Source organism: Strigops habroptila, chromosome W, assembly GCF_004027225.2.
Source record: "Strigops habroptila isolate Jane chromosome W, bStrHab1.2.pri, whole genome shotgun sequence".
Lineage (NCBI taxonomy): Eukaryota > Metazoa > Chordata > Aves > Psittaciformes > Psittacidae > Strigops > Strigops habroptila.
In genome coordinates, this window is record NC_044301.2 from 18,184,428 (window position 1) to 18,328,606 (window position 144,179).

Here is a 144,179-nt window from a genome sequence, read left to right on the forward strand (position 1 = left end):
GGCTACACTGACCCCACAATCCAGACTCTGATTTTCTCCTATTTCACACGTTGTCAGAACCTTAGCAAATATGAATGCTAGGAGCTATTATCCTTGCATTTTTAAAGAAATAAGATGTGACAGTTCCTTTCGTAAAAAAAAAAAAAAAGTGTGTTTACTTTCAGAACTGATGGTGTCAAAATAATATTGGATGTTTTAGTTAATTTACAGAGGAAAAGGTGCAAAGATGAGTGCATCTTATCCTGAGACTCATAGAATAGTTAGGGCAATTTTCCCCTGCCAACTCCCTCAGCTGAAAGATGAAGATAAGATCAAGACTGACACAGTGTGGCTGAACTTGAAATCTTTTTCCCCCAAAGTTTTCTTAGGGCTGATGGAAACCTGGCTTCTCTGTGCTGGGGGAAATTCCAACAGTTATGGTTAGGATTTTATTCCTAAACAGTGAAAACCCCTAGGTTTTCATATGATGTATTGTCATGGTTTAAGCCCAGCTGGAAACTCAGAACCACGTAGCTGCTCACTCACTCTCCCTCTTCTTCCCCCCCCGCTCCTGGAGGGATGGGGAGGAGAATGGAAAGAATGTAACTCCCACGGGTTGAGATAAGAACAGTCCAGTAACTACGGCAAAATACAAAACCACTACTGCTACCACCAATAATAGTAATGATATGGGAAATAACAAGGGGAGAGAATACAATTGCTCACCATCCACCTACCAATACCCAGCCCGACCCAAGCAGCGATCTGGGCCTTCTGGGTAACTCCCCCTAGTTTATATACTGGGCATGACGTACCATGGTATGGAATACCCCTTTGGCTAGTTTGGGTCAGGTGTCCTGTCTCTGCTTCCTCCTGGCTTCCTGTGCCCGTCCTCACTGGCAGAGCATGAGACTGAAAAAGTCCTTGATTGGAGTAAACATTACTCAGCAACAACTAAAAACATCGGTGTGTTATCATCAGCACTGTTTGCAGACTAAAGTCGAAAACACAGCACTGCACCAGCTACTAAGAAGGAGAAAAATGACTGCTACTGCTGAACCCAGGACAGTATCCACACCTAATTCCATACCATTCACATCATGCTCAGATCCCACATTTTAAAATGTACCATCACTTTTTGTTTTTTTTATATATATATACACACACATATATACAGACACACTCAAACAGAGAGACATCATTCCTTAGTCCATGGACCAATCCCTATAAAGTTGCTAAATTCATCCAGTCCATGATGTCAAGCTCCATCTCTTGTAACAGTCTTTCAGGGTGGGAGAGATGGTGTGCAGTGCTGGATTGTTGCCTGCTGACGACACCGCTGAACTTGTCTGGTCATTGCTGAGCTTGTCTGGTTTCATCCAAGTTCATTCTTTGTTGGGGCGATGATCAGACGGAAGTCAGGGTCAGTTGATGGTGACCTGAAGACAGTTCTGCTGCTGTTGCCAGCTTTCCCATGACTTTAGTCTCCGCTAATGATCATGACAATGCATACCTTCTCTTCAAAGCCCAGAGTGGTGGAGATGGGCATCCAGATGATGGCCTATAGAAGTGTTATAGAACAGGCAACAGCATACAATTGAGTTCATTGGCTGGTTTCCCCCAAAATCAGATCCCCTTGAGGTGCACATCGGACTTACCCATCTTCCCACATTACCCACCAAGTATATCCAGGTCCTGAGCAAAAGCAACCCCACGAGTGGGTTTGCCTTTACCTGAAGCAGGAATAACCCAGACTATCTTCCCCAACAAATTCTTTATGTGCACCACAGGAACTTTATCCCCCTCTACGGTACGTAAAAGTGCTGATTGGGCTGGGCCAGCCCTGTTGGCAGATCCCCTAGTGTTGACCAACCAGGTGGCTTTTGTTAAATGTGTATCCCAGTGTTTGAAAGTCCCACCACCCATTGCTCTCAGGGTAGTTTTTAACAGCCCATTGTACCGTTCGATTTTCCCAGAGGCTGGTGCATGGTAGGGGATGTGATATACCCACTCAATGCCATGCTCTTTGGCCCAAGTGTCTATAAGGTTGTTCCAGAAATGAGTCCCATTGTCTGACTCAATTCTCTCTGGGGTGCCATGTCACCACAAGACTTGTTTCTCAAGGGCCAGGATAATATTCCAGGCAGTGGCGTAGTACACAGCTTATGTTTCCAGCCATCTGGTGGTTGATTCCACCATGGTAAGCACATGGTGCTTGCCTTGGCAGGTCGGTGGGAGTGTGATATAGGTAATGTGCCAGGCCTCCCCATGTTTGTACTTCAGCCATCGTCCTCCATACCAGAGAGGCTTTAACTGTTTGGCTGGCTTAATTGCAGCACGTTTCACATTCATGAATAACCTGGGCAATAGTGTCCATTGTTAAGTCCACCCCTCCATCACGAGCCCATCTATATGTTGCATCTCTGCCTTGATGGCCTGAGGTGTCATGGGCCCACCAGGCTAAAAATGATTCACCCTTATGTTGCCAATCTAAGTCCATCTGAGCCACTTTAATCTTAGCAGCTTTATCCACTTGCTGGTTGTTCTGGTGTTCCTCAGTGGCCCGACTCTTGGGTACATGAGCATCTATGTGGCGTACCTTCATCACCAGGTTCTGCAGCCGGGCAGCGATATCTTGCCACAGTGCAGCAGCCCAGATGGGTTTCCCTCTGCGTTTCCAGTTGCTCTGCTTCCATTGCTGCAACCACCCCCACAGGGCATTTGCCACCATCCATGAGTCAGTAGAGAGAGAAAGTACTGGCCATTTTTCTCGTTCAGCAATGTCCGAGGTCAGCTGGATGGCTTTCACCTTTGCAAACTGACTCGATTCACCCTCTCCTTCAGCAGTTTCTGCAACTTGTCACAGGGGACTCCACACAGCTGCCTTCCATCTCTGATGCTTTCCCACAATATGGCAGGACCCATCAGTAAACAAGGCATATTGCTTTTCACTTTCTGACAGTTGAATATATGGTGGGGCCTCTTCAGCATTCATCACCTCCTCTTCTGGTGACATCCCAAAATCTTTGCCCTCTGGCCAGTCCATGATGACTTCTATAATTCCTGGATGACTGGGATTTCCTATTCGAGCTCACTGTGTAATTAGTGCAGCCCACTTACTCCATATAGCTTCAGTTGCATGATGCGCAGAGGATCCTGGCATCCAGCTTGCACCATCATGATGGTGCACTCCGTGTCAGTTTCTGCCACATGGGTCGTGTACATTTTAGTTCATCTGGATCTACGGATGCATTCCCGGCATCCAGCTTGCGACAGATCATCTCTAGAATGGCTGATTCCCTCAGGGACTGGATGCCTCTCTCTATCGTGGTCCACTTGGCTGAGCAACACGTAACATTGTCCTTGCAGGGAAACCTTTCCTTCACAGCTTCCAAGAGCTGCTTCCAAAGGCTGAGGGCTCTTTTCTCTTTTGCAATGGCTTTGTCAATTCCTCCTTCCCTAGCAAGTGATCCCAGCTGCTTGGCTTCCCTACCTTCTAGATCGTCAATATCAGCCCTGATTTGTAGAAGTTGTTAAGAACTCGCCAACCAAGTTTTAAGTTGACAAGCAGGTATTCTTTATTTCGGTGCCGGGGTACATGTGGGATAGCTCTTCCTAGTGTCCTATCCAAGCATCAAACTGTGATTATATCGTCTTTAATCATACATATTCATTACATTATATGCATATTTGTGAAGTTGCTTATACAGGACATCACATTTCTAGATTATTCTTCCCGCACGCACACTCTATTATGGTAGTGGTCTTTGGAACTCCTGGTGGTCGTTTCTTCATCATCTTCTTCTTCTTCATCACCTTGTCCTTTGGCTGAACTTCAAGTTTGGAAAGTCCCGTCGTCAAGCCAACTACCACCAGTCCACTTCTGGCTGGTTATTGTGAAACCTCATTTCTGTTACTTACTCCTTTTTATTGTTCAAAACCACCAAGCTCGACATCCCGTAACCATGAAACAAAACTGAGTTTACTTATTTAAAAAAGATAATTTTTCATTTTGTACTTTCCTGTCTCAAATCTCCCCTTTTTATCTTTTTTTGCAAATTCTTTTGCAATTTTCTTAGATTGTCCCATTACTATTTAAAGTTTTCCTGAAATATTTTCCATTTCTACCTGATGTTTCATTTTGTTTCTTTTCCGTTCTTCGTAATTTATCATTGACTGTTTGCAACACCAAAATAAACATTGAATTAGAAGTAATTACAATTAGGATTATCAATATCATTACTCCTATGAACAACTGCCTTAACCAGGAGAGATTTGGCAACCAAGATGTTAATTTCTTCCATATTTCCTCAAATCCCCACGAAGTATCATCCTCAGCAACCTTATGCAATACTTTAATCTGTTCCCATACATCCTTTAGATCAGTTGTGATTCTTCTACTCTGGTCTACGTAAGCGCAACAACTGTCACTGATTATAGAACAAACTCCTCCCTGTGAGGCTAACAATATATCTAAAGCCATTTGATTTTGCAAGACTACTTTGGATAGGCTAGATAGCTCTTCTCTAACTAGTTTCTGTAACTGATTATACAGAACTATAATTTGTCCATCAGGTATTTGAACCCAACCTTCTTCATTTTCCTCTCCGTTCAAATCCTCAATTAACTTCCTATTTACTTTTGAATACCTAGGTCTAGTCTGTTCAATTGTTGGTTTACCGTCAGGAATCAAGGACATAATTTCGACCTGTTCTGCAGCTCTTTTATCTTCATAATTGGCCAAATTATTTCCAATTTCTTGTTCAGTGTTACCTCTCTGATGTCCTTTACAATGCATGATAGCCACTTCTTCAGGTAGTTGCACAGCCTCTAATAATTGCAAAATTTCTGTTGTATGTTTGATTTGTCTTCCGCGTGTGGTTAAAAGTCCTCGTTCTTTCCAAATAGCACCATATGCATGAACTACACCAAAGGTGTACTTAGAGTCAGTCCATATATTTATCTGTTTATCTTTTGACAACTCCAAAGCCCTAGTCAGGGCTATTATTTCAGCTTTTTGTGCCAATGTATTACTGGGCAAGGGTTTTGCCTCTATCACCCATGAGGTTGTGGTTACAGCATATCCTGCTTTTCGTTTACCATTTCTCATGAAGCTACTGCCATCGGTAAACCAGGAATCTGCATTTTCCAAAGGTTCTTCTTTTAAATCTGGTCGACTGGAGTATACAGTTTCTGTTGTGGTCAGACAGTCATGAGTTAATGGTTCAGTGGAAGTCTCCTGAAGGAAAGATGCTGGGTTCACAACATTAGTAACCATGATTTCAATATCGTCTTGTTTCACAAGAGTGGCCTGATATTTTAGAAAACGTGATGGGGACAACCAATGAGTCCCTTCTTGTTCTAAAACTGCTGATACAGTGTGTGATACCAACACAGTGATTTTTTGGTCCCAAAGTAAATTTGTGAGCTTCTTGGATGTTAGTGATGACTGCGGCCACTGCCCTGAGGCATTCTGGCCATCCTTTGCTCACTTCAGCCAATTGTTTTGAGAAATAGGCCACTGCCCTTTTATAGGGTCCTAACCTCTTAGCCAAGACCCTAAGGCTACTCTCTGTTTTTCATAGGAGTACGGCCAAAAGGGCTTAGTCACAGCTGGAAGCCCCAAAGCTAGAGCTCTCATGAGTTCTATTTTTAGATGTTTAAACACCTCCTCAGCTTGATCAGTCCACTTCAAAAAGGATGGATTTCCTTTCAACAGTTCATACAAAGGCCTTACCAGGATACCATAATCATGAATCCAAAGTCGACACCATCCTGTCGTTCCTAGGAACGTCTGAAGGTCTTTGATTGTAGTTGGTTGTGGTGTCTGACAAATGGCCTCCTTCCGAGTGGCTCTAAGTTCTCGTAGTCCTGTTATTTCGTATCCTAGATAAGATACTCGAGTCTGGATTAGGTGAGCCTTTTGTTTGGACACTCAATATCCACTTAATCCTAAGAAATTCAACAGCTCTACAGTCCACTGAACATATTCCTCTAGTTTCAGTAGCAATTAACAAATCATCAACATATTGCAGAAAGGTTCCCATCTGAGTAGGTGTCTTCCAAGACTCTAACTCTCGTGCCAATTGATTTCCGAAGATTGTCAGGCTATTTTTAAATCCTTGAGGTAACACTGTCCAAGTTAACTGGGTTTTTCTCCCCCGTCAGGGTTTTCCCATTCAAAAGCAAATAAATTTCAACTCTCTTTTGCTAGAGACAGGCAGAAGAATGCATCCTTTAAATCCAATACAGTAAACCATTTTTGATTATTATTTAATTTGGTTAGTAGGGTATAAGAATTAGCTACTACTGGATGAATATCTTCCACAATTTTATTGATCGCCCTTAAATCTTGAACTAACCTATAACTTTTCCCATCAGTTTTTTTCACTGGTAAAATAGGGGTGTTATATTCTGATTTGCATTCAACCAACAATCCATATTTTAAGAATTTACCTATGATTTCTTTGATTCCCTTCCAATCTTCTAATTTTAAGGGATATTGTTTTATTCGAACTGGATGGGCCCCCCTTTTTATTTCCACTTTAACAGGCAAAGCATTTTTTTGCCTTACCTGGAACCTCAGATGCCCATACCCCCAGATATACCTGATTAAAGACTTTTTCTATTTCAGGGAGGTCCTCCTTTTTCGCTTTTCTGTCGAATTAAAGATAAACTCAGGATTTCAATTAATTGTTCATCCTTAACTCTTAATTTCATTTCTCCTTCCTTAAACATTTCCAAATGCTCTAGTAAATCTTGCCCCAACAAAGATTTTGGAGAATTTGGCATATATAAAAACTTATGCATTCCTATTTGTTTCTAGTTTGTGCTTTAAAGGTTTCAAAAAAAAGGTTTTTTTCTTGGCTGCTAGTAGCCCTCACAACCATAACAAACTCTTTTGCTAATGTGGTCAAACTCTGGTTCAACACCGAGTAAGTTGCTCTTGTATCCACTAAAAATTCCGCCTCATTTTCTCCAGACCCTAGCTTCAATTTAACCAGTGGATCCACTAGGGTAGATTCCCCAGGTTCCCGTCAAACCAGATCCAATTCCATCACCGGAGCTATCTATCTGGGCATTCTTCAATTTAGGACAATCTCGCTTTCAATGTCCATTCTCCTTACAATATGCACACTGATCTGATCCCACAAGAAAAGGATTTGCTCTTTCACTTCTTCCTGACATTCCTCTACCAATCCCTGCTTGTCCTAAAACTGCCACCGTGGCTGTGGCTATAGTAGGACCCAACTTTTTCTTCTCTATCTGTTCCCAATTTCTTTACACTCTCCACACTTCTATCAATTTTTCTATATCATGATTATCTGGTTCTTTAAACTTCTAAAGCTTCTTTCTAATATCTTCTGATGATTGCCCTAAAAATAGATTAGCTATCTGGTGCTTCCCTTCCTCTGAGGAGGGATCTAATGTAGTGAATTCTCGCACTGTTTCTTTCAGCGCATCCAAAAACTCAGTTGGTGTTTTGGCTTGCCCTTGTTTTATAACAAATAGGGCGGACCAATTTAACATTTTGGGAATTGCATTTTCCAATCCAAATGTTCTCCAATTTTGATATCTTTTCAAAGCAGCACAATCTGCAGGCATATCATAGTCCCAATCTGGTGTTGTGGTGGGAATATGATCTTCTACTCTGCCTGCTAACGCTCTTGCAGTAATCTGAGCACTTACATGAGTGCGGGCGGTTTATAACACCAGCTGTTTTTCTGTTTCAGTTCATGCATCCGGCATTACATCTACTTAGAATCATAGAATAGTTAGGGTTGGAAAGGACCTTAAGATCATCTAGTTCCGACCCCCCTGCCATGGGCAGGGACACCTCGCACTAAACCATGTCGCCCAAGGCTCTGTCCAACCTGGCCTTGAACACCGCCAGGGATGGAGCATTCACAACTTCCTTGGGCAACCCATTCCAGTGCCTCACCACCCTCGCTGTAAAGAACTTCTTCCTTATATCTAACATGAACTTCCCCTGTTTAAGTTTGAAGCCATTACCCCTTGTCCTACCACTACAGTCCCTAAGGAAGAGTCCCTCCCCAGCATCCTTATAGGCCCCCTTCAGATACTGGAAGGCTGCCATGAGGTCTCCACGCAGCCTTCTCTTCTCCAAGCTGAACGGCCCCAACTTTCTCAGCCTGTCTTCATATGGGAGGTGCTCCAGCCCCCTTATCATCCTCGTGGCCCTCCTCTGGACTTGCTCCAACAGCTCCATGTCCTTTTTATGTTGAGGACACCAGAACTGCACACAATACTCCAAGTGAGGTCTCACAAGAGCAGAGTAGAGGGGCAGGATCACCTCCTTTGACCTGCTGGTCATGCTTCTTTTGATGCAGCCCAGGATACGGTTGGCTTCCTGGGCTGCGAGCACACACTGCCGGCTCATGTTAAGCTTCTTGTCAACCAACACCCCCAAGTCCTTCTCTGCAGGGCTGCTCTGAATCTCTTCTCTGCCCAGCCTGTAGCAGTGCCTGGGATTGCCCTGACCCAGGTGTAGGACCTTGCACTTGGCTTGGTTAAACTTCATAAGGTTGGCATCGGCCCACCTCTCAAGCGTGTCAAGGTCCCTCTGGATGGCATCCCTTCCCTCCAGCGTATCAACCGAACCACACAGCTTGGTGTCGTCAGCAAACTTGCTGAGGGCGCACTCAATCCCACTGTCCATGTTGCTGACAAAGATGTTGAACAGGACCGGTTCCAACACCGATCCCTAAGGGACACCACTCATTACAGGTTTCCAACTGGACATCGAGCCATTTACCACAACTCTTTGTGTGCGGCCATCGAGCCAGTTCTTTATCCACTGAGTGGTCCATCTATCAAATTGATGTCTCTCCAATTTAGAGACAAGGATGTCATGCGGGACAGCATCAAAAGCTTTGCACAAGTCCAGGTAGATGACGTCAACTGCTCTGCCCCTGTCCATCAGTTCCGTGGCTCCATCATAGAAGGCCACCAAATTGGTCAGGCAGGATTTCCCCTTAGTGAAGCCATGTTGGCTGTCACCAACCACCTCGTTGTTTTTCATGTGCCTTAGCATGCTTTCCAGGAGAATCTGCTCCAAGATTTTGCCAGGCACGGAGGTGAGGCTGACTGGTCTGTAGTTCCCTGGGTCTTCCATCTTCCCCTTCTTGAAAATGGGGGTTATATTACCCTTCTTCCAGTCATTGGGAACTTCACCTGACTGCCATGATTTTTCAAATATGATGGACTTCTCCCCAGTCAGGATCTTGGCTTTTAATGATTAACTCAAACCTTTTGCCACTCTGTTGATTTCATATTAATAATCTTATACACTCACACATGGGATCCCACAAACATACTTCACACAACTACAATACCTAAAACACAAACAAAATCCAATTAGACAAACAACTCTTAATGACACAATCACAACATACAGTACAGCCTTAACCATATCATATCGTCAATACCAAAATCGTTACCATGATAATCCGCAAAACTAGGTCAAATACCAGGAAGTCACTAACAGAGTTCCAAATAAATCCAAATATATATCAATCAGGCGCTAGTAGCCAGGTATATGCTTCTACCTACAAAACTTTCTCTGTCTCGATTTATGGGAGGCACCAAAGAGGTAACTCATAGGGTACTCTATTGCAGAATACTCCCACCACAGCTAGGTGCTTTACTACCAAAACACCCCCACCACAGCTATCCTCGGTTAGCTAATAGGGCACTCTAATATAGAGTCCCCCCACCACAGCTAACCTCCTATAAGAGCTCTTTTCCTTTACCATTACACCTATATAATATAGTTCATAAAGAAAACCTTCTTAAAGATGGTCCTTGTCTGCTCCTGCAGTGATCCGAATGAGTCGAGGGGTCCCTCTGGGAAAATTCCCTGGGGGTATCCAAGGGAGCCCTGTTCTTAGCGGGTCTTGCAGCCGAGCAGAGAGAGTCCCATCTGGAGTGCCAAATTGATTCAAAGAACTCATTAAGAACTCGCCAACAAAGTTTTAAGTTAACAAGCAGGTATTCCTTATTGCGGCATCGGGGTACACGGGGGATAGCTCCTCCTAGTGTGTCCTGTCTGAGCAGGTCAAAGGAGGTGATCCTGCCCCTCTACTCTGCTCTTGTGAGACCTCACTTGGAGTACTGCATACAGTTCTGGTGTCCTCAACATAAAAAGGACATGGAGCTGTTGGAGCGAGTCCAGAGGAGGGCCACGAGGATGATAAGGGGGCTGGAGCACCTCCCGTATGAAGACAGGCTGAGAGAGTTGGGGCTGTTCAGCCTGGAGAAGAGAAGGCTGCGTGGAGACCTCAGAGCAGCCTTCCAGTATCTGAAGGGGGTCTATAAGGATGCTGGGGAGGGACTCTTCCTTAGGGACTGTAGTGGTAGGACAAGGGGTAATGGGTTCAAACTTAAACAGGGGAAGTTTAGATTAGATATAAGGAAGAAGTTCTTTACAGTGAGGGTGGTGAAGCACTGGAATAGGTTGCCCAGGGAGGTTGTGGATGCTCCATCCCTGGCAGTGTTCAAGGCCAGGTTGGACAGAGCCTTGGGCGACATGGTTTAGTGCGAGGTGTCCCTGCCCATGGCAGGGGGGTTGGAACTAGATGATCTTAAGGTCCTTTCCAACCCTTACTATTCTATGATTCTATGGGTCTGGGACTGTATATATTAAATTGTGATGTGGATGAGGGCAGGCAGAGGAGGATATCAGCAATCCCAGTCCATAAACATGAATCACAGCACCCAAGCAATGGAGCGTGCAATCCCACGAGTCAGGGACAACCAGCTTTCAGGAAATAAAGTGCAGAAAAAACAAGTTACTGGGAAACAGGGAACACAGGCTGTGCTAAGCAAATGTAGGAAATGAAACCAAGCAGACCACAACTGAGGAGGAAGAAAGCCCACCATTAATGTCATATCTTTCCAGCAACCACTGTGGGCTGGGGCAGCTCCTTGCAACCCTTCCCCATTCTTTCATAGGAGGACTGGAAGGGGGCTTCTTGAGGCTACCCTTAGCACCCAAAGGCTCTCTGAAGGGGTGGTACAGCACTGACAAAAAGCAGTAGATACTGGGAAGAGGGTTGAGATTTTCCCCATATAGCTTTTAACTGCAGTATGGATGAAGAAGGACATTAGGCTGATCTGAAACATGGACAAGGAAAAAAACATAAGCAAATGTACATCTGAGGGAACTGGGGGGGTTTAGTCTGAAGAAGGCTCAGGGGGGACCTTATCACTCTCTACAACTACCTGACAGGAGGATGAAGAGAGGAGGGGGCTGGTCTCTGCTCCCAAGGAACAAATGATAGGACAAGAGGAAATGGCCTCAAGCTGCACCAGGGGAGGTTTAGACTGGAGATTAGGAACAATTCCTTCCCCAAAGGGTGCTCAGGCATTGGAACTGTCTGCCCAGGGCAGTGCTGGAGTCACCGTCCCTGGAAGTGTTCACAAACTGTGTAGACGAGGCCCTCAGTGACATGGGTTAGTGGTGGCCTTGGCAGTGCTGGGGAACGGTTGGACTTGATCTTAAAGGTCTTTTCCAACCTGGTTGATTCTATGATCTGTGCACTTGCTACCAAGTGTGGGCAAAGGGACCATGCACAGGGCACTGCTGGGGGTGGGGCTGCAGCCCCTGGGCCACCTAACACAGCTCCAGGATTGATCTTCGGCACCCACAAAAGAACTTGGTGGCTCACACCAGGCAGTTTGGTGTCAAGGCTGGAGTCTGGGCTCTCTGGCTCCAGTTCCTGCTCTGCTCTAAGGGCAGTTTCATATCAGGATGGATGTCCTGCTACTTAAACACTTGGTCTGCTGCAGAGAAAGGGAGAATAAGGTCTGGTGTGGCCTGGATGTTGGTGACAGCACAAGGCACGCTCAGAAGCCCGATGTGATGCCATACCCCTAACCTTTGGTTGCTCACTGGCAACCATTAGCCAGGAGAGCTTATTGCTCCCATCCACGGACAGCACAGGCCAGAGGGCCAGATCCCATCTTCCCCATAAGAAACACAGAAGCAGTTCCAGCATTTCCCACACACTGCAGCTTTGCCAGGGCTGTTTGCAGGCAAGTTCTCCAGCTCTGCACAGGGTCAAGGACCTCACAGGTGGAAGGAACATATGACTAGCGCTGGGGAATTGCTCTTGAAGGCAAGAAGCAACTTAGCCCTGCAAAGGCAATATGCAAAACAACATGCAAAGAGAACAAGGCCTGTGTCCCAAACAAAGAGGAAACAGCCCCAAAACATGGCCCACCTCCTCTGGGGTGTTTCCGTGCTAGAAATTTATGCTTTTTGGCTATTGGTTCCTTGTGCAAGAAGAACACTGTTTGTTACAGTAGGTCTGTCTTCCTGGAAATCAGGTGGTGACTGGAGAAAAAAGAAAGGTCAGTGAGATCTAGGAGTCTGTATGTGACCTGGAAAAAAGAGATGCCAGAGCTGATCCCACAAGAATGCTGAAGATTTCCACTGCATGGTGTGCTCAGGAGCTCCCAAGACCTCAGGAGTCAGCTTTCCTGGGGCAGGGAAGCCCAGCACCCCTGGCAGCAGGGATTAACAGCACCCTTTGCTGCCCATGATCTCTGTCCCAGAGGCTTGCTGGAAAGAGGCAGCAAGAACACAGCTTTTGGGAAGACCCAGCTAGGCTTGATGCTGCAAAGGAGACAGGCTGACCCAGGACTCCAACTCTGGGTGTATGATGAGATTTTCTTTTCCCAGCTAAGGCTACCTTGTAGCAGCTCATCCTTGCACTACCCCCACCCCTCCTCAGTGGTGTTGGCAGCTTGGCCAATGCTCTCATACAATCCCCCTTTACTGCAGCCCAAGAGCATTAGACTCAAGGGAGCTGAAGCACCACCCCTGCAGCAGAGCTTCCACACTCACCAGGACTGGGCTCCTCTGGGTTCTCTTGAGGAGTATATATACAGCAAGGACTGTGAGCCAGAACAGGGGAAACTGGTGGTGCACAGACTGCAGATGAGGCCAGTGCATACAGTCAGTCCTTGATGTGTGGGACTGTAAGAAACATCATTGTGTAGCTTTCACAGCTTTCAAAGAATAGCTAAGGTGATAACAGAAAAGGAAGTTGGTAAATAGGCGGGGGGTGGGGGTGTGTGTGTTCAGCTGAAACTCATTGTAGTCAGAGTGATAAAAGGGCTAGAGCAAGGCTTGATACTTGAGACTAAGTTCCCCAAGGGGGGGAAAAATTGATGAGTTAGGCAAATAGACTATGAAAGGGAATGTGTAAGTAAGGGGAAGGAGTGCTTTGTTGCTGCGTTGCTTCAGCCAAGACTTGCAGAACTAAGCCAACCCCTGGCTTAGGGCTAGAGATCACAGACACCAATATGGAGGATGACCAAATAGCGTTTTATTAAACAACAGCAGGCATTATATGCCTTTCGGCCACACGGAAGTACCTATGCTGACCCAATCAGAAGGCAGGTTAACAATTTTTACCTTTTATGGTATCGCCGAGCCTTGCCCCACAATTCCCCTCTCCATGCTATGGGGCTTGTAAGAGTATCCGGGGAGGGGCTCTCTCTTTCCGTACATCGCGATATCTTCCGGCCGCCAGACCTTAACTACCTACAGTGCTTAAAGTACAGTAGTGGGAGATGTAACTAGAGATGGACTTTGTGCAGGTAACAAGTGCTTCAGATAGGTTGTAAATCTTGGAGTACCTAGCCAATAGGGAGACAAGTGAAGGACTTTGTGGTCGGGAATAGGGGATAAAAAGGAGAAGGCTTGTAACCAGGTGGTGCCTACTTGCTAGGGCACCTGTTTTTGCAAAAATGTTAATAAATAGCTGCTGCTTCACTGTTGTGTCTACCCTGAGCTTTTACAAGAAAAGTTTTTAAGTTTCTAACAGGACCAGATCCCCAGGCTTCAATCTGGAAAAACTCCAATGGCTTTTCCAATGACATGGCACTGGGTGGTATGGCCCAGAGCAGTCCAGAACTGGCCCAACAGCCTCCTCTCTCCTCAACAAGGCAACCAGTGCCACACTCAGGAGAGGGTTCCTTGGAGCCACGGGGGGCCTCTCATTTTGGAGATGCCCTCTGCCTACGCTTAATATAGAGCTCTTGAGGCATTACTGTAATAAGGGAGAAAATTAAATGACAGGATGTGAGAGACTGAACTGAAATCAGACATCACTGTCCATTGTCTCAAAGATTGGCCTGAGAAGCTGAGATGGAACTCCACCATCCGCTGTCTGAGAGATGGGTGTGAGGAGCTGAGATAAGACTCCTCTGTCTGTTATCTCGAGGATTGGTGTGAAGAATTGCTGTCCATTATCTCAAGGATCGCTGACAGACATGCTCAGTTGAAGAGCTGGCTGCAAGACCAGCGAAACTGGATGCAGGTGATCCACCAGGAACGTGCAGTACCTGACATTAAGAACAGAGGTACTTCCCCCAACACATAATAAAAGGGGAAAAAGGTAATTGCTGTTGGGGACATTCTCCACTGATGCTGACTATGGACCCTGGGGGACTCCCACCATTGAAGACGATGACTACGGACCCTCGGGATGCCGCTGGATCCACAGTGGTGACTATCTCTTTGAACTCTGAATTCTTGCTTAATTTCTATCTTTTTTCCAATCTCTCCTATCACTATTTTTTTTTTTTTTAGAATAATTTCCTTTTTTATAATAATTGTCTTTTTATAATAAACTGTTCTGGGTTCAGCTGTAACAGTTATTTTTCTCCTTCCTAGTAGCTGCTGCAATGCTGTGTTTTTGACTTTAGTCTGAGAACAGTGCTGATAACACACTGATGTTTTTAGTTGTTGCTAAGTAATGTTTACTCCAATCAAGGACTTTTTCAGTCTCATGCTCTGCCAGTGAGGAGAGGCACAAGAAGCCGGGAGGAAGCAGAGACAGGACACCTGACCCAAACTAGCCAAAGGGGTATTCCATACCACAGCACGTCATGCCCAGTATATAAAATGGGGGGAGTTATCCAGAAGGCCCTGATCGCTGCTCGGGTCGGGCTGTGTATCGGTTGGCGGGTGGTGAGCAATTGTATTTGGCATCACTTTTGTTTATTGTTTTCTTTTCCTTTCCCCTTTTAGTTTTATATTCTCTCCCCTTGTTATTTCCCTTATCATTATTATTAATATTGTTATTGGTGGTAGCAGTAGTGGTTTTGTATTATACCTTAGTTACTGGACTGTTCTTAACTCGTGGGATTTCCATTCTTTCCATTCTCCTCCCCATCCCTCGGGGGGGGGGGGAGTGAGTGAGCGAGTGGCTGTGTGGTTCTGAGTTACCAGCTGGACTTAAACTGATCGATTATGGTACTTGACCTCACTTGCGTCTTAATTTCACTCTGGGGATCACGAACAAAATAGGTTCGACATTGGGTTTTCTCCAGTCGGACCCTGACACAGGGGATCCATGAAATCTGTTTGGCACTGCACAACTTTGAATTTTCTCACATTCAAGAAAAGGGCAGGAAATGAGAAGCAGTCTGGGGCTGTCTGCAGCCAGTGCCTCCACAGGAGATGGAACAACTCTTATTTGGGAAGTATCGACCAGTGAAGGGCTTGTGTTTTTAGGAAACTGCCTCACTTAGAAAACATTTTCAAAAATAGCAGATAACATCACATAGGCTTTCACTTCTCTGAACTCATTTTTCCTTGTAAATAGGAACAAATCTGGGCTCCAGCACACAGTGCAAAATGCTGATATTCTGTTTTCCCACAGTGAGGCAGCCCACAGCCTGGTCAGCATCCCGAGCCAGCCAGGCTGCAGGACATGGCTCTTCCCTCTGGCAGCACCACACCTGAGCTGCAAGCTGGTGGCTGATCCCAGTGGGACATACATGACAAGGTGCATACCTGCAGTGGGGATTGGTGCCTTTCCTCTGCAGCCAGAGCAGCCAGAACTGAGGACAACTCATTCTGTGACTGTCCAATGGAAACTGCCAAGGACTGCAATGGCTGCTGCAATAAACAAGATTTAAATTGGTTGAAAATACTGTGTGCAAAGAAACAAACACAGAGCTGGTTAGTCTGCAACACACTTAAGCTTTTCCTAAACAGACAAGAGTCACTTGTCCCCCACAGAGCAGCACAGCCACTGGGCGCAAGCTCTTCTCTAGGACAGGGGACAAGGAAGGCTCTTTTGGGGAGATGTGCCTGGGTGACATAGAAGAAATCAGGGCAGCTTTTCAGATGAGGGGAAGGAGTGTGCTGGGGCTCTGCCAGAACAGGCTTTCCTGAGCACATCGGTGATTCAAAGAACTCGTTAAGAACTCGCCAACAAAGTTTTAAGTTGACAAGCAGGTATTCTTTATTGCGGCGCCGGGGAACGTGGGGGATAGCTCCTCCTAGCATGTCCCATCCAAGCATCAAACAAACTGTGATTATATAATTGTTAATCATACATATTCATTACATTATATGCATATTTATGAAGTTGCTTATACATGACATCACATTTCTAGAACATTCTTCCCACATGCGCGCTTTATTATGGTAGTGGTCTTTGGGACCCCTGGTGGTCATTTCTTCATCATCTTCTTCTTCATCACCTTGTCCTTTGGCTGAACTTCAAGTTTGGAAAGTCCTGTCATCAAGCCAACTACCACTAGTCCAGTTCTGGCTGGTCATCGTAAAACATTTACCCAAGATACTTTCTCACTGTCATCTATTACAATATCCTACTTTTTCAATGTCATCTATTACAAGGCCACAAAGCCTAACTGAATTTAACTATTTACAAAAGATTTGTACTTCCTTGTCTCATCAGGCACCTCGGTCCTGCCAAGTCCCTGCAGAGCTGGAGGGGTGTCCTGATCTTGCAAACCTTTTGCATAGCTGCAGGTCCTGAAGGCACCATTTCCACGGAGCTGGCGTGAAGGAGAGCCAGATGATCCCTGAAAGGGCCATCTCTCACCACTGCACTGCGGAGAAGAGAGGGGAGAGCAGCAGCAGGGCTGGTCAGGATGGGCATGACAGAAACCTCCATGCACCACAGGAGACCATGGCTGCCACGGGAGCTGCAGCCAGGCTTTCTCTTGGTGTGGCTGTGCTGTGCCTCACCCCGGGGTGGTATAGGGGGCCTCCCCTCCTTCGCATCCTGGGAAACGGCCCTATCAGGGCCACTGTGGAACAGGCAGAAGGTGGGGAGCAGCTAAGTGCCATGGCTCTGCTCTTTCACCTCTGCCAGAACCCAGGGCCAGGCTAGTGCCTGCTGCCATGGCTGTTGGGAGAGGACAAGGCAAGTATTCCAGTTACTGCCTCCATCCCTCCTGCAACAGCAAGTGCCTGTGGCAGCAACCCCCTGTCCTGGAGGGGCCCTTCTGGCAGGAATGGCCAGGTCCTGGCCCCAGCCCTTTGCTCAGGGGCACAGGGAGCCACAGACCCAGCCCTTTGGTCCTATCAAACAGCATGCGTGGGCCACCACCTTTATCACCTCTCCACATCCCCACTTTCCACTTCTCTATCCAACATGTTTGCACATGAATGCTGCCAGTCTTCAAGAAAGGAGCTTACCAGAAGCAGCTCTGTTTATTGCCTTTTTGGAAAGGCTCACCTCTTCCTGTCTCCTCAGGACTTCCAACAGTGGCTGTGGGACCAGTTTGACATAAGTTGTGATGGTGAGTGGAGAGATCCAGAAAACCTCTCTCCAGTATTGCCACTGGGGCTGACCCTCAACCGTGTCTCCAGGAGAGCCAGTGGCACCTGCGGGCCAGCACCAAAGTGCTCGAAGAGCTGCTAGATGTGTCTGCACTGCAGCCACTGGCACCCCAAAGTCTGAGCTGAGCCCTACCATCCCACAAGCTTTCAAATCCCAGCCAATCTCCTTTAGAAATGGGACAGCACAGCTCTCCAGACCAGAGCTGTCACCCAGCTTGTTCGGGCAGAGCTCTCTGCCAAGCCTCAGCCATGGGCATGTACCAAGCTCTCCACCAGTGTCCTGGGACACACACAAGCAGCAGCAAACAGCCCCAGGAGCCCACAGGGTTTCTGACACCAACATGCCTTTACAGGCACTAGCACAATAAACATGCTTGGGCTGGGCAAGGAAACAATCCTGGACACACATTTCTCTGCCCAAGCTCTTAACCCTTTTCAAGCCTTGCTGGCTCAACCAAGAGACCAGGGAGTCACCAGACTCCTTCCCTCTCCCACCCCAGCTTTGCTACACCCCACATTGTAAGAACAGGGTGCCTCCTTCTCTGCTTCTGCCCAGAGCCTGCATGCTCAGGCTGGGTTTCAGCTGTCACCCCACCAGTGACCTGCTCCCTTACTAGTGTATTTAGATGACCAATCAGCTTGGTCCCAGGGGAGCATGTTTTTACCTTACTCTAATTTTCTTTCACCTGCCCCACCATCTGGTGCAAAAGCTCCTCAGGCTCCTGACCAGCTCTAGTGGCTGTGAGGTGTGCTTTTGGCCATTAGCACTTTGGTGTTGCCCAGGGATAGTTAAAAAGGGGTTGCTAAGGGTAAGGATAAGGGATATCCAGGCCAGCAGGGTGAAATTTAGGGAACAGCCTGATTGCAGGCAGTAAGACCCCCCTGAGGGCCCCCAGAGCTGTGACAGAAGGGATGGAGGAGCACCGGCAAGAGCTGGAGCAAAGGCTGGGAGGGGTGCAGGGCCATGGTGCAGCCGGCCCTTGTGAGCCCCTGGCCATCACCAACAGGTATCCACCAAGAGGAAAGACACCATCAACATGGGATACACCTCTTCCCCTGGGCACCCACTGGATGGCTGATAAAGGACAAACCCACCCAGAGTGCCCCCAGCTCCTGGCCCCACCAGCCTCAAGGTGACAGGGGCAACGAGGAAGGAACACATGTCCTTTCCTGCTCTTTGAAAGGGTCCTGCTCTTTCCAAGCAGCTCACACTACGCTCTGCCCTCAGGAAAGGCTTCTGCAGGGTTTCCTGAGCTGGAAGGGCCCCTGCCTCTTGCTGCAGCAGACAATGCCATCGTGCGGTGGTTATTACTTCCTTGGTTGAAGCACCCACACTAAAAATTGCTGCTTCTGTGCTGGAGTTAATTAACAAACCCCTCTGCCCTGCTGACATGGTTCCATACCACAAGGAGATCCCCTAGGTGGGTGCTGGTAACTCAGAGCCAGTATGGGCGGACCAGGGCTCCCAAACACCTCCCCTTGGGTGCTGGATAGGCTTCTCCCATGGGGCAGGAGAGGGAATTCCTGGAACAAGCCCAGCCCGTGAAGGTACCAGGCTCCTGTGGATCCCGTACCTTGAGGGGCCATGTGGAGATGATTTCAGCGCTGCTGTATCATTTCCTGCTTGTTGAGATGCAGCACATGGATGCAGATAAACATCTCCACTCTGAGGCCACCAGGACTTTCACCACAGGACAATGGGCTGACTGAAATGTTAAAAAAATAGCTTTCTCTGCTGGCTGTTTATGTGGCTTTTCCCCTTCCGCACCCCCCCCTCCCCCCCCCCCCCGCTTCACTCTTCCCCCATCTGGCTGCTCTCCCATCTTTCTTTCGTAGTGGCAGCACATGCAAGCAACTCCTCCAAGCTGTATCCATGGGCAAGAAGGGGTAGGAGGCTTCAGGCCAGTCAGTACAGATCTGTCTCCAAATTGCCAGGACTGAGCCCTGCTGCACCAAACAAGCCATCATGTAAGCACTGCCCCACCGCCCAAACCCCTGATTCAGCATCACCCTGTCAGCCCGTGCCCTTGCTTTGGAGCAAGCAGCAGTCTGGAAACAGAGCAAACGCTGGCATTTGTTTGAAGGGTGGGTGGTTTTTTTTCCCTATTTAAAGACCAGCAGCCTCCAAGTGAGATCAGGGGCTCACACACAGAGTGAGGTGGGGATAAACGGATGGGGAAAGGACTGACAGATGTACTTGTTGGCAGAATGGGGCATAGAATCATAGAATCACAGGACAGTTTGGGTGGGAAGGGAGCTTAAAGCTCATCTAGTTCCAGCCCCCTGTCATGGACAGGGACACCTTCCACTAGACCAGGTTGCTCCAAGCCCTGTCCAACCTGTCCTTGAACATTGCCAAGGATGGGGCAGCCACAACCACTCCGATCAATATTAAATATACTCTGGAGAAGCAGCAGGAGCTGCCAAAAGGTGCTGAGAGGGTTTGTGAAACCAAGCGCTGACATCCCTGCAACTGGCCCACGTAGCGAAGAGTTGTCCTCTATCACACCCTTTGAGGGACACCACCAGCTGTGTGCCCAGAGCAACTGTGGCTGCCCCATCCCTGGCAGTGTTCAAGGGCAGGTTGGACGGGTGTTGTGGTTTGGAGTAACGTGGTCTAGTGGAAGGCGTCCTTGCCCATGGCAGGGGGTTGGAACTGGATGAGCTTTAAGGTTCCTTCCAACCCAAACCAGTCTGGGATTCCATGACTCCCAGGGGTGGGTGCGAGGCTGGCCAGCCTGTAGCTCGCAGGCAGCCCGTTGGCAGTGGGGGTGACACCCGCTGTCCCTCGGGTACCTCTCCCCTCTCGCACACACCATGACCGCTCCGGGACAATCCCGACTGACTGTGCGGTCAGCAATAAGTAGGATGGGTCAGGATGGCTGAGTGGTCTAAGGCTATTGTGTTCAGTTCCCAGTCTCCTCTGGAGGTGTGTGGTTCGAATTCCCCTTCTGACAGATTTTTCTCCTGCGCCGCCCGGCAACCACATTTTGCTCAGAAGAGGAGCGATAAAAAAAAACACAAAAAACCCCGCAATTAAAACTTTTCAGCTAATTAACTTTAATTAATACTACAGGGGCGACCAATATTGCAAAAAGAGTGACCCATTGTCAGAAGTGGAGTTCAAACCCACGCTACCAGTGAAGACTACTACCTAAATGCAGCGCCTTAGACCACTCAGCTATACTGACAACGATATACGCTGCTTACCCTCCCGCCCCCCTGCACTATAGGACCCGCGGCCGCCGCTCCCGCCCCGCGGAGCACTGGGCAGCTCTGGTCGGACTCCCATCTTCCAGGGATGCGGCCGCAGCCCAGGCAGGTGACAGGAGCAGGGGATGGGGAGGGAACGAAGGCAGGCCACGGGCCCTTCATACTGCACACCTGCCTATTCATATCATAGAATCCCAGACTGGTTTGGGTTAGAAGGGAACTTAAAGCTTAAAGATACAAATAGCATTTGTTCTCAACAATATTCCCAGCAAAAAAGTCCAGCTCCATGCCTCAGCAATGGTCTAGCAATTCCCAGCCAAGGAATCTCCAGTTATTTGCCCAGTGAGGATAACACAAAGTGCCAATCAGGTGTCAGTGTAAGGAAGACGTGCTGTTTTGGAATCTGCTCCTGAAATTTGTTGTGATGTTATAGGGGTGGTTTGTTTGGGTTTTTTTCAGATCTGTTTAGTAGAGAAATATATTGAAGAAAAGTTGCTTGAATGGATACCTGGTTTCAATATGACTGCTTTCATAATGTCACTGCAGTAAGTGTCTGCTTTGCTTTTGATTGGGAGATGGCTTATAGAATCATAGAATCATAGAATAGTTAGGGTTGGAAAGGACCTTAAGATCATTGTCATGGTTTGAGCCCAGCCCGTAACTCAGAACCAGGCAGCCGCTCACTCACTCCCCCCCTTATTACTCCCCCCACTCCTGGAGGGATGGGGACGAGAATCAAAAGAATGTAACTCCCATGGGTTGAGATAAGAACAGTCCAGTAACTGAAGTACCATACAAAACCACTACTGCTACCAATAATAATAATGATAAGGGAAATAACAAGGAGAGAGGATACAACTGCTCACCACCTGCCGACCAATACCCAGCCCGACCCGGGCAGTGATCTCGGCCTTCTGGATAACTCCCCCCAGTTTATATACTGGACATGATGTGCCGTGGTATGGAATACCCCTTTGGCCAGTTTGGGTCAGGTGTCCTGTCTCTGCTTCCTCCCAGCTTCCCCTCCTCCTTGGCAGAGCATGAGACTGAGAAAGTCCTTGATCGGAGTAAACATTACTTAGCAACAACTAAAAACATCGGTGTTATCAGCGTTGTTCCCAGGCTGAAAGTCAAAACCACAGCACTGCACCAGCTACTAAGGAGAAAAATTACTGCTATAGCTGAACCCAGGACAATCATATTCGAAAAATCCTGGCAGTCAGGTGAAGTTCCCGATGACTGGAAGAAGGGTAATATAACCCCCATTTTCAAGAAGGGGAAGGTGGAAGACCCAGGGAACTACAGACCAGTCAGCCTCACCTCTGTGCCTGGCAAAATCTTGGAGCAGTTTCTCCTGGAAAACATGCTAAGGCATACGAAAAACAACGAGGTGGTTGGTGACAGCCAACATGGCTTCACTAAGGGGAAATCCTGCCTGACCAATTTGGTGGCCTTCTATGATGGAGCCACGGAACTGATGGACAGGGGCAGAGCAGTTGACGTCATCTACCTGGACTTGTGCAAAGCATTCGACACTGTCCCGCATGACATCCTTGTCTCTAAATTGGAGAGACATCAATTTGATAGATGGACCCCTCGGTGGATAAAGAACTGGCTCGATGGCCGCACACAAAGAGTTGTGGTAAATGGCTCGATGTCCAGTTGGAAACCTGTAACAAGTGGTGTCCCTCGGGGATTGGTGTTGGGACCAGTCCTGTTCAACATCTTTGTCGGCAACATGGACAGTGGGATTGAGTGTGCCCTCAGCAAGTTTGCTGACGACACCAAGCTGTGTGGTTCGGTTGATACGCTGGAGGGAAGGGATGCCATCCAGAGGGACCTTGACATGCTTGTGAGGTGGGCCGATGCCAACCTTATGAAGTTTAACCAAGCCAAGTGCAAGGTCCTACACCTGGGTCAGGGCAATGCCAGGCACTGCTACAGGTTGGGCAGAGAAGAGATTCAGAGCAGCCCTGCAGAGAAGGACTTGGGGGTGTTGGTTGACGAGAAGCTTAACATGAGTCGGCAGTGTGCACTTGCAGCCCAGAAAGCCAACCGTATCCTGGGCTGCATCAAAAGAAGCGTGACCAGCAGGTCAAAGGAGGTGATCCTGCCCCTCTACTCTGCTCTCATGAGGCCTCACTTGGAGTACTGCATACAGTTCTGGTGTCCTCAACATAAAAAGGACATGGAGCTGTTGGAGTGAGTCCAGAGGAGGGCCACGAGGATGATAAGGGGGCTGGAGCACCTCCCATATGAAGACAGGCTGAGAGAGTTGGGTGGTGAAGCACTGGAATGGGTTGCCCAGGGAGGTTGTGGATGCTCCATCCCTGGCGGTGTTCAAGGCCAGGTTGGACAGAGCCTTGGACCACGTGGTTTAGGGCAAGGTGTCCCTGCCCATGGCAGGGGGGTTGGAACTAGATGATCTTAAGGTCCTTTCCAACCTTAACTATTCTATGATTCTATGATTCTATGATCTAGTTCCAACTATGAGCCTCTCAATTAATTCTTTTTATCTAGATTAAAGCTGAGGTTTTAAAGTTCTCCCTTTTAGAAAGTGGTTCCTCTTGAATTAAAAAAAAGTGTTCATGCAGGCAACGACTGACTGCTTTTCTTGCCTTCAGCATGTCCTGCTACTCTAAATTTCTGAACTGCCATGCTGAAATATATCAGTTTTTAAGGGGTAGGAAGAGAAATCAGAATGAGAAGACTGGAGGCTTTTCATAATCATTGTCACTTTGAAGCCAGACCCTTGAAAGGTTTCATCTCTTTCAGTGGGACACTTAAATAGCCTGGTAGTCTTTCAAGAGGCATGTGCTGAAATGCCTTTACTGCAATATTTCTTGTACAAAGTATTCAGAGAAGTGTTTGGTTTGTCTTAATCATTGCATTTGGTCACTTCAGTTTACCCAACTTCATGAAGAGATCACTTTTGTAAGATCACTGATTTTCCTCTTGAATAAGAGAATCAAGTGTAGTTGGGAACTAAATATCTTAAAATATTTGAATCTATTTTTTTTTTTTAAATAAGACATTAGGAAGTTACTATGAATTCACTTAATACTTAGACTGTTTAAGGTAAAGCTCCTTTTGATAAGAAATTAATTAAATTTAATAAAAATTTAAAACAAACAAACAAAAAAAACCAAACCAGAACTTGACTGTTAAGAAAGTCTTGTTGAAATATTTGTACTAGGAGCACTGTATGCAGTTCTGGTGTCCTCAACATAAGAAGGACATGGAGCTGTTGGAGCAAGCCATGAGGATGATCAGGGGCTAGAGCACATCCCATATGAAGACAGGCTGAGAAAGTTGGGGCTGTTCAGCCTGGAGAAGTGAAGCTGTGTGGAGAGCTCAGAGCAGCCTTCTACTCTCTGAAGGGGGCCTACAAGGATGCTGGAGAGGGACTCTTCATCAGGGACTGTAGCGATAGGACAAGGGATATAAGGAAGAAGTTCTTCCCTGTGAGGGTGGTGAGGCACTGGAACAGGTTGCCCAAAGAAGTGATAAATGCTCCATCCCTGGCAGTGTTCAAGGCCAGGTTGGACAGAGCCTTGGGTGACATGTTCTAGTGTGAGGTGTCCCTGCCCATGGCAGGGGGTTAGAACTGGATGAGCTTTAAGGTCCCTTCCAACCCAAACCAGTCTGGGATTCTGTGATAAGCTGGTAGGGGAGCACAGAGACTTTCTTTCAAATGTTTTCATCAAAAGTCCTCTGTGGGGTCGTATTTGGAGGACAGTGGACATGTGATGAGCCAGCCATATGAGGGCCTCTTCTAAGCATGCAGCTGCATACCAAGAAGAAGATAAGAGGATGTGAACCAGCCATCAGAGAGCTTCTTCTAAACACATAGCTGCATACCAAGAAGAAGATAAGAGGAAGAAAACATCTGCAGTCGGATACATGGGAAGAACACCAGGAATTAGGTGATCCAATAAGGACACTTACCGAGCCGCGTGATTGCCTCGTGCAAGAGGGCTTTTACCAATCAAAAGGTGCGTGACCGCATGTAGAGATAGAAAACTCTGTATATAAAGGGATCATGGGAACAATAAAGTGGCTTCTGCTTGATTCACATTGAATTGTGTAGGGTCCATTGTCGTCTCTCCTCAGTCCTCTACCAAGTAGCATCAGCACAGTCCCTCGTTCTTAAGGGATGTGTATGAGTGTTCTGTGCCCTCCCCAACCTTTCCCACCACCAAAGGGACTGTCTGGCTGTTTCAGTGCTCAAGATAAAGAAATAGGTAAAGGCTAGTTGAGTGTTACTTCTGTTGACTTACAGGTCAGTTTCTTTGTCTGGATTTCAGGGACTGATGTGAAACTGTTATGTCTTGGATTTAGATAAATGTAATGTATCAATGTACTTGGATGGGAAATACTGCAAGGTAATATTTGGATAAAGTTTTGCTTTATGTTAGACCTGTAATAACATTCTTGTTTAAATTTTGATAGTTCTACTTGTCCCAGTATCCTTTTTGACCTCAACCATTTTAAAATAACTATTTCCCACTCAATTTTCTAATTCCCCAGTTTCTTCTCTCTATAGACAGCACAAAGATGAAATTGCAGGTGACATATTTGATATGCTTCTCACATTTATTGACTTTCTGTCTTTCAAAAACATGTTTCTGGATTGCACAGCTTTAAGTATGTCACATATTGTTTATTTTCATTGGTATAATGGCTGTTGGTTTTGTGTAGCTCTGACTGAGAGTACCAAAGGTCATGTTACTACAGTAGGCAGCAGCATTTATTCAAAGGCTGTACCAGGGTCAAAAGGAAAAGAACTTCAATGAGTGGCTATTTAAACACAAACTGCACATTTAATAATTTCTAGAAAACATGAATGAAGCTGGTATGTGGAGCAGTTCTTCAGAAACGCACGCTTTGTGCATCTTTGAACGTTGATTTCCAACTGAACATCAGGAGACACTTTCTCACTGTGAGGGTGACCGAGCGCTGGCACAGGTTTCCCAGAGAGATTGTGGAGTCTCCATCCTTGGAGATATTCAAAAGCAGTCTGGACATGGTCTTGAGTGGCCCTGCTTGAGCAGAGGGTTTGGACCAGGTGACCTCCAGAGCCCCCATCCCACCTTGACCATCCTATGATACTTTTTTCTCCCCCCCCCCCCCAGCTCATTCAAACTTAGCATTTTAAGCTTATTCTGTTTGTATTTCTCTTCCTTTCTGTCCAGGCTGGAGAAACAAACAAGCAAAGTATTAAGGTTTTGGGATAAGCTTTTTCCTAGGGAAATGCAATGTGCATGTAAAGCCTCTCCAGTGTCTGTCCAGCCACATTTGACAAAGGAGCAAAAGAGTCAAAGTCGTTGTCAGGGTTATGCCCTCTGACACCTCCCCCACCCCTTAAAGTGTCGTGAAAACAGGGGCAGGTTGAGGAGGAAGAGACAGTCCGTGTCTCAGCAGCAGGAGTAGCTTCAGTTGGGGTTTGCACCTTTGGGGTCTCCTGAGAGGCAGACCACAGAAGTGAGATCTCCCTCATTCCCTGAGCGCTGCCTAGGTGTTCTTGACTGATGTGAGCAAGAGTCTGCTCTGCCCTGGCCAGCAGAATGACAGTGACCTTGCTCCAGGGCTTCTTGCAGAACCTCTTCTGGAAGTTTGGATTCACATTCAATCTCAGATGCTCAGGTAACATGTAATTTTATACTGATTTGGTGCAGCCAACAGAGTGTGTATTGCCCATTTCAGTTTTTGAAATGCTTATTCCGAAACAGCATTGAGTCACAGATTTCTTTTTCTTCCATGTTTCTAGGGAAAGGAAGGCTGAAGTGTGGAATTAAGCAGTGGGCTAGTGGTGACCTCACTAAACAAATCATCAATGTCCTTCTAGAACAGTTCATGCAGGACTTACTTTGCTTCTGCAGATGAAGAATGCTGGAACTTTAAAGGAATCCTGTTGACATATTTTAATTGTTAATTGTGAAGCTAAAATAATGGTTTGCAGCTAAAACTGAAAATATCTCCGTCATTGTTTTTATTGAAATAAGTTTTCATTCTTTTCCTGTTGCAATTGTTTCAATTAATTACTTCAGTCAGTGGCAGTGTGAGTGAATACCTCAGCAGTTATATTCTGTTAGGAGTTCTGTTGTATTTTAAACAAGGCCTCTTGTCAATCCAAAGGCTACAAGGCATGTCTGGGGGTGAATTCTTCTTTTGATGGGGAATTGTAGCTCAGTGTTCCCTGCAAGACCTTTCTGCCTCTGGGCTGCTCTCTCCTGTCTGTGCTTCCATGTGCTGCTGTTCCTAGGATAACTCATCCCTCTGTGACACTCCTGTCACTTGTCTCTGTTTCCATGTGTTTTCCATCAGGCAGAGGGGCTTTTTTGAGAGATTAAATGTCTCTATATAATGAACTACCTGTGTGCAAGCCTAGCTTCATGTTTTAAGAGTTTTAATGTTGTCATAAGAATGCATGCAGAGGCTAATTTTCTTACTGTTATCAATTTTTTTATATATATATTCCTAGTTGTGGAAATGTGACCCTTCACTGAACACCAGAGGCCGGTGTGTCAGGGGCTGATGTAGTTTGCCCAGTCCCTTTTCATTTCACACCTTCCATTAATGCAGTTATGTTTCCTGAGCCTGCATCTGTACAGGAGCTGTTAGACCTTCTCTTGTGTGGCACACGCAGTGCATTTTGCAGTGTGATGCTCTGTGCTCCAGCTTTCCTGTGTAGCAAAATCCGGAAATAAATTGAACTCATTTAATCTATTTTTATTAGCTTGTACAAGGAGGGTGTGAAGGGAAAAGCTGCTGTGTCTGGCTGGGCATCACTTCTAGTTCTGACAAACACCAGCCCATGTCCCCAGGAAGTGGAAGGTGATTTTGTCATCTGCAGTGCAGGGGAGCAGTGCGGCTCTGCATTCTCCCAGGTGCTGATCCGGGGTGTGTTCCCAGAGCAGCTCCAGACTTGGTTTTTATATTTGAAGACCACCTGTAGCAAGGGGCAAAACTGACTTGCTGGTTCATAGGTGGTCCTGTGAGCTCCGGGGGGTGTGTGTGGTGCTGAGCCTAGAGGAAGGAGCACATCCAAGCCTTGGCACCTCTTCCGTGTTCTTGTGGTCTTGGATGCACACCGCATGTGTGTGTGCATGGATGTGCAGCAAAGCAAGGTGAACCCCCATGGCCTTCCTCCTCCTCCCCTGGGGCTGGGCTGTGGGAAGGGGCAGTCCCCTCTGCCAGTGACATCCCTGATGCCTGCTCCATGCCATGCTGTACGTGCCACCTTCTCACAAGAAAACTTTGTCCTGACAGACTCCAGTGCTGGATTTAGACATGTTTTTATTTAAAGGTATTTATTTAAAGATATTTTTTATTTAGGTAGATTTTAAAGATTTTTTTATTTAGCAAGATTTCTTTGTTGAAAATTTATATATAATTTGCACTTCAAATTGTTAGAAATCAATACAAGAACAGTTCACACTGCTCCTTTGCTTAGCCTTCATCTTCCATCTCTGCCATCATTTATGTACCATATTAATTGTAATCACTTACACTGTAGCTGGGAATGACCAGAGCTTGGTTTAGTGAATTTTAGTATGGGAGTGACCCCCCCGTGGAGCTGCTCCAGCAAGGATGAACCCCAAGGACAAGCAGGAGCTTCAGCTTCCAGCAAGTCCATGTCCTCCCAGCAAGGCTGTCAGTGACAGCACCAGTGGGTTTCTGCTATGGGCACATCAGCAGGAAGCATCATCAGAAACCGCAGAGCAGCATCCATATGACCCAGTACTGACCATCACTGCCAGTGCAGGCTGCTTCAAGAGTGAGACCTGGTGGCACTCAAAGCTCCAAGACACCAAGCCCAGAGCAAGCTGAGCCAGGGTGGCCCATGGCTGGGCTTTGCTGTCCCTCCTTACGCATGGTCAGTCACTTGGCTCATGGCTGCGATGCTGCTGAGCCCTTTCCAGTCCCTTACAACACAAACCAGTCTGTGAGTCTGTGATCCCAACCCCAGCTTGGAACCAGAATATGTCGCGGCTGCATCTGTGGCATGTTCTCACCCCAGCCTTGCCATGGGCATCTCCCCAGGATGTTTGGTCGTGCTGGGAAATGCAGAGGGTGCAAGGCTGGGTCCCCACAGCTCCAGCACAGCAGGGCTGGACTAGGGGACAGCTCAGGGCAGGAAGCCCACCTGGGACCCTCCTCACTCAGGGATGGACTCATGCCTGGTGCTGCTGCCCCAGGAGCCACACAGGGATGTCCTGCAAGGCAGGATGGGTGAAACATGGGGACTGGCTTAGTGTTAGAGACAGCTCATGGGCTGGATGAGAGCTGATGTGGAGGAGCTCCAGGGGCCCCAGCTCAGCCTTGAGCTCCCCCAGGTGCAGAAAACTTCTGGGCTTCTCTCCACTGCTTGTCTGGTCTGGTTTGCGCCTCACATATACACTGCTCCCGGGGCTCAGCTTTCACTGTTTGGCAGGTTTAACTGCATAACAATTGCAGCATCGTGTGCCTGCAGAGTGATCCACAATAAAACCCCAGGTAGGTGAGTCTGTTCCTGCCCTGAAGAGCCAGGGCGGAGCCGTGTCCTCCTCTCCCAGCACAACATGGGGGCTTCTTGGTTGAGCAGGGGCCTTCGGTGGTGAGGATGCCCGTGTTTCACCCATTCTGCCTTGCAGGACGTCCTTGTGTGGCTCCTGGTGCAGCAGCACCAGGCATGATGCTCACATGATGAGATTGGCACCATTCCATGTTCCTGCTGTGAACAGGTCCTGCCACCTTACGATTGTACGCATGCATGCAAGTTACAGGCAACAAAATCAACTCGGAAGAACAGTCTCAAAAAGAGGAAAATGGCAAAACATGATGACACCCATCTCCAGCTATGCAGGGCTCCTGCAGAAACAGAGGATATAAATAAACTGTTCCCCATGTTCAGCAGAGACAGGACAAGGAACAACACATTTAAACTGTAGCACAGGCACTTTATATTCCAGATTACAGTAGCAACAGCTAGGCATGATAGCAAATTGCCTGGACAAACTGTAGCAGCTTCTAAGACTATCCCAACAAACACAGTAGGGGAGGTTTAGGCAGGGCTGGGGAAGGGAATGGTGCGTCTCAGCCTCTGCTATCTCCTTTAGAAGAGGGTATAAAAATCCCAGGAAGCTTTGAGTTCTATGCAAGATTTACAGGTACCTTTACCGCTTTGTGTTAGACTAGTCTAACAAGGAGGAATTGGTCTGTGGTGGCCCACCCCGATCATCTACAATGAGGAACTGGTCTGCGGCGGTCCACTCCTGATAGTCCACTAACTTCCTCTATTTTCTGGAAGTGTTTACTGAGGTGACAACGAAGAAGGAAGGGGAGGAGGAAAATCTCCACAGATGGAGATGATTAGTTTGACTCGGAGATGGTCCACACACGGACCACGCGGTGGCATGTGTTGGATGGGTCTAACAATGTGGAATTGGTCCATGGTGGACCACCCCGATCATTTAAAATGAGTGTGCGCAGCAAAGAGCCAACAAGGCCACTCCTCCTGGCGCAGGCTGGCCCCCTGAGTCAGGATGAGTCTGCACTTTTGAACAGACAAAAGCCCAGGGTTCAGGAGAGACGGAGAGGCAGATCCAGCTACCACCAAGGTTGACGTTACCTCCGCGGGGACGCCCGCTAACGTAGTGCCTGCCACCTCATCTCTTCACGATGCACCTCGGAGCTGGCCTCTTGGTCACTGGACAAGCATGTGGATCAGTAAAAATCTGTGCCTATAACTATTTTAGATTTTGTAATAAACTTTTTAGCAGTTTTGTGTGTGTGTGTGCATGGCTTACGTTCTTCTCCACCCGGAATCCTTCGATCCCTGGAACATGCTTATTTAAGAAGCAGCATATTGCAGTTGTGCAGAGAATAATTTTCAAGACTCATAAGCACACTGTTTTGCAAACAACACACAAAAGACTTTTGTGCATATTTTTCCTACTCTACCAAGGTAGGGGTCATAGGAACAAAGGAAGGAAAGCTCCCATGAAGCAGGCAGGGGCTATATTTTAGCTCTGTATGTCTGCTAACAGAAGAGCAGCTTACAATATGTGGAACGCCCATCTCGTTGTCTACAACTACTTGCAGAGCTTACCCATTATGATATCCTCCAGATTCCCAACAACCGCATCAAACTGCCTCAGAGAAGGAGGAGCTGAAAGCAAAGAAAGACCATACTGCATAAAGGTATAATTCAAGCACAGCAGAAATAAAAGCTTAGAAGTTAAAATTAAAAAGTGTTAATAAAAGCTTAAGCACAAATAAGCCCAATAATTACAAGATAACTGAATAATTTCCTAGTTTCAACCTACAAAATAATCCATGGTACTGATGATAAGACTGCTTCATGGGATTCTCATCAGGTCTCTATTTCCCCTAATAAGGTGCCTAATTGAAAAAACAAAAATGTTGTTTTACTGGTATTGCTGAAAAAGTAATTCTAGTTCTGGTGCAGAAGGATGTAAAGAGTGTAATTAGAAGAGAAGAAATTAAGCATTTTCCAACCCACAAATCACAGCTGCTACCACAAGCATTTCTTCTGCTCTCTTCCCTGTGTAAACTCTACATGGTGATCGGAGAACTCTAGACACTCTAGAGAATATTTTGAAATACTTCGTCTTGTGGAACCACTTAAACTCAATGTATACACAAATATCATACAACAGAAGCAATTTAAAAATTTTTCTTATGCAAGAAACATCCCTACACACTACAAGTAAATGGCATAATTGCCTATGCTCATTCTACTGTGAGCAAATCATAGAATCATAGAATCATGGAATAGTAAGGGTTGGAAAGGACCTTAAGATCATCTAGTTCCAACCCCCCTGCCATGGGCAGGGACACCTTGCACTAAACCATGTGGTCCAAGGCTCTGTCCAACCTGGCCTTGAACACCGCCAGGGATGGAGCATCCACAACCTCCCTGGGCAACCCATTCCAGTGCTTCACCACCCTCACTGTAAAGAACTTCTTCCTTATATCTAATCTAAACTTCCCCTGTTTAAGTTTGAAGCCATTACCCCTTGTCCTACCACTACAGTCCCTAAGGAAGAGTCCCTCCCCAGCATCCTTGTAGACCCCCTTCAGATACTAGAAGGCTGCTCTGAGGTCACCACGCAGCCTTCTCTTCTCCAGGCTGAACAGCCCCAACTCTCTCAGCCTGTCTTCATATGGGAGGTGCTCCAGCCCTCTTATCATCCTCGTGGCCCTCCTCTGGACTCGCTCCAACAGCTCCATGTCCTTTTTATGTTGAGGACACCAGAACTGTATGCAGTACTCCAAGTGAGGTCTCACAAGAGCAGAGTAGAGGGGCAGGATCACCTCCTTCGACCTGCTGGTCACGCTTCTTTTGATGCAGCCCAGGATACGGTTGGCTTTCTGGGCTGCAAGCGCACACTGCTGTCTCATGTTAAGCTTCTCATCAACCAACACCCCCAAGTCCTTCTCTGCAGGGCTGCTCTGAATCTCTTCTCTGCCCAGCCTGTAGCAGTGCCTGGCATTGCCCTGACCCAGGTGTAGGACCTTACACTTGGCTTGGTTAAACTTCATAAGGTTGGCATCAGCCCACCTCACAAGCATGTCAAGGTCCCTCTGGATGGCATCCCTTCCCTCCAGCGTATCAACCGAACCACACAGCTTGGTGTCGTCAGCAAACTTGCTGAGGGCGCACTCAATCCCACTGTCCATGTCGCCAACAAAGATGTTGAACAGGACCGGTCCCAACACCAATTCCTGAGGGACACCACTCGTTACAGGTTTCCAACTGGACATCGAGCCATTTACCTCAACTCTTTGTGTGCGGCCATCGAGCCAGTTCTTTATTCACTGAGGGGTCCATCTATCAAATTGATGTCTCTCCAATTTAGAGACAAGGATGTCATGCGGGACAGTGTCGAACGCTTTGCACAAGTCCAGGTAGATGACGTCAACTGCTCTGCCCCTGTCCATCAGTTCCGTGGCTCCATCATAGAAGGCCACCAAATTGGTCAGGCAGGATTTCCCCTTAGTGAAGCCATGTTGGCTGTCACCAACCACCTCGTTGTTTTTCATGTGCCTTAGCATGTTTTCCAGGAGAAACTGTTCCAAGATTTTGCCAGGCACAGAGGTGAGACTGACTGGTCTGTAGTTCCCCGGGTCTTCCACCTTCCCCTTCTTGAAAATGGGGGTTATATTACCCTTCTTCCAGTCATCGGGAACTTCACCTGACTGCCAGGATTTTTCGAATATGATGGACAGTGGCTTAGCAACTTCATTCGCCAGCTCCTTCAGGACCCGTGGATGGATTTCATCAGGTCCCGTGGACTTGTGCATGTTCAGGTTCTTAAGATGGTCTCGAACCTGATCCTCTCCTACAGTGGGCCCAAGGTCTTCATTTTCACAGTCCCTGCATTTGCTTTCCAAGACTTTCGTGGTGTGGTCAGAGCATTTGCTGGTGAAGATGGAGGCAAAGAAGTCATTAAGAACCTCAGCCTTCTCCAAATCCATGGTAGCCAGTTCTCCTGATAGCTTCCGGAGAGGGCCCATGTTGTCCCTAGTCTGTCTTTCCTTTGCTACGTACCTATAGAATCCTTTCCTGTTATCTTTCACATCCCTTGCCAAACTTAATTCTAGCTGGGCCTTAGCTTTCCTAACCTGGTCCCTAGCTTCCCGGGCAATGCTCCTATATTCTTCCCAGGCCACCTGTCCTCGCTTCCACCTTCTATAAGCTTCTTTTTTCCCTCTAAGTTTCCTCAGCAGCTCCTTGTCCATCCATGGAGGTCTCCTGGCCCTCCTGCTGCACTTTCTTCTAGTCGGGATGCAACACTCCTGAGCACGTAGCAGGTGATCCTTGAATATCGACCAGCAGTCTTGGGCCCCCCTGCCCTCTAGGACTATATCCCATGAAACCTTACTAAGCAGGTTCCTGAAGAGGCCAAAGTCTGCTTTCTTGAAGTCCAGGGCAGTTAGCTTGCTGCATGCTCTTCTCACTGTCCTGAGGATCTCAAACTCAACCATCTCGTGATCACTTCAGCCAAGGCTGCCCTGGAGCATCACATTTCCAACCAGTCCCTCCCTGTTGGTGAGCACGAGGTCAAGCATGGCACCTCTCCTTGTCGGCTCCTCTATTGCTTGAAAGAGGAAGTTGTCTTTCACACAATTGAGGAACCTCCTGGATTGCTTGTGCCAGGCCGTACCGTCCCTCCAACAGATGTCAGGATGGTTGAAGTCCCCCATGAGGACAAGGGCCTGCGAGCGTGAGGCTGCTCCTATCTGTCTGTAGAGCGCTTCATCCACAGAGTCCTCTTGATCAGGCGGCCTGTAACAGGTCCCCACCATAATGTCGCCCATTGCTGTTTTCCCTTTGATCCTGACCCACAAACACTCTGTTACCTCATCACCCGTCCCCAGACAGAGTTCCATACTCTCTAGCCTATCACTGACATAGATAGCAACGCCCCCTCCCCGTCTGCCTGGCCTGTCTTTTCTAAACAGCCTGTAACCTTCCATTCCAACACTCCAGTCATAGGAGCCATCCCACCATGTTTCTGTGATACCAATGACATCATATTCCCGTAGCCTTGCACACATCTCTAATTCCTCTTGCTTGTTCCCCATACTACGGGCGTTTGTATAGAGGCACCTTAGCCGAGCTCCAAATGCAGCCGACTCAATGGCTGGGGCAGCTGGAACATCTCTACATGGCTCCAAGCACTTATTACAGGTGCTGGCAACTGACCAGGAGTGTTGGGATGGATCAATGCTCCCCTCCCCCAACACATCTTGTTTAAAGCTGCCTTGACCAGCCTGGCAAGCCTCCTACCGAAACAGCTCTTCCCCTTCTTTGTCAGACCAGCTCCACCAGCCTCCAGTAGATCTGGCCTCCCAAATGGAGCCCCATGTTCTAAATAGCCAAACCCCTGACTATGGCACCACCATTCTAACCATTTATTAACCTGCCAAACGCGCCTAGCTTTTTTAAGGTCCTCCCCTTTGTCCTGGAGAATCGATGAAAAAACTATCATCTGAGCTCCAGAGCCCCTAACCACCTCTCCCAGGGCTCTGTAGTCCTTCTTAATGTCCTCCAGGCTACTGCTATCTATATCTCTAGCACCCACATGGACCACTAGAAGGGGGTAATAGTCAGCAGGACTTACTAGAGCAGGCAGCCTCTCAGCAACATCCCTGATCCGAGCCCCTGGCAGGCAACACACCTCCCTCGAGACTGGATCAGGCCGGCAGATGAGTGCCCCTGTGCCTTTCAAAGTAGAGTCCCCTACTACTATGACCCTCTGCTTTTTCCTGGAGGCACCAGTAGTGATCCTCTTGACTGGTGCATCAGCAGGATGCTCATTAGGTGTGGTGGGTGCTTTCTCATTAGCCCCCTGCAGAAGTGCGAAGCAGTTCTGGGTGGGGACATCAGATTTAGGAGGAAGCCCCTTGTTGTTAATTGTCCTCTTCCTCCTTTTTTTGTTAGTTTTTCTCGTAACTAATTCCCAGCTTCCTGGGTTGCTGCCCTCCTTCTTTCCTATGTGAGCAATGCTGGACGTTTGCGGCCCCTGCACAGTTTGGGCCTGGAGCAAGCAGCCCAGCTTCCTCTCAGCTTCCTTGGCATCTTTTAGCTCTCCAACAGCCTCCCGCAGCTCAGCCACCTGCTGCAGGAGGACCTCCACTAGGGCGCACCGAGTGCAGCCCTGTCCATTGTGCACCCTCGCCTCAAGAGACCAGTCGAGGCACTCTCTACACTCCGAGGTCTGCGCCACAGCCTCCCCTCTCATCGGCTCTGTCTGGGTGCCTACGCTGGCCACCGCCGGGGCAGAGCTCCCAGAGCGGGCCCGGGCCCTGGTCCTGATGCGAGTGCTCGCTGCTCGCTGCCCGCTGCCCGCTGCCCGCTCGCCCTGCCTGCGCAAACTGCCGCGCCGCGCTCCTAGTCGCTCGCGCTCCCTGGGATGGGTTTTTCCCCACTGAGGGCTGGTGCCGTCACTCCTGGCATCGCCCCCTGTGAGTCAGCTGCTCGCGTGAGCTGAGCTGCCGGCTCCTGGGCAAGTCCTGTCGAGGACTTGAGGCTCCCTCGGTCGCTCTTGCCGCTCTGAACTGAGGCTCCTGGACGCTGTGCTTCCCCTCGCTCCGGTGTTAAAGGCGTCCTCTCTGGAGATACTCACCTCGGCAATTATAAAATTAATTTTAATATAAAATTAAATCCCATTATGGATCTGAAGTAATCCAGGGAAGAAACCTTTGGTACCAGCATCACAGGAGTCTGGATTCCTCCGCTAAATCTATTACTGCATGGCTTGTTGCAGCCACAGTAAATCCACAGGATCTCCTTGGCATTCACAGCTCATCTTTAGTGGGGGATAAACTCTTCCCTATATTCTCCAGGAGATGAAAGACAGGGTTTTTTTCACACAAGAAACAAGAATCATAGGACATTTGTCTTTAAGAAAAAAAATTAGCTTTGAACAGCAAAAGTACCATTTAAATTAAATTAAAAGCCTCTCTCTCTTTAGTAAATAGAGCAGAACACTCAGGCTAAGTTTTAAAAAACTCGTTACAGTTATTTTTCTAGTGAAATTAATACAACAACAGTTTAACCAACCATAATGAGCCATAGGGCTTATTCTGACCAGGAAAAACGAAAAGCTGCATTTCTGATCTGTTAAACCTTGGGAGATGAGCAAAGCCAAGGCAAGGGACTGGAAAAGGCTTTTTTTTCCACCAGAGGGCACAACGCCACCAGGAGAGCAGCTGGCACAGAACAGTCGAAACACAGTGTACCATGAGCATCAAGCTTAGGGCTTCAGGCAACAGGGCTCATCGCTTCCAACTTACATGCAAGGACAGGAGACTTTGCTATGGATAATTTCCACTCTTTCCCCCCCTCCAAGTAAGCACTACTACTAGTTTTATAGCTTAACAGCAACAGAAAATTTAAAGTATTAAACCTTGTAAGGCAAATAATGGAATTTTATCTGTTTCCAAACAGCAGCAATTCCAACTCTCTACACAACACGTGTATCTGCATACCTGAAGAAACACATGCTCACCAATTTTGTGGTTTAAGCCTCTGTCTCCTCATCATGCACAACTAGGCCAGCATGACCTGGGCTGCTGCAGCAGCCCCAGCATGTGGCCATTTGTGACAGTCTGTACACTGAAAGAACAAAATCAGAAGAGTATGCCAGCCAAATGTGGGGCAAAGCAGTGTCTTGGCATCTATCAGTGTAAAATTTGGTTGAGGTCATAGAATCCCAGACTGGTTTGGGTTGGAAGGGACCTTAAAGCTCATTCAGTTCCAACCCCCTGCCATGGGCAAGGACACCTTCCACTAGAGCAGGTTGCTCCAAGCCCCATCCAACCTGGCCTTGAACATTGCCAGGGATGGGGCAGCCACAGCTTCTCCGGGCAACCTGTGCCAGCGCCTCAGCACCCTCACAGGGAAGAACTTCTGCCTAAGAGCTCATCTCAATCTCCCCTCTGTCAGGTTAAAGCCATTCCCCTTGTCCTGTCCCTACAGGCCCTTGTCCAAAGCCCCTCTCCAGGTTTCTTGTAGCCCCTTTAGGCACTGGGAGCTGCTCTAAGGTCTCCCCTTAAGGAGCCTTCTCTTCTCCAGGCTGAAAAAGCTCAGCTTTCTCAGCCTGTCTCCAGAGCAGAAGTCAGCTGTAAATGGTCTCAAATATCTAGAAGGAGCATATTCAAACACAGAGGAATAGTTTCTTCTTAGAATCTGATATAAGACAACATATGCTCTTGAAAAGGAGAGAGAAATTTTGATTTTAAAGTGAACAAAAAAAAAAATAAATTTAGCCTTACAGTGCTTATTTTGATCACTCAGCCAGAACTATCCAGTGCTACACTCATTGCAGTTACATTTAGTTTGACTTCACCTAAACTCCGAACTGATGCTATTCCCTCCTGGAACTTTGCATTCTGCACCCTTGTTCTCATTAGAGGCAGAATTTGCTAACCAGTGGGGAGTAAATTCATTTGTGTAATTATATTCATATGAAGAGTTTTTAACTAGTAGTAAGCTTATTGAAAATCTGGTCCAGATCATAGCATACTCACATGGCTACATCAGTTTTCTTCATTAGAATCCTCCATTGTTCCTGCATACCCAGGCTGAAGAAGTGACAATCTCACAGCCATTAGCGGTTATTTCTTCTTATTAGAAAAATGCTAAGAAATAACATGTGACTTGTCATTAATACAAATTCAATTTGTATTAAGTTACCAAAACGCTTCTCAAACAGTGAATTTTTAGAGGTAGGAATTTCAAAATCATGTTCTTCCAAAGTTACTGCTACTTCTTTTCTGTAATAACCCTAGTTCTTTAAGAACTGTCTCTGCCTCCTCAGAGAACAGGCTCAGAAGCGCACACAACTGCAGTTACTCTCCATAAAGGGGTTTCAGGTGACCTTTACATCTTTCATGGTTTAAGCCCAGCTGGTAACTCAGAACCACGCAGCCACTCACTCACTCCCCCCCTTCTTCCTCCCCCTGCTTCTGGAGGGATGGAGAGGAGAATCGAAAGAATGTAACTCAGCTCCCACGGGTTGAGATAAGAACAGTCCCATAACTAAGGTATAGTACAAAACTACTACTACCACCCCCACCACTAATAATAATGATAAGGGGAATAACAAGAGGAGAGGATACAATTGCTCATCACCCACCAACCGATACCCAGTCCGACCCGAGCAGCGATCTGGGCCTTCCAGGTAACTCCCCCCAGTTTATATACGGGGCATGACGTGCCCTGGTATGGAATACTCTTTTGGCTAGTTTGGGTCAGGTGTCCTGTCTCAGCTTCCTCCCAGCTTCCCCTCCTCCCTGGCAGAGTATGAGACTGAGAAAGTCCTTGGTCAGAGTAAACATTACTTAAAACAGCTAAAAACATCGGTGTTATCAGCACTGTTCCCAGACTAAAGTAAAAACATAGCACTGCACCACCTACTAAGGAGAAAAATGAGTGCTACTGCTGAACCCAGGACAGTATCCACCCCTTATTCCATACCATTCACGTCATGCTCAGATCCCACATTTCTCAATATACCATCACTTTTGTCTCATATATATACACACACACAAAGAGATATATCATTACTTAGTCCATGGACCAACCCCTATAAAGTTGCTGAATTCATCCAGTCCATGATGTCAGGCTCCATTTCTTGGAAGAGACTTTCAGAGCAGGAGAGACGGTGTGTAGAGTTGGATTGTTGCCTGCTGAAGACACCACTGAACTTGTCTGGTCACTGCTGAGCTTGTCTGGTTTCGTCCAAGTTCATTCTTTGTTGGGGTGATGATCGGAGGGAAGTCAGGGTCAGTCGCTGGTAACCTGAAGACATCTAGCTGTTGGGCTATAAAAGTGTTATGTAGCAGGCAACAGCATACATGAGACAGGAAAGCACAAAATGAAAAATTATCTTCTGTAAATAAGTAAACTCAGTTTCGTTTTATGGTTACGGGATGTTGAGCTTGGTGGTTTTGAACAATAGAAAGGAGTAAGTAACAGAAATGAGGTTTCACAATAACCAGCTGTCCTGGGTTCAGCTATAGCAGTCATTTTTCTCCTGCTTAGTAGCTGGTGCAGTGCTGTGTTTTTTAACTTTCAGCCTGGGAACAACACTGATAACACTGATGTTTTTAGTTGTTGCTAAGTAATGTTTACTCCGACCAAGGACTTTCTCAGTCTCATGCTTTACCAGGGAGGAGGGGAAGCCGGGAGGAAGCAGAGACAGGACACCTGACCCAAACTAGCCAAAGGGGTATTCCATACCACAGCACGTCATGCCCAGTATATAAACCGGGGGGAGTTACCCGGAAGGCCCAGATCACTGCTCGGGTCGGGCTGGGTATCGGTCGGCGTGTGGTGAGCAATTGTATCCTCTCCCCTTGTTATTTCACTAATCGTTATTATCATTGGTGGTAGCAGTAGTGGTTTTGTGTTATACCTTAGTTGCGGGACTGCTCTTATCTCAACCCGTGGGAGTTACATTCTTCCCATTCTCCTCCCCATCCCTCCGGGAGCGGGCGGAGGAAGAAGGGGGGGGGGGAGTGAGCGAGCGGCTGTGTGGTTCTGAGTTACCGGCTGGGCTCAAACCACGACAGTTCTTTTTGGCGCCCAACGTGGGGCATGAAAGGTTGAGATAACGACAGATCTGACCAGAGTGTGTTTAATCATATTTGTGATAAGCATTCATTGTTACTACTCGTCACAATGGTGATTATTTGGCTCTCAGACTTGTTGCGCTTGATCTCAGAATTTCAGCATGTTGTACCTTACTTACAGCCACTATTTGCTGTTTTAGTGTTTATCGGCTGGGGGGCCTGGGCTAAGGTTCTTGTTTCACTGTACTTCATGGTAATGACTTGTAATACAATAGACTCATTGATCATGAAACTGGTCTGGTTTGTGCTTCCAGCGTGGCCATCACCACTATACATTGGGAGGTATATAATGAAATATTTTAGCAATTGCATATCTTTTTTTTTCTCCTCGGGGGGTAAACTTACGAAGGAAGCATTCTCTTTCACCCCCCGTTCCCCCACCAGCCTATTTGCAACAGCAGTTGAGAGTTCTGAAGGTTTTAGATGGCCTTTGAGTACCCTTGAGACCTGCCTGCTGATTGTGCTGGGGATCAGCATGTTGGCACACATACGGAGTGTGTTTTACCCACGGCCATCCCGTCGTAGGAACATCCTATTTCGTTTAATGTCAAAAATTCAGCAGTATCAGGTTCGAATCTGGTCTAGGATTAGATGATGATATAGGAGGACCACCAGGAGATTTTCCCTGAGGCTGGACAGTTATGAGTGGCAGGGTGTGTGGGATAGTATGGGCAAGTACCTAGGCCAGTGGGCCCCTCCAGTGCTTTGGAACTTCACCACTGAACAAGTGCAACATCCGGAAAAACTAGTAAAACACTTAAACGAGGTGTGCTGTCGTCCTGGTTATACCAGAGAGGGACAAATCTTGGCAACGTGCTGGGGCTTGGCCTATGCCTACAGAGCCCTGCTCAACACTATCCAGCACCTTCAAAGGGAAAAAAATGTCTCTGGATCTGATGGCAAAGCAACAGACAACGCAGCTATGCCAACTACAAGCACAGCAGCTACTCAGACCCTGACCACAACAGACAACACAGCTACTCCAAGTACAGCAGCTACATCAACCCCAGTGACAAGCACAACAGCTACTCAAACCCTGACCACAACAGACAACACAGCTACTCCAAGTACAGCAGCTACATCAACCCCAGTGACAAGCACAACAGCTACTCAAACCCCGACAGCAACAGACAATGTGGCTACTCCAAGCACCGCAGCCACACCAACCCCAGTGACAAGCACAGTAGCTACTCAAACCCCGATAGAAACAGACAATATAGCTACTCCAAGCACTGCAGCTACACCAACCCCAGTGACATGCACAGTAGCTATTCAAACCCCGACAGCAACAGACAATGCAGCTGTTGGTGTTACTCAACTCCCAAGCACAACAGCTGCACCAACCCCAGCAATAGACATTGCAACCACTCCAATCCTAGTGGCAGACACTGCAGCCACTCCAACCACAGTGACAAACACTGCAGCTAAACCAAATGTCCAGTTTGTGACAATGTCTGTTGCCCCTGTAAGCAAAAGCAGACGAGAGGCACAAAGAGCAACCCGCGAAGCGAAGAAAGATGAAGACCCAATGCCATTACTACATGCAACAGCATCTGAACAAGAGTTACTACTACGTGGGTCAGAGGAAGAGGAAGAAGAAGAAGAGGTCACTTCTCGACCCCGGACCTCAACCGAACTGCGGAATATGCGAAAAGATTTCACCCGTCTTCCAGGGGAGCACATTGTCACCTGGTTGCTCCGATGCTGGGACAATGGGGCCGACGGGCAGGAACTAGAAGGTAGGGAAGCCAAGCAGCTGGGATCACTTGCTAAGGAAGGAGGAATTGACAAAGCGATTGCAAGAGAGAAGCGAGCCCTCAGTCTTTGGAGGCGGCTCCTGGCAGCTGTGAAGGAAAGGTTTCCCTACAAAGACGATATTACGAATCGCTCAGCCAACTGGACCACGATAGAGAAAGGCATCCAGTCCCTGAGGGAATCAGCCATTATAGAGATGATCTATCATAGGCTGGATTCCAGGAACACATCCGTAGATCCAGATGAAGTCGAATGTACAGGACCCATGTGGCGGAAACTTACACGGAGTGCGCCATCATCATATGCCCACACATTGGCATCAATGACCTGGAATGACGGAATATCACCAACAGTGGATTGCCTGATTCGTCAACTCCGAGAGTTTGAAGACAATCTCACCCCTTCCATCATTTCAGCTGTGGAAAAACTGTCCCAGGAGTTCAAACAATTGAGAGACGATTTATCCGATCTATCCAGCTCCCCACGTGTACCAACGCATGTCTCAGCTATTAACAGAAGGCGCCCTACTGCTCGAGAAAGAAAATATAGGAGGTACACGCCACGGGCCACCCTATGGTTTTACCTGCGGGATCACGGAGAAGACATGAGAAAGTGGGATGGAAAACCTACTTCAGCTCTGGAGCAACGGGTGCGTGAACTGAAGAGGAGAACAATGGTCAAGGATGATCCTCCCAGGAAAGCTGCTGCTCCAGTCTCTGGCGAGCAGTTTCCCAGATGGAGTGAAAGAGCTGATTTTACTCCAGCTCCTGTGATAAGGAATACTAATCCCTTTCTACAAGACAGAAGTGGAGAATTTTGTGATCACTATTAGAGGGGCCCTGCCTCCAGCCAGGTGGAGGAGAGGGATAATCGGGTTTACTGGACTGTGTGGATCAGATGGCCTGGCACATCAGTCCCACAGAAGTATAAGGCTCTAGTAGATACCGGTGCACAGTGTACTCTGATGCCATCAAGGTATCAAGGGGTGAAACCCATTTATATTTCTGGAGTGACAGGAGGATCCCAAGCGTTAACTATGCTGGAAGCTGAAATCAGCCTGACTGGGAGGAAGTGGCAAAAGCACCCTATTGTAACCGGTCCAGGGGCTCCATGCATCCTTGGCATAGACTATCTCAGGAGAGGGTATTTCAAAGACCCAAAAGGGTATAGATGGGCTTTTGGTATCGCTGCCTTGGAGACAGAGGAAATTAAGCAGCTGTCCACCTTGTCCGGTCTCTCAGAGGATCCTTCTGTTGTGGGGTTGCTGAAGGTCGAAGAACAACAAGTGCCAATTGCGACCACAACAGTGCACCGGTGCCAATATCGCACCAACCGAGACTCCTTGATTCCCATCCATAAGCTGATCCGCAGACTGGAGAGCCAAGGAGTGATCAGCAGGACCCGCTCACCCTTTAATAGCCCCATATGGCCAGTGCAGAAGTCTAATGGAGAGTGGAGATTAACAGTAGACTATCGTGGCCTGAACGAAGTCACACCACCATTGAGTGCTGCCGTACCGGACATGTTAGAACTTCAATATGAACTGGAGTCAAAGGCAGCCAAGTGGTATGCCACAATTGACATTGCCAATGCATTTTTCTCAATCCCTTTGGCAGCAGAATGCAGGCCACAGTTTGCTTTTACTTGGAGGGGCGTCCAGTACACTTGGAACCGACTGCCCCAGGGGTGGAAACACAGCCCTACCATCTGCCATGGATTGATCCAGACTGCACTGGAACAGGGGCAAGCTCCAGAACACCTGCAATACATTGATGACATCATGGACTGGATGAGTTCAGCAATTTTACAGGGATTGGTCCATGGACTAGGGAATGATATCTTTCTCTGTGTGTGGGTGTGGGTGTATATATATGTGTATATATGGGACAGGGGTGATGGTGTGCTGAGAGATGTGGGATCTGAGCATGACGTGAATGGTATGGAATAAGGGGTGGATACTGTCCTGGGTTCAGCTATAGCAGTCATTTTTCTCCTGCTTAGTAGCTGGTGCAGTGCTGTGTTTTTTAACTTTCAGCCTGGGAACAACACTGATAACACCGATGTTTTTAGTTGTTGCTAATTAATGTTTATTCCAACCAAGGACTTTCTCAGTCTCATGCTTTGCCAGGGAGGAGGGGAAGCCGGGAGGAAGCAGAGACAGGACACCTGACCCAAACTAGCCAAAGGGGTATTCCATACCACAGCACGTCATGCCCAGTATATAAACCGGGGGGAGTTACCCGGAAGGCCCATATCACTGCTCGGGTCGGGCTGGGTATCGGTCGGCGTGTGGTGAGCAATTGTATCCTCTCCCCTTGTTATTTCACTAATCGTTATTATCATTGGTGGTAGCAGTAGTGGTTTTGTGTTATACCTTAGTTGCGGGACTGCTCTTATCTCAACCCGTGGGAGTTACATTCTTCCCATTCTCCTCCCCATCCCTCCGGGAGCGGGGGGAGGAAGAAGGGGGGGCGGGGAGTGAGCGAGCGGCTGTGTGGTTCTGAGTTACCGGCTGGGCTCAAACCACGACACCAGCCAGAAGTGGACAGGTTGGCTTGAAGATGGGACTTTCCAAACTTGAAGTTCAGCCAAAGGACAAGGTGGTGAAGACCACTACCATAATAGAGTGCGCATGGGGGAAGAATAATCTAGAAATGTGATGTCATGTATAAGCAACTTCATAAATATGCATATAATGTAATGAATATGTATGATTAACAAGGATATAATCACAGTTTGTTTGATGCTCAGACGGGACACGCTAGGATGAGCTGTCCCCCATGTACCCCGGCACAGCAACAAGGAATACCTGCTTGTCAACTTAAAACTTTGTTGGAGAGTTCTTGGTGAGTTCTTGGCTAGTTCTTAATGAATTCTACGAATCATACAATTGAGTTCATTGGCTGTTTTCCCCCAAAATTAAATCCTCTTGAGGTACACATCGGACTTCCCCATCTTCCCGCATTACCCGCCAAGTATATCCAGGTCCCTGAGCAAAAGCAACCCCACGAGTGGGTTTGCCTTTACCTGAAGCAGGAATAACCCAGACTGTCTTCCCCAACAAATTCTTTATGTGCACCACAGGAACGTTATCCCCTCTACAGTACGTAAAAGTTCTGATTGGGCTGGGCCAGCCCTGTTGGCAGATCCCCTGGTGTTGACCAACCAGGTGGATTTTGCTAAATGTGTATCCCAGTGTTCGCAAGTCCACCACCACCCATTGCTCTCAGTGTAGTTTTTAAAAGCCCATTGTACCTTCCAAACCTAAAAAGCCCAATCAAAAGAACATAAGGATCCTTGTATAAGATAAATCGTTGTAGCTGACATGGTTTTAGAACTTTATGACCTTCGTACAAAATTTATTGTAAGCAAAACAGGACTGTAGATAAAGAGTATCTGAAACTAGCAGATGTTCAGGAGGTGCTGTAGCGAAGTTAACTGATAAGTAGAAGGACGAGGAGAAATCACTGACTTATGTCAGTAGCGTTACCGAGCTAATTAAGCTGGTGTAAGCATTTATCTGCTGCGCATGCTTCAAAAAGACTACCAGAACAAGAGTTCAAGGAACGGCCAAGTGATGAGGATTGTTGGAAGAAGCAAAACGACCACCAACGACCACTACCACGTTGTTATGCGCATGCGAAAATGGGCGTGGAATTATGTAGAACGATTCTCGGACAGCTAACGAATATGTATGATGTTTATCGGAAATGTAATGAATATGTATGTTAAGCAACAATATAATCACGGTCTGTTTGATGCTTAAACGGGACACACATTAGGAGGAGATATCCCCTGCATCTCCCAGCGCTGCAATAAAGAATACCTGCTTGTCAACTTAAACTTCGTTGGCGAGTTCTTAATGTGTTCTATGAATCAGAGGGCTGCCTGCATCACCTTCCAGTACCATGCTGTTTGGAAGCCTGGCACTCACCAGCAGCAAAAGAATTAAAGAACAACAAATAGCTTTCAAGACCTTTTTTATTGTTGAACGGACGACTTCACTACAATTTCTTTTCCTTCCTGAGGGCATGTGGAGCCACTGCCTCCCCTCCCCAGCGCTGTTGGAGTGTGCAGGGACTGAGGGGGACAGGGCAGCAGTCGTGGAGGATCGAGCTTTACAAAGACACCCCCATCGTGAATTTCAGCAGAAAGCCAGCAGAGTGGTGCAGTCTTTCCCTTTGTGAAATGAACAGGACAGTTCTCTGGGACACAGCTCCCTCCTCCATCACCACTGGCTTTCTCTGCCCAGCACCAGCTGCATGGAAGATGATCTGCAGCAAAATTTTCAAAGCATTCACATCTTTCCAACAAAGAATGCAGGCACTTAGTCCCATGTTCACAGAAACAGCGAGGCTCTTCAGTCGCCTCCATTTCAAGGGGACACCAGACACCTAGAAGCCATTGTGGACCTGGGCCTTAAATGCTTAATCTCATACAGCAGTTGATCGGAATGTAGAGTCCTAGGCACTTCTGTGCTTCTGAAAATTTTACCTCAGTTAATCCTGGCCAGGGCAACCAAAGCCCCGAAGTTCCTGAAACCTATTAAAGCAGAGTTCAAAATGGTTCTGTCCCACTTCTTCCCTAAAGTATGGTTTGTATCCTTGTACCTTAGGGATAAAAACCTATCATTGCATTTGGAAGCATTGAAAAATATTAATTTCAAGTGGATCTGAAATTCTAACATCCTCCTGGCAGTGATGGTGTTCACGTTTGCTCATTCAGCAGCGAGCAGGAAGGGACTCAGCCCTGACTGGCAACATGGATTACAGCAAAACCTCATAAAGTACAGTCAGCAAGGAAATGAGGTCCCTGCAGCACAGATTTGCCAATCTGACTAATCAAAACAGGCATTCAAGGCAGAAGAGAATTCTCATTTTAGCAAAAAGGCTAACCAGCACTCCAGTTTGGGTTCAGTCTATATTTGGAAAAAAGTCAACAAGAAAAATGATGGACAGAACTGTCCTAATTCACACATTGTACTCCAGAGGTTCAAGAGAAACACTTTTTTCCTTTTTTTTTTTTTTTTTTTAATGTGTATCTCTGGATGAAATTCAGCACCCTTGCATTAGCAAAGGCAGCAGGTGAAAGAGTTACTCTTAAAGAGCTTGATTCTGGGACCTGTGTGCAGAGCTCTGCTCCTATTTAGGTTAGTAGAAAGCAAGAATGGGATTTACATTCTTTCAATTCTCCTCCCCATCCCTCCAGGAGCGGGGGGGGGAAGAAGGGGGGGAGTGAGCAAGTGGCTGCATGGTTCTAACTTACCAGCTGGGCTTAAACCATGACACATACAAACGTCACAAGTGTGTAACTGAAGTGGAGCAGAGATTCCCAGTGGATGATCCCTACCAAAAACATGAAGTGTGGCCCCAAATGTTCTCAGAGCAGGGCTGACATGTGGCAAACAAGGTGCATTTTTAAAGAGTTACAGAATAAGACCAAACTTGCTGTCCAAATAACTTTTTTTTTATTAAAACAGGCCCCAAATTCTCTTCCAATCTTTTAAGATAGCTCAATATTTCCAAAGTGAATAAAACTTTCAAAACCAACACTGATTAAAAAAAGATGTTTGATGATACCTTAAAAAATACCCAGAATATGAAATTAATTCCAGTCCAATGTTATAATTAATTAAGAATACCTCCTGAAAATTATATCCTCACAAAAAAAATGTGGGTACTGAAGTTAAAAGCATCAGAAACTTGAAAATACCACCAATCTTTTAATGTTTAAAGACAAATCAGAACATTCTTTGGAATCACTAGGTTATTAAAACATGTGAGTTTCTCTCTGGTCTCCACACTGACTTTTCAAATCAGTCTGTGTATGGATTAAGTCTTTGAGCAGTTTAATATCCACTGTTGAAAAATAGAGTCTCTGACCAGCAGGCTACATTGAACAGGAAAACATTGGCATTCTCTTTTTAGTACTGACTTCTGCCAAAAACTTTTGAGCACAAGATAAAATAGCCCTGGTTTAGGAGATACTTATTTGCTCTTCTTTTCTTTTCTAAAATGCATTGTACGTGTACTTCCAGTGCAAATTTTTTCAGCACTTGCGACAGGCAAGAAGGAAAGGGGAAGAAGAGAGACAGTCTCCTATGGTCTTGCTTGGAGGAACCGACAGCCATAGCACGCTGACCTACTAGCTCTCCTTATTCTTGAAACCAGTTCCCATTGCTGGCAACTTGAAATAGCTTATTAAAGATTTCATTTTTAAGATTAACAGATAACAGGTTAGCATGAAATCTGGCCGTGGCTATGGTTCTATGATGTGCGTAAAGATTGGTCGGAGATTCTTTCCCCTTTCAGCATTGGTTGTAGTTCATTGAAAACAAGTGTGGTATTTCTCCATGTGTGTCATGAAATGTGAGAGATCTGTCTGACTCGGGTTTGTATCTCCTGTCGACACAAAGGGCAGGTCTCCAGCTGCAAGGCACACTCCATACATAGGTCACTGCAGGAGAAGAAAAATCAGTTAAAGCCTGCATTTACAGTGTGAAAAACTCAACAAAACAAGAAAGAAAAACCCCAAGCACTAAGCAGTTTAGTTAGCCTGCTAGAAACACACTCAAGTCTTTCAGTGTGGAGATTAGGAATTGCAAGTCAGGTGTTGTGGATCCACAGGCTTTGAGAGGAGCTCCTGCTGCTCAGCATCTTACAGACTCAGTGCCATTGGTCAGGATTACACTTTGTTCATCTGGACACTGGGTCTGGAGAACGGCGGTCCCAGTGCCCTGTGGGAGCTGTCGCCACTTCTTGTGGACACACACTGGGCACCTCTCTCCTCTTTTTAACTTTCCAGCATCCAGATCCATGGCAAGACTGCTTCCACGAGTGCTCTAAAAACACTAAGGAACTGGACTTAGCTGGATTAATTTCCTAGTAGGCTCCTTAAAAGCAGGAAAGTGCTGTTATGGTATTACTCATACTGCTGTCCCATTTTTAGCTTTTAGAGGAATTTGTGACTTGAGACAATCCATCTGTTAAACATTTAATGAGTATTTGAGCATATAATGAATTTTCTGCTCTCCTCATGTGATCTGAATGTCACAGCACCAGTACTAAACAAGCACTGGTCTAGTGGAAGGTGTCCCTGCCCATGGCAGGGGGCTGGAACTAGATGAGCTTTAAGGTCCCTTCTGACCCAAACCATTCTAGGGTTCTAAATAAACCTTTGATATCAGAGAATAAAGACTCAGTAGCCCAGGGGTAGCATATGTACATAGCTGCAGTACTTCCCCAACCCAAGACACACACAATTAAGGATTAAATCTCAGTTCTATAGTGAGGGGAACAGTGGGAATGCTATGCTTAACCTCTATCTGTCACATCTGGAAGAGGAGGGGTTATTTCCTTTATATTTGGGAGTTGTCGTGGTTTGAGGACAGGACAGGAGTCAATCAAGATAAGCAAGGGACTGCATGTGATCTCACCTAAGCTGAATGTCAAACGCACATTTTCCCCGTTTTCTTTGGGTTTTGGTTTGTTTTTAAGGTTTTTACCTGTGTCCACACGGCCCGAGTTCTGTATCTGCTACCTCATCACAGCAAAGCGTGCAACAGTTCTCTCGGATACTCACTTGCTTCAACAAAGCCAGGCGCCTGTGCCTGAAGGAGGAGACACCCCCCCCGTTAGTTTGACTCAAAACAATAGATTCACACCTATTCCAACTGTTGCATCAAGACCAATGCAACACTTGCCTGTGCTACTCAACACTACTGCTGATAAACATCGATCATAACTTCCCCCCAAAAAGGCTTAACACACTCAGAGATGTTCAAAACAGTCTTCAACTCCCTATTCTGGTCTGTCAGAAAGGGACAAAGAGGGTGTCAGATTGTAATTTTTCTAGCTCCCACAGCAGAACACTTCAAATAAATTGTTCTTTAGTATCTGTGTACTTTTAAGAGTTAAGAAAAAATCCACAAGTAAACCACACAAACCCTTGTATCAAAAAAATTCAGAAACCCTACAATGCTGTAACACAGTTTAGTTTAAAAGAATAGACATTGAAAATAAAACCAACAGCCCAAGGTTGAGTAAAAAATCCCCCATTTGATGAAATAAGACATTTCAGATGTGGAACACACACATTACACATATAAACTGTTCAATGGCAAAGTGAGTGTTTAGCCCAGACTATGTCCCAACACTAGACACATTAAATTCAGTGCAACTCTACATGAGTTCATGTTAAGTCCTGTGATGGACAACCAGGGTCCAGTCAGGCCCTTGCTTTTTTTCCTATCACTTTTAAGATCAATGCTATATTTTAATTTAGGATTGGTTTATAGTTTCCAAACAGTTCAGGCTGTAGGGCAGGGATGATGTTTGTGTAAACAAAGAACAAGTGTCCCACCTTGAATGGAGTCTTTCAGTGCTATCACATAGTAAACAGGCTCTGTCACAGGAGGCCAAGTTTCTCCCATCAGGCATCAACAGGAAACCAGTTTCCCCCAGTTTCTCTCCACACCTTTTGGCGCAGTCAAACAACAGCTCTCACAGCTAATGCTTAAACACTGCAAGAGCAGTGCCAGAATGACATCAACAGCAATCACATCTGATCATCAGCACCTCTGCTCTGGAGACAGGCTGAGAGAGCTGGGCTTGTTCAGCCTGGAGAAGAGAAGGCTCTGGGGAGACCTTAGAGCAACTCCCAGTGCCTAAAGGGGCTACAAGAAACCTGGAGAGAGGCTTTGAACGAGGGCCTGTAGGGACATGACACGGGGGAATGGCTTTAACCTGCCAGAGGGGAGACTGAAACAAGATCTTAGGCAGAAGCTCTTCCCTGTGAGGGTGGTGAGGCCCTGGCACAGGTTGCCCAGAGAAGCTGTGGCTGCCCCATCCCTGGCAGTGTTCAAGGCCAGGTTGGACACAGGGGCTTGGAGCAACCTGGTCTAGTGGAAAGTGTCCCTGCCTGTGGCAGGGGGTTGGAACTGGATGAGCTACACTTCATTAGGTGTAACAGATTTTTTTTTTTTTCAACCACAAACCTCAGCACCACTCTAGAGGTGGTGCTTTAATCCAAGTGGCAAATCTGGGGTACACTATATCCCAGATTATGCTATGTACTGTGTATACTGCTTGTGTTCCAGTAAGTTATTTCATTACTAATGACCTAAATGAGAAAAGCTATTAGATTTCATTCCTGCCAGAAATTTGCTAAGTGAAGGAAAAATGTATCCAAAACTGTTCTTATCTGGCTTGATTTACAGTTAGGTGGGAAAGTACTTCTAAATCTGAAAAACCTTTGACAACACTGTCATTCACAAATGGAGACTGTCGTAGTTTAAGCCCAGCCGGTAACTCCAAACTACAAAGCCACTGGCTCACGCCCCCCCGCTCCCAGAGGGATGGGGAGGAGAATGGAAAGAATGTAAATCCCACAGGTTGAGATAAGAACACTCCAGTAACTAAAGTATAATACAAAGCTACTACTACTACAACCACCAATAAGAATATTGATAAGGGAAATAAAAAGAGGAGAGAATAGAAAACTGAAAAAGGAAAAGAAAAAAAAACCCACAAGTAATGCACAACAAAATTGCTCACTACCCGCCAACTAATACCCAGCCAGACCCGAGCAGCAATATGCCCATTCTAGGTAACTCCCCCCAGTTTCTATACTGGGCATGACACGCTGTGCGATGGAATACCCCTTGGCTAGTTTGGGTCAGGTGTCCTGTCTCAGCTTCCTCCCAGCTTCCAGTGCCCCTCCTCACTGGCAGAGCATGAGACTGAAAAGTCCTTGATCGGGGTAAGCATTACTTAGCAAAAACTGAAAACATCCGTGTGTTATTGGCATTGTTCTCAGACTAAAGCCAAAACCACAGCACTGCACCAGCTACTAAGAAGGAGAAAAATAAATGTTACAGCTGAACACAGGACAGTATCCACCCTTTATTCCATACCATTCACATCATGCCCAGATCCCATATTTTCGAATATACCATTGCTTTTCGTCTCATATATATCTCTCTCTCTATACATCCACACACAAAGAGAGAAATATCATTCCTCAATCCATGGACCAATCCCTGTAAAGTTGCTGAATTCATTCAGTCCATGATGTCAGGCTCCATCTCTTGTCATTCAGGGCAGGAGAGACAGTGTGTAGTGTTGGATTGTTGCCTGCTGATGACACCGTTGAACTCATATGGTCACTGTGGAGCTCGCCTGGTTTCATCACAGTTCATTCTTTCTTGGAGTGGTGATCGGAGGGAAGTCAGGGTCAGTTGATGGTGACCTGAGGACAGTTCTGGAAGACTCCCGCTGCTGCTGCCAGCTTTTCTTATGATTTTATTCTCTGATGATGATGATGACAGCCACATATCTTCTTTTCAAAGCCCAGAGTGGCGGAGATGGGCATCTAGCTGATGGGCTATAGAAGTGTTATATAGCAGGCAACAGCATATAAGTGAGTTCATTGGCTGGTTTCCCCCAAAATTAAATCCCCTTGAGATACACATCGGACTTCCCCATCTTCCCGCATTATCCACCAAGTATATCTGGGTCCCTGAGCGAAAGCAATCCCATGAGTGGGTTCGCCATTACCTGAAGCAGGAATAACCCAGACTGTCTTCCCCAACAAATTCTTTAGGTGCACCACAGGAACTTTATCCCCCTCTACAGGACGTAAAAGTGCTGATTGGGCTGGGCCAGCCCTGTTGGCAGATCCCCTGGTGTTGACCAACCAGGTGGATTTTGCTAAATGTGTATCCCAGTGTTCGCAAGTCCACCACCACCCATTGCTCTCAGTGTAGTTTTTAACAGCCCATTGTACCGTTCGATTTTCCCAGAGGCTGGTGCATGGTAGGGGATGTGATATACCCACTCAATGCCATGCTCTTTGGCCCAAGTGTCTATGAGGTTGTTCCAGAAATGAGTCCCATTGTCTGACTCAATTCTCTCTGGGGTGCCGTGTCGCCACAAAACTTGTTTCTCAAGGGCCAGGATAGTGTTCTGGGTGGTGGCGTGGGGCACAGCGTATGTTTCCAGCCATCCGGTGGTTGCTTCCACCATGGTAAGCACATGGCGCTTTTCTTGGCGGGTCAGTGGGAGTGTGATATAGTTATTGTGCCAGGCCTCCCCATATTTGTACTTCAGCCATTGTCCTCCATACCAGAGAGGCTTTAACCATTTGGCTTGCTTAATTGCAGCACGTTTCACATTAATGAGTAACCTGGGCAATAGTGTCCATTGTTAAGTCCACCCCTTGATCACGAGCCCATCTATATGTTGCATCTCTGCCTTGATGGCCTGAGGGGTCATGGGCCCACCAGGCTAAAAATAATTCACCCTTATGTTGCCAATCTAAGTCCATCTGAGCCACTTCAATCTTAGCAGCTTTATCCACTTGCTGGTTGTTCTGGTGATCCTCACTGGCTCAACTACTGGGTACATGAGCATCTACGTGGCATACCTTCACCACCAGGTTCTGCACCCGGGCAGCGATATCTTGCCAAAATGCAGCAGCCCAGATTGCGTTTACCTCTGTGTTGCCAGTTGCTCTGCTTACATTGCTGCAACCACCCCCACAGGGCATTTGCCACCATCCATGAGTCAGTATAAAGTACTGGCCATGTTTCTCGTTCAGCAATGTCCAAGGCCAGCTGGATGGCTTTCACCTCTGCAAACTGACTTGATTCACCCTCTCCTTCAGCAGTTTCTGCAACTTGTCACAGGGGACTCCACACAGCTGCCTTCCATCTCTGATGCTTTCCCACAATATGGCAGGACCCATCAGTAAACAAGGCATATTGCTTTTCACTCTCTGACAGTTCATTATATGGTGGGGCCTCTTCAGCACGCATCACCTCCTCTTCTGGTGACATCCCAAAATCTTTGCCCTCTGGCCAGTCCACGATGACTTCTAGAATTCCTGGACGACTGGGATTTCCTATTTGAGCTCGTTGTGTAATTAGTGCAGCCCACTTACTCCATGTAGCATCACTTGCATGATGTGTAGAGGAGACCCTGCCTTTGAACATCCAGCCCAGCACAGGCAATCAGGGTGCCAGGAGGAGCCAATCCCTTCTGAAGCAGCTCAAACCCCTTCATAGGCTGCCAGTAACTCTTCTTCAGTCGGAGTATAGCCGGCCTCAGATCACCTGTATCCTCGACTCCAATAGCTTAGGGGTCGACCTCGAGTCTCCCCTGGAGCTTTCTGCCAGAGTCTTCGGGTAGCACCATTCTCCCCGGCTGCAGTGTAAAGCACACTTCTCACATCTGGCCCAGTCCGGACTGGTGCAAGGGCTACTGCACGAAGTATCTCTCGTTTAATATGTTCAAAGGCTTGTTGTTGCTCAGGGCCCCATTTGAAATCATTCTTCTTCCGGGTCACGTGATAGAGAGGGCTTACAATCAGACTGTAATTTGGGATGTGCATTCTCCAGAACCCCACAACACCTAAGAAAGCTTGTGTTTCTTTCTTGTTAGTTGGTGGAGACATTGCTGTTATCTTGTTGATCACACCTATGGGGATCTGGCGACGTCCATCTTGCCATTTTATTCCCAAACATTCAATCTCCTGTGCAGGTCCCTTGACCTTACTCCGTTTTATGGCAAAACCGGCCTTCAGCAGGATTTGGATTATCTTCCTCCCTTTCTCAAAAACTTCTTCCGCTGTATCACCCCACACGATGATGTCATCAATGTATTGCAGGTGTTCTGGAGCTTGCCCCTGTTCCAGTGCAGTCTGGATCAATCCATGGCAGATGGTAGGGCTGTGTTTCCACCCCTGGGGCAGTCGGTTCCAAGTGTACTGGACGCCCCTCCAAGTGAAAGCAAAACGTGGCCTGCACTCTGCTGCCAAAGGGATTGAGAAAAATGCATTTGCAATATCAATCGTGGCATTCCACTTGGCTGCCTTTGACTCCAATTCATATTGAAGTTCTAGCATGTCCAGTACGGCAGCACTCAATGGTGGTGTGACTTCGTTCAGGCCACGATAGTCTACCGTTAGTCTCCACTCTCCATTAGTCTTTTGCACTGGCCATATGGGGCTTTCGATTCTCCTCCCCATCCTCCACATCCCTCCGAGGCTGGACAGTCATGAGTGGCAGGGTGCGTGGGATAGTATGGTGTCATGGTTTAAGCCCAGCTGGTAACTTAGAACCACACAGCTCCTCGCTCACTTCCCCTCCTTCTTCCCCCCCCTCCAGCTCCCAGAGGGATGGGGAGGAGAATGGAAAGAATGGAAATCCCATGGGTTGAGATAAGAACAGTCCAGTAACTAAGGTATAATACAAAACTGCTACTACTACCACCACCAATAATAATATTAAGGGAAATAACAAGGGGAGAGAATATAAAACTAAAAGGGGAAGGGGAAAAGGAAAAGAAAACAATAACCACAAGTGATGCACAATATAATTGCTCACCACTTGCCGACCGATATCCAGCCTGACCCGAGCAGCGATCTGGGCCTTCCGAGTAACTCCCCCCAGTTTCTATACTGGGCATGATGTGCTCTGGTATGGAATACCCCTTTGGCTAGTTTGGGTCAGGTGTCCTCTCTCTGCTTCCTCCTGGCTTCCCGTGCCCCTCCTCACTGGCAGAGCATGAAACTGAAAGGCCCTTGATTGGGGTAAGCATTACTTAGCAAGAACTAAAAACATTGGTGTGTTATCGGCACTGTTCTCAGACTAAAGTAAAAACATAGCACTGCAGCAGCTACTAAGAAGGAGAAAAATGAGTGCTACTGCTGGACCCAGGACACCTCCTCATTAAGTTGCACTGGAGCCTTTTCTAAAGGAGACCTACGTAGGTGTGACCCTCTAAGATTAATATTGCCAAGTACAACATAAAGACCATGCAACTCCAAAGTGAATCATTTTATTTCTCCATATGCAAACACACTACAACTAGACACGAGGATTACCTGGGCAAAACGATCTTCTCTTCTGCTGTCAGAAAGGCATAATCATTAAAGGTACTAAACTTCATTGATGGTGGGTATTTGAAAGGTTTTGCCCCGAAGTTGAACTCACATTGTTGATAGGACATGAAACTAGCTGCAGCAAAAAAGCCAGATCTGCAATATGAGGAACAGACATTTTAGAATGACTTAAACAATAGGAGAGCTTTCCAGACATGTTACTACTACTACCAGACAAAAATATACCCTGAAACAAAGAGACAAGTTCCTTCAATAGAATCATAGAATCATAGAATCATAGAATCGTAAGGGTTGGAAAGGACCTTAAGATCATCTAGTTCCAACCCCCCTGCCATGGGCAGGGACACCTTGCCCTAAACCACGTGGCTCAAGGCTCTGTCCAACCTGGCCTTGAACACCGCCAGGGATGGAGCATCCACAACCTCCCTGGGCAACCCATTCCAGTGCCTCACCACCCTCACTGTAAAGAACTTCTTCCTTATATCTAATCTAAACTTCCCCTGTTTAAGTTTGAACCCATTACCCCTTGTCCTACCACTACAGTCCCTAAGGAAGAGTCCCTCCCCAGCATCCTTGTAGACCCCCTTCAGACACTGGAAGGCTGCTATGAGGTCACCACACAGCCTTCTCTTCTCCAGGCTGAACAGCCCCAACTCTCTCAGCCTGTCTTCATATGGGAGGTGCTCCAGCCCCCTTATCATCCTCGTGGCCCTCCTCTGGACTCGCTCCAACAGCTCCATGTCCTTTTTATGTTGAGGACACCAGAACTGTATGCAGTACTCCAAGTGGGGTCTCACAAGAGCAGAGTAGAGGGGCAGGATCACCTCCTTTGACCTGCTGGTCACGCTTCTTTTGATGCAGCCCAGGATGCGGTTGGCTTTCTGGGCTGCAAGCGCACACTGCCGACTCATGTTAAGCTTCTCGTCAACCAACACCCCCAAGTCCTTTTCTGCAGGGCTGCTCTGAATCTCTTCTCTGCCCAGCCTGTAGCAGTGCCTGGGGTTGCCCCGACCCAGGTGTAGGACCTTGCACTTGGCTTGGTTAAACTTCATAAGGTTGGCATCGGCCCACCTCACAAGCGTGTCAAGGTCCCTCTGGATGGCATCCCTTCCCTCCAGCGTATCAACCGAACCACACAGCTTGGTGTCGTCGGCAAACTTGCTGAGGGCGCACTCAATCCCACTGTCCATGTTGCCGACAAAGATGTTGAACAGGACCGGTTCCAACACCGATCCCTAAGGGACACCACTCATTACAGGTTTCCAACTGGACATCGAGCCATTTACCACAACTCTTTGCGTGTGGCCATCGAGCCAGTTTTTTATCCACCGAGTGGTCCATCTGTCAAATTGATGTCTCTCCAATTTAGAGACAAGGATGTCATGTGGGACAGTGTCGAATGCTTTGCACAAGTCCAGGTAGATGACATCAACTGCTCTGCCCCTGTCCATCAGTTCCGTGGCTCCATCATAGAAGGCCGCCAAATTGGTCAGGCAGGATTTCCCCTTAGTGAAGCCATGTTGGCTGTCACCAACCACCTCGTTGTTTTTCATGTGCCTTAGCATGTTTTCCAGGAGAAACTGTTCCAAGATTTTGCCAGGCACAGAGGTGAGACTGACTGGTCTGTAGTTCCCCGGGTCTTCCACCTTCCCCTTCTTGAAAATGGGGGTTATATTACCCTTCTTCCAGTCATCGGGAACTTCACCTGACTGCCAGGATTTTTCGAATATGATGGACAGTGGCTTAGCAACTTCATTCGCCAGCTCCTTCAGGACCCACGGATGGATTTCATCAGGTCCCATGGACTTGTGCACGTTCAGGTTCTTAAGATGGTCTCGAACCTGATCCTCTCCTACAGTGGGCCTAAGGTCTTCATTCTCACAGTCCCTGCATTTGCTTTCCAAGACTTGGGTTGTGTGGTCAGAGCATTTGCTGGTGAAGACTGAGGCAAAGAAGTCATTAAGAACCTCAGCCTTCTCCAAATCCATGGTAGCCAGTTCTCCTGATAGCTTCTGGAGAGGGCCTACATTGTCCCTAGTCTGTCTTTTATTTGCTACGTATCTATAGAATCCTTTCCTGTTATCTTTTACATCCCTTGCCAAACTTAATTCTAGCTGGGCCTTAGCTAATAGGAAGTTCTGCAGCTAATTGCAAGAAAAGCCTCTAACACATCCAGTTTCAGCTGCACATGTTCACCTTATTTAGTTCTCAGCTGCTGAATTTACTAACAGAGTTTAGCTGAATTTACTCTGAGTCAGCCAATAAAGGCTGCCTACTCTACAGTTAGGATTAGTCACACTTACACTAAGAGCAGATACATCCATCTGAACAGCCTACAGCCTGTTCCTCTTTACACTGATCACCTCAGATATCTCATACAGCACTGGAAAAAAAGTATTTTTCTTCCAAACAACTGCTGTTTAGCAGAGCTGTGTGGAGCAGTACCAGCTGCAAGGGACACCTCCACATCCACCGCTTCCCACTGTTTTATTTGAGCAGGCAGGAACCTGGAGAGCTTGCAATGTTCATACACTTGTGCGGGACTCATACAGGATGAATCCAGGTTTGAGCACAACACCCATCTGCTCCTCCTTGCCCTTGCAGGATTACCTCAGGACAGCTGTCTTTTCTTCACAGCCACTTTGTAAAAACACCACAACTACTGCCTCTTTTAGTTTTATTTGCTGAAAGGGCCCGAGTTGAGCAATACCTTAAGTTCTAACCAAGTAACAGAATCCATTGAGTATATAAATGACATAGTCCACATGAAGAACTGCAAGCTGAATATACGAGATACTCTGCGACTCTTTAAACTGAACTACTATTTGCTTGCATCTTGAACTTAATTTTAAGGAGAAAACATGAATGAAATTATTATCTCAGTAGTATTACTTTACATAGTACTGTAATAGCTAGTTAAGCTACACAAGAAGCTTCTTTCTCAAGTATCACACCAGCTTATCTTTTCAGAACTAAAAGGCTGAACTTCTCCATGAGTGTCAGAGGAGTTGGCCATGTGTTAATTTTAACAGAGTTGTCAAAATAAGCCTAACACCTTTCTGTAATGATACCAAGAGACATCCTCCCATGAATATTCAATATGCTACTGTAGGAACTGGCCTCAGTGAGCAGCAATAAGTAAACAGGCATTCTTCAGCACTTGCAGGACTAAGGCACTTTTTTTTTTTTTAAGATAAAAATTCCTCAAGTACTACTAGAAATATGTTCATCTTTGCTACAGCCTCATTCTGTTTCAGTGCTGTGCTAGTTTGACAGTAGAAAACATTGAGTTTAACCTACCTTTGGGAAGTTCAAAGTATTTATTTTGGACCCTGAAACCCACCTGTAAAATGATATCCTTCTCACTGATTTCTAAGCAACTTTCAATTGGGAAACCTGCTTAATAATGGCTTCGAGTAAGCAAATATGAATGTACATCTCAAATGGGAAACACTTCATATAATTAAAACAATTACTGTGCAGGTCACTGTCCTTCCAAGTGAGCACACACTTACATAGCAGATGAAAATACTTGCTTCTCAGCAGGAAGCTGGTTTCCATTTAAATAGAAGATCATTTGCTTTTCGTGCAAGTCTAGTAGAAATCCTATTGTGTCTCCTTACATGCAAAACAAAGATAAAGATTTCAGTTGTTAAATGCCAACAGCTGAAACAGTTATTGTTTTAAGTAGCACATATCTCACTAGGAGTTGTCTCACTTAAAAGGAATCGTTTGCAAAAGCATAAGGGAAGAAACACTGATAGACAGAAAAAGATAGAAAAAACCAGGAGAAAACAGTAAAAAATTAAAATATTTTAGTCTGCCAGAGCATTAATACTGCACAGCTGTAGAAGGATTGCAGAGTATTTGCCAAAGCCAGAAAAAAGCTGCACTCTGTCTCTCCCTGGCTGTTTACACCTGTTGGAGATATTCTCAGAACACATACTTGCTAAAATCTAAGTTTCTAACATGCTTGTGGTATTTAAGAGGTGTTTTAATTTAGCCATCCTTGGGAGAAGTTTTTAATAGAAGAGAAGGCAGCACAGTTCACACAAGCATGGCATGCACAGACTCCTACCAAGATTTCAAAGCTGAGATCAAGAACAGAACTTTGCTGTCCAAGTAGTTATCCAAGAATTTAAAGTAAGCAAGACAGCGCGATGCCTCCTTAAAACAAACAAAGAAGTCTAATTCAGAGATCAGGGGTTTTTTTCCCCTTCTCTAAAATAACTCTTTCAACCCAGAAAGAAAGATTTCAGCCCTGTATTGTAGGATTACAAACATCTGGACAGAAGCCTTATGATTAAATGTCCAGCAATGTTAGTTGATGCTATGATTTGTACTCTGCCCATTAAAAGAAAAAGCATTTAACCAACAGGTTCTTTTTAAACAGACTGGAGCAAGAGCGTGGTGCCCACTTTGTACATTTAAACCACTGCAAATACTAGTAAAGGCACAATAATTATTAAACTTTTGGTATCATTGAGATTAGGCAGTAACTGCTCTGTTTGCACCTACTAACAAACTGCTTTCTAGACACCTGCAAGAGGAAAGTCCTGTGCAGAAATCCAGTTAGGATCAACAGCAGAAGATGGACTGAGTACCTTCTTTCCAACAGGGATGGGAATGTGGTTTACTTCTGGCATTATACCAAATCAGCTGCCGGCAGCCATCATAGGCACAGGAATATTCATCATCCCCAATGCCATAACCTTCCTTTAGAAAAAGAGTAAAGCATTTCAGTCTGCAGGCAGTCCTCACACAGAAGGGCTCAAGTGTATTTTTATTCAGCTACACTACTCATCCAGAGCAGGAAGGGTTCTCCCACCTACATAAAGACAATTCTTTCCAACTAGCCTTAAGTTTCATTTCACATCAAAAGGAATTTATTGGGGTGAGGAGGGGGAAAGAAGGGGATATTGTCTCCAAAGTGTTTTTCATTCTCTATGAGCTCGAATCAATCCTGTCTATTAAAATATTTAGAAATCAGAAGGCTAGTACCCAAATAGCTAGGTTAACTTTTTGCATCTTAAAAAGTCAAACAGAACTGTAACTACCCTCTTATCTTGAAGCCCCACTAACAGACCTGTAGTACCTTCCCCCACAAGATATCCCAGTGCCATCAGAATGTACAGCACACAAAGAGAACAAACCCATTGTCCCTTCACTGGATTTGTTGCATATTGTAGCCTTTTCAGTGCCAGCCTCCCTCAGCTTGTAAAGAGGTTATCAAGTGATAGAGCCAAGGTCCAAGACAAATGCAAAACTAAAAGTTTCAGAGTGGGAGAAGAATCTGTCATGTAGGAGAGCCCAAACATGCAACCCAAAAGCATTATGGAAGATAACTTCCTCGTGCTCAGCATGGTTTGTCTGGAGTGCAAATATTAGACAGCATCTGATTACACAAGCCTCCAAGGTCCCAAATTAAAGCTAAGCCCAGCTAATGGGTGTTTAATGGCACATTTAAGACTAGTCTTTTTGTTACACATGCTGTAAATAAAGAGCATATGGCTACTCTGATGACTGTGTTTGCGACATACCCAGAAGATAACACCGTGTATTTCAGGTAGACACCCAATGAGCTTGAACAGCAGCAGCATTTAGCCAACCAGCTGTAGCAACAGAAAAATCCTCCTGCTCAGATGTGACACTTCCTGTTTTCATACCTTGTACAGGAAGCACGGACAGAAAAATGCATCTACACCAAGCTCCTTACCAGTAAGTGGGAAAAAATCTTTTAAGCCTCTTAGCAGTCTAAAGGCAGACACAGTCTTTTATTTCAGTTTCCATTACACTCAACATCTACAATGCCTGTACTCAGGGCAGATCTGTATGAACCTGCTAGAAATGCAGGACTGGACTGTGGATGTGATGTAGATATCATATACCAGTAGAGGACAATGCTATTGACATGAATAATTAGGAGAGATGGAGCAAGACCACTGAACTCACAAGGAAGACTGAAGTTAAATGGTAAGAAAAGCTACTCTCCCATTCCTTGGGTTTCTTGCCACTGGTGTTTGTTTCATGTCCTTGATGTATTTCTCTCGTACCCCCCACCATCAACATTTACTCACATGTATGTATTTAGCCTATCTTCATATTAGCTTCTGCATTTGACCCAGCTATAGAATGACTTTTTCTATAATAATCAGAAATAAGCAGTTTTAACTGCTTATCTCTACATTAAATATATAAATATAATTCTTCTCCTAAATTAAATTCCAAGTAGGAAGAGAAAGCCATGCAATTACAACAATAAAGAAGGGCTACAAGTACATTTCTTACTCAAGCTCAGCCAGTAGTAATGTCAACTTAAAATCCCAGCACTGTATTTCCATTGGGTCAGTGGTGGTAAGCTGGCCACACTCACCTTCTGTACTACAATTCTACCTTGCACTTGAATGAACTTCCATTAAAGTTTGGAAGGCTGATCATATGGGAAGTCCTCCCTAAGCTGAAGCAGACAAGTTTTTTGGATAGTAATCATTACACTTTCTTAGTATTATGGAAATACTGAAGTAAATTATGCTACAGCATACTGAGTTTACAACAGGCATACAGAGTTACTACAAAGACTTAAGAAGAAAGAAGTTCTAGTTACATCTCTACTGACAAACAGTCAAGATTATTCTTTGACTTGGACTTCATGTGCACATGGCACATTTTGCTTTAATGCTACTAAGTACTTGATTTTAAAAGTAAAATAGTAGGAAGAAGAATACTTAGAATTAAGAATAAGATATTAAGTTATCTGGATGAGAGGGAGAGGAAAGCAAACTATAAAATAAGACAGTGCACTTATGCTGTATTATCAGAATAAAGGAAAGAAAGGTTTCATCTTTTTGTAATCCTTATTTTTTTTAAAAGGAAGCTGTCACACCCAAAACGTACTATATTTCTGTTACCAACTACATGTACTCACATGATTGAGAAATTTGCTGTCTCTGGTAGCCCATCCTATCTGCATCACTCCTGAAGTAATGACTGTAACTTCATAGTACCAAACTCCAGAATCGACGCAGAATGTACATCTAACGCTTTCAAAGGATGAGGCATCGCATCGAGCCTACCAAAACCAAACCAAAAATTAAGTTTCTACAAAATTAGCATTCAAACAAGCCCCTTTCTTCCCTGGATCAAGTTTATTGCATATAAGAAAACACCAACATAATTTTAGAGGCACTTCAGACAAAAAGTAACCTCTCTTTACAGCAATAATTGTCACACAAACTAGTGAGTAGGCAAGACTGAGAACTGTTCAGTGGTAAGCCACAGGGGAAAGAAAAAAAAGTAGGAAGTTGACAGAGTCAATTCAAAGAATAAAGACTAAGACAGCCAGGATAGGAAGACCCAAGTCACTGGTTGTTAGCTGACTCCTGGTATGAAGGACAAAGAGGTATTTGAATGTTAATGCATGAAAACCCATGTCTAAGTAGTCAAAAAAGTTCTTAGGAAAAGTAGTGTGGGGGGGAAGGAAAAAAAAGCCACACATGGCTGAGACAAAAATCCTGCTGCTATGGGCTTTTCAAGACTAGACAATTAACAATAGGAATTATACTTTATGAACAATTTTAGTCAAAATGCGTGAAGAGCCAGCTGTCTCTTAAGCATCCTTGGAGAGGGGCTTTTTACAAGGTCCTGACAGAAAAAGGGGGAATGGCTTTAACCTGACAGAGGGGAGACTGAAATGAGATCTTAGGCAGAAGTTCTTCCCCGTGAGGGTGGTGAGGCGCTGGCACAGGCTGCCCAGAGAAGCTGTGGCTGCTCCGAGAAGCTGTGGCTGCCCCATCCCTGGCAGTGTTCAAGACCAGGTTGGACGGGGCTTGGAGCAACCTGGTCTAGTGGAAGGTGTCCCTGCCCATGGCAGGGGGATGGAACTGGATGAGCTTTAAGGTCCATTCCAATCTAACTGAACCATTCTAGGATGCTCCTCACTCTTCCGAAGTTTTGGGGCACAGATACAGGTGTTACTTTAGTGTGAACATTTCTCCAGCTGAGATCAGTGTAGCGATGTTAGGACCCTCTGACAAAGCAAAGCTTCTGTACAAAGCTAGCAGAGAATTTTGATTCATTCCAGGAAATAAAAGAAGCAAGTAGCAATCAAAAAGAGTTAAAACCTGCCTTTTTCTTCAGGCTCCTTTTTAGTTTGGAATCATGAAATGATATCTTACCTCTAATCCATGTGGAGAGATCTTCAGGTATTCACTGACATCGTTACTGTTCAGCATAGCCCTAATGTTGGTCAAGTCAACCTTCTCATATGTAAACTGCCTGCCGCCTTTTAAAACTGCAAAAGAAAACTTGTTTTAATTACAGCTGCATCAAACCTTTATTTTAATCATTTCACACCTGGGCAATCAATCTCTCTGGGATCCAGTTAATTTTTGGCATACCTGAATGAGATATTGACATTTTGCCAGCATGAAAACAGCATCACTTCCCATACACTGTGTGCTAAATAGTCTCTAAACATGAGAGCACAACCTAGACCTCTGACTAGAGCTCCTACAGTCTAGTTTCTACTTTCAGGAAACCCACAGGCAAATGTAAGGCATCCAAGTTCATACCAAGAAGCCACTGCTTCAGGATTTATCATTGTATTTGTATATTCAGCTGGGCAGAGTTCTTCTGATTCACTGCAGCGGACAAGATTTTGGGGATGGGGAAGGAGGGGAAGAGGAAAACAAGAAACTTGAACTGAGCCAAGGCAGCTCCTTCTCCCTGCATCCCCTTTTCACACGGAAGGATCAGAAGTATTTATCTTGCCAGGTGTCAAACTGCTGACATATGCATAGCAAGATCTCGGATTTGTAAATTAAGACACTTCATACATCCCAAACTTGCTACACACTTAGACAGATGTTTATGAAACACAAGTGACATTGGCCTTTTATAAGCTGGCTAAAGCCCAACAAGAACATTTACTCAAATTTACCCAAAAGACATTAGAAACTACAAGGTCTTTAGAGTTGCACCCTCCAAATCAAAACTAAACAAGCGAATCTGATGATTATTCATCATCCAAAAGGAGAGATCTCGTCAACTGATTTCTCAAACACTCTGCGTTTGATCACAAGACAGCATCTTTACTTTAAAAAGTCTTTAATATTTCTTTGAAACTGTGAACTGCTGGGGGATGATCACAATAGTGACTGTCACCAGGATGTCAGTAATTCAGCTGTTCCAGAGTCATAGCTGTACTATTTAGCAACTCAGTGCGTATGGTAAAGCATGGGTTATAGGAAATACAGTGCAAAAAACAATTTTCAATGCAGCTCCATCTAGCAGAGTGCAAACCACTTCCTTTCACAAATGTTTTCCTTGCTGTCATGGTTTAAGCCCAGCCGGTAACTCAGAACCAGGCAGCAACTCACTCACTCCCCCCACTTCTTCCCTCCCCTCCGCTCCTGAAGGGATGGGGAGGAGAATCGAAAGAATGGAAATCCCATGGGTTGAGATAAGAACAGTACAATAACTAAAGTATAATACAAAGCCACTACTACCACCACCAATAATAATAATGATAAGGGAAATAACAAGAGGAGAGAATATAAAATTAAAAGGGGAAAGGAAAAACAAACCGCAATAAACCCAAGTGATTCGCAATACAATTGCTCACGACCTGCCAACCGACACCCAGCCCAACCTGAGCAGATATCTGCCCCTACCAGGTAACTGCCCCCATTTTATATACTGGGCATGAGACGCTGTGGGATGGAATACCACTTGGGCTAGTTGGGGTGAGCCGTACTGTCTCTGCTACATCCTGGCTTCTTGTGCCCTTCCTCACTGGCAGAGCATGAGACTGAAAAAGCCCTTGATTGGAGTAAACGTTGCTTAGCAACAACTAAAAACATCGGTCCGTTATCAGCACCATTTTCAGATTAAACTCGAAAACACAGCACTGCACCAGCTACTAAGAAGGAGAAAAATAACTGTTACAGCTGAACCCAGGACAGTATCCACCCCTTATTCCATACCATTCTCATCACGCTCAGAACGGACATTTTTCAATACACCATTTCTTTTTGATTCATACATACACGTAAAAGTCCTGATTGGGCTGGGCCAGCCCTGTTGGCAGATCCCCTGGTGTTGACCAACCAGGTGGATTTTGCTAAATGTGTATCCCAGTGTTCACAAGTCCACCACCACCCATTGCTCTCAGTGTAGTTTTTAAAAGCCCATTGTACCATTTGATTTTCCCAGAGGCTGGTGCATGGTAGGGGATGTGATATACCCACTCAATGCTATGCTCTTTGGCCCAAGTGTCTATGAGGTTGTTCTGGAAATGAGTCCCATCATCTGACTCAATTCACTCTGAGGTGCTGTGTTGCTACAAGACTTATTTCTCAAGGGCCAGGATAGTGTTCCAGGCAGTGGCATGGGGCACAGCGTATGTTTCCAGCCATCTGGTGGTTGCTTCCACCATGGTAAGCACATGGCGCTTGCCTTGGCCAGTCGGTGGGAGTGTGATATAGTTATTGTGCCAGGCCTCCCCAGACTTGTACTTCAGCCATCGTCCTCCATACCAGAGAGGTTTTAACCTCTTGGCTTGCTTAAATGCAGCACATGTTTCACATTAATGAATAACCTGGGCAATAGTGTCCATTGCTAAGCCCACCCCTCGATCACGAGCCTATCTATATGTTGCATCTCTGCCTTGATGGCCTGAGGTGTCATGGGCCCACCAGGCTAAAAATAATTCACCCTTATGTTGCCAATCTAAGTCCATCTGAGCCACTTCAATCTTAGCAGCTTTATCCACCTGCTGGTTGTTCTGGTGATCCTCACTGGCTCAACTACTGGGTACATGAGCATCTACGTGGCGTACCTTCACCACCAGGTTCTGCACCCGGGCGGCGATATCTTGCCAAAATGCAGCAGCTCAGATGGGTTTACTTCTGTGTTGCCAGTTGCTCTGCTTCCATTTCTGAAACCACCCCCACAGGGCATTTGCCACCATCCATGAGTCAGTATAAAGTACTGGCCATGTTTCTCATTAGGCAATGTCCAAGGCCAGCTGGATGGCTTTCACCTCTGCAATCTCACTCGATTCACCCTCTCCTTCAGCAGTTTCTGCAACTTGTCACAGGGGACTCCACACAGCTGCCTTCCATCTCTGATGCTTTCCCACAATATGGCAGGACCCATCAGTAAACAAGGCATATTGCTTTTCACTCTCTGACAGTTCATTATATGGTGGGGCCTCTTCAGCACGCATCACCTCCTCTTCTGGTGACATCCCAAAATCTTTGCCCTCTGGCCAGTCCACGATGACTTCTAGAATTCCTGGACGACTGGGATTTCCTATTTGAGCTCGTTGTGTAATCAGTGCAACCCACTTACTCCATGTAGCATCAGTTGCATGATGTGTAGAGGAGACCCTGCCTTTGAACATCCAGCCCAGCACAGGCAACCGGGATGCCAGGAGGAGCTGTGCTTCGGTGCCAATCCCTTCTGAAGCAGCTCAAACCCCTTCATAGGCTGCCAGTATCTCTTCTTCAGTCAGAGTATAGCCGGCCCCAGATCACCTGTATCCCCAACTCCAAAAGCTGAGGGGTTGACCTCGAGTCTCCCCTGGAGCTTTCTGCCAGAGGATCCAGGTAGGACCATTTTCCCCGGCTGTGGTGTAAAGCATGCTTTTCACATCTGGCCCAGTCCAGACTTGTCCAAGGGCTACTGCATGAACTATTTCTCATTTAATTTGTTCCAAGGATTGTTGTTGATCAGGGCCCCATTTGAAATCATTCTTCACGTGATAGAGAGGGCTTACAATCAGAAAGCAATTTGGGATGTGCATTCTTCAGAACCCCACAACACCTAAGAAAGCTTGTGTTTCTTTCTTATTAGTTGCTGAAGGCATTGCTGTGATCTTGTTGATCTGGTGACGTCCATCTTGCCATTTTATTCCCAAAAATTCAATCTCCTGTGCAGGTCCCTTGACCTTATTCCGTTTTATGGCAAAACCGGCCTTCAGCAGGATTTGGATTATCTTCCTCCCTTTCTCAAAAAATTCTTCTGCTGTATCACCCCACACGATGATGTCATCAATGTATTGCAGGTGTTCTGGAGCTTGCCCCTGTTCCAGTGCAGTCTGGATCAATCCATGGCAGATGGTAGGGCTGTGTTTCCACCCCTGGGGCAGTCGGTTCCAAGTGTACTGGACGTCCCTCCAAGTAAAAGCAAACTGTGGCCTGCACTCTGCTGCCAAAGGGATTGAGAAAAATGCATTGGCAATATCAACTGTTGCATCCCACTTGGCTGCCTTTGACTCCAGTTCATGTTGAAGTTCTAGCATGTCCGGTACGGCAGCACTCAATGGTGGTGTGACTTCGTTCAGGCCACGATAGTCTACCGTTAGTCTCTACTCTCCATTAGACTTTTGCACTGGCCATATGGGGCTATTAAAGGGTGAGCGGGTCCTGCTGATCACTCCTTGGCTCTCCAGTCTGCGGATCAGCTTATGGATGGGAATCAGGGAGTCTCGGTTGGTGTGATATTGCCGCCGGTGCACTGTTGTGGTCACAATTGGCACTTGTTGTTCTTCGACCTTCAGCAACCCCACAACAGAAGGATCCTCTGAGAGACCGGACAAGGTGGACAGCTGCTTAATTTCCTCTGTCTCCAAGGAAGCTATACCAAAAGCCCATCGGTACCTTTTTGGGTCTTTGAAGTACCCTCTCCTGAGATAGTCTATGCCAAAGATGCATGGAGCCCCTGGATCAGTCACAATAGGGTGGTTTTGCCAATCCTTCCCAGTTAGGGTGATTTCAGCCTCCAGTACAGTTAACTCTTGGGATCCTCCTCTCACTCCAGAAATATAAATGGGTTCCACCCCTCGATACTTTGATGGCATCAGGGTACACTGTGCACTGGTATCTACTAGAGCCTTATACTCCTGTGGGACTGATGTGCCAGGCCATCTGATCCACACAGTCCAGTAAACCCGATTATCCCTCTCCTCCACCCGGCTGGAGGCAGGGCCCCTCTAATAGTGATCATAAGATTCTCCACTTATGTCTTGTAGAAAGGGATTAGTATTCCTTATTACAGGAGCTGGAGTAAAATCAGCTCTTCCACTCCATCTGGGAAACTGCTCACCAGAGACTGGAGCAGCAACTTTCTTGGGAGGATCATCATTGATCATTTTTTTTCCTCTTCAGTTCACGCACCCATTCCTCCAGAACTGAGGTAGGTTTTCCATCCCAGTTCGTCATGTCTTCTCTGTGATCCTGCAGATAAATCCATAGGGTGGCCCCTGGCCTGTACCTCCTATATCTTGTCTCTTGGGCAATAGGGCGCCTTCTATTAGTAGCTGAGACGTGGGTTGGTACACGTGGGGAGCTGGATAGAGCGTCTCTCAATTGTTTCAACTCCTGGTTCAGGAGTTTTTCCATAGCTGAAATGATGGAAGGGGTGAAATTGTCTTCGAACTCTCGGAGTTGACAAGTCACTTCATTCACTGTTGGTGCTGCTGCTTCCGTCCAGGTCATTGATGCCCATGAGTGGGCATATGATGACGGCACAGTCCGTGTAAATTTCTGCCACATGGGTTGTGTACATTCAACTTCATCTGGATCTACGGATGTGTTCTGGGCATCCGGCCTACGATAGATCATCTCTGTAACAGCTAATTCCCTCAGGTACTGGAAGCCTCTCTCTATCGTGGTCCACTTGGCTGAGCAACACATAACATCGTCCTTGTAGGGAAACCTTTCCTTCACAGTTGCCAGGAGCCACCTCCAAAGGCTGAGGGCTCATTTCTCTTTTGCGATCACTTTGTCAATTCCCCCTTCCCTAGGAAGTGATCCCAGCTGCTTGGCTTCCCTACCTTCTAGTTCATGACTGTCAACACCATTGTCCCAGCATCGGAGCAACCAGGTGACGATGTGCTCTTTTTCCATATTCCACAGCTCAGTCAAGGTCCGGGATTGAGAAGTTACCTCTTCCTCCGATTCCTCTAGTAATTCCTCTCATTCAGATGCCGTCCCCTGTAGTATGTGCATTGGGTCTTCATCTTTCTTCACTGCACGAGTTGCTCTTTGTGGCTCTCATTTGCTTTTCCCCTTGCTTACAGGGGCAACCGATATTGGCATGGATTGTCGTTTTGGTTCAGCTGCAGTGTCTGTCACTGTGGTTGGAGTATCTGCAGTGTTTGTTGTCAGAGTTGGAGTAGCTGCTGTGCTTGTTGCTTGGGATGGAGCAGCTGCATCGTGTGTTTCTTTGCCACCAGATCCAGAGACATCTTTTTCCCATGAGGTTACTGGACAGTGTGAGTAGGCCTCTGTAGGCGTAGGCCAAGCCCCAGCACGTTGCAATGATTTGTCCCTCTCTGGTATTGCCAGGACAACAGCACACCTTTTCTAACTTTTCTACTAATTTTTCTGGATTCCGCATTTGTTCAGGAGTGAAGTTCCAAAGCAATGGAGGGGCCAAATGGCTTAAGTGCTTGCCCATACGATCCCACACACCCTGCCACTCATGACTGTCCAACATCGGGGAAGATCTCTTGGTGGTATTCTTCAATTGCTGTTCAACCTTAGACAAGACCCGAGCCCAACCCTGCTTAGCTTCCGACATCCGATGAAAAAGGGCGTTCCCAAGGTGGTTATGGCCATGGGTAAAACACATGCAACATGTGCAGCAACATGCTGATTCCCAGGAAAAGCAGCAGGCTGGTTTCAAGGGTATCCAATGGACATCCAAAACCTTTGGAATTCTCAATTGCTGCAGTAAATAGCCTGGTGGGGGAGCGGAGTGTGCGAGGGGATGCCCCCTTCATAGGTTGACCCTCCAAGGGGAAAAAAAGGATGTGTAATTGTTAACAATTCCCATTATATGCCTCCCAAAATATAGACATGATAGCCACACTGGGAACGCAAGCCAGACCACTTTCATGATCAATGATTCTATTGTATTACAAGTCATTACCATGAAGTACAACAAAACGAGAACCGTAGCCCAGGCTCCCCAGCCAATAAACACTAAAACAGCAAATACTGGCTGCAAGTAATGCATGACATGCTGAAACTCAGACCAAGCGCAACAACTCTGAGAGCCAATAAATCAACATTGTGACGAGTGACTATTAATCCGGAACAATGAATGCTTATCACAAATACGATTAGACACACTCTGGTCAGATCTGTCATTATCTCAACCCTTCATGCCCCATGTTGGGCACCAGAAAGAACTGTCGTGGTTTAAGCCCAGCCGGTAACTCAGAACCACACAGACGCTTGCTCACTCCCCGCCTTCTTCCCCCTCCTGCTCCTGGAGGGATGGGGAGGAGAATCAAAAGAATGTAAACCCCACGGGTTGAGATGAGAACAGTCCAGTAACTAAGGTATAATACAAAACCACTACTGCTACCACCAATAATAATAACGACAAGGGAAATAATAAGGGGAGAGAATATAAAAGTAAAAGGGGAATAAGAAAAGAAAACAATGAACACAAGTGATGCCCAGTACAATTGCTCACCACCCGCCGACTGATACCCAGCCCGACCCGAGCAGCGATCTGGGCCTTCCGGGTGACTCCCCCCGGTTTATATACTGAATCCATCCCTTTCTTATACCTACACAGATTGTCTAAACTCCACTGGGCACAGAACCCAACCTGGCGTTTTAAATAGTCTGGATTATCTGTCCATTTCTCAAGCAGGATCAGTTGGTCGCTAATGCATGATTGAGAAACTGTCATTTTATTTTCACCTGCAATGACAGCAAAAAGAATAAATGCTATAAACTAGTGACAAGTTCAGTTAAAAATAGTATCATTCTACAAATGCAGTAGAACCCCCCCTTTAAACTTCAGTATTACAAACAGCATGAATTTCTTTCCCCAAGCAGACGTGCATTAACTTCGCACTCCGATATACCACTCCCCAGCACAGAGCTTCATCAAGAGACTATTATATCACAGCTGTTCTTCATCTCTCTAATAGAGATTTATTTCCTTTCAAATAACAAAGGTCTCATGTCATAAGTCTTTATGCAGCAATTTTGAAGCTGAGAAGGACTGAGTTTCCACAAATCTCTTAATGGTTTGTGGGTGGGGTGTCGTTAAAGCAATAAGTATTTTTTCCTGCCTGCAAATACCCATCATAGCTGTTCTCTACCTGTAATAGATTTATTTCAGTGACAAAGGCCTCATGGCATGAGTCCTTCTACAGCAATTTCCAACTGGGAAGGACTGTGCTGAGTTTCAGCAAATATCTCAAGAGTTTGCAGGGGTAGAGGGATGTCACTAAAGCAATAAATATTTCTTGTCTAAGTGGACAAACATTTCTCTTCCATATTTGTGTTTACACCAACCCAGCCTCTCATGCTCCCAAGTTACAGTAGAAGCATAGTATGGCTGTTAAGAGCAGTATCAGGCTAATACTTACTTGTTTGTGCAAACTTCTCCAGTGCTATTAGTGCAAAAAGCATCACTGTCGGATGGGACTGGAAGTTCTAAACATGGGCAGGAAGAAAAGTTATTTAATATATACCTAGCACAGATGGGCAGGAGAAGCTGCTAGTCTGTCACAGAATGCTTTAGGTTGAAGGGGAACTCCACAGCTCCTCTTCAGCCTCCTGTGGAGAACTGGTTTGAGATCAGGCTGCTCAGTGCCTTGTCCTAGTGACTTCTAATTATCTCCAAGGATGGAGATCCTAGAGACTCTCTGGAATCTCAACATTTTGTAACATATATTACCAGTATTTACCAAATATGACCCTAACTTTTCACAATAATAACAAAAAAATGCATCATAATTGCTATGGATGGATACATACAAAAAGATGGAAGACACTTACCAGGCTGTGAAGTAAATATTCCAATATGCCTGGGCTGAGTAAGCCTATGCTCGCAGGACCTACAAGGAGATTAAAAGTTAAACACATCCATGGGAACTACCATATACTCATCATTGCACAGATCTTTTAAACACAAGACAAAAACTAAAGAACAAGAACTTCTCAGCAAAGCAGAATCCTTGAATGGTTTGCGTTGGAAGGGACCTTAAAGCTCATCCAGTTCCAACCCCCTGCCATGGGCAGGGACACTTTCCACTAGACCAGGTTGCTCCAAGCCCCTGTGTCCAACCTGGCCTTGAACATTGCCAGGGATGGGGCAGCCACAGCTTCTCTGGGCACCCTGTGCCAGTGCCTCAGCACCCTCACAGGGAAGAACTTCTGCCTAAGAGCTCACCTCAATCTCCCCTCTGGCAGGTTAAAACCATTCCCCCTTGTCCTGTCCCTACAGGCCCTTGTCCAAAGCCCCTCTCCAGGTTTCTTGTAGCCCCTTTAGTCACTGGGAGTTGCTCTAAGGTCTCCTCGGAGCCTTCTCTTCTCCAGGCTGAACCAGCCCAGCTCTCTCAGCCTTTCTCCAGAGCAGAGCTGCTCCAGCCCTCAGAGCATCCTTGTGGCCTCCTCTGGACTCGCTTGAGCAGGTCCAAGTCCCAATGTATGTAGAACAATTATCGTTGCTCCCAGTCAAATATTTGGTACACATTTAATAATTATGCAGTTATTGGCAAATTACAAACATATTCAGTTTACCTGCTGTAAATGGGTAGAGTTCTAGCCACACTTCTGAGATTTTGAAGTAAGACTCCACCAGCCTCTGCTTATTATTTTCATGCTCATTACTTTTGAAAAGAGACTGGCTCCCTTTTACTTCCAGAATCAATGTATAAAGATTAGCTCCATTGATCAGTAGCCCAAAATAAGTAAAACTGAGCATCTAATGTAGCCTACCTGATAGTTAATGATACAATTTGCAGCAGCATCATAGCAAGCAGCCAATTTAAAAATAAAAAAAAAGCCCTGAAATACTGTGTGCTTAATCAAGAGAGAGGTACAAGGGAACCCAATTCTGGCATCTACAAACTCAAATTGCAGTGAGTTCCAACACAGCATTAACAGATTTGCTGCCTGAGCTGATACAGCAAGATCTCTGTCCACTAAAATGAAAGTAGAGACAGTATCTAATTTTGACTTAGTGATAGGACAAGGGGTAATGGCTTCAAACTTAAACAGGGGAAGTTTAGGTTAGATATAAGGAAGAAGTTCTTTACTGCGAAGGTGGTGAGGCACTGGAACAGGTTGCCCAAGGAAGTGGTAAATGCTCCATCCCTGGCAGTGTTCAAGGCCAGGTTGGACAGAGCCTTGGGCGACATGGTCTAGGGTGAGTAGTCCCTGTCCATGGCAGGGGGGTTGGAACTAGATGATCTTAAGGTCCTTTCCAACCCTAACTATTCTATGATTCTATAACAGGGTAGAAGTATTATAGTATGAAAAAGCTTCCTGCCCTTGTTCTTTACTTTTTTTTTGACAGAAACACTGAATTTTTCTAATAACCATTAGGTGATACCACACAACCACTTTTTCTTCCTTTTCCTGTCCACTTTCAGAAAAGGACCAAAAAACTAGATATAAAACCAACCATCGGCAGGAAGGTAACTAAATCATCAGTTTCCAGCAGGGTACTAGAAATGGCAAGGAATAAAAATTTCTATATGAGAAGACACCTTAAAATAGAATCCCAGCAATTTTCTTTTAAGTAACATAGAAGAGAGAATCTTTTCTGTGACCTGCAATAGAACAATACATGTTTAGCAGAAAAAAACCCCATATTTTTTGTTTCTCTACAGCTTCCAAGTCTACTAATTTGATACTCCTGCCTACTGGCAAAAGAACTATGTGTTCTCAGTAAATCACACATGGCCAGAGTAGGTCCACAGAAGAGACTGGTGACCAGTACTAAGGCAATATACCATAAACAAACACTGATCCACAATCATTAACCATGCATCAGAAGGATTTGATGCTTTTCAAGTATGTGGGATTGTGAACGGCTCATTCAGACCCAAGCTAGGGAGTGCTCAATGTTTTAATCACACAGTAGATTGTCACACAAGGTCTCCCCTTGATGTGAAACATTATTCAGTTCTAAGACAACATTTCTGAACTCGTCTGCAGCGTGGGTGCTACAGCAGATGGTGCCTCAGTGAGCCAAGTGCAAGCTTCCTGAAGAATCCCACAGCTTTACCTGCTAACTTCTCTGCTAAGCAGCCCAGCACTGCCGCTATATTCCGGTGTTTGGCAGGGTGACAAGCATCCTGGCAAGCAGCAGCTCCACTTAAGTTTAATATTTCAGTTAACTTCTGTAATGCATCCTGAAAAAGAAAAATCAGAAGTCTCATCATCAGTGTCAGATACAATTTTCCCCCTAACTCAATATAGTACAACCAATTATTTTTATACTATATTACTAAAGTCAGCATCACATCATGGACAGCACAGGATGGTTATCTTTTAAGATAAGAAGGTAATACAGAACAGATGGGAAGAAAAGTTCAACATAATCAAGAGTTGTAACTTCACAATTAACACCAAATTGGTCATTGGTGTGATCAACAACTCGGGACACTCTGGACATAGACAAGTGACCTACCTATAGCAATAGGAACTAGACTAGTAGAAAAAAACAAACTACCAACCAGCACAACTGGCACACCATCTACTCTCTTTCCAGTGTCCTAAAACTCACACCCTTTCCAAACTAAAAGGGCAGTTTCAGACTTTAGAATTCAGGACTGAAGAGATGAGCTCCCCAAAAAAGAGCCCACAATCCCCATAATAAATTTAGGAAGCTGTCAGCTTTGCAGCATGTCATAAACGATATTCTTGAGAGCATAAGTGGCTTTCTGTAGCCACACTAATATTTAGGAAGTCACCAATGAGGGCAATTGTCCTGGGTTCAGCTGTAGCAGTTATTTTCCTCCTTCTTAGTAGCTGGTGCAGTGCTGTTTTCGACTTTAGCCTGAGAATGGTGGTGATAATGCACCGATGGTTTTAGTTGTTGCTAAGTAATGGTTACTCCGATCAAGGACTTTTAGACTCATGCTCTGCCCATGAGAAGGGGCACGGGAAGCTGGGAGGAAGCAGAGACAGGACACCTGACCCAAAGTAGCCAAAGGGGTATTCCATACCACAGCACATCATGCTCAGTATAGAAACTGGGGGGAGTTAGCCGGAAGGCCCAGATTGCTGCTCGGGTCGGGCTAGGTATCGGTCGGCAGGTGCTGAGCAATTGTATTGGGCATCACTTGCGTTCGTTATTTTCTTTTCCTTTTCCCCTTTTAGTTTTACATTCTCTCCCCTCATTATTTCCCTTATCATTATTATTATTGGTGGTGGTAGTAGTGGTTTTGTATTATACCTTAGTTACTGGACTGTTCTTATCTCAATCTGTGGGGTTTACATTCTTTAGATTCTCCTCCCTATCCCTCTGGAAGCAGGAGGGGGAAGAAGGAGGGGAGTGAGTGAGTGACTATGTGGTTCTGAGTCACTGGCTGGGCTTAAACCACGACAGTTCTTTCTGGTGCCCAACGTGGGGCATGAAGGGTTGAGATAATGACAAATCTGACCAGAGTGTGTCTAATCGTATTTGTGATAAGCATTCATTGTTCCGGATTAATAGTCACTCGTCACAATGTTGATTTATTGGCTCTCAGAGTTGTTGCACTTGATATCAGAGTTTCAGCATGTTGTACCTTACTTACTGCCAGTATTTGCTGTTTTAGTGTTTATCGGCTGGGGGGCCTGGGCTAAGGTTCTTGTTTCGCTGTACTTCATAGCAATGACTTGTAATACAATAGAATCATTGATCATGAAAGTGGTCTGGCTTGCGTTCCCAGTGTGGCTATCATGTCTATATTTTGGGAGGCATATAATGGGAATTGTTAACAATTACACATCCTTTTTTTTCCCCTCAGAGGGTCAACCTATGAAGGGTACATTCCCTCACACCCTCCGCTCCCCCACCAGGCTATTTTCTGCAGCAGTTGAGAATTCTAAAGATTTTGGATGTCCTTTGGATACCCTTGAAACCATCCTGCTTCTTTTGCTGGGAATCAGCATGTTGCTGCACATGTTGCATGTGTTTTACCCATGGTCATACCACCCTGAGAATGCCCTATTTTGTCTGATCTCAGAAGCTAAGCAGGGTTGGGTTCAGGTCTTATCTAGGGTTAAACAACAAACCACCAAGAGATTTTCCCCAAGGCTGGACAGTCATGAGTGGCAGGGTGTGTGGGATAGTATGGGCAAGCACCTGGGCCAGTGGCCCCTCCAGCACTTTGGAACTTCACCCCTGAGGAAGTGCGAAACCCAGAAAAACTAGTAAAACACTTCAACAAGGTGTGCTGTCATCCTGGCAATACCACAGAGGGACAAATTGCTGCACCCTGCTGGGGCTTGGCCTACGCCTACAGAGCGTCTCTGGAAAAAGATGTCTCTGGATCTGATGGCAAAGAAACAGACAACGCAGCTACTCAACCCCCAAGCAAAGCAGCTACACCAACCCCGACAACAGACACTGCAGCCACTCCAACTCCAGTGACAGACACAGCAGATAAACCAAAGGACCAATCCGTGCCAATATCGGTTGCCCCTGTAAGCAAGGGGAAAGGCAAACGAGAGCCACAAAGGGCAACCCATTGTCGCGGTTTCAGCCCAGCCGGTAACTCAGAACCACACAGCCGCTCACTCACTCCTCCCCCTTCCTCCCCCCGCTCCCGGAGGGATGGGGAGGAGAATCGGAAGAACATAACTCCCACGGGTTGAGATAAGAGCAGTCCCGCAACTAAGGTATAATACAAAACCACTACTGCTACCACCAATGATAATAATGATTAGTGAAATAACAAGGGGAGAGGATACAATTGCTCACCACCCGCCGACCGATACCCAGCCCGACCCGAGCAGTGATCTGGGCCTTCCGGGTAACTCCCCCCGGTTTATATACTGGGCATGACGTGCTGTGGTATGGAATACCCCTTTGGCTAGTTTGGGTCAGGTGTCCTGTCTTTGCTTCCTCCCGGCTTCCCCTCCTCCCTGGCAAAGCATGAGACTGAGAAAGTCCTTGGTTGGAATAAACATTACTTTGCAACAACTAAAAACATCGGTGTTATCAGCATTGTTCCCAGGCTGAAAGTTAAAAAAACACAGCACTGCACCAGCTACTAAGAAGGAGAAAAATGACTGCTATAGCTGAACCCAGGACACCCGTGAAGTGAAGAAAGATGAAGACCCAATGCCATTACTACACGGAACAGCATCTGAACAAGAGTTATTACTACAGGAATCAGAGGAAGAGGAAGAAGAAGAAGAGGTAACATCGATCCTGGACCTCGACCGAGCTGCGGAATATGTGAAAAGATTTCAGCTGTCTTCCAGGGGAGCACATCGTCACCTGGTTGCTCCGATGCTGGGACAATGGGGCCGACGGTCACGAACTAGAAGGTAGGGAAGCCAAGCAGCTGGGATCACTTGCTAAGGAAGGAAGAATTGACAAAGCGATTGCAAGAGAGAAGCGAGCCCTCAAGTCTTTGGAGGCGGCTCCTGGCAGCTGTGAAGGAAAGGTTTCCCTACAAAGACGATATTACGAGTCGCTCAGCCAACTGGACCACGATAGAGAAAGGCATCCAGTCCCTGAGGGAATCAGCCATTCTAGAGATGATCTATCGTATGCCGGATGCCAGGAATGCACCCATAGATCCAGATGAAGTTGAATGCCATGCTTTGACTTGCTTCATTCAGGCAGTATGGTATGGATAAGACTCAAGATATAGATCTAGAGAATACCCTCTGTTTTCAGAGTAGTTAGAGGTTAATCTAGAGCCAGAACAAGTACTCCACAGTGAGAACCCTACACACACACCCCCCCCCCCCAAGTTCCAAATCCCCCTCAACTTTCCAGACTTCATGAAAGTTTCAGCTGAGTCAGATTGAAACTGCCTAATCTCAGGCTAAGATCTAATTAAAATAGAAGAACTGCTGATATTGATGTCATCAGCAGGCCATTTGGAGAACAAATGAGTACTGCTCAGGTTGAATACGTATGGATTTTTTGAATTGTGTGCTGAGCCTCACTCAAATCAGTTTACTGCGTTCAAGTCTGAGGTCTTTACAGAGATGATAACACTGAAAAGTAGTTCTGTTCCTCAAAGACAAGCCACAAAACCAGAACTGATGAACAGAACTGACACTAAATGGAAAGAACAGAGAAAGGATGACTGAGTCACAGGCTTGGGATGGAAAAGCCTCACTAAAAATAGACTCTTGACATACTGATACTGCTTTTAGCCATTATTAGAACTGTCACAGAGAGCAACTATTTTGAGTTAAAGACTTTATAAACAGTTTACTACACTGCCATTTTAACTTCATGAACTTTATAGCCTACAATAATAGAAAATGAAATGAAGCTTGCTGCTGTTCTCCAGCTGTAACATAAGTGGGGCACTGACTTAAAACCCTTAAGAAGAAAAACTTATCCTGAATAGAAAGAAAATGAACAGCAGCAAACACTTTATCAGGCTGCCTGTGAACAGCAGATCCCACAACTGCAGCTCCTTGTGCCTTAAAGAGATTCCATGTGAATAAAAAGCTCTGTGTGCCCCAGAAACAGGCAGCTGTCCTGGGTTCAGCTCTAACAGTTATTTTTCTCCTTCTTAGTAGCTGGTGCAGTGCTTTGTTTTCGACTTTAGCCTGAGAACAACACTGATAACACACCATAGTTTAGTTGTTGCTAAGTAATGCTTACCCCAATCAAGGACTTTTCAGTCTCATGCTCTGCCAGGGAGGAGGGGCACAAGAAGCCAGGAGGGAGCAGAGACAGGACACCTGACCCAAACTAGCCAGAGGGGTATTCCATACCACAGCACATCATGCCCAGTATATAAACCAGGGGGAGTTACCTGGAAGGCCCAGGTCGCTGCTCGGGTCGGGCTGGGTATCGGTCAGTGGGTGGTGAGCAATTGTAGTGGGCATCTCTTGGGTTTATTGCAGTTTGTCCTTTCCCCTTTTAGTTTTATATTCTCTCCCCTTGTTATTTCCCTTATCATTATTATTATTGGTGGTAGCAGTAGTAGTTTTGTTTTATACCTTAGTTACTGGACTGTTCTTATCTCAACCCATAGGATTTACATTCTTTTGATTCTCCTCCCCATTCCTCCAGGAGTGGGGGGAGAAGGGGGAAGTGAGCGACCGATACCCAGCCCAACCCGAGCAGCGACCTGGGCCTTCCGGGTAACTTCCCCCAGTTTCTGTACTGGGCATGACATGCTGTGGTATGGAATACCCCTTTGGCTAGTTTGAGTCAGGTGTCCTGTCTCTGCTTCCTCCTGGCTTCCTGTGCCCCTCCTCACTGGCAGAGCATGATACTGAAAAGTCCTTGTTCGGGGTAAGCATTACTTAGCAACAACTAAAAACATCCGTGTGTTATCGGCACTGTTCTCAGGCTAAAGTCAAAAGCACAGCACTGCACCAGCTACTAAGAAGGAGAAAAATAACTGTTACAGCCGAACTCAGGACAAATGGTCAGTGAAAAGTATTCAAATTTGCCAAAACTCTATCTAAATATTTCATAGTTAAAAACACCTCATGTGTTTAACTTAACACACACTGGTGTTGTATTTCTTATGCACAGGGCAGGAACAAATTCAGTAGGGACTTGTAAATGTGCAGCTTCCAGAACTGGAGAACAGAAAGACAGAACTTGGACTACTTTCGTGGCATCTGCACAGCATGCATGTACCACAAGGCAGGAGAGGACAGCAGGAAAAGCAGCTAAAGACCAAAGGCTTCTTGTTCTTCTCCATGGACCACATTTCCCCCCCAAGCTTCTAGCATTAAGTAGCAATTATATATCAAGTTGCCACAAATTACTCCAAATTGTAAGTCACAGCCATTTTCTGAACAGCTCACAGTCTTGCATCACTGGTGAAACCCTCTCAGGAGCTATCATGGGTGTGACAACCACGAATAACTGAAATTCAGCCACAGGTAAATACATTTGCCTTAGACTCACTTTTGTTGGCAGCGGACATTCATCAAGTAGCAGCATTATAACAGCTGGTCCCAGGGGATCTTCTAATGGAATAACTCTAATTAAAGATTGGACCACTTCCAACCAGCCTTCATCTGTCAACCACAAAACAGAAGTAACACTCAGAATTATCACTGCGATCCTGAAATGTTCAAAATACATCCCTAAATGTAAACTGAAGAACAACTCAACAGTTTACCTTTTACATCAATATCTTAGTTGGCAGTAGGTTAGAAGTTTAAATTCAAGGAGAAAAAAAGTTTACAGCAGCTTGGGTAATAGTGAACCCCTCTCTTGTTTGGAGAACAGTCTTGCCCAGGCCAGAGCACCCTTAAGCTCCCACTGGTATTAGGAAGGAACACTCATGACCAATATGGACAAGCACTTTGTTCCAGTGTGATACTCAAGAGTTCAGTGTCCAAAGTCAACTCTTAAATGTGAAATGCTGCATCCATGACGACACTGAGGAAGTATTTCTTCTAGCCAGAATTGGAGGACTCTTCCCAAGTTCCCTCAAGTGGGAAGACATGGGCCTCTGAGGAACTGCATTAGCTTGTCCCATGGTGGTCTAAAGAAAATGTGTTTTCCTAAGGAACAGCTCTCACTGCTTAATGAGTAGACAAGAGCCTCTATTTGCAAGTATACAATAATCCACATATAAGATGTTAAACTACTAATAAAGTAAACAGATTTGGATTTACAAGAAAGTAATTCCCTTCGAAGTTAAAATATAGACAGTCTGTATCTGCATATAAGAGAATGAGGTTAAAGAGACTTAGTGCTCCCTTCAACAGCGACAAGTAAATAGGTAATACACTGGAGTTTGAGTTTGTTTGCACATTCCCCTGAAAAACATTTACTGAAGTGTTGTAATATCTAATCAGGTTAATTTATTATGATCTAGAAATATATTTCCTAAGACCAGTAGCAACTCTACCAAGAGACAAAAATCTTGAGCTGGGAGAATTTCTCCAACTGTAACAAAGATGAAACAGCCCTTGCTGACACAGCTCATAATGCAGGAGAACTTAGGGACAGGATTGGAACAACTACATCAATAAAGCAGAGGTGAGCACAGCAAAACCCCAAACAAAAAGTATGTACTATTTGCCAGCACAGGGGTTTAAACAGTCTACTATACACATCTAGGTTGGCTCTGTTTTGCTGCAGACAGACATGGCTTGTGGCTTACGGTTTAATGCCGTTACGAGTTTGTGGCCATCTGTTGGCTGCTTCTGGAGAGTTCACATGGGAAGCTTAATAGAGTTCAAAGCTGAGGCAAAGGCAATGAGCTCAGTGAAGCTTCTGAAGGGTAGAACTGTATTTTGGATCCCACCTCCCTAGAGCTACATCAAATCGTAACTCATACTGTTCACATACATTTGTCTTTGCAAAGAAAAGAGGGTTGTGGCTTTTTTGGGAGTTGGTGTTTTTGGTTTTTTTTTTTCTTTGGAATCACAACTGAAATGCCCAACACAATGCCTTGATACCTGTTTCTGCCATTTCATGCAACGTGATCATTGAATAAGGAGGCTCCTGGTCACTGAAAGAGATATTACACAGGTCAAAATTTATGCACAATCATCAACATAATACACTAAATGATAATACACAGACAGAAAATGACTCCAGTATTTAACAAAAGGAAGTTACATAAGCTGCAGACTGCTAATGCCACTTTCAGATCTGAAACACAGATGGGAATGGAGCCTCTCTCTGGCTCAAAATCAACATCTGCATATCTACAATAGCTGATGAATAAAATGGTCATCCATATCTGCATGTCTAAAAGCTGAACATAATCCTTAGACTTAGTGCTACTCATTAGCAGGGTTCCTTGGAGTATGAAACAAGAGACTGTATCAGAGGTTGTGAAGTGAGCCAAGAGCAGTGCACAAGGGACACAGCTTAAACATACTTTCCCCCAGAAATTCTCTGCAAAATATATAAATACTAAAAAAGAACAAAAAAAAAACCACCTACAAAACTGAAATGTAAGCCACCTGTGAGCATCACAGACTTCAAACTCAGTAACAAGAACTGTAAGACATAGGTAAGGCAGTTGAACAGAAGCTATTTAACCCAGTCACCTTTCCAACATGAAAACCATAAAGAGTACAAATTAGATCAGTTCCTGAGACTCAGTACTGAAGCAAGGACAAGAAATATGGCTAGGTCTATCCATCTGAGCATGCACTACTGCTGGGAGTACCTAAAGCAAGATCTCAAAATCCTATTCAGTAAGAAGAACAAAAATCATACACTGCAGCATGCACTAAATGCTTTATTTGGGCACTGCGGATTAATCCCAGGCTTAGAATGATACGTACCATGCTCGATTTCTATCACACAGCTCTGAAATTAAATTAGAAATGTGAAATACCAATGAATTTTAGAAAATTTCAACACAGATTAATCATGCAGATAATAAAACTATCCATAGAAGGAAAAAAGCTTATAAAAGGTGGAAGTGAGGACAGGCTGCCTGGGAAGAATATAGGAACATTGTCCAGGAAGCTAGGAACCAGGTCAGGAAACCTAAGGCACAGTTAGAATTGAGTCTGGCCAGGGATGTCGAGGATAACAGGAAAGGCTTCTATAGGTATGCTGCACCAAAAGGAAGTCTAAGAATAAAGTGGGCCCTCTCCAGAAGGAAATGGGAGAACTGGCTACCCTGGATTTGGAGAAGGCTGAGGTTCTCAATTAATTCTTTACCTCAGCCTTCCCCAGCAAGTGCTCTGGCCACAACACCCAAGTCTTGGAAGGCAGATGCAGGGACTGTGAGAATGAAGACCTTAGGCCCACTGTAGGAGAGGATCAGGTTTGAGACCATCTTAAGAACCTGAACGTGCACAAGTCCATGGGACCTGATGAAATCCATCCACAGGTCCTGAAGGAGCTGGCGAATGAAGTTGCTAAGCCACTGCCCAACATATTTGAAAAATCATGGCAGTCAGGTGAAGTTCCCAATGACTGGAAGAAGGGTAATATAACCCCCAGTTTCGAGAAGGGGAAGGCGGAAGACCCAGGGAACTACAGACCAGTCAGTCTCACCTCTGTGCCTGGCAAAATCTTGGAACAGTTTCTCCTGGAAAACATGCTAAGGCACATGAAAAACAACGAGGTGGTTGGTGACAGCCAACATGGCTTCACTAAGGGGAAATCCTGCCTGACCAATTTGGTGGCCTTCTATGATGGAGCCACGGAACTGATGGACAGGGGCAGAGCAGTTGACGTCATCTACCTGGACTTGTGCAAAGCGTTTGACACTGTCCCACATGACATCCTTGTCTCTAAATTGGAGAGACATCAATTTGATAGATGGACCACTCAGTGGATAAAGAACTGGCTCGATGGCCGCACACAAAGAGTTGTGGTAAATGGCTCAATGTCCAGTTGGAAAACAGTAACGAGTGGTGTCCCTCAGGGATCGGTGTTGGGACCGGTCATGTTCAACATCTTTGTCAGCGACATGGACAGTGGGATTGAGAGCGCTCTCAGCAAGTTTGCCGACAACACCAAGCTGTGTGGTTCGGTTGATACGCTGGAGGGAAGGGATGCCATCCAGAGGGACCTTGACACGCTTGTGAGGTGGGCCGATGCCAACCTTATGAAGTTTAACCAAGCCAAGTGCAAGGTCCTACACCTGGGTCAGGGCAATCCCAGGCACTGCTACAGGCTGGGCAGAGAAGAGATTCAGAGCAGCCCTGCAGAGAAGGACTTGGGGGTGTTGGTTGACGAGAAGCTTAACATGAGCCGGCAGTGTGCACTCACAGCCCAGAAAGCCAACCGTATCCTGGGCTGCATCAAAAGAAGCGTGACCAGCAGGTCAAAGGAGGTGATCCTGCCCCTCTACTCTGCTCTTGTGAGACCTCACTTGGAGTACTGCATACAGTTCTGGTGTCCTCAACATAAAAAGGACATGGAGCTGTTGGAGCAAGTCCAGAGGAGGGCCACGAGGATGATAAGGGGGCTGGAGCACCTCCCGTATGAAGACAGGCTGAGAAAGTTGAGGCTGTTCAGCCTGGAGAAGAGAAGGCTGTGTGGACACCTCATAGCAGCCTTCCAGTATCTGAAGGGGGTCTACAAGGATGCTGGGGAGGGACTCTTCCTTAGGGACTGTAGTGGTAGGACAAGGGGTAATGGCTTCAAACTTAAACAGGGGAAGTTTAGATTAGATATAAGGAAGAAGTTCTTTACAGTGAGGGTGGTGAGGCACTGGAATGGGTTGCCCAGGGAGGTTGTGGATGCTCCATCCCTGGCGGTGTTCAAGGCCAGGTTGGACAGAGCCTTGGGCGACATGGTTTAGTGGGATGTGTCCCTGCCCATGGCAGGGGGGTTGGAACTAGATGATCTTAAGGTCCTTCCCAGCCCTTACTATTCTATGATTCTATGAATGCCAAGCTCATGAAGTTCAACCAAGTGAAATGCAAGGTCCTACACCCGGGTCGGGGTAATCCCAGGCACAGCTACAGGTTGGGCAAAGAAGAGATTCAGAGCAGCCCTGCAGAGAAGGACTTGGGGGTGCTGGTCGATGAGATACTGAATATGAGCCAGCCTCAGTGTGCACTCACAGCCCAGAAAGTCAACCGTGTCCTGAGCTGCATCAAAAGAAGCGTGAGCAGCAGGTCAAAGGAGGGGATCCTGCCCTTCTGCTCTTCTAAGACCCCACTTGCAGCAATGTGTGCAGTTCTGGTATCCTCAACATAAGAAGGACATGGAGCTGTCGGAGCAAGTCTAGCGGAGGGCCACAAGGATGATAAGGGGCTGGAGCACCTCCCGTATGAAGACAGGCTGAGAAAGTTGGAGCTGTTCAGCCTGGAGAAGAGAAGGCTGTGCAGAGACGTCAGAGCACCCTTCCAGCATCCGAAGGGGGCTACAAAGATGCTGGGGAGGGACCTTCATCAGGGACTGTAGTGATAGGACAAGGAAATAGGTTCAAACTTCAACAGGGGAAGTTCAGGTTAGATATAAGGAAGAAGTTCTTTACTGTGAAGGTGGTGAGGCACTGGAACAGGTTGCCCAAGGAAGTGGTAAATGCTCCATCCCTGGCAGTGTTCAAGACCAGGTTGAACAGAGCCTTGGGCCACATGGTCTAGGGTGAGGAGTCCCTGTCCATGGCAGGGGGGTTGGAACTAGATGATCTTAAGGTCCTTTCCAACCTTAACTATTCTATGATTCTATGATTCTATGATCTTAAGGTCCTTTTCAACCCTAAGTATTCTATGATTCTACACTGAAAACCAAGACTTCCAGACATAATTTTTTATTCTAAGTGAACATTCCTTTTGATCTAAGAAGGGCTTATCATTAGCTTCAAGTCTAGCAGAACAGCTCCTTAAACTTTTTTCAGACATATTTAGAGAGTTTGCCTCATGAACAGTCCCCTCCGTTACTCATAACCATAGCTCTTTGTGTTATCTGCAAGAGCTTGCAATATTTAGCTGCATTATAAAACCAGCTGGGGCTTGCCAGCTGCCTTAATAGAAAACGAGGGAAACCAGTATACCAGTACAGCCCATTTTTGGGCTCCCCATGACCAGACATCAAAGGAATGAATCTAGCAGAGGGCTTCCAAGACGGTTGATGGCTGAAAAACATGACATAGAAGCAGAAGCTATGAGAAATAGGTTCATTCATCCATGAGGGGGAGTAGTAGAAAGGAGAAGAAATCATACTGCTGTCTGCAACTATGTAATGGGAAAGAGCAGAGAGGACAGACAGACTTTTCAGAGGTGCATGCAACAGGGGTGTATTAGAACATGGGAAATTCCAACTTTTAAAACTATTTACTATTTAAGTCATGGGCATGGTCAAACACTAGAATAGGGACCCAAAGATGTGGAGGATTCTCTATATCCTGAAGATGTTCAACACTTGACTGGGTAAAATTGCGAGCCACCTGCTCCTGCTAGACGTGGGTTTTAAGCGGGAGGCTGGAGTGGATGAGCTTCAAGAGGTCCCTTCCAACCCATGTGGTTATAGGAGTCTGTATTAAATAAGAAATACAGTAGCTTCAGGAATTTGTCAGAAACAGGACTCCAGGATCAGCAAAATAACTGCTTATTGTCCCCCAGTAGCATAGGAAAGCGCTTACAAGATTACAAAACTGATTGCAAGACCCACAGGAACAGGATCAACTATGCATGAAGTGTTGTGAAACAGCTTAAAAAGCTGAACTTAGGGGAAAGCATGCAAGATTAGGGAGAGGCTTTCAAAACAGTTTTAACTTTATGATTTGAAGACAGACCACAAAATAAAACCTGTTAAAAAAAACCAAACCCCTTAGATTTAAATGTTCAGGGAAAAAAAAAAAATCCTGGTATTTCCATTTAAAGCATTTTACAGCAGGAAGGCAAACTCTGCAGGCACATTCCAAAGTAACAATGCAGATATATGAATCAAGGCTCACATTCTGAGCCTCGTCCACCTTAAACTCAAACCCTAGCTGTGAAGCTAGAATAGTTCTTTTCCTTCTGTTTTGGCCTTTCCAATTCCTAGCCTGCACCTAATCCAAAAGGTGATGAGCTAACTTATCCCATCATTTGAAAGGTCCTTTTAAGCTTTGTAGAAAACAATGCAAAACAAACAAAAATGATGAAACCATAAATATCCCCCACACCCTTAACAGATGCTTTGAGCATGCAAAGAACACAATACTGGGATCAGGAGTTGAACAGTCACAACATGCAGTCACTTAAAACTAGAGAGAAAACCTCAGTCTGTTTATACAAGCTAACAAAGATCAAAGCTCTCAGTTTTGCTTAACCATTTCCAAAGAAATGTAAATACAGCCTGAAAACAAAAAACTTGCATGACAACCAATTTTTAGGACAGAAGTTCCCAAACTCTGGAGTGTTTGTTGCTTCCTAAACTGTGTATCTATGCCAGGTAAGAAACATTGAGCACGCTCCTCATCCCACCTGGGTGTAGGGCCATACAGGAATTGTGAGAAAGCTCTCAGCTCCTTGGAAGAGTCTGTACCTGTGCACTTCGGAGCTACTTCTATTACCTAGGAAAGGTGCTCCTCTCCTAAGCCTCCAGATGGAAACATGCGGCTGCTTCAGGGAGGGTCAGGTATAGATCAGTGAGAGGATGGAGCCACAGTTTGAGAGGAGATAAGAACATTTTCACTCATGTTGGATTATTCCTTGAGGAGGTACTTACTTATCTACTAATGTCCGAATTACAGCCAATGTGTCAAGTACTAGTCCATCCACATTCTGTTTTTTCCTTCTTGGTTCATGAGGCCCTCGACCCCTCCTGGGTGGACGGACAGGGTCCCTTGGGTGGCTTCTTGCTTCAGGTACATGTACTCTACTGTTCTCCATTTGCTGACTCCAAGATTCCACATTGTCTTCTGCTCCACTGTCATCGTGGCAAACACATGAGTTTCCCATATTGCCAGCCCCCAGGGCTCCCAGTAAATGGGGAATGTGGTACTCTAATGTCAACAGTAAACTTTGAAAAAGGCTTCTGCTAGCATAGAACACAACCAAAGCAACTACAATCATCTAGAAAGTTTTAAGAGTAATGTTTGTGTGATCCTGAATCGTGATTTTTTTGCATTATAAGCGTTGCTACCAGCTGGAATGAATGGGAAGTCAGAGACTTAGTTTCCGATACGATCAGTTAAAATACACATTGGTCATCCAGAAGGAGGTCTGAAAAAGCAAATCCAAAACAAGAGTCAGTGTTTCTACTTCTAATGAATAGCAGAAGAATTCCTATTTTAGTCAACAGAATCAGTCTTGGTGGATAAAGCACCTCAGAAACGAAGTTTGTACCTGAAATCTATTGCAGGGAGGGGGAAAGGAAGGAAGAGGAGGAGGAAGTGCCCTGGGTAAAGTAGCTCTCACCCCCACACCATTCCTTTCTATACTACCTATTATTTCCCCTTTCTTCCGTGGTTTTTGGATGCAGAGAAACAACTTTGTCTAGCACAGTGTCTAGCACACTTTAAATCTAGGACACTGCTACCCTTTAAGTACTAAGTATTACCAAACCAATTTCATTTGGTCTTTACCCTTTATAAAGACATATTGCTTAGGCCATCCAAATAAAGGCTGAACGCTCAAGGGTCTCATTTCGCATGAGGAATATTCAGTATCATTTCCAGACAGAGTCTACAAAATAGCCAAAATTGTAAAGAACTGAACTTACAGTTATGGCATATCTCAACAAACTGTAGATTTAACAGTGAACCGTTTAGTCCATCTGCACATAAACATGCCTTTTGGAATGTACCTACATCAACTGGATCCTTACCCAGAGAAGTACCAAGTACCGACCCTGAAATAAACAGGAATTACAGACACCATTTTAATGCCTACAGATCTAACTGGGATTTTGAAAGGGGTGTTTTCCGTGCAGGTTTATGCTTGTTCAGATCTAGCGTCAAACCAATCTTCCCTTTTTGGGAACAAGAACTAATTCAATCATTCTTTTGTTCTTTATTCAAATGGTTTGGATCAAATACAGGCCCACAAGCAACTGAGATTGTAGGGCAGTCCCTCCGAACCATTACACTGAGAATGCTAGCAAGAGCAAAAAGATTCAGACCCCCATTTCATCAGAAGTGATTTTTCAAGCCATAGGGTGTATTTCTATAGATCATTAAAGTCTCACCTAAAATAAAGCCCTACAAAAGATATCATTTCACTACTTAAGCACTTCAGGCATGCCAGAATAAATAAGTAACTTTTAAGACTAAGCACATTTTATACTTCTAAGAATCAAGTTTAACTTGAGTTAAGCTAGAATTTATGGTGAATATCCTGTAACAGGTTATTACTATTCTACAATCATTAAATAATTTATTTAACAGTACACATGTGGCACCATGAAGTTAAAAGAAAGGCTTTCAAATATGAAAGGCTGTCATTAGGGACAAGATCATAACAACATTACTTGGGAAGCAAGACACTGGTCATATGAGCAAGTCTCTGGATGTCCAGCTGTCACTGGAGAGCACTGCAAACAAGCTCTCAGACTCTTCTCTAGTTTGAAGTACATTATCTTCTTTTAGCACAGTGAAAGGTTCTGTATTAAGAAATTAACTGAAGGCTAACTAGGGAAGAAAAAAATCCCTCAAGGGATATTAATTGCAAAAAAAAAAAATTACAAGATCTTGACAACTTGTTCAAGAAACTCCTAAACCACAGATCATTAGAAGAGTTCTGGCACCACAATGTGCTTGCCTTACTCTCTAAGCAGTTGGATCACAACAAGAGGTGGGACACAAGGCTCAGGAGCCTTTCCATCTGAGCCAACACAACTGTTGGCTTCGTAGTCAGCCAGTCAAAAGTACATGTGAGGGAGCCAATACAGATTGCATGGATCTTAAACAGAACTGTGCAAGATCACAACAGGTTCAAATGACTTTAAAAGGTTGAGGGTGTTTGGGGGATTATTTTTTAAAAAGAGCTAGTTACATTAAACACAAAACATGTCTTCTCAAGGAAAAAAAAAAGCATGGATCTATGAATCAAGATAATTTAAGGGCATTTTAGTAACATAATACTAAAAAGTAAAATGGTTACAGATTTAGAATCTGAATTAAGCTGTTCTGTAACTTACAAAAATGTTAACACAGTGAATCTCTTCTCATCAAAACGAGAATGGAAAAGCTGTATTTTATGGATTAGCAGTGAGTAAGAACCTACCTAAAGAACAAAAATAGACATAAGACAAGATCAAAACTGATAAGCGAAACCTAGGTTTTTCTGGTCGACAACTTAAAGCACAATTAAAAACAAGTGGTTCTGATCAACTCACCCTTAGGTATGTTTGGCTCAGGAACAGTTGGGATTGCTCACAAAGAGCTGTAACAGAAGTGGACTGTACTTCAGGGCGCAGATGCAGTTGTATCTGGAACAGCAGCACTCTGTAAGCCTTTATGGTGGGCAGCGAGTCACTAGGGCTGACTCTGCTTTCACTTTTAGGAACTATGCTGAAGAGTCTCTGAAGACAGATGGAAAAGAACAAACAATTCACTTGGAAACTGCCTCTAAGGTAGATCTTTTCCACCTCCTCCCTACACCTCCCATGACATCAAGCCATGCTACATTCAGCCTTACAGAGGAAATGCTCTTGAGGTTTCAAAAACCAGTTTGCCACCTACTAGCTTTAGGACTAGACACAGCTACAGAAAATCACAGTCTGTTTTTTACAGCCTTGGTACTCGAGACACCATAGCACCAAGTGCAGAGCAGTGACCAACTCCTTGCCTCAAATTACTGCTTACAGGAGGAAGAGAAGCACAATAGTATCTGTTCCAAGTCACCCTCAAGTAGGGACAGCAGAACATAAAAGCAAGTACACTATAAAAGTTGATTAGATGAATGGAAGAGAGAAGTGACAGGATAAACTCCCCTTATTTAGTAGAAGCCAAATTTGACAGCACTCCCTTGGCTATTGCTTACCATCATGCACAAGTTCATTGTCAAGCCTCAGACAAACCGAGAGGCTCAATAATAAGGAACATAAGGCAGAAGGCAGAGAGAACTGGGCCTGTTCAGCTTGGAGAAGAGAAGACTCTGGGGAGACCTTAGAGCAGCTTCCAGTGCCTAAAGGGGCTACAAGAAACCTGGAGAGGGGCTTTGGACAAGGGCCTGTAGGGACAGGATAAGGGGGAATGGCTTTAACCTGCCAGAGGGGAGATTGAGATGAGCTCTTAGGCAGAAGTTCTTCCCTGTGAGGGTGCTGAGGCGCTGGCACAGGGTGCCTAGAGAAGCTGTGGCTGCCCCATCCCTGGCAGTGTTCAAGGCCAGGTTGCACAGGGCTTGGAGCAACCTGGTCTAGTGGAAGGTGTCCTTGCCCATGGCAGAGGGTTGAAACTGGATGAGCTTTAAGGTCCTTTTCAACCCAAACCAGTCTGGGATTCTATGAAGAAGAGACTGCTACAGATCTGCCTTGCAAACCAGCTTATCGGAACAGAGTATCAAGGCATGAGGAAAGGTTCCGAAGTGCAGAGGTGTCCTGGGTTCAGCTATAGCAGTCATTTTTCTCCTTCTTAGTAGCTGGTGCAGTGCTGTGTTTTTTGTTTTTTTTTTTAACTTTCAGCCTGGGAACAACGCTGATAACACCGATGTTTTTAGTTGTTGCTAAGTAATGTTTACTCCGACCAAGGTCTTTCTCAGTCTCATGCTTTGCCAGGGAGGAGGGGAAGCCAGGAGGAAGCAGAGACAGGACACCTGACCCAAACTAGCCAAAGGGGTATTCCATACCAGGGCATGTCATGCCCAGTATATAAATCGGGGGGAGTTACCCGGAAGGCCCAGGTCGCTGCTCGGGTCGGGCTGGGTATCGGTCGGCAGGTGGTGAGCAATTGTATCCTCTCCCCTTGTTATTTCGCTAATCATTATTATCATTGGTGGTAGCAGTAGTGGTTTTGTATTACACCTTAGTTGTGGGACTGCTCTTATCTCAACCCGTGGGAGTTACATTCTTTCAATTCTCCTCCCCATCCCTCCGGGAGCGGGGGGAGGAAGAAGGGGGGGAGTGAGCGAGGGGCTGCGTGGTTCCGAGTTACCGGCTGGGCTCAAACCACGACAAGAGGAAAAGCTTTTTAAGAGAAGTCTTTTAAAACAGTGATGTACTGGATTGCATGAGAGCTGGGGCATTTTTCAGGGGCAGCTTTACAACATAATGAACTTCAGCATTTGGCTGCCGGTGGCCATCCTGACTCCCTCACCCCCACTGCTGAAGAAAAGATGATGAAGGCATCAAACTTCAGTTCAGGTCAGCTTCATGATGGAACAGAGGGGGAAATACAGCAGAGAGGGAGTTGCAAGTGATGAGTGATCAATTCTGCTTCTGTCCAAACTCAGAGACACAGCCGACACACAAAACCAAAAGCATTTTGTACATCATGAAAGATTAAATATATTATTGTTTCAGTATGATGTAACAATCTCTGCATACAGAGATGGAAAGAAATTTAAAAATTAACTTCAAGCCTAATTTTGGAAAATCTCTGCTCTCAGTAAAACCTTGACACAAAAATGTTTTGTTTTGGTTTTCAATTCTAAAAATACTTCACAGTCCACTTGCAAATACTGCGGGAATAAAAGAGAAAGGGACCCCATGTTTTGAAGTGCAAAAAATGGTAAAGGTAGCAGCAGCCAGTACCTGCTTTCCAACAGGCAGGGCCATCCATTCACCCTGAATTCTGACCACCAGATGCTACTTGTGCCACCACAGTGAAGCAGCCACTCTCCTGGCAGGTCAAGCACATACATGGATGCATGAAGGAGCTGCAAGCTGCACAGACTGACCAGCTTGCCACTGCAGGAAACCCAAGTGGGCAAGATGAGCTCATCCTCCAGAGGAACAAAGTGCTGTCTGAGTGGATTTGCACCTGCAGGGCAGTGAGGATGTCCAGCCGACCCAAAAGAGGCCTCCTCTGCATCAGCCCACAGAGTATGCCCATGGAGAAGTCAGCTCCAAGTGGCATTAGGCTCCTTCTCTCTGCAGTGCACAGCCCAAGAGCCAGTGATTCATCCCCTCAAATATTTGCTTACAGCCAACCATAATACTGCCTCATGATGGAAATTGCCTTTCCTTTCCATGAAATGGGAGTGCAATGCCAAGCAAACAAAAAGAACCTCACACACATAAATAAATAGAGAAGGTTTCAGCCACCAGAACCACTTTTCCAGCTTCTGCCACTGTTACAAGAGTAAGACCAACAATTTCTCCTCTCAAGAGCAGAGTAACACAGGAACTCAGTCAGCAAACCACACAGTGAAGCTGACAGCTTTTCAAATGCAAAACAGTTTTGGGCAGCAGCTTCCTATTAAAAAGATAAAATAATTACAAATATTTCCTCAGTATTTCTTTCCCAAAGACACGATGCTCCTAAAAGGGCAGAAGAGATGGAAATACTTGTGATGCCAGTGGATGAAAAGTTCAAACTACCACAAGAAGGAAATACAGCTGATGAATTGCTGCAAGATAATTGACTTCAATACAGGAATGAGAGGGGGAAGAAGCCTGGTTGCAAATACAAGCTTTTATAACATGGAGAGGATATCAGGGTGGAAATGACTGGGGTAGGGGACGAAAACCAAGAATTTCCAATAAAATAAATACAATTATCACAGAACCATAGAATCCGAGAGTGGTTTAGGTTGAAAAGGACCTTAAAGCTCATCCAGTTTCAACCCTCTGCCATGGGCAAGGACACCTTCCACTAGACCAGGTTGCTCCAAGCCCTGTGCAACCTGGCCTTGAACACTGCCAGGGATGGGGCAGCCACAGCTTCTCTGGGCACCCTGTGCCAGCGCCTCAGCACCCTCACAGGGAAGAACTTCTGCCTAAGAGCTCATCTCAATCTCCCCTCTGGCAGGTTAAAGCCATTCCCCCTTATCCTGTCCCTACAGGCCCTTGTCCAAAGCCCCTCTCCAGGTTTCTTGTAGCCCCTTTAGGCACTGGAAGCTGCTCTAAGGTCTCCCCAGAGCCTTCTCTTCTCCAAGCTGAACCAGCCCAGCTCTCTCAGCCTGGCTCCAGAGCAGAGCTGCTCCAGCCCTCGCAGCATCTCCATCGCCTCCTCTGGACTCGCTCCAACAGCTCCACGTCCCTCTTGTGCTGTTGCCCCAGAGCTGGAGCAGGACTGCAGGGGGGGTCTCCCCATAGCACAGTAGAGGGGGAGAATCCACTCCCTCGACCTGCTGCTCACGCTCTGGGAGTGCAGCCCAGCACACCGGGGGGGAGGGTTCTGGGCTCCAGCGTACACTGAAGCCAGGTCATGGGGAGCTTCTTGTCACCCAACACCCCCAAGTCCTTCTCAGAGCTGCTCCATCCAGTCTCCCTCAGCCTGTGTTTGTGCCTGGGATTGCCCCGACCCAGGGGCAAGACCTTGCAATTATAATGTGAAATTAAGACTTTCTCAGAAGATCACATTGAGATCAACTGTAAGGCTTGTGCAACTTAAGAGAAATAACTACTTGGCATCCAGCATGGCTACCATGCAGCACACGTGTAAGTGGACCACAGCCTTCAGGAGGAGCAAGTAAATGCTGTGCCAGTCCTTGTGCATGCAGTAACCAAGCACTGGATTGTGTAATTGGAAGCAAACCCCTAATTCAACTCTATTTCTTTTAATATATCCTGGAGAGTCAGAGCTAGTGTAAAAACCTCAATGGGAGACAGCATTTACTGGTGTGCAGTGTGTCACCATCTGATGGACAAAGCCATTACCACAGTCATTTGTTCTCTTGCTGTAGTCAGAGCACCCTAAACCAAAAGCAGACTGACCATGCCTGTTCCACAAAAAGGTAAAGAGACTGATCACGTCTGGAAAGTTTCCAGCTTCTGCCAAGGTACTTGTCAGTGAAACCCCCCAGGGGTGTGCACGGCTTATGCTTAAATTGGGCTTTAACCCTACAGTCTCCTCTAGGCAATTTTAGCATGGTCAGAAACACTGAGTAGCTGATCTCTCATTTGACTTGATGTAACAAAAAGGAAGAAGACACAGTAGACACTAAGTACCACCACAGTAGTTTCTTTCCCATGAAGGTGGTGAGGCCCTGGCACAGGCTGCCCAGAGAAGCTGTGGCTGCCCCATCCCTGGCAGTGTTCAAGGCCAGGTTGGACACAGGGGCTTGGAGCAACCTGCTCTAGTGGAAGGTGTCCCTGCCCATGGCAGGGGGTTGGAACTGGATGAGCTTTAAGGTCCCTTCCAACCCAACCCAGTCTAGGATTCTGTGATTCTTTTTATGTAGACTCATTGTGAAAGGCAGAGTTTATCATCATTGGACTATTTTGTCTTTTTACTTCCCTTAAATCTGTTTATTAAACTGGTACAGGAATGCTAAAATTGCAACATCAATTTAAAGTGAACTTTACTTTCTCACTTAAACTGGTATCTCCAAAGTAGGCCTAGTAAAGAGACTCCTGTCCTGGCCAGGTTTTCCCTTACCTCTGGCTACAGACACACCCATGCTCAGGGCTCCTCAGGCACCAGAGACTATTCTGCTACAGCTCTTTCTGAAGAAGAAACTGAAGCAGTTACCACCTTTTAAGCTTCTCCATCTCAGATGTCCTAATTTGTCACCTCACAATTATTTAGGTGGAACTGTCCTTTGTACCCCAGCTTCACTTTATATCTAAGTCACCCATTCAATGGTGGTATCAATCATGCTTCCTGGTTCTCATCTCCCCAGGCTGTGGACAGTCATTACATTTCTTTTCAGAGACAAAGCTTGATGTTATGCTTTGAGGCAGATGACTACGCTTCTGAGATAAGGATCTTTTAACCAGATAGATAGTTGCACCTGATAGCTCCAGTGCAGCTGAACAAGAGTTGCCTCCAGCAGGCTGACGTGGTGTGGCAGAGCTGTACGATCCCAGCAGTTGCCCAAGGAGCAGAATATAACGCACTGCTTCAGAAGTGGCAGGAGGATAAGGATAATGCCCTGCAGATGGCGGGGAACACTAATCCTACAGCCTTAAGATATACAAGGCATGTGGAATAAAATTGATAAGCTATACCATATTCAGTTTTGGCACATTCATTTGGAGGCTTAAAAATAAATCCTTTGAGACAAGGAAGTACAAATCTTTTAAATTCAGTTAGGCTTTGTGGCCTTGTAATAGATGACATTGAAAAAGTAGGATATTGTAATAGATGACAGTGAGAAAGTATCTTGGGTAAATGTTTTACGATGACCAGCCAGAACTGGACTAGTGGTAGATGGCTTGATGACAGGACTTTCCAAACTTGAAGTTCGGCCAAAGGACAAGGTGATGAAGAAAAAGAAGATGATGAAGAAACGACCACCAGGGGTCCCAAAGACCACTACCATAATAGAGTGTGCATGCGGGAAGAATGTTCTAGAAATGTGATGTCATGTATAAGCAACTTCATAAATATGCATATAATGTAATGAATATGTATAATTAACAACGATATAATCACAGTTTGATGCTCGGACAGGACACGCTAGGAGGAGCTATCCCCCGTGTTCCCCAGTGCTGCAACAAAGAATACCTGCTTGTCAACTTAAAACTTTGTTGGCGAGTTCTTAACGTGTTCTACGAATCATCCTTCAATTAATTCAAGTTAATCTTCCTTGCTGCCCTGAAAGTTGCAGACCTTAACAATAAATTAATTAGCTAAATTTTGACAAAAGAATTCCCCGATATCAGCATTCAAAATTTAAGGGGAAAAAAAATACCAAGAAATTTCAGGACAGTGCTGTGAAGAAAGCGTGGACTCTTTGGGTACCAAAGAGAGGTGTAGAATTGCAAAGAAACACCACAAACAACGCATTGGTTTTTAAGCTTTTTCTAGTAAATTTAAATAATAGTCTGTTTCAGAAAGGATAAGGCTTTACCTATATTACTTACTCAGAAACCAATGAAAGTTCTCAAATTACGGGGAGATCAACAAACTGCAGTAATACATACTTAAAGCGCCTCATGTTAATAAAATATAAACCACAAAAGCATTTTGGAGGGACAAATCAAGAGATTGAGCAGCTCAGTCACACAGGGTAGTCCTGTTGTGGAAACTAGATCTTGGGCTGGCAACTGAGTAATCATCCCGTGAGCTACAGAAAGATGCTACAAACAGGGTGTGCTAGAAGCAAGAACAGTTCCTTGTCAGCAAACCACCAGCTTCACGTAACTAAGCCAGCAGTGACAACCCAGAGTTGTGCTGTTTCTTGTCTGTAAACTAATCTTAGTGCTTTTGTTTCTTCTAAGTCAGAGCTGGGCTTGTTTTCAAAGGAAGTCAGGTACAGAACTACTCTGCAGAAGGCAGAACAGTTTCCCGCTGTAGACCACAGAGAGGAGCCCCGCTACACAGCACGACTAAGTTATTATGAGTGCATAAAACACTGAGAACAGTTTTGAATGTGTGAAAGATTTTGATAACATTGCTGAAAAATTCAGTGATGCCTCTGTTGGAAGCTTGCATTTTCGGCTGTTTGACAACTGCCTCGGAGAGCAGAGCACAGAGCAGACAACGTCTAGACCCTCCTATTCTCAGCCTCACCAAATTTGTCACTTTGTGACAATGGTTCTCTCTAACATAAAAAAAACCTAACAAGTGCAGCAGAAAACAGGCTGAAGAAAGCTCCCCTTCTTGATTAACTGAAGCAGCACTGGAGGATGGCCCAATCAGTTGGTGGCTGTAGCTGAAAGCCAGAGTTGTGACCTTCATTGCTGGCCATGGAAAGCTGGCAGCTCTTTGCTAGCCTAAGTTCAGGACTTCAGCAGAGCAGAAGACATCCTTCTGATTCTCTTTCCTCCTGTAAGTGGATATGGTGACAGCCACTCAAGAGACGGTCATCTGAGTCAGATATAACGTGTAGGTCACTAAGTTAGCAAACCTACCTCAGAGGCACTCAAGGAAAGCATGATCCCTGATCTGTCTGGGGCATCCAGAACTGAAGTCTAATGAAGTTGATGCACAGCTCTGGGCAGGTCACTGGAACCCCTTATCTCACCTATTCAAAAAAAAAGAAAAGAAAAAAAAACCAAACACAACCCCATAAAAAATAAAAACAAACAAACAAACAAACAAAACCCACCATAAACAATCCCATGCAAGACCCCAGCTTTGTTTCTCCCCATTTGTCTCTTCAGGTTCTTTCTCAAGGACCCTTTCTCTCTGCCCTGCTACAAGTCTACCAGGAAAACATACTGCAGGAGATCCTGATGGGGAGTAGGTTAGGGGGTTAGGAAGGGGGATGAAAATAAATGTGTATGTGTTTCATCATAGTCTAAAAAAAGAGCTTAAACAAGAGCGTGTACCCATTGAGCTTGTCATCACTGCAGACCAAAAAAAGGCAGAAAGCACAACACAATTTAAGCAGCTTTCAAAAAGCTGTAATTACATAAAGAACACAAAGTCACCAGCACATGGGACTTCTAAATAACTCTGAGAAACTTCAGAATTAAGATTAAATTGTTTTGATAATTACACTTAGATACTACTTCGCTAAGTGTTCCCGAGGGGTAAAGATCTGTCCTGGGTTCAGCTATAGCAGTCATTTTTTCTCCTTCTTATTAGCTGGTGCAGTGCTGGTTTTTTTAACTTTCAGCCTGGGGACAACACTGATAACGCTGATGTTTTTAGTTGTTGCTAAGTAGCGTTTACTTTGACCAAGGACTTTCTCAGTCTCATGCTCTGCCAGGGAGGAGGGGAAGCCAGGAGGAAGCAGAGACAGGACACCTGACCCAAACTACCAAAGGGGTATTCCATATAACAGCATGTCATGACCAGTATATAAACTGGGGGGAGTTACCCAGAAGGCCCAGATCACTGCTCGGGTTGGGCTGGGTATTGGTCTGCAGGTGATGAGCAATTGTATTTAGCATCACTTGTGTTGATTATTTCCTTTTCCTTTTCTCCTTTTAGTTTTACATTCTCTCCCCTTATCATTATTATTACTGGTTGTAGTAATAGTGGTAGTTTTGTATTATACCTTAGTTACTGGACTGTTCTTATCTCAACCCGTGGGAGTTACATTCTTTCGATTCTCCTCCCCATGGCTACAGAAGCAGGAGGGGGAAGAAGGAGGGGAGTGAGTGAGCGGCTGCATGGTTCCGAGTTACCAACTGGGCTTAAACCATGACAGTTCCTTGTGGTGCCCAACATGGGGCATGAAGGGTTGAAATAACAACAGATCTGACCAGAGTGTGTCTAATCATTTTGTGATAAGCATTCATTGTTTCAGATTAATAGTCACTCGTCACAATGTTGATTTCTTGGCTCTCACAGTTGTTGCACTTGATCTCAAAGTTTCAGCATGTCGTACCTTACTTAGAGCCAGGACTTGCTGTTTTAGTGTTTATCGGCTGGGGGGCCTGGGCTAAGGTTCTTGGTTTACTGTACTTCAAAGCAATGACTTGTAATACAATAGAATCATTGATCATGAAAGTGGTATGGCTTGCGTTCCCAGTGTGGTCATCACCTGTATACTTTGGGAGGCATATAATGGAATTTCTCAGCAATTGCATATCTTTTTCTTTCTCCTGAGGGGGTCAACCTATGAAGGAGGCATTCCCTTACACCCCCCGTTCCCCCACCAGGCTATTTACAAGAGCAGTTGAGAGTTCTGAAGGTTTTGGATGGCCTTTGAATACCCTTGAGACCTGCCTGCTGATTGTGCTGGGGATCAGCATGTTGGCAAACATACGGAGTGTGTTTCACCCACAGCCATCCGGCCCTGGGAACACCCTGTTTTGTCTGCTCTCGAAAGTTAAGCAGTATCGGGTTCAAGTCTGGTCTAGGGTTAGACGACGATATAGGAGGACCACCAGGAGATTCTCCCTGAGGCTGGACAGTCATGAGTGGCAGCGTGTATGGGATAGTATGGGCAAGTATCTAGGCCAGTGGGCCCCTCCAGTGCTTTGGAACTTCACCACTGAACAAGTGCAACATCCGGAAAAACTAGTAAAACACTTAAACAAGGTGTGCTGTCGTCCTGGTTATACCAGAGAGGAACAACTTGCTGCAACGTGCTGGGGCTTGGCCTATGCCTACAGAGCCCTGCTCAACACTATCCAGCACCTTCAAAGGGAAAAAAATGTCTCTGGATCTGACGGCAAAGCAACAGACAACGCAGCTACTCCAACTACAAGCACAGCAGCTACTCAAACCCTGACAGCAACAGACAATGCAGCTGTTGGTGTTACTCAACCCCCAAGCACAACAGCTGCACCAACCCTGGCAACAGACACTGCAGCCACTCTAACCACAGTGACAAACACTGCAGCTAAACCAAATGGCCAATTTGTGACAATATCTGTTGCCCCTGTAAGCAAAAGCAAATGAGAGGCACAAAGAGCAACCCCTGCAGTGAAGAAAGATGAAGTCCCAATGCAATTACTACACGGAACAGCATCTGAACAAGAGTTACTACTACATGAATCAGAAGAAGAGGAAGAAGAAGAAGATGTCACTTCCCGACCCCGGACCTCAACCGAACTGCGGAATATGCGAAAAGATTTCAGCCGTCTTCCAGGGGAGCACACTGTCACCTGGTTGCTCCGATGCTGGGACAATGGGGCCGATGGTCACGAACTAGAAGGTAGGGAAGCCAAGCAGCTGGGATCATTTGCTACGGAAAGAGGAATTGACAAAGCAATTGCAAAAGAGAAGCAAGCCCTCAGCCTTTGGAGGCAGCCCTTGGCAGCTGTGAAGGAAAGGTTTCCCTATAATGACAATATTATAAGTCGCTCAGCCAACTGGACCACAACAGAGAGAGGCATCCAGCCCCTGAAGGAATCAGCCATTACAGAGATGATCTATTGTAGGCCGGATGCCAGGAATGCATCCGTAGACCCAGATGAAATTGAATGTACACGACCCATGTGGCAGAAACTTACAAGGAGTGCGCCATCATCATATGCCCACTCATTGGCATCAATGACCTGGAATGACGTAGCACCACCAACAGTGGATGAAGTGACTTCTCAACTCCAAGAGTTCGAAGACAATCTCACCCCTTCCATAATGTATAGAGTCTTAGGTGCCTCTATACAAATGCCCGTAGTATGGGGAACAAGCAAGAGGAATTAGAGATGTGTGCAAGGCTACGGGAATATGATGTCATTGGTATCACAGAAACATGGTGGGATGGCTCCTATGACTGGAGTGTCGGAATGGAAGGTTACAGGCTGTTTAGAAAAGACAGGCCAGGCAGACGGGGAGGGGGCGTTGCTATCTATGTCAGTGATAGGCTAGAGAGTATGGAACTCTGTCTGGGGACAGGTGATGAGGTAACAGAGTGTTTGTGGGTCAGGATCAAAGGGAAAACAGCAATGGGGGACATTATGGTGGGGATCTGTTACAGGCCGCCTGATCAAGAGGACTCTGTGGATGAAGCGCTCTACAGACAGATAGGAACAGCCTCACGCTCGCAGGCCCTTGTCCTCATGGGGGACTTCAACCATCCTGACATCTGTTGGAGGGACGGTACGGCCTGGCACAAGCAACCCAGGAGGTTCCTCGATCGCGTGGAAGACAACTTCCTCTTTCAAGCAATAGAGGAGCCGACAAGGAGAGGTGCCATGCTTGACCTCGTGCTCACCAACAGGGAGGGACTGGTTGGAAATGTGATGCTCCAGGGCAGCCTTGGCTGAAGTGATCACGAGATGGTTGAGTTTGAGATCCTCAGGACAGTGAGAAGAGCATGCAGCAAGCTCCCTGCCCTGGACTTCAAGAGAGCAGACTTTGGCCTCTTCAGGAACCTGCTTAATAAGGTTTCATGGGATATAGTCCTAGAGGGCAGGGGGGCCCAAGACTGCTGGTCGATATTCAAGGATCACGTGCTATGTGCTCAAGAGTGTTGTATCCCGACTAGAAGAAAGTGCAGCAGGAGGGCCAGGAGACCTCCATGGATGGACAAGGAGCTGCTGAGGAAACTTAGAGGGGAAAAAAGAAGCTTATAGAAGGTGGAAGCGAGGACAGGCGGCCTGGGAAGAATATAGGAGCATTGCCCGGGAAGCTAGGGACCAGGTTAGGAAAGCTAAGGCCCAGCTAGAATTAAGTTTGGCAAGGGATGTGAAAGATAACAGGAAAGGATTCTATAGGTACGTAGCAAATGAAAGACAGACTAGGGACAACATGGGCCCTCTCTGGAAGCTATCAGGAGAAGTGGCTACCATGGATTTGGAGAAGGCTGAGGTTCTTAATGACTTCTTTGCCTCCATCTTCACCAGCAAATGCTCTGACCACACCACGAAAGTCTTGGAAAGCAAATGCAGGGACTGTGAAAATGAAGACCTTGGGCCCACTGTAGGAGAGGATCAGGTTCGAGACTATGTTAAGAACCTGAACGTGCACAAGTCCATGGGACCTGATGAAATCCATCCACGGGTCCTGAAGGAGCTGGCGAATGAAGTTCCTAAGCCACTGTCCATCATATTCGAAAAATCCTGGCAGTCAGGTGAAGTTCCCGATGACTGGAAGAAGGGTAATATAACCCCCATTTTCAAGAAGGGGAAGGTGGAAGACCCAGGGAACTACAGACCAGTCAGTCTCACCTCTGTGCCTGGCAAAATCTTGGAACAGATTCTCCTGGAAAACATGCTAAGGCACATGAAAAACAACGAGGTGGTTGGTGACAGCCAACATGGCTTCACTAAGGGGAAATCCTGCCTGACCAATTTGGTGGCCTTCTATGATGGAGCCACGGAACTGATGGACAGGGGCAGAGCAGTTGACGTCATCTACCTGGACTTGTGCAAAGCATTCGACACTGTCCCGCATGACATCCTTGTCTCTAAATTGGAGAGACATCAATTTGACAGATGGACCACTCGGTGGATAAAAAACTGGCTCGATGGCCGCACGCAAAGAGTTGAGGTAAATGGCTCGATGTCCAGTTGGAAACCTGTAATGAGTGGTGTCCCTCAGGAATTGGTGTTGGGACTGGTCCTGTTCAACATCTTTGTCAGCGACATGGATGGTGGGATTGAGTGCGCCCTCAGCAAGTTTGCTGACGACACTAAGCTGCGTGGTTCGGTTGATACGCTGGAGGGAAGGGATGCCATCCAGAGGGACCTTGACATGCTTGTGAGGTGGGCTGATGCCAACCTTATGAAGTTTAACCAAGCCAAGTGTAAGGTCCTACACCTGGGTCGGGGCAATGCCAGGCACTGCTACAGGTTGGGCAGAGAAGAGATTCAGAGCAGCCCTGCAGAGAAGGACTTGGGGGTGTTGGTTGACGAGAAGCTTAACATGAGCCGGCAGTGTGCGCTCGCAGCCCAGAAAACCAACTGTATCCTGGGCTGCATCATAAGAAGCGTGACCAGCAGGTCAAAGGAGGTGATCCTGCCCCTCTACTCTGCTCTTGTGAGACCTCACTTGGAGTACTGCGTACAGTTCTGGTGTCCTCAACATAAAAAGGACATGGAGCTGTTGGAGCGAGTCCAGAGGAGGGCCACGAGGATGATAAGAGGGCTGGAGCACCTCCCGTATGAAGACAGGCTGAGAGAGTTGGGGCTGTTCAGCCTGGAGAAGAGAAGGCTGCGTGGAGACCTCAGAGCAGCCTTCCAGTATCTGAAGGGGGTCTATAAGGATGCTGGGGAGGGACTCTTCCTTAGGGACTGTAGTGGTAGGACAAGGGGTAATGGCTTCAAACTTAAACAGGGGAAGTTTAGATTAGATATAAGGAAGAAGTTCTTTACAGTGAGGGTGGTGAAGCACTGGAATGGGTTGCCCAGGGAGGTTGTGGATGCTCCATCCCTGCCGGTGTTCAAGGGCAGGTTGGACAGAGCCTTGGACCACGTGGTTTAGGGCAAGGTGTCCCTGCCCATGGCAGGGGGGTTGGAACTAGATGATCTTAAGGTCCTTTCCAACCCTTACGATTCTATGATTCTATGATTCCAGCTGTGGAAAAACAGAACAACTCACCCATTGGTCAATTATGATATTTTTTTAATCCTTCACTCCAGGACTGATACATTGACCAGAGTTTGTGTGCAAACACACACATCATTCTTCACTCATCATTAGGTGAATATTTTTCAAAGCATTGAGGAATTCTAAGCTTTCTGCATGCCACCAGAGAGCTTTGCTTTTATATACAAATGAGCATCAGTATACCTGCTGGGTTTTCCTTTTCCAGTATCACTTTCTAGCATGTCCTAGTGTCTAGAAGAACATGTAAAATACACACAAATTGCCCAGCCTTTCAGCACGTGGTTCATCGGTTGTCCTCTAACCTGTGTTTCAAGCTATATTAATATCAGTTTGTGCATGTGCACTGAAGCAAGCAATCCCAAAAGCTACACCAGTACTTCACAATGTCCTCAGCTCTTGTCCTTCTCCTCGTGCCTAGCAAAACATCAAGATATTCAGAAACTTACAGCAAGAGCAAAGTGTTTCCTATGGCAAAAGCAGCCTTAGAAAGGGAGAAAAATAACTACAGTTGCAAGTGTCTTACATCTTTCCCCTTGGGAGAAGATGCATGCATCAGGTAACAGATGGATTTCTTGTCGCTGATCATGGTGACCTGCTGAACCCCCACTAATAAGCACACATTAACAATGAGGCATCCCAGACTTTGAAATGTCAGGTATCATCAAAGACTCCTAGAATGGTTTGGATTGGAAGGGACCTTAGAGCTCATCCAGTTCCAACCCCCTGCCATGGGCAGGGACACCTTCCACTAGACCAGGTTGCTCCAAGCCCCTGTGTCCAACCTGGCCTTGAACACTGCCAGGGATGGGGCAGCCACAGCTTCTCTGGGCACCCTGTGCCAGCGCCTCAGCACCCTCACAGGGAAGAACTTCTGCCTAAGAGCTCATCTCAATCTCCCCTCTGGCAGGTTAAAGCCATTCCCCCTTATCCTGCCCCTACAGGCCCTTGTCCAAAGCCCCTCTCCAGGTTTCCTGTAGCCCCTTTAGGCACTGGAAGCTGTTCCAAGGACTTCCCAGAGCCTTCTCTTCTCCAGAAGAAATAAAACCTATCAAATACACAAAGTTCCCATGGCAGAGTTGTGCTTCTAAAGCACAAGTTTGGCCACAGTAGCAGTAGATCAAGGTTTTGAGTAATTACAAGCAGGGCTGAAGAGAGATGACAATGCATTGGTCAGTCACACGAGTCACACATGAACATTTGACTTCAATTAGACCTCAATGCCATAATGAATAATAGAGAAGGCAATAAAGATTATGCTGGCACAGGCACTGCCGTGGCACGCCAGCTTCACAGCCACCACATACAAACTGGGAATTGGCAGGACACAAGGAAAAACAAAGCACAGCAACATGACACAATTCTAATGAGATACTCGAAAGACACGAATCCCAGCACAGCACCTCTGCCCGCACTACGTTAAAGCAAGGAATAAATTCAAAGTCTACTGAGCAATCATAAGCTCAGGAGAGGGAAAACTAAAAAACAACACCACCACAAACCCGAACAGTTTAAAATGCTGAACACATGTTGACAATGGAGCAGAACAGGACAAACTTCATCACATTAGCTTGCCTTTAATTTACTACAAGGTGACAGTGTTTTAGCTTGAAGCTCCTGTGTCAAGAGGGAAATCAAGCAGTGCATATGACGAGCTCTGCTCCACTCTGTGAAGATACCAACACATGTTGAAGTGACTTGGAGACCAAGAGGAGAAATTTTAAAACACAATATGTTGGCAGCTAGGGGAAATACTGTTATGAAAGGAAATCTGAACAAAGAAGCCTAAAGAATAGAACGTCAGGTAGCATATCACAACAAATTGCCACCTTTCTATCACTAATCACTGATAACACTAACTTATTGCTTATACCACTAAATATCCCCCTTTTATTCCTTAATTTTAACAAGCAAGCAAAAAGCTTGAGGGAAATGGACTTTGATATCACCTGATAGGCAAAGTATGAGAGATGTCTTACTTTATAGGAAGGAACCAAAATGTTGTAAGTAATCTATTTCAGCCTATTCATTAGGCTCACAGCAAATGAAGCATGCTGAGAGCCAGACCTCTAATGTGAAAATACTAAAAACAAACCAAGAGCACTGAAGTTGTACAGAAAACCATCACATCCCTTCTAAGAAAAAAAGAGTATTAAGAAAAGCACAGAACAAAGTAACAGCGAGATGAAGGGAGCCACTGAGTAACCACTGAATTCCGAGGCCACGGAGGAAGATACCAGAGTGGCCAACATGAAGCACTGCAGCCAAACTCCATGGATAGGAGGTGAAGGCAAACAAAAAGGAAAGTTAAGACTTCAAGGAAACCAATCACCCCACCTATGCAGAAGCATACACCAGTACCACAGCTGAGGGAGGTGTGGGGACTAGCTGAATTAGAGTATAAGCAATCTAAGACCAAGTAGAGAACCAAAATTAAGCTAACGAACAATCAGCAATAGCAAAAGCAATGGCAAGAGATGTGCAGAATGCTAGGCACTGCATTAAAAGATCCTGAAGGAGCTTCCTAGGCAGGTGATAAACAGCACATGCTGAAAACTTTCAGTTAGCAGGAACCTTGAGAGAGTGTTTGGATGAAAAGGGGAGAGACAACAAGAAATGATCACGTAAATACAATTGAGCTTCATGCATCTAAAAAAAAAAACAAAACAACAAAACAAAACACACAAACAAAAACCACCACCACAAAACAAAACAAAAAAACCACCCACACCAGCAGAAATACACAATGTATTCAACCAGACCTAGGAGAACAAATAGCGGAGATTAGGGCATGAAGGAATAACAGTAACATCCTAAAGGAAGAGACACAGGAATGGGTGCCAGCAGGAGAGAGGACCTCTTTTGCTGAGTGGGCTTCAGCAGATAACAGACACACGCAAAAGCACTTGCAGAAGAAAGGACCAGATTTAGATCAAAAAGATCAATTCTTTACATTTGGATAAATGCAAAAGAAAAATACATTTAACAGCATCCTGGATTCTTAAAAAGAAAAGTACGAGATTCTTAAAGTAGTTTTCTTGCACAGTCCTGCAGAAATCCACAGTCAAATACTGGAGTCCAGGAGGAGACAAGAAATGAGGGAATATTTCAAATGGCTCGTAGGTGCTGAGAACATCCACTGTGAACAGATTTCTACAGTTTAGCAGGGAAACAGCAAAAAATTTTAATCCTGAGAAGTAAACAGGGGAATAGTCACAGGACACAAATGGATGTGGATCTCCACATGACAATCTTATAGCGCCAATCTACGTACAGAACATTGTAAGGCAGAACTGAACCGAGGACCAACATGAGAGAAAAAAAACACACCAAAACAAATGCATTCACTGTGAGACAAAGGACAGAAAAATTAAAAGCATGAGGCAAAGCTAGTGCTAAGTGGAAAAAAAATCTCTTATGTTGAAGAAAACACTGACACAGAGCCACCAAATACACCAGCATTCAGAAAATAGTGCAGTATCTACAAGGCTGAATAAATTTAGAAGAGAAAAGGCAGCTCTTTTGTCCGTGCTTCCCCATGAAGCAAAGTTCTCCTGTGTGAGAAACACTGACAAGTGCAGGCTGAGCACAGAACAAGCTCTGGGCTCGGGTGGATACAGAGAGCTTCAGAGCAAGATTTTGGAATAACAGAACAGAAAATGAAACCCAGGATGACTACAGTCATTCTCGGTAATGTCTCCGCTACACTAAGACTCTACCCAGAATGGACACTGCACCTACTGCTGCACAACAGGAGGTAAGAAACAGCAGTATTAAAGAAAGGGGAGCAATGAAGATATGAAAGATAGAAAGTGATGAGCAGGACAGAATCAAAGGGCTTAAAAGAGAAATGCATGCTTGATATCAGCACAATGCAGGCAGTGCAAAGACCTGCTTTGTAAGCTGTGAACTAAGAGCAAAGCAGCACCCTGGTGTTATCGCTGCCCAATCCAGTGCCCAAACAAGAACCTCTAGATAAAGAGCTGCACTTGGTAGCTCACTCCACATCTTCATATTTTCTCTGTAAGAGCAAAAACTTGCTCTGCAGAAATATTTTACATTGACAGTGGTAAACAGTTGCAGGATTCTGACTTTTTACTTCGATATAAAAATATCCCAGAGCTCAAGAAGATTCTTCCGAGTGCTCCCGAGCTCCCAGGAGATCCCAGAGCAGCCGGTCACCTCGCCCCCAGCCCGCCTCGGACCGCTGGAGCAAAGCCCATGTTTGGCAAGTCATACAGGCACCAGGACAAGCTCCCAGCACCCGCCGTGACACCGAACGGCCCCTGCCCCGGGGCGCCCGATTGCACCAAACCCCCGTTTCATCCCAGTTTTGCTACTTTCTTTTGCGAGCTCCCAACCTTGCACCTCAGCCCGGCTCTCACCGGCTCCGGGGCCTCCCCGAGCAGCACAGGGAGAACCCGGCGTGCAGCAGCCACGGCCACCCACCTCTTCCCACCGGCTGCCGTTCCTGGGGGGTACGGGAGACCTCAGCGAGGCAGCGCGCTGCCACAAGAGCCAGGGGAGCGCAGCCACTGCCTCGGGCCCGGCCCCGCACACGGCGGGCTCCAGCCCTCACCCCCTCCCCCAGAACCCTGCCCCAGTAGCGGCGGCGTCACATGCGGGAAGCCAGACAGTAAGGTAGGGGCAAGTACCACACTCTCCCCTCGTTAACCCGAGGCCAGCCCCAGCATACCGGACCCGCCGCCACAGCCCAACCCAGCGCGGTCCCTTCCCCTCAGCACCAGCACGGTGCCCCCTCAGCCTCGCGGTGTCCACCCGCCCCTGCCACCCGAGGGTGAAGTGCTGCCCGCCCCACCGCCGCCCCACCTCAGAACCGGTGAAGCGCAGGAGAGCCCATACCACCCGACCCGGCCACTCCTTTGTGCCGCGGCGGCGCACAACCCGACCCAGCCCCCGCCATCTTCCGGGTGACCCGCTACTCCCCCAGCACGAGCGCTTCACCCAATCGGGGCGCGAGGCCGTCCTGACGTTACCTGCCGCGCGTACGGCCGCTCGCGCGTTCCTCTTCCTTCCGTAAGAGCAACGGGAATTGGCTGTTGGAGGGGAGGGGACGCTTAAGGAAGAGCTTGTTCGGTTATCTCTTACTGGCGGAGGTGGCGGGGCGGCTGGTAGTGGCGAGCGAACTGGGGCGGCCTGTTTGGAGGGGATTGGTGGTGGTGCGCTGGGTTGAGTTGCGCTTCTCACTGTGACGGGCTGGCGGTCGCGGTACGTGTGGGCCATGGCGGTATCTGCGGCAGGGCCGGGGCTCTGTGTGCGTGGTGGGGAAACCGGCCGTGCCCGGGCTGCGGGGCCCTTCGGGTGCAGGGGCGAAGAGGGCCGGGGCTGGGTCCTGCGAGCGCGGCGGGACGAGCCGTGGGAGGAGGCAGCTCCCGGAGCCAGGGGCGTTGGGGGGGAAGGTAGAGAGAAGAGGCCGTGGTGAGGGCCTGGAGCAGGCCCCGGCCCCGGTCCCGGCCCCGCACGCCAGGCCTGCGCCAGGGAGGCTCGCTCGCTCCGAGCGGTACCGGCAGCGGCGAGGCTGGATCTCGGTGGCGGGTTCTTGACTGGGTACACCGTGGTTGGAGCGACGCCTGGCCCTGGCTCTGCGGTGGCTCCAGGCTCGGCGCACTGCACTGGGCTTGATGTGCGGCGAGTTGCGGGGAGCGCCGCTGGGTGTGTTGCAGTAGTGGGGAGCGGGGCCCGCTGTTGAATGAGCTCTGAGGGTGTCGGGAGCTGCACAGGGGTACCCACGAACGGCTCCAGATCCCTTCCAGCCTGGGCGGTGGCAAGGGCTGTGCAGGTATTGTTTTTGTTTTGATCCTGGGAATGTCACCATCCGGTAGCGTCAAGAGGTGCAGTTTACCGCTGTGACGTGGACTTCTGTCATTCACCATGGCTGGGTGTCACTCGCTAGAACACAATCATAAGTGCAAGTGGACTTAAATGTGATGCTGCTCGAGTTTTATTTTTTTTTTCCCCCACATCTTTGTGCCCTGGCGCGTGGTTGTTGGGTATTATTATTTGCTGAAATGCATTTGTTCAGCCACCAGTTTCCAGGACCACAGTGAAAACATTGTAGTTGTATGTCAAAACCTTAATCTACTTTAGGTGTCTTAAAATATGATGTCTAAGTGAACTGGCTGTTCCAGAAGGAAGGTGGTTTGCTGTTGAAGGCTTTAGTCCCAGATGATACTGTGCCCTTGCTGAATCCTTCTCTTCCAGTTTGTTTTTATGACTTTCTGTCACCGTTGTATCAGAACGTTTCATTTCCTCTCTAAATGGACTGTCTGAGGTGACACAAGTGGAGTGCCAGGTTATCTTGGTTTTACAGCACATGGGCAGGAAAGCTGGCCATGTGATTAGGACCTCTAGTCAGAAGGGAGATTCAATTCTCATTTTCTCTATATGTTTCCAGCTTGAACCACCTTTAGAAATGACACTCAAAGGGCTGGTGTTCCATGCTTTTTGGAAAGGGGACTTGGCTTAGGGTGGATTTTTGTTAAATATTAAAAAAGAAACAAAAGAAAGTTTAAAAAAAAAAAAAAGCACCCTTGGCCTGACCTTCCTTTCCCCAGCGCTTAAGAAGATCATTTTGTCTTCTCTTGATAATTCCTACCTTAAGAATGCATTCTCCTGTAAAAAATATTTGTCCAGTACCTTAACCTGGATTTCTCCTGAGACTTCAATTTGTCATTTGTATTACAGACAATACCCCACAAAAGTACCAGTTTTTGTAAGAACTTTGGGACTCTGCTTCCTGTAGGGAGTGGTTCCTGGTGGTACAAAGGAGGGATAAACTTAGTTCTTCCATTAGCTGGGTTACTGTGTCCGTCCCTCCCTCCCTCCCTGGAAGAGTAAGTGTTCTGGGTTCTCTTCCAGAGCTGAAATGCAGGCAGGCTGAGATCCTAAGTGAATAATGCTTGACAGTGCACAGGGGGCAATCGTCTGTAGTCCTTGAGGTACCTGTTGAAGTTATACCAAGGAAATAGGAAACTAGAAGAAAATGAGGTTAGCATAGCTTTAAATGAACAGCTGTGTTTAGGTCGTGTCTACCTTGTACTTGCCTATACAGGCTTGGTGTAAGAAGCAAAAATAGGCATTAATGCTCCGTTCTTGTCATGGTTTAACCCCAGCTGGCAGCCAAGTACCACGCAGCTGCTTGCTGACTCCCTGCCCAGCCCCCCCTGTGGGATGGGGAGGAGAACTGGAAAAAGGTCAAATCTGGGGGTTGAGATAAGAACAGTTTAATAACTGATATAAAGAAAAATATAGTAATAAGGGGGGTGTGTGTGAGAGGAATGAAACCCAAGTGATGCACAATACAATGTCTTACCACCTGCCTACTGATACCCAGCCCAACCCAAGCGGTGATTGGTCCCTACCAGGTGACTCCCCCTGGTTTCTATACTGGGCATGATGTGCTGTGGTATGGAATACCCCTTTGGCTAGTTTGGGTCAGGTGTCCTGTCTCTGCTTCCTCCCGGCTTCCCCTCCTCCCTGGCAGAGCATGAGACTGAAAAGTCCTTGATGGGAGTAAGCATTACTTAGCAACAACTAAAAACATCAGTGTGTTATCAGCATTGTTCTCGGGCTAAAGTTGAAAACACAGCACTGCACCAGCTACTAGGAAGAGAATTAACACTATCCCAGCCAAAACTCAGGATAGTTCTATAGCATGGAGCTTTCAGGGTAAATATTGAAAGGAGCCACATAAGACTTGCATAAGCAGTTTGTTTCATCCTGGGCTTACAGGTGTCAAGACCATGAGTTTCCTTCTTAGGATGGGTCACCTGGGTCAGGGCAATCCCAGCTACAGGTTGGGTGGAGAAGAGATTCAGAGCAGCCCTGCAGAGAAGGACTTGGGGGTGTTGGTTGACGAGAAGCTTAACATGAGCTGGCAGTGTGCACTTGCAGCCCAGAAAGCCAACCGTATCCTGGGCTGCATCAAAAGAAGCGTGACCAGTAGGTCAAAGGAGGTGATCCTGCCCCTCTGCTCTCATGAGACCTCACTTGGAGTATTGTGTACAGTTCTGGTGTCCTCAACATAAAAAGGACATGGAGCTGTTGGAGCAAGTCCAGAGGAGGGCCACGAGGATGATAAGGGGGCTGGAGCACCTCCCGTATGAAGACAGGCTGAGAGAGTTGGGGCTGTTCAGCCTGGAGAAGAGAAGGCTGCGTGGTGACCTCATAGCAGCCTTCCAGTATCTGAAGGGGGTCTACAAGGATGCTGGGGAGGGACTCTTCCTTAGGGACTGTAGTGGTAGGACAAGGGGTAATGGGTTCAAACTTAAACAGGGGAAGTTTAGATTGCATATAAGGAGGAAGTTCTTTACAGTGAGGGTGGTGAGGCACTGGAATGGGTTGTCCCGGGAAGTTGTGAATGCTTCATCCCTGGTGGTGTTCAAGGCCAGGTTGGACAGAGCCTTGGGCGACATGGTTTAGTGCAAGGTGTCCCTGCCCATGGCAGGGGGGTTGGAACTAGATTATCTTAAGGTCCTTTCCAACCCTAACTATTCTGTGATTCTATGACTCCTTGGAGCATCTCCACCCTGTGCTAAGTATTGAAATAGGGACCTGGCCAGTACTCAGTACTAGGATCTCTTGAAGAAGAAAGAAGGGGCTGTGCTCACTTGGTCACAAGTGCTGCTCCTGTTTTCTATTTCCAGCCCTGTTTTAGCCCACGGGAGTTCCATCTTTCACTCACCTCTTGAGCTCTGTGTAACCCTGACAGACAGCCCTCAGCATCGTCTGTCCAAGCCTAGCTCTCCCCAGAGCTGCGAAGAGGTGAAGAATGCTTTTGAAGGTTAGAGAGATTGGTTGCTAACTTCTGAAATCTCACTGTTAACCACTTGTAAATACATGTATCCAAAACACTGAAAACAGGACAGCTTTCTTGATGGGCAAAAGGAACTTAGGAAAAGTGAGGGCAAGGTGTCAAATCCTTTTTCCAGAACAGAGAGGTGCGAGAACTGAAATAAAAGGTTGTGAGTGTAGGGGTGGGTTTTTAATGTTTTAGGGGGGTTATATTTATTTAAGCAAGGTAAATCCAAAGTGGAGTGGGGAAAATTCCATTAAAATATGACTTTTAGGAAAGCAGCCTGAGGCAGGCAACTAACAGGGAAGACTTAATTAGGAAAAAGAATAAAAAAGGAGTAATAGGTGGTGCTGTAGCAGTTATGCAGTGAGTAGGTATCTCGGTACTATGTGGTGGTCTTTAGAGAACTGAAATTATTACAAGTGCTGCAGGTCTGTTTTTCAGGATGTGTAGTAACCTCTCGTGCACTGACAAGTGAAATCAGGTCTCTGATGTCTTTCATATTGTGTTTTTAGGACGGGCTGTTCCACAATGGATGGTGCAGATGGTACTGCTGACCTTGTGATTAACAAGAGGTTTGTGTCTGAATCGGAGCTAGAGGAGCGACGGAAGAGGAGGCAAGAGGAATGGGAAAAGGTCCGAAAACCTGAGGATCCAGAAGGTATGGGATAGATTTTAATAATTATAGGAAGGAGATCTGAGAATATTTTGCTTTGTGGAAAACAGAAATAAAAGGTAATAGTTTGTATTCTACAATTTGAAAAGGTTTCTACATAAAGGAACTAATATCTGTTGGTGATTTAGTATTTTTAACGTATGGTCTCATTTCCCGATTTGTTCCTTCCTTTCAGAATGCCCGGAGGAGGCGTACAACCCATGTTCCTTGTATGAAATACTTCAGGAACAGAGAGAAAAAAAGCAGCAGGAGTTTGAGGAGAAGTTTAAATTCAGTAAGCACCAGTAGTTCCTATTCTGAACCAAAACCCAGCAAGCTGCATGTATTGTGTGCAGCAGCTGTGTACAACATTTGACTGAGGGACATATCTGTGCGTTTTGTCTGTCTCTGAGAGATAAATAGAGGCTTCAGAAAAGTATTATTCATGTCTTGTATTGTTCAAGATGTTCCTGCAGACAACACATTGTCCTGGGCCCTGTGACAGCACTGCGCAGGTGTGACACTCAGAAGTTGCTTGCAGTTTCAAAGCTGCATTCCTGTAAAGCATGGAATGCTTGGCTTATTTTGCACAATTAAATAAAAAAATCCCCTGATACCAATCCCTGGAAGAGTAGAAATGTAATGTGGTTTTGAGACTTGAACTCTGTCCTGGTTTCAGCTGTAACAGTTAATTTTCTCCTCCTTAGTAGCTGGTGCAGTGCTGTGTTTTTGTCTTTAGTCTGAGAACAGTGCTGATAACACACCGATGTCTTTAGTTGTTGCTAAGTAATGTTTACTCCGATCAAGGACTCTTCAGTCTCATGCTCTGCCAGTGAGGAGGGGCACGGGAAGCCAGGAGGAAGCAGAGAAAGGACACCTGACCCAAACTAGCCAAAGGGCTATTCCATACCACAGCACGTCATGCCCAGTATACAGACTGGGGGGAGTTACCCAGAAGGCCCAGATCACTGCTCAGGTCGGGCTGGGTATCGGTTGGTGGGTGCTGAGCAATTGTATCCTCTCCTCTTGTTATTTCCCTTATCATTATTATTATTGGTGGTAGCAGTAGTGGTTTTGTATTATACCTTAGTTACTGGGCTGTTCTTATCTCAACTCATGGGAGTTACATTCTTTCCATTCTCCTCCCCATCCCTCCAGGAGTGGGGGGAAAGGGAGGGAGTGAGCGAGAGTGGCTGTGTGGTTCCGAGTTGCTGGCTGGTCTTAAACCACAACAAACTCATTCTTTAATACAAGACCATTCTATTTGAATCAATAAAAAGAAGTCCTGTTCCAGCAGCTGTTACATTTCCAAGCCATAATTAGTTGACACAAAAGTGAATTGAGGCTCAAGATGACTATTTGGAAGTAAACATGCAGGAGTTGATTATTCTAGAAGTAGGTGTTTAGCTCTTCTAATGAAGTAGAAACCTAATTTCTGCTGATGTTTGAATTTCTGGTTTTATAGAAAAATCCTTTGCATTGTATCACCTGTATATGTGCTGCTGAGTGCAAAGATGATAATGAGAACTAGAAAATTATTAGTCAACCATTTTGGGAAAAAGGGAGCTATAGGCTCTTATCTAAAGAGAAGTGAGGATGATACTGTGAGAGTCCATTTTAAGGTGGGTTCTGATCCATTTTAGTTCTTTAGCTGGAAGCCTTACCCTTAAATGATTGTGTTTTACCTCATCAGAGTTCAGCCCAGTTTGGCCACTTGTGACAAGATTTGTCCCCTTATATGCTTGAATTTGCCTTAAAATGTTCATAAATAATTTTTCTATCCATGGGAATTTTGGAGGTGTAGAAAACGAGTTTAGTGCACTGTCATTCCAAACTGTCAGAATTGATGACGGGACTTGAGAGGAGAAACACCTTAATGCCGAAGAACTGTGTTTGCATAAATACACAAACTTAGTTACACTCTAAACTTTTTGTGCAGATAAAAACCAGTACGCAGACTAGCAGTTCTTCTTTCTGCTGGCTTATTCAGCATTGCAAGAATGTCTTCCTTTTCAAAGTAAAGTAATTTTAGTAGACTGTTACAGCATTTTAAATGAAGAATAATCCTAGAATCACAAGAGTGGTTTGTGTTGGAAGGGACATTAAAGCTCATCCAGTTCCAACCCCCTGCCATGGGCAGGGACACTTTCCACTAGACCAGGTTGCTCCAAGCCCCTGTGTCCAACCTGGCCTTGAACACTGCCAGGGATGGGGCAGCCACAGCTTCTCTGGGCAGCCTGTGCCAGCGCCTCACCACCCTCACAGGGAAGAATTTTTTTCCGTTCTCTATAATGCAACTTTAAAAATTTTCTTTCTGAATGATTATATAACCAAAATAAGGAGAAGTGGAAGTTATTTCCTGTCTCTCAAGTGTCACTTGTATTTTTGGTGGTGAAAAGTGGAAAGTACAGATAGCAGCATGAATGCATCAGTCTCCAACTGTACCTACAGGATTCTTTCCAGCTGGAGAGTTTACAGTTTACTGAAGTGTAAACTCTTGATCCAAGTCATCATTGGTGATGTGACTAAGCAATTCTTGTTCAGGTAGCCACCAGGAAACTGACTGCTAGCAACCTGGATGGGAAAGACTTCTAGTAACTGTCTAATTGTTTCCCTTGCCCAGTTATATTAGATCTGTACCATCTTCCCTTTGGTTCAGGAAACCTGTAAACCCAGTACTGGAATGAAAAGCATCCCTGAGAGGGGGTAACAACTGAGAAGGAAACCAACTGCTGCCTTTAAGGCAACCCCTGCAGAATAACATACCTGGTAACCTGGAAAACAAACCCTACTGCAGAGTATTTAGTAGGGAATAATGACTACAAACAGCAAGCCTTGGTCTTTCTAAAAAAGATTATTTTTTTAATTACCTTTCCAACTAAATCATTTGATTGAAAGACATTGAACATTTACAGAACAGAAAATGAAAGACCTTCCTACTGCACTAGCGTGCACTGTCCTTAGGGCAGCCTGTTTAGAAGGAATTTATTTTTATTTGGAAGTTAGGAATTGTCTTGGTTCTACTTAACAGAACCCAAAACCACAGATGTTAATCTTGGTCAAGTTAGTAATTGTTTGCTTTAAGAAAATGTACTTCCTATTTTGAGGAAAGATTTATGGAGAGATTTATGTGGGGTTTTTTCCAGTTATTGATTGGTTTAAGAACAGATTCTGAGGAGACAGGCTTAAACTTGGTGCCTGAAACCAAAGCAATAAAGATATAATTGCTTACTGTGGTTATTCCTTGTTTTGTGTAACCTGTTCCAGGTGGCATTCCAGACCTGCAGTGGTTGATTTTCCTGAATTATATCAGCAAGTCCAGTAGCATTTCATGACTTCCTATGAATTGTGTCTTGCTTTTCTCTGTAGTAATAGCGTTGTGTTCAAACTGTGTTAGTTTGTTGTAGTTTGTGTGCTCGAGCGTGTAAGAGTTTCGGCTTGTTAACATGCAGTATCATTCACAGGGAAGTGTTTTTACTCCTTAATTACAGAATCCAGCAGAATCCAGCTGCTTCCTAAGTGGTTTTAGCTTATCAACATGCATTCTTTTCCTTTATTCAGAAAATACGGTAAAAGGCTTAGATGAAGATGAGATGCATTTCCTTGATGAGGTTTCTCGGCAGCAAGAGCTACTAGAAAAGCAACGAAGAGAAGAAGAGCTGAAAGAACTAAACGAATACAGAATATCCTTTACATTAAAATGGCTGGTGGTTGTATAGAGGAGGAGAAGAGACAGGGCTGTAGTTTTATTCTGTGGTAAACATTGCTTCTATAGAACTGTGTTACAGAACGTGTACTATGATAGACTTTTTAACATTTAATGTTTTCTTTGTAACTTTGATCTCCTACTGTAATGTTTGATGTTCCTCCCTCCCCCTCAACCTACACCTCTTTAGTACTTTTCTTTCCTTCTCCCCCTCCGCGTTGTTTGAGATTTTGGTTTAGTTTTCCCTGTTATTAAGGGCATGAAATACCATAGATAAAAAGAGAAAAAGAACATGGAGGAAAATCAGCCTATTACTTCTAATCTTTTGCTTTTGCCTTCTTATTGAAAAGTAAATGTTCTTGTTTGTTTTTCTTAACTGCATATTAGCTGTTTTTAACATACCTGTTTGAAATAACATTTGAATGTCTCTCTGTTATTGTTTTGAAGTCTTATCTACTTTCTTGCTGATAACTGCAGGATGAGAAATTATGTACATCTGTGTAGATGTGCTGACTTTCTTCTGGGAAGTCAGTGCCCATGGAGACTCAGCTCCTTTGGGTAACACAGACTTTCAGGCAGTACTAGGAGCAGGACGGTTTAGCTTTGCTGTTAAATGCCAAATTTTCAAGATATGCTAGAAAATAATATAGGATGCTATAATATAGGATAGGTTACTTTTATTGAACCATTTCAAGTAACCTCAGGGAAACTTGCAAAATGACTCATCTGTGTTTTGAAAGTTTTGGTGGTATGCTTTTGAAATAGAAAAGGTGTTTTTGCATCTGCAGGTTGTTACTAATGGTTTATCAGTACAGTGACAAAAACCAGTGGATGCTAGGTAAATGTGCTGGATCTATAGGCACTGTTCAAGTGCTCTTCCAAACTAATAAGAGGAATGTCAACCTCGTGGGTTTGATTATTTGGTCTTTTTCTTGATATAACACCCAATTTAAGCTACCCAGAGGCATTAATTTCAAGGTAAAACCTATTAATGAACTCATGTGTCTTAAAGGATAAGCACACCTTGGAATATTTTAATGCGCTCTCAAGCACAAGAAATTCATATGCATGGATGCATAGGAATTTTACTTCCTCCTATGTGAACAACTAAGGGGTTTTGCTTCTTGCCCTATCCAGACCCCACTGGTCTGACAGTGTTTCATAGAATCATAGAATAGTAAGGGTTGGAAAGGACCTTAAGATCATCGAGTTCCAACCCCCCTGCCATGGGTAGGGATGCCTCCCACTAGACCATGTCGCTCAAGGATTAAAGATTTAAAATTTAAAGATTTACAGTTGTTTTGGGGGGGTTTTTTTATTTATTTTTTTTTTTTTTTTAAGCCAGTTCCAAGAAGTGTTTGAGAACAGCATCCTCTTGTCTTAAATCCTGTGTAAATGTAGGGAAAGTCCCACTCCCAAGAAGCAGGCTTTACTGTAGGACAGCTTTTTAAATGCAGTTGATATTTAAGATCAAGAGGTTTATTTCTAATGTAGTCTTCCTGAGAGGAGATGCTTCTTGTCTAGATAGTGTTACATTTGCTAATGGCAGCAGTACATAGAAAATCTCCATTAAAAATGCGCTGTGTCTCTGGTAGTTGAGGAGTGTCAGGAGAATGGCATCCTGGATGGAAGTGAAAAACTTGTAATTTGGTATCATTTAAAAGAAAAGTCTTTGGGTTCCTCAGCCTGGCTTTTGTAGTGCAGTGTTAGAATACAACAAGGTAACAAATGGACACGTGGAAGTTGAACACTGGCGTGTGGAATCGTGTGTTGCAACATCAACCCATGTTTGACGCAATCAGCTTTCAGATTGCTTCTGATAGCCACAGGATGGTACTTCTGTGCCATCTGAAATAAAACTGAGCATGGGTTTTGGCTGAGGTGGCTTTCAGTTGGGGTAGGGAGCAGTCTGGGTTACTACTGTATCCTTAGGAAAATCCAATAAGGAATGGCATCTGAATGCTCCTAATTGTAAAGTGATTGGAGACTTTGAGTGTGTCACTTCAAAGGAAGGTGTAAGGGTTTTTTGATTTGCAGATGTTCAGTGAGGAAAAAAACTATGACTTCACATATATGGTCCATTGATGTGAAATTCACTGTCCAATTTGTCTGCAGTAACTGGAGCACCTGTGAAACTCCAGCTTGTGGTGATGTCATCTGATTAGTGGAATTGCAGTCAGGTTAGATTTAGGGTTATAAACAAATACCCTTTTAAATTAGTTTGATTTGCCTTTGCTATGTGCAGTTTAAAAGTTTTGCAGAAGTTTTTGTGACTCTGCTGGCACCTCATTAACAAACAGGATCTTTGACAGACCTTGCTTCATCAGGGATAGCTGGACACGAACAGTTAGCAGGGGTGGGACTAGGTCCTGCATGGAAGGAGACCTGTTTAGTGTGTGTGTGCAGTGTGAGTGCGCCTTAATAACAGACCAAACTCTTCCTTATCCCATCTAAGAACCTGCTTAAGCTTCTCCTCCTCATTATAGGTTTCAGCTGCATCCCACCATTCTAACTGTTTTAAGCTACTTAATTTTTCTGTGCTGTCACAATCTTTTGGGGTAAATCTTGAAGTACGTGCGCCCTTAGTCAGATGTGTCTCCTTCCTCTTGGGTTTGGTGTTCAAACTGGCAGTAGTAGGGCAGGATGCTGGGTATGTTTATAGGTGCTGGATATGTTGTGCGTTGCACCTTTCTGCCTTCAGAAAAGCATCTCCTGATCTGCTGCCTGGATGTCTTTACAAGGAGAGCTGATATTAATACTGAGAGAACTCCAGACCCAGAGGGTGAAGTCTCTGCTGTCTTGGCCAAAGATGTCAGCTAAATGTCATTACAAATAAGGTTATTTTGATAGAACATGTGAATGAACTTCAGTTGCTGCTGTCAGCAGAGCTGGCTAAATATATCAGGAGAGGAAGTATCTGTTCTCTCCATTCCTTCCTGGTTGATCCTTAACCCTTAGTTCACAGCACTCTTGCCAAAGTGGGAGTCGGTATGGACCCAAAGAAGGAAACTGAGAAGAAATTGTCCATGAAGTCAGTGGAAAACAAGAACAAATTCTCTCAGGCAAAGCTGTTAGCAGGAGCTGTGAAACACAGAAGGTTAGTTTCACACCTCTATAAATTCATGAGGAACGGAACCCAGTTAGCAGTGTAAAGGGAGGCAGGCCAAAACTGCCTTCAGAGAGTGAGGTGTGAACTTTAGCCCTAAAGAAAAAAGGGGGGAGGTAGAAGAAAAGACCAGCCTTGTTTCCATAGGCTCTCACAAACTGTGGGAAAAACATGAAGCAATTCAAATAGATAAGCATGTGTAAAAGCAAGTGGGTAGACTCTTCATTCTAGACTGCCAGGCTTGAGCAATCCTGCTTGGGGATCTAGAGGGAATCTATTTTACATCTCTATAGATATCAGTGTCACCTCACTTGTGCGATTTCATTCAGGTTTGCATAATGTATCAGCTGATTTTTATCTGTGTTTTAATTGCTGCTGGGGGCAGCATGGGGGAGACAGTGGTTACAGGAGAGGAGCTTGGTGTACCAATTTGGTCCTGAGGGCATCAGGCAAACTTCCCTTGTTCCTCACTGATTTGCACTGATACATCAACACTCTTTCCATCCCAGGGAGATGGCAGCTGGGTTTGTGACCTGTTTGCTGTTTTGATTGTGGCCTGCAAATGCAGCTGCTGGTGTGCTACAGGTTATGGAGAAACTAGGCATGTAGGACCAGACTTATTTCCCACAGATGAGTTATCTAATACTTAAGATGATTACTGACATCTCAAAATTCAGTCAGTGTTTTTGTCTCAGAGAATGAGAGATTATTTTAGAAGCTTATCTTGTAGGGTGATGTTTAGCTGCCAGTACAGCAGTAATTGCATGTCTGAAAACTGAAGTAAGTACTTCCACCACCTATTGTGTGTGGGGTTGGGTAGTTGTTTGGGTTTTTGGAAGGCAGAGAAGAAAAGCCTTGAACTGATAACAAGCAGCCAACAATGTTTTGGGGTGTGGGGGTTTTGGGGGGGTTTTTTGTTGTTGTTGTTGGGATTTTTGGGTTTTTGGTTTTGGTTTGTTTTTTTTTTTTTCTTGTAACTACTAGTACTTAACACAGTAGAATGTAGAGAAGGAGCTGGCATGTGCTTAATGGCACATCTGAAGTCTGCAGATGGCATCTATTTGAAGAGAGCAGCTTAACTGACATGTCAGTGCCATCACAGACTTGCTTTGCAGTCTTCTATTTTTGCTGTCTTATCTTTTGTTGCAAACTGTCCAAAACCAAGTGTAGCATGAGATCAACATCTGCTCTCTGAGCTTTGTAGTTTCCTGTAAAGGATTGTATTATTATTAAAACCTTTCATCTTTACTGCATGCTCTGACAGGGACAGGAAAGAGTTAATGCATAAGGATGCTCATACTTCATCACTTTAGTTCATCACAGCTGAAGCTGGGAAGCATTTGTTTATGCGGATGGCTTAGGATTGGGAACATGCAAGAGGGGGGGGGAAAGAAACTGAAACCCTGGAAGGGAAGAGACATGGGTGTTGCACCAGCAACCATGGTAATCATCCACATGAGCAAGCCTGTGGGCATGTGGGGTGGCTAAAGCTCAGGTCATCATTCTTGATCTCCTTTGAGGTACTTCCAGCTGAATAGGCAGCTCTGGGTTGCTGTGCAAGAGGTCTGACTTGGACTCCAAGAGTCCAAGTGTGTCTGTTTCCCAGGTTAACCTACTTGCAATGTAGGTGTTGTCTCTGTCTGGGATCCTGCATGTTCCCCGAGGAGCCCCAGTTAATAGCAGTTAGAAGTGGTGATGGTCATCGGGGGATCCCACTGGCATTTGCTATAGCATTTGAGGCAAAGATGTGACTTTAACTTCACAGTAATTAAATGGTTACCTTATGAGGAACAAGACACTTTCTTATTTTGTCCACAGTTCAGATGGTGGTAACAGTGTGAAGAGGTTGAAACTAGATACTGATCATGATGAAAAGAATCAAGGTATGTCCTGATTTCTGCATGTGGGAAGCTGGCTGTCTCTCACCTGAACAGCAACTGACTTGGTGTTAAATCTGATAGAGGATTTGCTTGTCTGGTCCTTCATTATGCAAGACAGCACAGACCGCAGGTGGCATGTTCTCTCTTAAAGCAGCAGAAATGGTAACTATAGGTGCTGACAGCAGCCTTCATAGAAAATGGGGCTGGAGGGAACCTCTACAGGTCATCAGTCTGTCCCCTGCCTAAACTATTCCTGATGGGTGTTTGTCTAAGCTGCTCTTAAATCTCCACAGATAGAGATTGTGCACCCTCCTTAGGCAGTTTATTCTACTGCATAACTGATTTTACTCTTAAGGAGTTCTACCTGATAACTAATAGGAGTCTCCTTGGCTGCATTTTGAGCCTAATGCTTGTTCTGCCAAGAGGAGACATGGAGAACATATCACCCCTTCCTCTTCACAGCAGCATTTGATGTATTTGTATATATCCACTATTAGCTTTTAATGCTATGAAGTGATCTTTTCCATCCTGAAACCAATTTGTTTCAGAAAATTATGGGGAACTAGAAGAAAAATTAAGTTGCATTTCAGTCTTAGCTGTCAGGATACTCTGACACAGATAGGATGAGTCGCAATTGTGTAATAGCAACCCAAGGCGCTTCCTGAATCTCCTTCTGTTCAGTAAACTTTTAGAACACTAGAAATAATTAATTAGCTGTGGAAGATGGGAGATGTTGACTGGCAGAATAAAGCTTTTCCCCAACTATGCTGTTATATTGCAAAAAAATACTCAATTGCACAAAGCAGAGCTATTTATTCTTATTTAGTGGGTTTGGTACTTGACAAGCATCAAACTGACAGCTTCAGAATGAAAATCTGTAATGCCAGCATAGAGCTGGACTGAAACTAGTGATGAGGAGGAAAAAAAATAAATCCCCTGAGGTAGCAAGTCCTTCCTGTCAGAATAGCTTCATTGCAACATAAAGCTGCCTTATGCTTTAATTAAATCCTGCAATCATCCACTGCTGTGGCAATAGCAGGTAACTGACACAAGGCTGATTAAAAGCCCTTTTCCTGTGTGCTCGTTTTTGACCGTGGTACCTCTCTTTCAGAAAAACCATCCTGTGTTCCCTTGGGGAGCAGCTCAGTGGGAGGCTCCACAGTCCACTGTCCCTCAGCAGCCGTGTGCATTGGGATCCTGCCTGGCCTGGGCGCCTACTCGGGCAGCAGTGATTCCGAGTCCAGCTCGGATAGCGAAGGCACTATTAATTCCACTGGGAAGATCGTCTCTTCTGTCTTCCGTAGCAACAATTTCTTTGATGGTCCATAATGAAATCCCTCCATGTGTAATGTAGTGCAGAGTATCTTCCAAAGCCCTGATGGATGCTTGATGCATCCCTCTGCCCCAAATGGAATCTTTCTAGCTAACCTTGCAATGTTAATACACTCAGATACTCCTAAAATAGCTGATTATATTCCACCACCACCCCCAACTTTCCATTTCTGGGGTGCATACTGAGCCTGTAAGAAAGGCTGCCATCCTAAACCAGAAGGCACACCTAGTAACTGTCATGGTTTAAGCCCAGTCGATAACTCAGAAACATGCAGCTGCTCGCTCACTCCCCCTCTTCTCCTTCCCTCCCCCCCCCCCCGAGGGATGGGGAGGAGAATCAAAAGAAGGTAGATCCCGCAGGTTGAGATGAGAACAGCCCAGTAACTAAGGTATAATACAAAATCACTACTGCTACCACCAATAATAATAATAAGGGAAATAACAAGGGGAAAGAATATAAAACTAAAAGGAGAAAGGGAAAAAAACAATAAACACAAGAGATGACCAATACAATTGCTCGCCACCTGCCAAATGATACTTAGCCTGACCCGAGCAGTGATCTGGGCCTTCCGGGTAACTCCCCCCAGTTTCTATACTGGGCATGACATGCTGTGGTATGGAATACCCCTTTGGCTATTTTGGGTCAGGTGTCCTGTCTCTGCTTCCTCCCAGCTTCCCCTCCTCCCTGGCAGAGCATGAGACTGAAAAGTCCTTGGTCAGAGTAAGCATTACTTAGCAACAACTAAAGACATCGGTGTGTTATCAGCGTTGTTCTCAGACTAAAGTCAAAAACACAGCACTGCACCAGCTACTAAGAAGGAGAAAAATAGCTGTTACAGCTGAACCCAGGACATAACGTAATGAAGGTCTGAGGGTAGGGAGGAGAGAGCCTTGTCTTTAAGATTTTTATGGAAAGAATGAATTCTGGTGATGTAAGAAGTTTGCACAAGACTAACAGGAAAAAATACTCACTTGAAGCAATGAAGTCTTGTAGAAAGAGCCATGTGTTCTGTTTTAAAATGTTATTTTTATTCTGTATTTGAGAAATGGGGGCAGAACAAAAATTCAAGCAGATGGTGAGGTGTAGATTGCCATGACACTGTAAAGAAGTTTTAGTGTTGCATGATTAAAGACATTGAATGCATTTTTTTTTATCTCTGATTGTGCCATTCGTAATTGTTCCCGTTCCATTAAGCAGTTTCTGCACTACCCAGCCAGCCTCTTCCTCAACCTGCCATCCAGGAGAGGTGTAAGCCAGCCTCCTATGAATGCAGAGGATGAGGGGAAGCTCTTGTTCCAAGTGAGCTGGCAGGAGCTGCAGTTGGCTTTCTGCTCCAAGGCCATTGCTCCCGCACTGGCTCTTGATAAGTCAATCGGCTTTTCTGCAGCAGTGTCCTGAACAGCATGAATCTAGAGTGGGTGGGATTCCCCAGTTCAGCCGAACCTCTTTGTGCAGAAGCTGGGGAACTCCACCATCCTTTGCAGTCAGTGGGTTTTGAAGTTGTTTTGGATTTAAGGAACCTTACATAGGTGTGTTTCTGGGTGCTGTGGACCAGGGAGCCAGGCAGGAGTGAGAAGTAGGCTGTGGAAGCTGAGGGTCCATCCTTTTCATCTCTATGCAAATAGCACAGATGGGAGGTCGGTGGGTTGGAACAGCTCAGCTGGGCCACTTGGAGGTAGAAATGCCTTTGTGACAGTCTCCCTCACAGCAGTCCTGCTCTTGGTACCACACGTGGTATATGTGTTGCTGAGAAGACAGCTGATGGGCACATGCCAGAGGGCAGTTATCCGTGTGACACTGAGCAACTGGTAAGAGCAGCTGGGATAAAAGCAGGGAAAGCTGAAGGCCTTTAGTTGGATTCATGCCTTAGCTTGAGTGTTGAACTTCCCCAAAGGAAACAAGGGGAGTTATGCTCACAGTGAAGCTATCCTTAGCTAAACACCTTTTCTGTTTGCACAGTGCTGTTCCACAATCAGATCCTTACAAACATTAATTCCTGCCCTGTTCTTCTGGGCTGCCTGGCACCTCTTGTGTTTGCTTCACAGCTGCTCCTGCCTCTTCTCTAGCTATTGTAATTATGGCACTTTCAGGTGGAAAACAGCTAGAGCTCTTGCTGCCTCCCTAATGCTTTGGTTTTGATGACTTTCATCATACTTAGCTATGGAGTAAAATGGAATGGGTGCACCAAAAAAATGCCTGTTTTTTCTTGAAAGTTGAATTTGCAGGAGCCTTGAGCAGTTAGTGTGAGAGATGTAGTTGTCTCCCTGGCATTAAGCATAATCTCTATTGAGAGAGTCAGAACAGCCTGGCCTGGCTGTCAACATACTGGGGTCATTTTCCTGAGTGATATTTCACACAATTGCAGTGAAAGTGGCCGATTTGGACAACTTCATAAGGGGAATTGCTAGTCAGTTGCAGCAGATGTCACCGTGGTGGTCAACAGGGGCTGTAGGTGAGATCAAGAGGGGATGTTGGACTGTGCAAGGCCAGGAGGAGACGTAATTCAGTAAAAGCAGGTGTGGGAGCCCTCTGCTTTCCTCTTGTTCCCAGAAAACCAGGAATAAGGCACTTGGGGAACTCACACAAACCTTTGGGTGAGCCACCTCTGCTGTTCTTGTGGCCTGGCCTGTGCCAACAAACTGCAGAGCTGGCGCAGCTTGTCACTCTGTCCGTTGGTCCCATTTTCCTTCTTAAAGTCAGAAGCCATCTGATGTTAAAATACTTAAGGGCATTGCGAGACATGCTGGGACATGAGGAGTGCAAAGGGTGGAGGATAAATCAGCAGCTGTGGCAGTAACCTTGCCCCAGGGCTGATGTGCTGGAGAAGCGCTGGCTCCAGCAATGCTGGCAGTCAGTGGTGGATTTCTTTATTATTTAGGAAAAACCATGACTGCATAGTGCATGCTTCACCCCCTCCCTAGGGACAGCTTTGTAAACTGAATGTTGTCTGTGCTAGTTGTTAAAGCTTCACAGAAGTGTTAAAAAAAACCTCCAAACCCCCACAAACACTCTACTAGCAGAAGAGCTTACTAGCTGATGCAGCTGCACAGGAGGTTCATCTATGGAAAGAAAAAAAACCCCACATTTTCTTCCAGAGCCACAGACTCTGATCTGGAAGCTGAGCTGTGTGTACAGCATTATTTTTAAGCAAGCCATACTTCAAAGGCTGCTTCTCCATTTGGAAAAGGGTGATGCTGGTTGGGCTTTTTCCCTTCCAGGGGGCTTTGCAAGGCAAATACTTCTCAGAGCAGTCCCACCTCTCCCAAGAGATGGGGTCTCACCCAGTGCCATGCTCGGAGCAACTGTACCATCAGCTTTGGCTCTGTGCTTTGGCTGAGCTGTGACTCGGTGGCAGTGGTGGCAACCACACATTTGCTAGTAGTGGTCAGTGGCAATGGGCACAGCCAGTAACACATGCATGTGCAAATGGGCTGCAGGCTTCACACAGATGCCAACCTCCCACCCAAGTGCTTTTGCTAATGAGGAGAAGTCTGTGTTTGGAGTGAGGCTGGTGATCCCTGCATTGTATTCAACTTTTTACCTGCCAGCTTCAAAAGCCCTTAATCTAGTTAACAACAGAAGAAAGCAGCAATTAGCACTGGAGACAGCATGTTGCTGATGAGCAGCTCAAAGGAGCTGCTGGAGAGCAGGATTTCATTATCCAGCCCATCTTCTCCCAGGCAGCAGGGGAGCTTTTGTTACTCAGAATTGGAAAAGTGTCTAGGGACAAAGCAGCAGTGAACTATGAAGCTCCCTTTGCCACTTGGTTGTGAGTTCACCAGTGTTTTCCACACACACAGTGTGTGCACACACCAGCTCCCTGCCCTTGGCTCAAGCAGGCACTGAATCCTAGAATCACAGAGTTGTTTGGGTTGGAAGGGACCTTAAAACTCATCCAGGTTGCTCCAAGCCCCTGTGTCCAACCTGGCCTTGAACACTGCTGGGGATGGGGCAGCCACAGCTTCTCCAGGCAACCTGTGCCAGCGCCTCACCACCCTCACTGGGAAGAACTGTCTCAGATCTCATCTCAATCTCCCCTCTGGCAGGTTAAAGCCATTCCCCCTTGTCCTGTCCCTACAGGCGCTTGTCCAAAGCCCTTCTCCAGGTTTCTTGTAGCCCCTTTAGGCGCTGGAGCTGCTCTAAGGTCTCCCCGGAGCCTTCTCTTCTCCAGGCTGAGCAAGCCAAGCTCTCTCAGCCTGGCTCCAGAGAAGAGCTGCTCCAGTCCTCGCAGCATCATCACACCCCTAAGAGGACACCCTGGCCACCTCCAGCAAGGCTGGACCACTGGCTGCAGCTCCCAGAGCACATGGGCATCTCAGCATCCCTTCACCCACCAGCTTCGCCCTCCAAAACCAGGCTGGCACCAGCTCCCTTCTGGACCAGCATGACTGAGCATGGCTGCATGGGGCCCCTGTGCTGACTAGCAGCTTTTTGACCTACGGATGAGAATGCTTGGATAGACTAATTAACAGGGAATTCCAGGACTGCCAAGCAGCTGGAGTGCCTGCACAGGAACCCCAAGCCTGGCCCTGAGCCCACTGCCACTTGTTCAAGTGGCGTGAAAAGCAAGGATCAAATTGAGCCTTCCCGTGGTTTTCTGCAATTCCCCCTTAAATATAAAAAAACTCTTCAAAGGGGAATAGCAGAAAGGTCTTCTGGTTCAGATTTGGCCATCAGCCATATCAGAAGCATCATGCTTTATGCCACGGCACAGGCTTGCTCACTCCTGCTGTTTGCAGGGCTGGATGTGCACCCCTGGAGAGGTCTTCATGGAGGAGAGGGATATGCTTCCTCCAGCTGTTTGTTGTTGAAGGAAAATAAGCCAAAGGTTTGAAGCCATGCTTAGCCTCTTCCCTGTTGCTCATGTTTCCCACCTGTGCCAGGGCAGCAGCCTCACTATCCTCATGCCCCCCCCCAAGGACTGTCCGGTCCATCCTGCACCAGGACAGTCCTGCAGCATGCAGGAGCAGGGGGCTGTTTTGAAAGGAAGAACCATGCTCCTCAGGACTATTATTCCATCCATAAGGACAGAGGCTGCCTCCTCAGAACAAAGCCCCTTGGAGCTCAGCAGAGGATGTTTTAGGAAAAAAATTAGGAGAGAACAAAGTTGTCCTTCTGTTCTGCTGACAGACAGGGTACGCCACAAAGTGACCACACACTAGCTGTAAAATATGCAGAGTTTATTAAGCAAGCACACTAAAGCCAATAAGCACTCTAAAGCAAGCACACTAATGTGAATTAGGTAAATATCTCTCTATATATAGTGAATATATTTGAAAAATCCTGGCAGTCAGGTGAAGTTCCCGATGACTGGAAGAAGGGTAATATAACCCCCATTTTCAAGAAGGGGAAGGTGGAAGACCCGGGGAACTACAGACCAGTCAGTCTCACCTCTGTGCCTGGCAAAATCTTGGAAGAGTTTCTCCTGGAAAACATGCTAAGGCACATGAAAAACAACGAGGTGGTTGGTGACAGCCAACATGGCTTCACTAAGGGAAAATCCTGCCTGACCAATTTGGTGGCCTTCTATGATGGAGCCACGGAACTGATGGACAGCGGCAGAGCAGTTGATGTCATCTACCTGGACTTGTGCAAAGCATTCGACACTGTCCCACATGACATCCTTGTCTCTAAATTGGAGAGACATCAATTTGATAGATGGACCACTCGGTGGACCAAAAACTGGCTCAATGGCTGCACACAAAGAGTTGTGGTAAATGGCTCGATGTCCAGTTGGAAACCTGTAACGAGTGGTGTCCCTCAGGGATTGGTGTTGGGACCGGTCCTGTTCAACATCTTTGTCGGCGACATGGACAGTGGGATTGAGTGCGCCCTCAGCAAGTTTGCCGACGACACCAAGCTGTGTGGTTCGGTTGATACGCTGGAGGGAAGGGATGCCATCCAGAGGGACCTTGACATGCTTGTGAGGTGGGCTGATGCCAACCTTATGAAGTTTAACCAAGCCAAGTGCAAGGTCCTACACCTGGGTCAGGGCAATCCCAGGCACTGCTACAGGCTGGGCAGAGAAGAGATTCAGAGCAGCCCTGCAGAGAAGGACTTGGGGGTGTTGGTTGACGAGAAGCTTAACATGAGCCGGCAGTGTGCACTCACAGCCCAGAAAGCCAACCGTATCCTGGGCTGCATCAAAAGAAGCGTGACCAGCAGGTCAAAGGAGGTGATCCTGCCCCTCTGCTCTTGTGAGACCTCACTTGGAGTACTGCATACAGTTCTGGTGTCCTCAACATAAAAAGGACATGGAGCTGTTGGAGCAAGTCCAGAGGAGGGCCACGAGGATGATAAGAGGGCTGGAGCACCTCCTGTATGAAGACAGGCTGAGAGAGTTGGGGCTGTTCAGCTTGGAGAAGAGAAGGCTGCGTGGAGACCTCATAGCAGCCTTCCAGTATCTGAAGGGGGTCTACAAGGATGCTGGGGAAGGACTCTTCCTTAGGGACTGTAGTGGTAGGACAAGGGGTAATGGCTTCAAACTTAAACAGGGGAATTTTAGATTAGATATAAGGACGAAGTTCTTTACAGTGAGGGTGGTGAGGCACTGGAATGGGTTGCCCAGGGAGGTTGTGGATGCTCCATCCCTGGCGGTGTTCAAGGCCAGGTTGGACAGAGCCTTGGACCACGTGGTTTAGGGCAAGGTGTCCCTGCCCATGGCAGGGGGGTTGGAACTAGATGATCTTAAGGTCCTTTCCAACCCTTACTATTCTATGATTCTATGATTCTATGACAATAAAGCGAATCAGAGACATAGGTATATAAGTACCAAAGAAAGTTAGTAATGCATTAAATCATTACTGTATAGAGACAACAGAGATTAAGAAGAAATACATCACCAATTACCACTGAATCATCATCCAGGCCCACACTTCCTGCTGGGAAGCCCCATTGCAGCCAATGCCAGGAGTCTCAGGTAATTGGGCAAATTCCTACGTGGTGCATCCACCCCTTGGATGAGGCTTCACTCTGAGGGCATTGGCCAGGCACCCCACACACCTATGTTTTCCTGCCTCTTTTCGACAAACAGTCATGATGAACACAAACATATATACTCTGCTGAATACACTGTGACAAACAACATCCTTCGTTATGAGAGGGAACCAACTCCCAGCTAGGTTCCCATCCATTACACCTTACCTGTGTCCTGCCAGCTGCTGCCCAACTGCTTCTCCACCACTGCAGTTTTGTTGCCTGCTGTCAATTTTTTGAGTTATTCTTTTCTTCCCAAGAAGCATCTGCACTGACTCTATATTCTCTGTCTGAAGCAATGACAGCCAACTGAGAGCCCCCTGCTGCAGGGCCCCCAGGGGTGGTCCTGGTGGGAGCACCCTGCCTCCCTGTCCGCAGTGAAGGGAAAGACATGAAAGGCTTTGCCTTGCCCTGCCCAAAGCAATGGGGATTGCTGTCGCATCATGGGATCTGATGGACTTAAAGATGCAGCCTCCTGTTGGGTAGTGAGCCACATGGTTGACAATAGGGGAGAAGTTGGTGGGTCTGTAGAAGCGGATGTGGGGCAGGCAGGCTGAATATGCTTGGACAATGCCCTCCGCACCTTCAGGGAAAGCAGAGAAGCCAGGCATTACAGTGCACCACAACTCAGGCCCACCACAAGTCCAATTAGGCATTATTCGCTAACACTGTCATGGGAGCTGAAGTCGGACCTATTCCCCTCCTGCTCATCCAGCTCCACAGGTTTCATCCGCCTCAACTCAAATTTTTTAATACCAGGGCTTTGCTCTTTTGTCACTCTGTAGCGGGTCGTCTGACCTTCTGGGGTTGCCCACAGAGAGCTTTCCTTGGGTTTCTGCAGGAATCTCACAACAAGCCAAAGAGGAGGAGCAAAACAAAAAGCAACTCCTGGCCTCAGAGCATAGCCAAAAAACAGACAGACGTGGAGCAGAGATAGCAGAGAGAAGCAAAAAAATCCCACAAGCACCCTCTGAGCACCCAAACTGTGTTTGGGACCCGCAGGTCTTCAGAGACCCTTCTGTTTCTGCCACACCAGAGCAGGGTAAATGGCTGCTCTCCTGGAAGGATGCATGGTGTGTAATTCAAAAATTATCAATTCCACAATTAACCAGCTGACAGCCAGTCCTTTGGGAAGGACCTGTCACTGATAGAGTTGCAGGACAGTGGCTTCTGCACCCCATAACACCTGCAACAAATGAGGTCCAATGAATTCTTTACAGCTACCAGAGAGGGGCTGAACAAAGCCAAGGCAGCAGAAGAGCAGATGTTCACAGCCAGCTTCCATGAACCAGCAAGTGAGCGAGGTTTGGGGGCTGCCTGAGCCCCTGTTTTGTTGGGGTAAGTCAAACCAGATTACTTTAAGTGTCCATGGTAGCCCTTACCACTTAGGATTTGAGCAGTTCTTCAGCCATGACTGTGACTAGCTCTCAGTTGCTAAATGAAGCATTAAGTCTGAATTCTCCATCTGCTAAACAGGCCTAGTTTCTTGCAGGCTTGCTGGAGGAGCAGACGGCTGGTAGGACACAACAGACATCATAATCAAGGCAGATTTTATGCTGTCTGAATCCAGTTGCATTTTACCCTGGGCATTCCTACACACCCCCAAATTTTCTCTGCTTTCCTGTGAGGGCACCCTTAGCATGTGCTCTGCTTCACTGTTAATTTCTGTCTGAATACACCTTGAAAAATGCCCAAGGTGTTATTGGAGAAATGCAGAGGGAAGGACAGAAGACACTGAAGGCATCTAAGGAGTCTTAAAAACCTGGTAGATGCTTACCTGAACAGAATGGGTTCATGGAATTGAAGTTAATGGCAAACTCATGGGATACCTGTGGGGAAGAAAAAGCCCAAATTAACATGGAGTGCAGAGCAAGTTGCTCACTATCAGTTTAGGTGATGCTGCAAAGCTGTTTTGGGTCTGGTGATCCCCTGGGGCAGGACCCAGTGGTCACAGATGTTACAGTCCATCTTGCTGGGTCAGCAGCACTTCAAGCCCTCTGCCACCCAAACAGCAAGGAGCAGCAAATACAAATGTGGTCAGGGTTGAGCAGTGTTTGAGGATGGACTGGTTCCTGAATCCCCCCCATCAGGAGCCACCTGAAATTATCACATCATGCATTCTTCTACAGCTGTCAAAGCAGGTTTGCCCATGTGGCTTCCCACTGGCTGCCTAGAGGGAAAGCATGCAGAAGGGATGTTCTCAGCCACCTGGGCCTTCTCACCAATCACCGGGAGAAATTACTTCATCCTATTGCAGGTTATAAAGGGATAAAACTCAATTAACATCACAGGGAGCCCCACTTCTGGCAGCATCCCAGTTCCCCAATTCTCTGCAAGTGGCCTGGTGCAGCAGGAGGGAGGGAGGCACGCACGCACGCACGCACGCACGCACAGAGTGAGCTGGGTTGAAGACCTGATCTGGCATGCCAGCTATCATAGCAAAGCCAGCAGATGATTAGCTTCATCATCTGGGTCTGCGTGAGGGTGAAAGGCAGTACAGCAGAGGTGATGTGAATGCTTGGGTGTGATGGACAGCAAGTGCCAGCACAATATGGGATGGTTTTCATTGACCATGAAACCATCCCTCCTCCAAGGTAGGTGCAAGATCCTTCAGGTATTCTACCACCTCCTTTCAAGGTGAGGGAGATGCTCTCATGAGGATGCCTTGTGGGACACCGGCAGCAGCAGGTAGCCCTGCACACCCTGATCCCCAGCCTGTTGCACTAGTCCATCCAGCAAAACCAAACAGCAGTGCTGGCTGTGAATCACACCACTTCCCTCAGCTGCTTCCATGGGAAGAGCCTGCAGACAGAAACCATGAAAAACTGGGCAACAGTTGGTTTGAACCCCTCTCTACCAGCAAAGGCAGGGCAGCTCAACAGCCTGAGTGCAAGAGAGGGTCAGGACTCCTGCCCTCTAGTATAAACCTCACCAGTTTTGGCATAGGTCAACAGCTTACTTGGGGAACAACCATCAGATCTGGGGGTTTGGGCGTTGCTCACTCTGCTACCTTCAAATTAGGCACCGTTAGAAGCAGACTCCCAGGATCACAAAGGATGTGCAACTTCCTCTTCCAGCACCTCTGAAAGTTGAAGGGGACAATCTGGGCTTTCAGGCCACCAGCTCAAGGGCTCTGGAAAAAAAAGCTTCCACTCTATCTGTGCCAAAGTTACAAAACAAGTATATTTTCTTCCTCTCAGAAGTGTGGAGGTTTGCTGAGCTTCTCAGCCATGGGAGCACTTCGGGACATGCGTATTTATAACACAGGCAAAATGACTGTCTCTCGTGGTTTAAACCCAGCCGGTAACTCAGAACCATGCAGCCGCTCGCTCATTTCCCCCTTCTTCCTCTCCCCACTCCCGGACGGATGGGGAGGAGAATCGAAATAATGTAACTCCCATGGGTTGAGATAAGAACAGTCCAGTAACTAAGGTATAATACAAAACCACTACTGCTACCACCAATAATAAAAATGATAGGGGAAATAACAAGGGGAGAGAATACAATTGCTCACCACCTGCCGACCGATACACAGCCTGACCCGAGCAGCAATCTGGGCCTTCTGGGTAACTCCCCCAAGTTTCTATATTGGGCATGATGTGCTGTGGTATGGAATACCCCTTTGGCCAGTTAGGGTCAGGTGTCCTGTCTCTGCTTCCTCCTGGCTTCCCCTCCTCCCTGGCAGAGCATGAGACTGAGAAAGTCCTTGGTCGGAGTAAACATTACTCAGCAAAAACTACAAACATCACTGTTATCAGCATTGTTTCCAGGCTGAAAGTCAAAAACACAGCACTGCACCAGCTACTAAGGAGAAAAATGACTGCTACAGCTGAACCCGGGACAGTATCCACCCCTTATTTCATACCATTCATGTCATGTTCAGATCCCACATATTTCAATATACCATTGCTTTTGTCTCATATATATGTATATACACACCCACACACAAAGAGAGAGATATCATTCCTTAGTCCATGGACCAATCCCTATAAAATTGCTGAATTCATCCAGTCCATGATGTCAGGCTCCATCTCTTGTAACAGTCTTTCAGGACAGGAGGGACGGTGTGTAGTGCTGAGTTGTTGCCTGCTGATGATACCACCAAAATCTTCTGGTCACTGCTGAGCTTGTCTGGTTTCATCCAAGTTCATTCTTTGTTGGGGCAATGATCGGAGGGAAGTCAGGGTCAATTGCTGGCGACCTGAAGACATCTAGCTGTTGGGCTATGAAAATGTTATATAGCAGGCAACAGCATACAATTGAGTTCATTGGCTGTTTTCCCCCAAAATCAAATCCCCTTGAGGTACACCTCAGACTTCCCCATCTTCCTGCATTACCCACCAAGTATATCTGGGTCCCTGAGCGAAAGCAATCCCACAAGTGGGTTTGCCATTACCCGAAGCAGGAATAACCCAGACTGTCTTCCCTAACAAATTCTTCATGTGAACCACAGGAACTTTATCCCCCTCTACAGGACGTAAAAGTGCTGATTGGGCTGGGCCAGCCCTGTTGGCAGATCCCCTGGTGTTGACCAACCAGGTGGATTTTGCTAAATGTGTATCCCATTGTTTGAAAGTCCCACCACCCATTGCTCTCAGTGTAGTTTTTAACAGCCCATTGTACCGTTTGATTTTCCCAGAGGCTAGTGCAAGGTAGGGGACGTGATATACCCACTCAATGCCATGCTCTTTGGCCCAAGTGTCTATGAGGTTGTTCCGGAAATGAGTCCCATTGTCTGACTCAATTCTCTCTGGGGTGCACTGTCACCACAAGATTTGTTTCTCAAGGCCCAGGATACTGTTCTGGGCAGTGGTGTGGGGCACAGCGTATTATTTCCAGCCATCCGGTGGTTGCTTCCACCATGGTAAGCACATAGCGCTTGCCTTGGCGGGTCGGTGGGAGTGTGATATAGTCATTGTGCCAGGCCTCCCCATACTTGTACTTCAGCCATCGTCCTCCATACCAGAGAGGCTTTAACCCCTTGGCTTGCTTAATTTCAGCACATGTTTCACATTCATGAATAACCTGGGCAATAGTGTCCATTGTTAAGTCCACCCCTCGATCACGAGCCCATATATATATTGCATTTCTGCCTTGATGGCCTGAGGTGTCATGGGCCCACTGGGCTAAAAATAATTCACCCTTATGTTGCCAATTTAAATCCATCTGAGCCACTTCAATCTTAGCAGCTTTATCCACTTGCTGGTTGTTCTGGTGTTCCTCAGTTGCCCGACTCTTGGGTACATGAGCATCTACGTGGTGTACCTTCACCACCAGGTTCTGCACTCAGGCAGCGATATCTTGCCACAATGCAGCAGCCCAGATGGGTTTACTTCTGCGTTGCCAGTTGCTCTGCTTCCATTGCTGCAACCACCCCCACAGGGCATTTGCCACCATCCATGAGTCAGTATAGAGAGAAAGTACTGGCCATTTTTCTTGTTCAGCCATGTCCAAGGCCATCTGGATGGCTTTCACCTCTGCAACCTGACTCGATTCACCCTCTCCTTCAGCAGTTTCTGCAACTTGTCCCAGGGGACTCCACACAGCTGCCTTCCATCTCTGATGCTTTCCCACAATACGGCAGGACCCATCAGTAAACAAGGCATATTGCTTTTCACTCTCTGACAGTTCATTATATGGTGGGGCCTCTTCAGCACGCATCGCCTCCTCTTCTGGTGACATCCCAAAATCTTTGCCTTCTGGCCAGTCCACGATGACTTCTAGAATTCCTGGACGACTGGGATTTCCTATTCGAGCTCGTTGTGTAATTAGTGCGGCCCGCTTACTCCATGTAGCATCAGTTGCATGATGTGTAGAGGAGACCCTGCCTTTGAACATCCAGCCCAGCACAGGCAACCGGGGTGCCAGGAGGAGCTGTGCTTCAGTGACAATCACTACTGAAGCAGCTCTGCCCTTGATTCAGCTACAGCAGTCATTTTTTCTCCTTCTTTTTAGCTGGTGCAGTGCTGTTTTTTTAAAATTTCAGCCTGGGGACAACACTGATAACACCGATGTTTTTAGTTGTTGCTAAGTAGCATTTACTCTGACCAAGGACTTTCTCAGTCTCATGCTCTGCCAGGGAGGAGGGGAAGCCGGGAGGAAGCAGAGACAGGACACCTGACCCAAAGTAGCCAAAGGGGTATTCCATTCCACAGCACGTCATGCCCAGTATATAAACTCGTGCGAGTTACCCACAAGAACGAGACTGCTGCTTGGGTCGGGCTGGGTATCGGTGGGCGGGTGGTGAGCAATTGTATTCTGTCCCCTTGTTTTTTCCCTTATCATTATTGTTATTGGTGTTAGCAGTAGTAGCTTTGTTTTATACTTTAGTTACTGGACTTTTCTTATCTCACCCTGTGGGAGTTATATTCTTTCGATTCTCCTCCCCATCCCTCCGGTAGCTGGGGGAAGTAGAAGGGGGGGAGTGAGCGAGCGGCTGCGTGGTTCTGAGTTACCGGCTGGGCTTAAACCATGACAAGCTTGAACGCTTTCATAGGCTGCCAGTATCCCTTTTTCAGTGGGAGTGTAGCTGGCCTCAGATCCTGTGTATCCCCAAATCCAAAAGCCGATGGGTCAACCTCGAGTCTCCCCTGGAGCTTTCTGCCAGAGGCTCCAGGTAGTTCCGTTCTCCCCGGCTGCAGTACAAAGCACATTTTTCACATCTGGCCTTTTCTGGACTAGTAGTCCAAGGGCTACTGCATGAACTATTTCTTGTTTAATTTGTTCAAAGGCTTGTTGTTCAGGGCCCCATTTGAAATCATTCTTCTTCTGTGTCACACAATAGAGAGGGCTTACAATCAGACTGTAATTTGGGATGTGCATTCTCCAGAACCCCACAACACCTAAGAAAGCTTGTGTTTCTTTCTTGTTAGTTGGTGGAGACATTGCTGTTATCTTGTTGATCTGGCGACGTCCATCTTACCATTTTATTCCCCAAAATTGAATCTTCTGTGCAGGTCCCTCGACCTTACTCCATTTTAGGGCAAAACCGGCCTTCAGCAGGATTTGGATTGTCTTCCTCCCTTTCTCCAATATTCTTCCACTGTATCACCCCTCACGATGATGTCATCAGTGTATTGCAGATGTTCTGGAGCTTGCCCCTGTTCCAGTGCAGTCTGGGTCAATCCATGGCAGATGGTGGGGCTGTGTTTCCACCCCTGGGGCAGTCAGTTCCAAGTATATTGGACATCCCTCCAAGTAAAAGTGACCTGTGGCCTGCACTCTGCTGCCAAAGGGATTGAGAAAAATGCATTGGCAATACCAGTTGTGGCATCCCACTTGGCTGCCTTTGACTCCAGTTCATACTGAAGTTCTAGCCTGTCTGGTATGGCAGCACTCAATGGTGGTGTGACTTCATTCAGGCCACGATAGTCTACCATTAGTCTCTACTCTCCATTAGACTTTTGCACTGGCCATATGGGGCTATTAAAGGGTGAGCGGGTCCTGCTGATCACTCCTTGGCTCTCCAGTCTACGGATCAGCTTATAGATGGGAATCAGGGAGTCTTGGTTGGTGCGATATTGCCACCTATGCACTGTTGTGGTCATGATTGGCACTTGTTGTTCTTGGACCTTCAGCAACCCCACGACAGAAGGATCCTCTGAGAGACCAGGCAAAGTGGACAGCTGCTTAATTTCCTCTGTGTCCAAAGAAGTGATACCAAAAGCCCATCGGTACTCTTTTGGGTCTTTTAAGTACCCTCTCCTGCGATTAGCTATGCCAAGGATGCATGGAGCCTCTGGACCAGTCACAATAGGGTGCTTTTGCCACTTCCTCCCAGTCAGGCTGATTTCAGCTTCCAGTACAGTCAACTCTTGGGATCCTCCTGTCACTCCAGAAATATAAATGTGTTCCACCCCTTGATACCTTGATGGCATCAGAGTACACTGTGCACCGGTATCTACTAGAGCCTTATACTCCTGTGGGACTGATGTGCCAGGCCATCTGATCCACACAGTCCAGTAAACCCGATTGTCCCTCTCCTCCACCTGGCTGGAGGCAGGGCCCCTCTAATAGTGATCATAAGATTCTCCACTTCTGTCTTGTAGAAAGGGATTAGTATTCCTTATCACAGGAGCTGGAGTAAAATCAGCTCTTCCACTCCATCTGGGAAACTGCTCACCAGAGACTGGAGCAGCAACTTTCATGGGAGGATCGTCCTTGACCGTTGTTCTCCTCTTCGGTTCACACATCCGTTGCTCCAGAACTGAGGTAGGTTTTTCCATCCCACTTTCTCATGTCTTCTCCGTGATCCCGCAGGTAAAACCATAGGGTGGCCTGTGGTGTGTACCTCCTATATTTTCTCTTTCGGGCAATAGGGCACCTTCTGTTAATAGTTGAGACGCGGGTTGGTACACGTGGGGAGCCGGATAGATTGGATAAATTGTCTCTCAATTTTTTGAGCTCCTTGGAGAGTTTTTCCACAGCTGCAATGATGGAAGGGGTGAGATTGTCTTCGAACTCTCGGAGTTGATGAGTCTCTTCATCCACTGTTGGTGGTGCTACGTCATTCCAGGTCATTGATGCCGATGAGCGGGCATATGATGATGGTGCACTCTGTGTAAGTTTCCGCCACATGGGTTGTGTACATTCAACTTCATCTGGATCTACGGATGCATTCCTGGCACCCGGCCTTCGATAGATCATCTCTAGAATGGCTGATTCCCTCCGGGACTGGATGCCTCTCTCTGTCGTGGTCCACTTGGCTGAGAGACTTATAACATTGTACTTGTAGGGAAACCTTTCCTTCAGAGTTGCCAAGAGCTGCGTCCAAAGGCTGAGGGCTCATTTCTCTTTTGCAATCGCTTTGTCAATTCCTCCTTCCCTAGCAAGTGATCCCAGCTGCTTGGCTTCCCTACCTTCTAGTTCGTGATCGTTGGCCCCATTGTCCCAGCATCGGAGCAACCAGGTGGCGATGTGCTTCCCTGGAAGATGGCTGAAAACTTTTCATATAATCCGCATCTCAATCAAGGCCCAAGACTTAGAAGTTGCCTCTTCCTCTTCCTCTACTCTTCCTCTGATTCCTGTAGTAATAACTCTCGTTCAGATCGCATCCCCTCTAGTGCGTGCATTGTGTCCTCTTTTTTCTTTACTGCTCAGGTTGCTCTTTGTGGCTCTTGTTTGCTTTTCCCGTTGCTTATAAGGGCAACTGATATTGTCATGGATTGGTCCTTTGTTTTATCTGCAATGTCTGTCACTGGGGTTGGAGTGGCTGCAGTGCTTGGGGGTTGAGTAGCTGCATTGTCCGTTGCTGTCAGGGTTTGAATAGCTGCTGTGCTTGTCACTGGGGTTGGTGTAGCTGCTGTGCTTTGAGTTGGAGTAGCTGTGTTTTCTGTTGTGGTCAGGATTTGAGTAGCTGCTGTGCTTATCACTGGAGTTGGGGTAGCTGCTGTTCTTGGGCTTTGAGTATCATCTGCACTGTCTGTTGCTTTGCCATCAGATCCAGAGACGTCTTTTTCCTGCTCCTTACACAACTGGGCTCTATAGACTTAGGCCAAGCCCCAGCACACTGCGGCGAGTTGTCCCTCTCTGGTATTGCCAGGATAACAGCACACCTTGTCCAAGTGTTCTGATAATTTTTCTGGATTCTGCATTTGTTCAGGAGTGAAATTCCAAAGCACCGAAGGGGCCAACTGGCTTAAGTGCTTGCCCATACAATCCCACATACCCTGCCACTCATGACTGTCCAGCATCGGGGAATATCTCTTGGTGGTATTCTTCGATTGTCGTTTAACCTTAGACAAGACCTGAGCCGGACCCTGCTTAGGTTCTGAGATCAGACAAGGTCGGGTGTTCTCAGGGTGGTCACACTGTAGGCAAAACATAGAGAGCATATGCAGCAACAATCTGGTTCCCAGCAAAAGGAGTAGGGTTTTTTCAAGGCCATTGAAAGGATATTCAAGATCTTTAACTTTTCCAGAATCTACTCCTACTGTAAATAGCCTGGTGGGGGAGCGGAGGGTGTGAGGGAATATCTTCTCCATAGGTTGACCCCCTGAGGAAAGGAAAAAGAAAGATGTGTAATGGTTAAAAATTCCTATTACATGCCATAGTATAGAGGTGATGACCACACTGAGAACGCATACCAGACCACTTTCATGATCAATGAATCTATTGTATTGCAAGTCATTACTATAAAGTACAGCATAACAAGAACCTTAGCCCAGGCCCCAAAGCCAATAAACACTAAAACAGCAAATACTGGCTGCAAGTAAGGCATGACACGCTGATTGATAGTCTGACATCAAGTGCAACAACTCTGAGAGCAAATAAATCAACAATGTGACGAGTGACTATTAATCCAAAACAATGAATGCTTATCACAAATACGATTAGACACACTCTGCTCAGATCTGTCATTATCTCAACCCTTCGTGCCCCACATTGGGTGCCAAAAGGAACTGTCGTGGTTTCAGCCCAGCCAGTAACTCAGAACCACACAGCCGCTCACTCAATCCCCCCCTTCTTCCTCCCCCCACTCCCGGAGGGATGGGGAGGAGAATCAAAAGAATGTAACTCCCACGGGTCGAGATAAGAACTGTCCAGTAACTAAGGTATAATACAAAACCACTACTACCACCACCAATAATAATAATGATAAGGGAAATAACAAGGGGAGAGAATACAATTGCTCACCACCCGCCGACCGATACCCAGCCCGACCCGAGCAGTGATCTGGGCCTTCTGGGTAACTCCCCCCAGTCTGTATACTGGGCATGACATGCTCTGGTATGGAATACTCCTTTGGCTAATTTGGGTCATGTGTCCTGTCTCTGCTTCTTCCTGGCTTCCCCTCCTCCCTGGCAGAGCATGAGACTGAGAAAGTCCTTGGTCGGAGTAAACATTACTTAGCAACAACTAAAAACATCAGTGTGTTTTCAGCATTGTTCTCAGGCTAAGGTCGAAAACAGCGATGCAACATCTACTAAGAAGGAGAAAAATGACTGCTACAGCTGAACCCAGGACATTGTCCCTCTAAAGTGCCGTGGAGGCAGAAGTCCTCCTGAAACTTCAAAATCAACATGCATCTGATTCAGACTTTCCAGTTATACTGGGCATTGTGTCAAAAGCAGCAGAAACTATTTTTGCAAGAGGCTGTGGTGTGGGAAACAGCAACTAAACAAAAGTAGGTCAACCAAAAGTCCTCCCCGTGCTGCGGAGCTGCTGAGCTGTTGGACTGGCAGACGTCAACAACCTGCTTGGGACTCTCCATGCCTGTTGAGCACAACTAGTAATGCTCCCAGCCACCAGTACCCCCTGGGTTAGAGAAGAGACATAGTCTGAAACTCATGACTCTGTTTTGCATACACCCTTTCTCGTAGAAGCCTCAATTTTGGGCAATATGTCCAAATTCCAATTTCTTGGGTTTCAGCTGTAAAGGACTCACTTTTTTATATTTAAAATTTTGCCATATGAGTATTTAGAGATAAGGCAAGCAAAAATATTTTCATGTTTTGCACTGCCAAAGAAGGGTTTCTCTTTCTTTTAAGCTGCAACAAAATGGTTTGGAGCTGTGCTCCTCACTGTCTACACAGCAGACCCCTGCATGGCAGAAGTGTTGCAAAACCTCCTCTGGATTTTTTACAGATTGCATATTTATGTATATATATCTGCTGGAAAACTCAACAGGAGGGCTTCAAAATAATGAAAAAAAAAAGGAAAAAAAGGGATCTCATTCCCTATCCAGCTCATACTTTGAAAAACAGTTTCTATGGAGTCCAATTAAATGTACATGGAATGCCTACAGGTATCACATTCACCAGTAACTCATGGGAGAAATTCTTTCAAACCACCCCAAACAGTAAGATGTTCATCTTCAGCTAGCCTGTTTCCTCTTCCTCTGAAGGATAGAGATGGCCATAGCTCCATCCTTTCCCATCAGGAATTAGGGATGTGCCTTGCAGACACACAGATGGAGCCTGTGCCAGAGAAGTGACACTGCAGAGGGTTCTCTGCTACTTCCCTGAGTGATCCCACCCCTGCTGTGACTCACTTTCCCTATATATATATATATAAAAGGCAAATTGATGGAAAGCCTTGGGGTTGGTATGTCAGCGAAGCCACCAGCTCACTTTGGCCAACCCCATCTCCCAAACCCGGGGTGACTTGTGGGGCTCCGATGTTGACCATCACCCTCTCTGCTGCTGCCTTGCCTTTGCTCATCCCGCAGAAACCAAAACCCATCTGCTTCTGTCTCCTGTTCCCTGCTGGGAAACCACTCAAGGCTCTCTACAGAGCTGACACACAGCAAGATGTTCTTTGACATTTCCAATGAGACTTTTGTGTTCAAAATATTTCACTCTGATGGGTGCCTGGGAAGCGTTGGGGGAGCCATGGCAATGTGATTTATACTGCTCTTATCTCTTAACAAATCTTCCCTGTTTCACTCAGGTTTGTGGGTACAACAGCCACCCCTCATTGTGCCCCTGGAGAGCAGCATCAGCCATGCTGCTCCCCACTGCCTGCTCGCTATAACACAGGGCATGGGTTTCAGTAATTGCTCTGGCTTTGAAACTACCCAATGAGCCTTGATGGCTAAAAACCTTTAACAAGGGAGCCGAGTCGTGATGCCAGGTGAGCCAGGGAGGGATGAAGTCCCAGGCTGGAGTGGTGCAGGATGATGCACAGGGGATGCCCCCACTGCTAATGTGAGGCAACCGATGGTCACTCTGGGTGTTCAGGTGGGTGACCTTTAGGCATGGGCCAAGCACCTGAGGAGGGAGAGCTGCTCTCTGCTGGGGTTTACATAGGCTTAGACATCATTCTGGGGGAAAATGAGGTGTTTTTTCTGGTAGTGCTTACAGAGCATCCCCAGGCCCATAGCAGCAGCCCAAAATATTTCCATGGCAGGCTGCAGGAGGCAGACACAGCAGGAAGAGAAGCATCCCTCTGCCCCCTAGCCCCCAGCCAGCATCCTCAGCCCCATACCCACCTCCAGCCTTGCAGGAAGGGATATTTCCAGCCCAGCAATGCCTTTCCCATAGGCACTGAACCACACACAGGGGCAGCAGAACAGGTTGCTTGCTGTTATTATTCACCAATTTCCCCCAGCAGCCCGAGCCACTGTACCCTTTCCATCCCCCACTGTGCTTTTCATTCCCATTCCTCTTCCCAAGTAATAAATCCCTGATGGCAGCTGGCTGTTAGTCCTTGGAAGCTGCCTACCAAGATTTTCCCACCAAAAGCTGTGAAGTGACAGACTAGAGACATTTGTCAACCAAAGAGGATGAATCAGCTCCAAAGCACATATGGAGGGATCTCCTACTGTGGCTGGCAAACAGTGAGAGTTCCCACTTGAGTCACATGAATTTTGGCTGCTGGGAGAGCAAAGCACAAAGCCAGAGCGGGCAGGACATCCCTAGCCTGGTGACTTAATGTGCCCCACTGTGCTCAGGCCAGAGCAAAGCTCCCCTCCCAAAGAACACAATGGGCTCACTGAGATTGAACCCTAGCCTGAAGATGGGAACTTCTCAAAAAGAGCAAGCAGAAAGAAAATGCACATTAAGTGTGAGGACCGATCTCTAGGTTCAGGCAGGACTTGGTTAGACACAACAGTGAAGCAGCTGCTATTTATTAACGTTTTTGCAAAAACGGGTGTCTGGGCAAGTAGGCACACACAGCAAAAGCAGAACTTTGATTTATATTTCCTATCCTGTCTGCAAGTTCCCACCCTTGTTTCCCTATTGTTTGGGTACTCCAAGGTTTACAGCCTATCCGACGCGTATAACCTACATGTTAACTGTCCCACCTCTGTTTACATCTCCCCTTACTCAATTTTGTATGCCCCTTCCTCTTATTTATTT

At 46.2% G+C, this 144,179-nt stretch overlaps 2 protein-coding genes across 3 annotated transcripts; one reads left to right on the forward strand and one right to left on the reverse strand.

Annotated features, from left to right (window-relative positions):
- Window positions 1-48,005: 48,005 nt before the first annotated feature.
- LOC115619201 (RING finger and SPRY domain-containing protein 1-like) lies at window positions 48,006-90,484 on the reverse strand. Of its 2 annotated transcripts, XM_030511240.1 has the most exons (15): window positions 90,305-90,484; window positions 87,695-88,191; window positions 82,018-82,070; window positions 80,510-80,622; window positions 74,684-74,810; window positions 72,448-72,506; window positions 72,036-72,102; window positions 71,227-71,358; window positions 63,811-63,926; window positions 62,562-62,705; window positions 60,241-60,352; window positions 59,152-59,254; window positions 55,619-55,771; window positions 49,239-49,343; window positions 48,006-48,190 (listed from the first exon to the last, which is right to left on the reverse strand). In XM_030511240.1, exons 2-15 carry the CDS (start codon window positions 88,039-88,041, stop codon window positions 48,094-48,096), a joined length of 1,728 nt encoding a protein of 575 aa, XP_030367100.1. In that variant the 5' UTR covers window positions 88,042-88,191; window positions 90,305-90,484; the 3' UTR covers window positions 48,006-48,093. The 2 variants fall into 2 exon arrangements, with proteins under 2 accessions (XP_030367100.1, XP_030367101.1); XM_030511241.1 differs by lacking the exon at window positions 90,305-90,484 and having other exon boundaries at window positions 87,695-88,480.
- Window positions 90,485-110,620: 20,136 nt separating this feature from the next.
- On the forward strand, window positions 110,621-123,646 carry LOC115619205 (PSME3-interacting protein-like). The gene is made up of 7 exons (XM_030511249.1): window positions 110,621-110,761; window positions 113,238-113,383; window positions 113,574-113,672; window positions 116,939-117,060; window positions 120,047-120,180; window positions 122,008-122,072; window positions 123,181-123,646. The coding sequence occupies exons 2-7, from the start codon at window positions 113,254-113,256 to the stop codon at window positions 123,396-123,398; spliced, it is 768 nt and encodes a 255-aa protein (XP_030367109.1). The 5' UTR covers window positions 110,621-110,761; window positions 113,238-113,253; the 3' UTR covers window positions 123,399-123,646.
- The last annotated feature ends 20,533 nt before the right edge of the window (window positions 123,647-144,179 follow it).

Coding starts and splice junctions, on each gene's coding strand:
- LOC115619201 (XM_030511240.1), bottom strand. CDS start 88,041: ATGATTGTAGTTGCTTTGGTTGTGTTCTATGCTAGCAGAAGCCTTTTT. Junction 60,353..62,561: donor ACAGCAAATTTCTCAATCAT/GTGAGTACATGT, acceptor CTTTTTCTAAAG/GAAGGTTATGGCATTGGGGA. Junction 49,344..55,618: donor GAGAAGATCGTTTTGCCCAG/GTAATCCTCGTG, acceptor CTCCTCCTTCAG/GCACAGGCGCCTGGCTTTGT.
- LOC115619205 (XM_030511249.1), top strand. CDS start 113,254: ATGGATGGTGCAGATGGTACTGCTGACCTTGTGATTAACAAGAGGTTT. Junction 113,673..116,938: donor TGAGGAGAAGTTTAAATTCA/GTAAGCACCAGT, acceptor TCCTTTATTCAG/AAAATACGGTAAAAGGCTTA. Junction 120,181..122,007: donor GGAGCTGTGAAACACAGAAG/GTTAGTTTCACA, acceptor TTTTGTCCACAG/TTCAGATGGTGGTAACAGTG.